This window comes from Crassostrea angulata, chromosome 9, assembly GCF_025612915.1.
Source record: "Crassostrea angulata isolate pt1a10 chromosome 9, ASM2561291v2, whole genome shotgun sequence".
Classification (NCBI taxonomy): domain Eukaryota; kingdom Metazoa; phylum Mollusca; class Bivalvia; order Ostreida; family Ostreidae; genus Magallana; species Magallana angulata.
In genome coordinates this window covers 31300688-31436713 of record NC_069119.1, presented here as the reverse complement: position 1 = coordinate 31436713, position 136026 = coordinate 31300688, and the positions used below count along the sequence as shown (strand labels likewise).

Here is a 136026-nt window from a genome sequence, read left to right as displayed (position 1 = left end):
TTAGCAGAAATTCTGTTAACCATTCCGGTTACTTTTCAGCTTTCCAGGACTTACGAAGACAATTATTTTTTTAATAGAGCGTAAGTTTAATTCAATTCTGCTTCATGATTGGCTAAACAGATTCTTTAATATCGTACTAAATAAGTTGCTTGTTTTCAGAATTATATGATGATACTTTTACATTACATCTAGATACTTTAACATTACATGCTGGTACTTCAACATTACATGGTGATATTTTATCATAACATGCTGATACTTCAACATTGCATGATGATACCTTTTAATCATATGCTGTTACTTAAATGTTACTTGCTAATATTTCATAAAATGATCGTATTTAATTATGCTATCATTTAATAATTATTCATTTGATGACATATCGGCGCTTCTGATTGGTCGAAAAATTTCTTTGATACCTGCATCAATAAAATTTTTGCCGGATCTACTTTTCTCAACTGTTCTGATCTAACACTATTTATAGAACGGGAATTTCCAAGATAAACACTGTCAACAAAATGTAAAGTTGTGTCTGTTTTATTGTCAGCGAACAAAATGCAACCTTGTGAATATAAAAACTTGAAAGTTTAACCTTAAAAAAATAAACAAAACACATTATTTGATTCACGAAATGGAAAATTAAGCGTCTTCTCACGATTTCGTCTGCTTGAGATCAATCAACTTTTACAGCGAGGCTGGCTGTTACTTTTCCAGGAATATTATAACGAACATATAAGCCTATAAACTTTCACGGTAACACTGCTGTTCAAATTTGGTAACGATAATTTTTTAATTTACACACGTACATGATCGGTCATCAGAATAAGCGTCGTAAAGAAAAGCTATGAGTAATGCATCAACTCTTTCGGCGCATTCCAAGCGGCAGAAATACCATTTAAGTACATCACTGTCTATCTAGTTACCACACCGTTTACAAAAGTCGCTTATACATACTATTCTTTGTCGACATATCAGCTATTTTCGTCCACGATCGCCTTTCCTTGAATGGTTATGTCCAGTTGCATATTCCAGCGATCTCACATGAAAACTAGTTTTATTACGAGTTTTTCTGCACAGTGAATAATATCACAAGCTATCGCATGTATTTTCCTTTTGTTTTCAATTCAGCCGGTTCAGATTTTAACTCACTATTTGTGTTTAATCCATTAAATTCAGCTCAATAGCTCTGCATCAGCTGAAGGCGCATCCATTTTGAATATTGTTGCTGTTGTTGTTTTGTATTCATACGCGCCGCTTCATTTACATTATTTACATTTTTGATCAATGACACTTCACTTGTTTTTATTTAAAAATGGTTTATTAAATGATAAAAAATGAATTTTATATTTTTTTCTATTGATCGACGTATCAAAGAAAAACTTGACCGGAAAACTTTTTCATCAATGCGCTACGCGCATTGATGAATTATTCCGGTCAATTTTTTCTTTGATACGTCGATCAATAGAAAATTTTTTAAATTCATTTCTTAATTCTAAAAAGCTTTAAGCACCGGGATCGTAATTCCGTAAAACTTGGGGATATCATGAAAAAGAGAATAAATGACTAAAGTCAAGCTACTCAACAATTCAAACAAGTATCATTTTCTTATTTAAAAATGACACTTTTCGAATCCGATTGGTATTTTTTAAAATCTCTATTGTCAAAACTTCGGCTTGTGGTTCTTTGGTGAAAGTAGATTCTTGAGGGAATTGGGGCAAGGTTACATTCATTACATGTATATTTGTTGGAACATGCGCCCAAATATCTATGTGTCAAACGACACCTGCGTCCCTTAATTATCACGCCTCCTTGTTTCGGCGCCTTCAAATTTCGCTTATTTTACCAAGGTTTATTGGTTTTTGCGCTTTGACGCCATTAAACTATGAATTTATGGTTTAAGGAACTTTTTTAAGGAATCAAAGTTCGAACAATCATCCAGTAGATCCTCGCGCAAATCAAGTAGCAAACCTACCCCTTAGTCTCGAGAAAATGGATGGGGGAGGACCAGTTGCATATTTAGTCAGTTCAAGCATATCTTGACAGCTTACACCATAGCATACCAAAGCATTTGAAACTCATACAATAGCATCACGTATTTAAGCATACCATTAGATTATTCATAATTATAGATAACCATAACATACCATAAGCATAGCATACAACATAATTACAACTCGGGTTTTAATGATTAATCAAAGTACTGAAGTACTGAAAGCCGGACTCTTTTGGTGTGTCTATTTGCATATTGTGTGGTAAAGACTTAAATCTCTCTCTCTCTCTCTTTCTTTTTTTCTTTTTCTTTCATGCTTTAAATGTCGACAAAGCGCCAGAGAGCGACCAAATTTTGTAAGCGGATATTAACGAAAACATGTCTGTTTAGAAGAAAAAAGTTCAACAGTTGCTGTCAGGATTTTTGAAACAAGCGTTATATATTCAATCCCCATTTCTTCAACGCGCAGCAAAGTAGTTCATGAAAATTCATGCGCTTTGAATGTGTCCAAAATGCATAGTCTTGTTTTTAAAACATATTATTAATAAGAAAACTAAGATAGACAATGCTTTTGAAATAAAAAAAAGAAAGAAAGAAAACACCAACACTTTTGACAACACCTGGCTTTTTGTGTATCTATTTGGTATAGCGGAATCTTTTACTTTGATGGTGTTTGGTTTACTTATGATGTTGTAGTTATAGCAACATTGCCAATTTGCCTGCCTACAGCCAGTACTCTGCTTTCAACAGAGCCCGGCTTAAAAAAGAATAAATGTTTAATGGTAAACATTAGCTTTTTTCATTATTTAACATCAAAATATTTTAAAATGATCCGTATGTTTAGGAGGCACTTTTGTTCAAATATCAAGCATACCATACTATACCATTACGTCTTTCATTTCAATATCATAGAGTTGCATACCAATCTCATAGCATAGCTTTGTATTTAAACTTTCATATCATATCATATTATTAAAATTGCATACTTTATGTATAAAATGACTGAATATTGTCTGCACTGAATGCTACTTCATTTATAAGAACAGTAAAAAAGATTCAAAACATAAGTAACTAAATACAATACAATGATATCATTGTGTATTTTCTGGCATACTCAGTAATGAGCAAACTCAATCAAATGTTTATTGTTGTTTATTATTAGCCAAGCGACGGCTCATCCAATGACATTTTCCTCTCCGTGAGACCTGCAAAGATGTAAGACGAGCAATATAGAAACACTGTGTACGATTTCGTACATGTAAAAGTTAAAAATTGACTTTGATCAGTTTGATCATCAATCTTCCCATTATGAAAACTTACTCCTTTTCACAAATAAAGTTGTATTTGTTTGAACATGATACGTCATTCCAATGAAACAAACTACCAGTTGAGACTGCACAGTCTTCAATGTTTTGGTTATTGGGTTCCCCGGGCCACCAGTTTGTGTACTGAGCAATTGTCTGGGTTGACATCCAAACCCACTCTCCCTCTACCAATATGTCAGTCAATCCAATCCAAAAGCTTCCTGAAAGAGTTAGAATGGGTTTTCAGTTGCTGACTGGCAGAGATTTTTTAGGTCTTTGTTAGATTTTCAACAAAAATGAAGACTTTTGAATTACTGAAACGTCGGATTGTTTAGAAAAAAACACCTCAGAAAACACTCGAATGTAAATGTTTATATTTTTTTACACATGCAACCTCTATCACAAAAGTCTACAATCCCCTGGCAGTGGTTGTCACAAATTTTACAATTTACGATTTAACATATAGCACGACACCCGAAACCCGAAAGACGGCGCACAACGACCGATGGGAACAAATACCAGTAGCAATGAGTCAAGTAGGAGACTCAAATGACCTAAAAATGCTCAATATCTTTACCTGTTGCCTTGCTGTCTATCAGATGCAATCGAAGAAATTCATCCTCAACAGCTGTCTCAATTTCAACCAATCGCGAATGCATTAAGTTACAGTAAAACTGTAAAAAGGATATTAAAAAAATACATTACATATCAATTATAGATATGTTTGAGCTAGGTTTCAAAAATGTTTCTTGAATGTAAGGATTTACGGCAATTCGTCAAATATGTAAACCTCTGCTTCTGTCCATCCGTCTGGGGCATCTGTAATAAAGGCGTAGCATGATGACCCGCGATTCACCCAACCATGAGGGCACGGGGCAGGCTGCGACAATACTATAACAAAAAAGATTGCATGATGAAAAAAGAAACCCTAAATTTTAACATGACGGACGCTCCTCACTTTTAGTTAATTTTCGGTGAAAGATTGGTCCTTTTTTGTTTGCATTCAAATATTTTAATGCGAAAAACTAAGGGAAGATTACCAGTCAAGTTTTTGGATTTAAACTATTTTAGAATTTTCTAATTTTAGCATGCAAAATACAATTAGACGCTTATTGATATTGATTAAGTTACTTAATATATTTTCCATTTACATTAGAAAAAAATCATACAACAGCAAAAGTAAATATGAAATTACGTAGTTGAAATCTTCACATTGCAAAGATAAGAAAATATTATAAGATAGGTCGTTTCTGACCTTTATCTGTTTCTTTAACGAAAAACAAAGCTAATAAAACACCACTTTTACGGGACCAAGGATTTTGTTAATCATTTCAAGGGCACATAAGTTAACATTTAATGTAATCAACAGAAGTTTCAAGTAAACGTTCAAATGCACTACTTTGTGTCATTGAATAATAAAGACTGTATCATTTCGAAAATTAAACAACTACGTAAACCTATAAGAACCGCTATTTTCCGTCTAGCTATTGGATTGTTATCAATTGAATTGGTGAAAATGTACATATTATAAGATAATACCTAAGATATGTTCATGTCCCGTACGTTATTGTTTCTAATAATCTTTGAATAGAAATGAGATGATTTATACAAAATGACGAAAGTCAGTGTTATGTGAGAGAGAGAGAGAGAGAGAGAGAGAGAGAGAGAGAGAGAGAGGGGGGTTTTAGTCAAAACAAGACATAATATAAATTCAAACCTGTGCCTAGAATAAAGGAAGTAATCAACACGATTCTCATGATAGCTTTGATTGTGATTTAGCAAGCCTTATCTACTAACCCAATTCATGTGCGCCAATCGTATAAGAATGTCATTGGTTTTACAAAGAACATAATCTTGTATAAATAATGATCATTTTCTATATATTATGTCGTATGAAATGTAAATTATTTTGAATGAATAGACCCATATTATCTTTGTGGTCAGAGAGGTCACAATCGGGTAGAATATGAATGATTTCCAGTTGCATCTATACTTATAAATATGTAGAACAATTCTAATGATAAAAAGGGAGGCTAAAATGTGTTAAATACCTTTAAAAAAAATACATTGATTACATGTATATAAAAAATCTAATCATGAGAGAGAGAGAGAGAGAGAGAGAGAGAGAGAGAGAGAGAGAGAGAACAAAAAGATCACCTCCATGGAAAAAAAATGATTAAACATATATTTGTTGAATTTAACAGACGATTTTTTCAAATTTGGAAGTGGTGTGGAACTCATTGCCAATTAAATAATTATAGAATGAGGTAGATTTGGTAATCATTTTTGTCCGACAGTATAGTGTAAAGAGTTTTATTGTTTGTGGGGTGGATGGACCCAATACTAGTATGAAGCCTGAACAATCGTTAATAAAAATATACCACATCATAAATTACGCTTAAAATTTGTAAATGTCAGCATAATATCAGCGTAATATAATAAAGAGACACATTTTATTAGCATTTCATTTTTTCAATTTTTTTAATCACAAGACAATAAAAGAGTGAAACAATTTTGACTTTTTGATTAGACTGCTTCATAATTCTCAGACCCGGTTTTCTTGTGATGGGTTATGATTAAATAACATCCCAAATAACAATCCCACAAAAGCAAGTTATGATGTCTATATTAATATTTCGGATAACATTTTTATAGTTTATATTTATATGCGGTTTTCGCAGGTTGAGATCCCAGGGGGAAAGGGTAACCTAACACCTCCCTTTTTCCTTTACAACTATATTTTAATTTTAAGAAAAGGTACAAACTTTACTGATAAACTGCTAATAGAGAGGTAGGGAGTAGAGCTCTTTATTAATTTCAAATGTACTTACTGTGTTACATTCTCATGAACAAAAAAACCCTTGCCCCCTTCCCGTCATTTCAAGATTCCATGAATGTTATAACTTAGAAAAAAGGTCTGATTCATAAAAAAATATGTAAAAAGAAGGATCCAAGAAATGAACTATAGCTTACATTATAAATTCCTCCATCATGGATCAAAACTTGCAATGATACTGCGTACAGGTATAGTTATATTTGATAAAAGTGATTTAATTATGATTTTAAAATTTAAATGCGAATCACATTGAAAGGGTGTGCAATTACTCACTTTTACAATTATTTGTTTGCAGAAATTCAAACAGTCAAAAGTATTGCTTATAGGAGTCTAACCTTAACATCTGCAGGATAGTTTATAGATGGCCAGTGAAATATACACGTACAGAAATGCGATGTCTATTGCAACAGACTCAGATGATAACGATGAAAAATTGCACGAGGCATTCCTAGTGAATTCCGAATTATTTCAACATAGAAAGAATAATCGTACCGTGACCAGGCTACACTCAGGTCAAACTGGGTCCGTAGGACATCTTTCATTTTCAACATACCCCATTATAAATTAAATCTTTGTCAGAAATCAGTTCTCGTTTTTGTTGATTTTTTCGAGTAAAATATGATAATCTGTGAATGAAATTATCTTGGAAAATTTCCCCTTCATCTAATTTAATTGCACTTCTATCACAGGTTTGTATATTTTGATTAAAAATCGTCCAAATGTGCTGCTTAAATATTATATCGGGACAAAAAATAGCAGTTTATAGACTAGATGCAAGTCTCCATCAAACTTCAATATGTGATATAATGAATAAGACTAACAAGATCGGGCAATTTTTGTGGAATTAAAATCACAGCATTTCTCAATACTTTGCCTAAACTTGAACTTGTATAGCTTTGTCAACATTCTGACTAGTTTACCTTCTCAACAGAAGAGCGCAACAGGGGAGACAATTCTAACAGTAGTAATAATATGCAAATGTAAGGAATAAGAATTCTTTGAGAAACAATGATAACAACTAATTTCTTTTTAATTAAAAGCAAAATAAGGTGTTTTTTCATGTTTAATTACAAATGTTAACTTCAGTGGATTAAAATTGCCTGTAAAATGAAATTTAAAAAACCAACAAATTTTTTAATTTATTTGAAAATGGGATGTTTTTGTTAATTTGTTACCTATTAGTCCTTGAGAGTCCAAAGATGGATTTTATATGTTTGTTACAAAACATCAGACAGTTTCTTATTAACACAAAATTTCAAAAAATAATGCGGCACTTTCGGAGAAATTCTTTCTGAAAAATTGACAAAAATGTATAATTATCATTTCTTGGCATCCTGCCAATATTTACACCCTTGGGACTTCATGGTGTAAATAGAAATATGAAAAAAATATGCAACGATTAAAGGTTTGAACTTCCTCTTTAAGAATATAGTCTTATTTTTTTTCAAACATTGTTTATACATTTTATAATTAATTACTGAATTTGACAGTTTTTTGGAGTTGATTTTAATCAACTCTCCTATGCACTTACTCAGACAAACCGAAAGTGAAACAGTGTTTGGACCTCAGCACAAATCATTGCTGCTGACAAGACTTAGTTTTTGAAAATAATCGATAAATTCGAATTAATGTATGCTAAAGCATTGTTTTTCAAGGAAACTTATTTATAAATACCTTGAAAATAGTCAGATTTTAAATGGTACGAACAATTTAAATATTTTTTGTAGTTGTATGTATTCCTACGCCAGAGTTCAATATAGTATCGTTCAGTTCGACGCTCGGCTGTCTCCGTAAATCCTTGTCGGAGATTTACGGTGTCAGCCGAGCGTTTGGTTGAACGAGAGTAGAGTTCAATATTGCTTTGATCCATACAATTTTCGAGAAATATTTCTATTACTGATACATAGTTTGATTGAATTAATTTAATCTTTAAACATTATTTAACATGATTCAGAAGGGGATTTCCAGACATTTTTGTGGAAAAAGTCCAAAAATTCATATTATAAAAATGTAATACAAATTAGAAACTACATGTAATGCAAAATAACATATGATTGATTTTAAAATAAATACACATCGACAAAATCAACTCCCGTCAGTTCTTCAGTACTTTGATTCTCTTAACTTTTCTGGATTTTAGAGGCTAATTAACCAGAATGCAATACTGGCCGTTACTATAAATAGAAACATCCAGTGCAAAAACAAACATCATATATCTGGCTCTAGATGGGTATCCTTTAAATCTATGATAAAATTCTGTTCATTCTTGAGACTTGCTGCCACAGCTTTTTTCCATATTTGCATGGTTTTCTCGTAGACATGCTTTTAACATCTATTCCACATGTTTTTTGTTTTTGTCTAATTTGTTGCATTTACATAATGCTTACAACATTTATTATTACAAAATTGAAATGAAAAACATCAACTACAGTTACCTGTTTGTCCTTTTTTTTCTGACTATTGACTACTTCAGTATGTTTTTATTCCTCGCGATTTCTGTTTCCGATGTCAAAAAACACTGGAAAATCCTATTTCTGTTTCGCTTTCATTGAAATTAGATCCTTAATGCTTTCAAATTTCGTTATGTTGCTGAAAGGATCAAGCAACACTTCATAGGAGAAGTGATATATCAAAAGGATCTAATTCCAATTCAATCTTGAGCATTAATATACGAGATTTAGCTTGAAAAAGTATTGATACCGTCATGGCTACCGGTATTTTGTAAAAATGAAGTTGACATTGACGCTGCTCGGTTAATATTTTTTGTTTAATTTATGCAGTTATATTTACTAAAGTAATATTCAATTTGTCAATTTGCATTTATACAGTTCGGCTTTGCTTTTGCTAAAAATAAACCCAAGTTACAAAAGGGTCAAAACTATAGTCAAAAATGTATAACAACAATAAGGCAAATCTGACAACTATTCAACAAAAACATTCTGAAATACCGGTGGAAAAAAACGCAGCTCAATTCAAACAAAATCAACATGTTTGATTTCAAAATCAACATACTCTGATACAATATGAACGATCATCGATGCAAAACCAATAGGGTTTTTTTCAATTGTCACTGAATGGTATGAAGAGCAGACCTCAATTTACGCAAAAGATAGAACTAGTATAACTAGGTCATCATGTGAGAACTAGGTATGGTGAATGCAATAAATGTCCCCTACTTTAAATTGGACGATATTTTACTAAAAGGTAGGCATGAATATGCAACTTCATAAAATAGAAAAGTCTTGATTATTCTGTTCATAATTTTAATGTGTACAACTGATCAAATACTGTTGGTTTATGGAAGTACTTTTAATAGAAGAATAATAAGCAGTTTATTAAGCTTATGTTCAACATATTTCGGACGAAACTAGATACGATCTCGTTATGGATCGGAACCAGACCTTTAGCTCTTACTGGGGACAGAAATAGGTGTTTCGAATTAAGCAAACATTTAGAATCATTATTACAAACATTTTCTCTTCAAAGTTTGTTGGCCCCTTAAAATCACTAATTACGTAACAATTAGTTTTTCATTTAGATACTCATAGTTACAACCAACAACTTTGCCTGTATTATACAAAATATTGATCGTTTTTAACTAATTTGTAATAAAGTTTCCGATTTCCTTGGCCTCTTAATAAATATATTTTATCTTAAACGATTTCTTTCTTTTCTTTTGCAAAAGTGTGAGTAAACTCGACGCTGCCATTTTATTCTGATCCAGACAAAACAAAAGGTATTAAAAAGTAATTTCAAAAGCCATATAAAAAGGGATCTTATACAAAATGTGGCTTGTGTAAATAATATGAGACGTGGAGATAGATAAGCAGGTGAAGCGCCAGCCACATTTCTGAATATAAATCCCAACATTCGGACAAAAAATATATATCCGGTCGCGACGTGCCATGTTTAAACAAATGAGAGTGTCTTCAGTCCGAGTGAAACATATAATTACTTACAAGGTTTGTTTCTGACTGACTACGGAAATATATCGGATAAATCATTGTCATAGATGGCAGGGCGGAGCCGAACTGTCTATGAAGCTGAAATCCGATACACTTCTGTCGTCCAAACCTACATGTATGAAGTGTTTTGTTTTTCCCAAGGACAATCAAGTGAAACATTTATTCACCAGGAGCGATGATCTACGCAAATCCATGTGAAATTGGCCTAACATCTTGAGTGAATTTACTCAGTCGAATTATTATTTCTCATTCTCACCTTTTATTTACTCGTCCACCTTTCCTGTGCCCTTGTCCACGTTCAATGATTTGTTTTGTTGCTATTTGATTTAAAGATCGAGAACATAAGCACCGCCTTCAAATTTACCTGATCACTGTATCCCTGTCAATCAACTGAATGGAGGCCCCTTATTGGATGTTAGCGAATGATTGACCTTGAAATTAACTTTTGTCTGTTGATGCACACCGTGGCGATTAATTGCCATCTATTTCATATGTAGCACTATAATCAAAAGAAATATTAAAGCTTTACTCGTACTTGGTTTATGTACCACACCAAACACGCTGACCACCTACAGTAGTCTGTCAAAAATACGTGGAGTCCGCCGATCATGCATCCATGAAAAGGTTGTTTATTTCCAAAGATGTTTGTGAATAATTGAGCATAGATAGTTGAATTAAATCTAAGATTGCGTCCAAGATTTAAATCGTTGGTATCATATTTCTTTGAGATATCTCACGAGCCGAAACCGGAAGAGAACAAGTACAGGCACCTCTGGTACATGCGCAGCTGGTAGCATTATTGTGCACTTTAATTAAGCAGCTAATCGGAAAAGTTTTACAAGTGTATGTTGCAATGTTGCATTAGTATTAAAGTACGGTGGGATGATCGTATAATGCACAAAACATCAGGATATATATTCAATAAATCTCTTCAGAAACTTGTGCAATCAAACGAATCATTTTGCACATTTCGCACGCGGTTATTCATGCATTTATAATAATTTCAACGATCGACAATTTGTTTTTTTATAAGTACATATAAATAGGATATTATTTTAGATCATCGGAAAAATTATATTCAACAGTTTAATACCCCGTGTATATAGACATGTAAACGCATGCGAGTGTGTATCCATCGGGGCTTCAAACCTCTTTCAATATAGGCTCCACCCCTACCTAAACTTACCTGAGGAAAACCGACCGGTTAAAACCCTCGTTTTTTATTCTGCTCCAGAAACAACAAAATAAGGTTGTTTCAAAGGACAACCACTCTATAATTTAAATAAAGACTGATGTCATTATTCGTAATGTTACTCGAGATATATATTTATCTTATATTGTCGGATTTTTGTCTTCGATATAATAATTAAATGGCGAAAATTACTGTATTATGTAAACCAATGACTATACAATGACCTTGACAAGTACCATTAAATGAATACGTTAATAATTATGTACAAGCTGTGCAATAATTAATATATTATCACTCTGTTGGAAAGTCCTTGGGAAATTACAATTGGATTGTATTTGCGCAGCAGCATGATCTCATACATCCAGGTATGGGGCAGGAATACTATATTTGTCATAATTACAGACTCTATGGAGTTCTGATATTGTATGTTTGTCACAAACTACGTGTTTTCTGTCAACCTTTAACCTATACTCGTGTTTTTACTCATGCTATGTACTGATGCGGGATATTGTAAGCCCGTATCCCTCGACGCTGTGATGGACAGTTTTGATACTGTATTTGGAACTAAAATACTGCTTTCTAATTTAATCACTGAATCTACACTCATGATCAGCACAGGGGGTCATGACTAACCGAAACTGTCCGTACTAGCCGAAAGGGTATATATATCCATGTAATTGTTAGAAGTCAGACTTGACTTGATTTTGAATTAGACGACACAAGGAATAAAATTGTGAAAACTTTTACTGGAAGTTAATTTAATCAATAACAAAGCAGACTGGGAAACTTTGTGGCAAACGTCTTACAATTATCCGTCAAGCCATGACTTAGACCGCCACTAAAACTAGTCACAAAACATGAAATGTTACTACTAGCGCAAGCATTAAGCAAACTAATACTATACTAGTCAAAATTTCTGACGCCCCAGGCAAGTGTTTGTATTATATTGTTCGTAATTCCAATAATTTTGACCATGACAATGATCAAATATGAAGAATGGATATTACCAAAGCATTTTAATAAAACTCAATCAAAATTTTTTTCAAGGGCTTTATGTAAAAGTCAAAAAGGTACAGGTACCCTACGATTAAAAAAATCACAACATTAATACCTCATACGTTCCCTATTCGCACTTATAATAGAATCTAATAGAGATTCAACGATAGAATGAAAAATCCTATGTGAAAGGCTATTTCATCCAGTTCTGCAAAATTCAGATGCTGAAGCAGTTCTTCACCTTGGATTTACATCGTCCTGGCCTAAAATGTGCCGTACAGTTGCACGTGCTGTACGGTGTCTTTCAGAAAGGTGAGTTACCCTAATATAGCGGTCATGTTGACGTGACGTTACATGACGGTTTGGCCTTCATGTTGAGTCTTCAACACTTCCGATTGCACTGAGCTTCCGGTCAAGCCTTAGAATGATTAATTGCTGTCTGAAAAACAATCTAATGATCTGTGATGAAAATTATAAATTAGGAATTAGGATTTATTGTTAAGGACTTAATTCTTAAAGATTAAAAGTAAATAAAGAAAAGATTTGGAAAGGAAAAAAATTGTGAACCGCGCTCTGCTTGGACCACGCGAACTGATCTTGAAGGTTCCTAGGCAGACATGCGCTTTTTTTTCTTTACTGTTTTTTGTGTTTTTTACAATCAGTTAAAGTAGGAAATCGATCTAATCGAGTCCTTTTGAAAAACACATCCGAAAAACCGATTGAACAAGTATACCCCGCTTTTCAACAAAAACGGTCATGGTCGAGTAATTACTTACTCTACTACAATTTTTTTGACATGAACAGTAGAGCATTTCAAGCAGCAGTCGGTAGTGTTAGCGACTTAAAAACTAATGTTAAAGTTTTGTGAAATAATAAAGAATAAAAGTGGGGCGTTAGAAATTCCGACCAGTATATATTAACTCTTTTTTTTTTAATATATTTGTTTGAATCGAGGGCCCCGCTCTATATATTACATTTTTTGATTTTATAGTACAATTTGCTTGGAATATGTTAATTTCCGGTAAACATCATGCATAAGCGCTAGTATTGCTTAGTAGCACCTTTCATGATTATTTGTACAGATTTATCATTTACTCTCGGCAGCATATTTGTTATTATGTATTATTTCGGTTTTTTTAAAAACAATATGAGAAATGTTGTAGTTTTATTCATTACTACTATTTCAAACGTACATGTACCATGAATTTTGCACTTTGAACATTTTTAAAATGACCCTCATATTGTAGAGTTTTATAATATGTTTGGTATTTAATTAAGTTTACATTGCTAATGGCATATGTGTTCTTATGTATTTTAAGTTTCTACAATTATACCTTGATCAATTTTTAAAATGTATTTTGTGTTCCGAGTGCTTTAATTGCTCATTATGTGCTCATTTACTAACTATATGTGTTTTGGGCGCTAATAAATGTGGGAACGTACATTTCATGATGGCATAGTCAGTTTTGTTCTTCGTAATTTCAGTTTTGTATGTTTCCTCCATGTGATCTAGCGACAATTTAGTGATGATGTTTGGTTTTTTATCATTTATGGAACAGTCATTTCTTTTTATTCTATGTAAAAAAAAAGAAAGAAAAAAGCCTGCATTTTGGAAATTTAAAATATATATTATACTTTAGTAATCTACAGTTTGCTTGCACTTTGTTAAACGCAAATAATTAAGTTCATTATTTATTCTAAATTAATATTTATATCAATATCGTTTCAAATTAAAAGCATTGCAAAACTCATAACCAGAATTATATGATTCTATTCAAAAATTGAGTTCCTGTTCAGGCCTAATCAGAACCTAATCAAATAAATAAAAACCTTAAAATGCTATTGAGATATATTATTTCTTAATAAATAAAAGCACAATTGTGTATTACAAAGTGTTTTGAATAAAAACTTTATTGTTCAAATACAATATAACAAACATGCACAGGTAGGATCCAAAAACCATAATATAAACATACTGGTTATATAGTACATTGTATTTGGACATGAGGTTTTTTTAAAGTAATAATACATTGTAAAAAAAAATAAATCAGAGAAAGTATAGATGTAATTAGTTAAATCAAGGCATAATATTCATTTGGTTATACTATGTTTTTAATGCATGCAATTGAAAATATATAATTATGCTATTTATATGTATTCCTTCTTAAATGGTTTAGCATTGTACAATTTACTAAAATACTAGATAAAACATTAAAAACCTTTTTTTTAAGTTTTCTGTTAAAAAAAAAATTATAATCAGATATCACAAAACAGTGTTTGGAATTTACAACATTCGTTTTCTTACGGCGATATAGAAAATGTATATTATAAATATAATTAAGTTTAAATCGACAAAATGAGAAATATATTGCAAGTTTGTTAATTATGACATTAGAGTGAAAAACAAAATTATAAAATATTCTTATTTACATACATGTATTACAAGTAAATGTAAGATTGTGTAAACTCAAAACAATTTTTTACTTTTGCTACTCAAACTGGTCTGAATGCTCTATTCAAGCCTGCAGTTCTGTGTCTTCTGGAAAATTGACGAGGTGGAAAATTGTAATTAATAATATTCTCATTTGATATACAAATGTTATACACATATCTCACAGGCTGGTTCGTTTGTACGGAATCATACATTGTAGATAATTCAGAAGTCTTATTACATGTTAAACAAATGAAGTACAAACTGTACATTATACAAGTTGAATACGTGAATAAGTTTTTTCATGCAATCCAATTTGCATGGAAAAGCTTAAAAATAGTGGCGCATGCTTACACATGAGATTACAACGACTTCCGGTTATCAGAATGTGTGTTCTACAACAATAATATAGAACTATGACAAAATATCGGCCTTTTATGCATCAAAGTTTTCTTTTTTCTTTAAATCATAATGTTATTGATATCACATTTAACTTGCTATAGCAGTGTTAAAAAAGGACACTTTATGACAAATAAATCCGTCATTTTATCAAGAAATGATATGTAAGTGCCAACATATTTTTGAGCAGTGGATTTGAAAAGAGGTAATTCAGTTTTTAAGCTATATTTATATAAATATCATAAAAACTACTACTTTTCAAAAATCATAGTAATATTTGCAAGATAAACGTGTTTTTGTTTTTATAATTAATTAATTTCAACTTGACACTTTTCTATTACATTAATAATGAAATTGTTTTTACTTACTGAGATATTACAGCGCGGAATACTGAACTTGTGGAACCCCGCGCCATCTTGAATATATAAAGAAAAAAATATGAAAGATACAACACTAAGTCTTATAGTTTTAAGATATAGTGTCTAACTGATATACTGACATACGAATGCAGTTTCATTTGTAATGAATGTTATCCTTTCATATTCTATTAAATATACTGCCACTTTATTCAATTTTTATGTGAGGGTGTGGTGGATTACATGCACTGTACTCAAAATTGATGAACGTAGAAAACGGGTTCCGTGCTGCAATTTGATTTTGAAATTTAACTGGTAACTTTTTTTAACAAAAACTGTTTTAATTATTGTACACCGCGTCATCGCACAATTATGTAGATTCCTAATTGAGCGAGAGGAATTTATAACCGCGAAAAAAATCGTGACTAGCCTTTTCGAAGACTTTAAAATCTCAATTTTATGTTTCGGACAGATGTAAACTAAATGAAACTATCATAAAATAATTTGGCGTTTGAAATTTTATATTTTTGCGATTTTTGGTGCTAAACGGTTTCATCACGGGTTATAAATGGAATTTACAGTAATGGATGCCCTGTACTCTAATTAAACACATATTAGAAGACGAGAGAAAATCAATCCCGTTAAAAGATGAAATCATTAAAACGAAATACAGGGAAAGGTTGGAGCGATTTTACGAATTGAAGGATTGTCAATAATGCAAAATGCATTATTGTTTTTAAAACATTTGAGCTAAAAAAAAACTGCATAAGTAAACGACTGACCCCATGAATTTGAATGTATAATCATATATTTTTTTTTAATACAGGAACAATCACCATTATCAAAAATCTTTATAAATAAATAACTTTGTTTTCTATTTTCAAAGGAAAATTGATCGAAATACAACCTGGACCAAATTATTATGTGTCTAAATATTATTGCTGTTTTGATTATAGGCAATTTTCTGTACCTTTACATTCAGTCCAATCATGTTCTTTAGTTGAATCGGGGTTCGATACCTTGGAAGATAGTTAATAGTTGTTAATAATTGATAAACGTGATAAAAATGCATGTGATAATACAACTTAAGTTAAGAAACATAATAAACAAATGTTTATGTAATTTTTGCTTGATTCTAAATCTTTGTTTATTGCTTATCGATTCTTCTTACGATATTAGAGTTAGAAATCCTTGAAGTAGACGACCCGGACTCATATATTTTAATCTTCCTCGCAACTGCTTGTCGCATCTAAATAAAAGATTTGCATGACACGTCTATTTAAATGATGCTCAAAAGTATAGAACGAACGTTACTGAGTAACTATATCAATTTGAAGAAAAAAATCGATCAAACTTTATTTTATAAGACGTAATTCGTAAGTTTTTTTTTCACTTCAATTTTGTTGAACGATATCAAAATAAATAAGTTTTATGCTCTGTCATTCATTCAACTAAAAGGCAGTTGAAATGTAACGGGAATGCGACTGAATGACAGAGTCTTGCCATTCAGACATTTTTATAGACCTTTCAGTTAACATTCAGTTGACTGACTTGCACAGTTTCACCCTGGTAAGCCATTGTCAGGTAATTTTTTGTTGATTTGTTATTAGAAAGTGTTTTACCTGCGAGTTCATGACAACGAAGAACAAGAATATGAATAGACCCTGTAGAAATAAAAAACATTTATGTTATTTTACTTCTAACATAGAACAGAAAACATTATTAACTCCTTTTTTTTCTAAGGTCATAAATAATGTTTATCATGACTAGTTACTAGTGCAACAATTACAAAAGATAACTTTAGGTTTGAGTGTCTATGTAAGATTTTGACGATGTCTTGTAAAGAAATCTAAGAGACTAATGAGACGAGATGCTTTTCTATAATAGTCTTAAAAAGAACATCATCAAATTTCATTTGTTTACCTGAAGAGAACTGAAAACTGCAAACAGATACTGGAAAATATTCAGATCTTGATTCACGGAAAATATTCCAAAAACCCAGGAAAGGCCTAATATTGGTAACATTCCACTTAGCCCTCTCAATTCACGTCTGTTAGAGTAGTAAATGAACACTGATATAATTAAATTTTTTTATTGATTAACGATCATCTATCTTAAAACACTATAAGAAATGCACTATTTATTTGTTTTATACTTACGACGCTTGTTCTTTTAGACACTTTTTAATCGGAACTGATGACATACCATGTATTCTTTTCAGAACAACGATGAAAACCATTAAATTTATCTATAGTATATAGAATAACAAGAATAACCTTTCATTTAGCATCATTTAAAGGGGCATGATCACGATATTGTTCAAATTTATTTTTTTAATTCTTATTGTTAAGATTGTTTACATGTAGTAATGCATTTCCAATGATCAACCAAAATTTAAATGTCATTCGTAGAGTTATAAGCAAGATACAGAAATATGTTGCAACCACTATTGAAATACAACCACTATTGAAAAAAAATTAATAGTGGTTCGGATTGTGTTTAATTACAACCATTATTGAAATTAACTTTTTCAATAGAAATAAGAGATAAATTTCATTCTAAATATCAAATTGCAATCACACTATATATTGAAACACAACCACTATTGATATAAATATTGTTTCATGCTTTTACTGAATGTTGGGGATATAGATTTGTGTCTGTCCGTCTGTATGACCGTCTATTATTCCATCTGTGTAACACTTCTGTTTTAGGATGATATCTTAGGGTGGTATGGGAAACCTTGCAATATTCATGTGAATCAAAATATATTGATATCAAAATACCTTTACTGTTTTTTTGAATTTTTAATAAAATTTTGCAATATTTGAATTTAAAATATTTTGAGGGCAAATTGGAATAATTTTCTCATTCATTCACAAGACTTATTATAAGCAATTGAGACATAAAAACATAAAGAAATAGTTAATGCACATGATAATCCGTTAAGTTTACATAGTTTCATTTATAATATTCCTTCACATTTTCTATGAATCTAAGAATAATATGCCTGCAAAGCATATTGAAAATCTCGTCCAATGTATATGCGTAACAGCAACAAACAATAGTATTGATAAGTCATTAATTTTGAAATAGATAGAAATAGTTTTAACAGACGGACATACTCAAATCAATTTTTCCACTTTCAGTGAAGGCGGGCGGTTATTTATTCTGAAGTGGTTGTGTTACAATAATGGTATCAAAGTTATATTAATGATTAAATTCATTCCCAATTATTATTGAAAAAAATGTCGTCACCTTATTTATTTTAATAGTGGTTGTGTAGTGTATATCAATAGTGGTTGCAACAGAGCTCACAATTCTTTCTTATGTAAACAAGGCTCGTACCATGTTTTTTTTTTTAACCTTATATTTTCTCTACTGCTATTTTTAACATATATGAACAGTTCCTTGCGTTTTAAACATTCATTTTAGGTTTAAACTTGAAATTTTCTTTTCAGCATTCAAAATGCTATCAAAACATGACATGAGCTTTGTTTACATAACAAAGAATTGTGAGCTCTGTATCTTCCTTATAACTCAACGACTGACACTCAAATGTTCATTGACTATCAGAAATGCGTTAATGTAGCATTATTAACATTAAAAACCGAAAAATTCATTTTTAACAAAATCGTGATCATGCCCCTTTTAATTTATAGCATCAATAAAAAATAATGATTGTAAGGTAAATTAAAATTAATCACTGTATACAATGGTCCAAATCATGTTTATTGACAAATTTTTGTTGATTAAGGGTGGTACTTTAAACCCTTTAGGGAATCATTATAATTATTTGTGCATTTCCTTAATCATCACATTATTTCAAGTGTCATCAAAAGTTGTTCCAAATGTATTACGCTTTAATTACACCATTCCACCATTCTATGTCCACGGAACAATAAGGGGATGACATTCGGACGAATGTAAAACCAAAGCGAAAACTTACCATAATTATGCAGAGCACCGGAACAATATTTCCCAAAAATGTAGTATGTCGTAGCCAACAGCTTTATTGAAAAAAAAATTAATAAAACAAATAAATCATGTGCTTCCAATGATGACTTAAGTGTTAATTACTCATGTACTCAATATAACATTATAAAACAAGTGGTTTTTATCATACATGTAGTATACCTGTAAATGAAAATATGAAAAACAAATACTTCTTTCTTTTGTCAAAACAATAGAATTAATTTCATACTTGTAAAGGATAAACTTTTTACTTTTTCAATACCAGATTAAAATACACTGCACAATCTACCATCGTGTTTTGGTACGAAAAATTACTTACTATTTAATGCTACCATACCCTGTCAATTCTGTTGCTCCCATTGTAATACCTTCAATTATAGCCGGTAAACCTGCAATCAATGTGAATTATATTTTTTCGGTAGAAGATTATGCTTTCTTTTTTTGGAGGCCAACTTGAGTTTCTTTCCCCACTTATTCATAATAAAAAAAACTTTATATGCTTTACCATGTATTGAATAATATTTTTGCACTGTTTTAGGGAAATCGCAATTCTTTGCACATGAAATAAAGATTATAAAAATACTACAATAATTCCTTAAGATTGTGAAATATGATTTGATATACAATCTCCTACATTACATATGAGGAAAATTGAATCCATCGGTCTTGTTTTTAAAAGGATTAACTCAAGGTATCAAAATGTTAAATTGACCACATAAATCTATATTTATACGAAAAAATTAAATTGGTAATAATGATTAATTTAAAAAACAGAAATATTAATGCTGCCATAGCATGTGTGTAATATTTATCGAAAAAGGTATTCGTTTTATTATTTTTTCAACTCTCCTACATATCAAAAGTATATAATAGCGTCATGAATGCACAAACTATGTCAAAACTTGTTTTAAGGTAACTCCATACTCGTAAAATTCTCTGAGGAAAGTTAAGAAATCGAACTGATTTCAACTTAATAGACTTAAATTTCATCAATTGTTTGAAAAAATATACATGTCATCACACTTTTTGAAATGCCAGACAAACATAAAGTAATGCATATTTAAGCATTAGAAAATCGTATTTTTTGGTTAAAAGTAAAATTTTTGTAGGCAGAAATTTGTTTATCTTGTTTAATTTTATTGTCAACTTTATGAGAAAACTAAAACTACAAAAATATTTTAAAATTAATCGTTGGGATAAGAAAAACTATGGCATTTAGACATACAACTGAAAGAAAAGTCAGAAAAAGAGTTATTTCCCCTTAGCATCGATAAAATATATAAAATATTGGAAATTTAGGATAAAATTAGGCTGCAAAAATATCTTGAACCTACCAATAATTCTAATTACTTCCATGTGATTATATTCACATAAAATAGATAAAACTATCTTGCACGAATTTTAAAGAACTCAAAAGTTTTACAAAAAAGTATGACATCACAGAACACTGGATCTACTTTAACACAGTTTTCTTGGGAAAAAATGCAAAGTGTCTACACATTGAGCGTACTTACAAAATGTGCAATAGCTTACACAATCGGAAGTTGGTAACCGTTAAGTAAGCTTAATGCGCAAATCGATAAATATATTGCAATTTCCTTTGTTTACGAAGTTATATAGTTTGTGGAAATGTCTACGTTTATATCAGTTACACATAAACCACATTTATTTCTTACCCCAGCCAATAAGGAAAAAAACGGCAAATTTTGACCTTGTGCTGAACACTTCATAAACCTCGAATGCAAGATTAATACCAAAGCAAACCATTATAGAAAATATGGCCATGAAGAAGTACTGCAACAAAGCTGAGATTATCAAACAACCTGTCTGAAAATAGAAACAAATATACATTTTATATAAACATAAAATGTGCACACACACCGTCAAATTTTGAAAACTCCCAATGTAAAACTGTTTTTATCAATGAATTGCATGTCTTGAGAAGTATAAATACCTTGCTTTTCGAATGTTCTGTAGCAATTATAAACAAAATATATCCAAAACACAAAGCAGCACAAAGATTAACGATCAATGTCGATCGAACAGATCTAATGTATCTGAAAAAAAATAGCAGAAAGGGCATCATAATATATATTCCGGGTTTTTTTTTTGCATGCTCAAAATTTTAGAACCTTATCTATTTTTTTTATCAATTTAGTTTTTTATAACGCCACACATCACTTAGTTTTTTTAAAATGTGTAATCGGTTTTGTTGTTATTTGAAGTGATACGGACATACAAATTTCATATGGTTATGAAAAGAGCTTCTTTACCAATGTATTTGCATATCAAAATTACTTAATATTAATAAACGTTACCTCCAAAAATAAATGTACAGGGTAAGTGTTATAAACGCTCCTAAAATAGAGAGACTGCTTCCAAAAGTGGTCATTATTAGCCTCTTGATGCCTTCCTTCTTTATCTACAATTCGAGAATATTTATACAAAAATGGGTGGAGTGTGAAATATTTCATATGGATGCATTCATTGATATGAATATTATTAAGTTCTTAAGTATATTTGTTTAAAAATGATGTTCAATTTTGAAATTAGTGTTTCTTTTTCCCCCTTTTTTTTATCACGTGCTTATTGGAAAACAGACAAAATTAGACACGTAACTAAAACAGTAATCAATTCAAAACCCGCCCACATAAAGAATTGCATATATCTATACATGTATATACCTCTTCATTTCTAATATTGGTCACGCTCATCAGAATGGCAAAGTTGGTTAGATGGTTGCAAGAGCAAATCACCTGAGAATCGGTAATGTTTTTCAAGGAACATCCAGAAGTATTCCAAACGCTGTGTGGATGAAATTGAGAAACAAGTAGCAGAATATATAATTTAAAAATATTTCTTTTCATATATCTCTTACACGTTTTTCTTGAAATCGTTTAACAGTTTCTGAATTAACAATGTTGTTTACTTATAGTTTAGGTTGGTTTAAGTGTTTCTAAATTAAGAATGTTTTTACTGATTGTTTAAGTTTTCAAATTTAATTGTTTGAAAAAAAAATAAATAAATACCATAGGTAAAATGTGTTCTAGATGCATTAAGTATGTATAAAATAAAATATCGACTAAGCATTAAACATTTCAATATTTTGGGGGGAATTTAGGTAAAAGAAAACTAAGTTTGGCAATTCATGTTTATTATAAAATAAAACTAAACTAAAAATGCGTTTAGAAATTGATAAAGAAAATTGGGAGTAGAATACTGTTGCTCAAAACATACATTGCTATTGAGGTACACTGCTCCTCCCTAAATTTTTTTTTTAATTATTGGTTTATTAGCAATATTTTCACAATTAGAAAAATCTCAATAACAGTGTAAACTTTTCAGGAATTTTCTTTAATTACTCACTAATTATTCATTTGCCACTAACTTTGAAAATATTTTATTGACCCACTTACTAAAAATAAAAAAATAACTCTTTAATCAAAATTTTTTTCAAGGTATCACACCGATAATCGACCAATCAATTGTAGTTCCATATATACTTTAGAATTATTGTTTTCATTGACTGCATTTTTACATTTTCCTTTACTCAGTTTTAAGAATTGTTGCTCCACTGAGTAGGATATTTTATGTATTTTGTTAGGTGATGATCTTTTTTCACAGGGACTACTTCTTTCAGGGCACATGCAGCAGCTTCCTGGGGATTGTGCAGTCTGTTTACATACAAATGCAAAACACGTGATTTGATGGTAGACCTGTTTGGAGCTAGATATTTTGAGAAAATGCCCTTTTTATGGTGTTAGCTGATGAGATAGGTAACAAATAACATTTCCTCCGAATATTTTGTCATGAGAAATACAAACTGATTTTAAAGAATTTTTTCTCCTCTACGGTGCTATATAGTGAAAACAATTACCGGTGTGATACCTTTATAGATGGTTTTTCATAAACACCAGGGGTTTGTTTCTATTCTGAGTAAACGTCAGTCTTCAGCATTTTATTAACAATTAAAACAATATGCATTACTTACATATAAACCAAAATGCTAATCTAAATTATACATTGACAAACCTTACCTTAGTGCATCATAATTTTCGTTCGATAAAAAGACACAGTTTGTTGAATTGCCGGTAACCTTCAAAACAATGCAACATGTAAAACAATTTTTTTTAAAAACAAATTAAACTTTTTAAAGTAATTAAAGGTATTTGATTTTTTAAAAATTCGCTAAGTGTTATAATGTACAATTTGTAAAACTACATTCTTTTGGAAGGAAAGTGTGATGTTTTCGTCAAGTGACCTCAGACCGTTTATTGTAAGGGACAACACGCTGGAACCAATCTTCCTATATAATTAAAAACGGATACTATATAACGAAATATCAAATAAAGTGTGCATGCAGAATATTTTTAAAACAGTAATCTGATGTTGAAGATATTGCAGATTTCATAAGAAAAGTTTTAATATTATAAAATTGTTTTTATCCTTCAACATATTGCAGTAATGAGTGTACAAGAAACGTACGTGTTATTTTCAAAGATGAATTCGGAGCCAATATTGTCATATTTAATTGCTGTAAAAGCCACCTCATTCCCTAAAAGGTTTATAAAAAAAAATAGATTTCTTTATTGACCTAAGATGTAAAGTGAGTATTTTATGATCATGCGTTAGTTACATTTTCTGTCTATATATATATATATATATATATATATATATATATATATATATATATATATATATATATATATATATATATATATATATAATACATGCATTTCGCATATAGTATATATGTCTATATTTAATATAATTTATGCTGCTGTACCTAAAACCTTTATTAAAGCTCCGTTTGGTAGGTTGAAATGTGTTGTTGTTAACTTTGAACCATTCATTCCCCTTGGAAACGTAATATCAGTCTTTTTTCCTATTTTTTCTATGCTCAAATCTGTTTAAAATAGCCAAACAAAAGATTTTCATCTTTTGGAACAAAACAAAAGTTTTAACTGCCGATTTTTTTCAGGCGAAGTTGATTAAATTACAATGAACTTTTGCTGTATTCAGGGATAACTACTATTAACTTACACATATTGGACGTTTTCACCGTAACTGCTTGATTAACCTTCAAGGCCTTCGTGACAGAATTTGCAAAACTGTTCACAGAGGATAAGATTTTTCCTGTTACCTGTCGACAATACACACTTTTTAATCAACAGTTGCTCAATAACTAATACATTAACTTGAATTAGAATTTTTGCGCCTACAATTGTATCTTTACATTCAAATTACCTCTTTCTTCCTTTTAGCGTCTTTTGATTTCAATCTGTTTTTTCCACTGTCGAGTATGTCGCTCACAATTCCAACGAAAGCCTGAGTGTTTTTTTCATATTTTTGGAAAAAAAGTTTCTTTTTCATTGCACATTCATAGTGTTAATAGAAAAACAAAATCAAAAATGCCATAAAAGCCATACCTGTGTTGTTTTGTTTGCAGCATCTTGATTCGTAAAATTGACAACTTTCTTGGATATGGTTAACATAATGTCAACGCTTTGAATAATGTCATTGTGCGCTACGATATTTTCATTTGAGAAGGCAAACGTTTTATTAACTATTTTCGTGATTGATGATAAGGATGCCTCTACGATATCTGCTGTAAATTCCCCCGTTTTATTTAGAACCTGGAGTATAAAAGTATAAATAATGTGACAATGCTGCTGAAACAGCAATAAACAAATAACCATAAACTCCTATCAACCAAAGCATCAAATCATGAGCAACATTTACTGATTATATTATTTTAGGATAATGTATTACATTTTTTACTTGTAAACCAACATTTTTCATTTTTGGAAATACACTGTTTAACTGGTTTAATTGTATTTGTGTTTTTAAAATTATGCAATCACAGTACATGGCACGCACATAAGTAGTTTTGATATTTAACATCATTATATTAGTTAATATTTGGGTTATATACGATGGATGTAATAACCTAGGTCTGTGAAAATGAAGATAAGAAATGTAAATATTCATGTTTTTAAAAAGTGCTCAGTATATTTAAAAAAAACTTACATCTTTAATCTCTTCAAGCTCTGCCTGTTTACAATTTCTCGAATTTATAGTTTCGTCCCATAGTCCTGCTAGCGTACATTTTCTAGTAAGTTCACCTGAATATAAAAAGAAGTGTTCGAAACTGCCATACAGTCGAGACATTTAACAAGGGTAAACATTAAAAATGCTTTATAACATTTATTACATTATTTAGTTTAAATAAATTTCAGTTTTTCGTCTGATTGCAATGTTCGTTTGAAAAAAAAAGAGATTTAACAAAGAAAATCGAACTTGTATAGAATGAATAGTATACTTGAAGTTGTGCTACCTTTGGTGCCTACATATGTGACATTTAAAAAACAGTTTAAATAAAACAGTTTTGAATTAAAACAGCTACATGTACCTTTATATCCTTCCGGACACGGTATAACAGCAAATTGACCTTGTTGCGTTGTTGGCCAGTCATTTTCTTTCAAACAGAGTTGTTTGTCTGTTTGAAGAAACATTGATTGGTATTTACATGTAAAAAATTTACTGGATGGATGGATAAAATGGAGAGATACATGTAGATAGATAGATAGATAGATAGATAGATAGATAGATAGATAGATAGATAGATAGATAGATAGATAGATAGATAGATACCTTCGTTTACTACATTTATAACAGAAAATACATTGTGAGTTGAGCAATTTCTATATCCACAGCTCACAGTAACATTCGACATTACTGATAAGTTGCAGGTCAAATCATGATAAGAATTCAAATTACAGCCGGATATTTCCGTCATATTGTCTACAAAACACATTTTAATAGCTGTGTCATTTTTCAGGTATGAATTTTTCGTATTTGTCACGTTACAATTAAAATTCATCCATTTCCCTCTCCTCACAGAGGAGCGAATTGGTTTGATCACAATGATGGGTTTTTGTTTCACATCAATTTGAGTCTGTGCATGCCCTTTAAAATGCGTCCCTCGTTCTTCTATTTCTACATCACAAGCATAGTCTCCTAAAAAGTTTAATATATGTTAAGTTATTCTCATATCTTGCGAAAAAAAAATCAAATTAAGTCAACGTGTTAAAGGAGGCTCAGTGGTTAATAGGTTAGCCATCAGATCTTCCTAAATTGTTAGAGATGATTTTTATTTGCTGTAAACTATTTTAAAAAAAAAATAAATATTTTTTTACTTTAAAATTTCAGAAATTTCTTGTATCTTTATTCAGAGCTCTTTTTTTAAAGGAATAAAAAAAGTTCTAAAAATGACCAGGCAACCCTTCCAATGATGTTTGTGATACAATGGCTTTGTAATGAACATATTTACATTAAACAATACTTTACAAACTTTTCAGATGAAGCAAGATTGATATATACAGATCATATATTTTTATCGCATAAACACCGGTGTGAGATCGGTTTGTCCAGTGTGAGACAGCAGTGGAAGATTTTCCTGTCTTGCACTGTGTATTACTACACCACTATAAAATGTTTAACAAAAATCGTATGCTTCAAGAAAATGATAAATGATGGAATAAGCTGATCTATGAGTCATTATTTTGCTTAGTTGACTACAATTCAATCATATGTTTATTGAAAATATTGTCGTATGCTCTCTTCTTTACTTGCACTATTTGCATCGCGCGACGGGATAAAGCGAAAGTACGCTTCTAAACGTCAAAAGAGAAAGTTGTCAAACATCGTTTTTTATTTCAAATAATGCGAGAAAAATAATCATTCATTATATACTTGTGTCAGATATATAGTGAATTTCACCTCGAGGCTAAGATTCACGGATTAGGACTCGACAGTGCCTCGTCCTAGACCGTGAATACTGTCCCCTCGGTAGAATTTCACTATCCCACACTCGTAATAATGAATGATTCTATAAATATCATACCATGACATCAAATATAATGTATTAGAAGACCCTTATAAGTGCTTCTTTAGCAAATAAAACAGCAACTTACGTGCGAGAACCACGCCATGTTAACTGTTTAGCGTTACTCCCCGTTATCGTTGCGAGTTTAATTTTGGGCTAAGATTTTAAAACCTTGAACAAAATATTCATTTATAATTTTCTGTTAATCTATGATATTTATTTTTCTTTGCTAAAAATTTGCAAATTTGCCTTCATTGATTTGAGTTATTGCGTCATTTTGAAGCAACTGACGTCATATTTTGAAGCACAGCGAGAACGAACTCTCGCCCATTGAACAGTGTGTATGACCTAACGGACATCGAAATTGTAAGTTATAGCATTTGTTGTTTTTAATAAAAAGATTAGTATAAATTAATTTTGCTAATAAATGCATAAATAAGTACTTTAATTCGAAGTTTGTGATATACTGTGAGGTCATAATGCAAATTTCACGTACTGTTTGTCTGAACAAAATTTATTGACAACCTTTACTGTGCTGCGCGGACCTCTAAAAAGATAGAGGCAGGATCAGGTACCATGGAGGAGTGAGCACCCTCTGCTGACCGGTCACAACCACCGTGTACTCTTTGTCGTAATCGGGGAAAAACGGAAACTTCCGTAGACAATATGTGATTAGTTATGGTCTAACAATTAGTATGAAAAACGTCAGTCGGCAAGCGACCCAGTGGAAGATTGAATTTGCTGACAAGGTCGTTGTATCGATCATAGAACTTACAAAAAGATGACTTCGAACAAGACTGTTGATAGTCCTGTTTTATCAACTTGCTTGTAAGTAGCTTACCTCGCCTTAGAAACTGTTCATACGAAGAGCACGCCCTTGTGTATCGAATTATCTGAGAGACAAAATCACCACATGCAGGTGATGAAGGTATATAGCTACATAGGTAAGGAAAGTTGACTACAGAAAAGTTGAAGTCATCGCGTTTATCATAAAGTTTTGTTGTTTGGTTACTTGCTATCAATAAAAACAAATATGAACAGACCTAAGTAAAATGAAACAAAATCTTAAAGACGTGCATATTAAACGTGTAAAATTAGTGCACCAAGCGTACGGTGAAGTAGCACCAAGTCAAAGGCTGTTTAAGTCGTTTGATGGTTACTGTTAAATCATTATATTTCGATGTAGATTTCATGTTGCCCCAATTTTCGTGGAATTGGTGGGTACCTATCATCCACGGAATTAACATCCTCCATGAATTAATAAATTAGGGTCATTAAGCCATATCTCCTGTTGTAGGTATAAGGGAATACACGAAATTACATCCCCAAGAACATGTAAAATTTAAGGAATCCACGAAGACCACCACTAATGTAATGCTATTGTTAAAAATTATCTTGAGTATTAATTTCTTACATGTAGAGGATATGTCGAATAGTGTTAAAATCTACAAACCTTTTGAAAGGATGTTGACACCAAAAAGTGTCAGATTTGATTGGCAATATAATCCTAAGTCGCAAAATGAACTTATACCAATGTCAGGTGTGCCAGATAGTTTCAGGCCATTCTTTGTCCACGTAATGATTGGGTTAATCTCTGTTGAATTCTTTTTGAAACTGCATAATAAATATCCACTTCTCTGATCCGGAGTTATGCCTATTGAGGAATGGATTGATACCAAAATACCTATAGTAGTATTGACTTTCTTTCCTGTTGTTGGTGTACTGAGAGAAACGTTGATGCTCCTTCTTGTTGTACGTGTACTGGTAGTAGCATTGACTGTCCTTGTTGTTGTGGGTGTACTGGTATTAGCATTGACTTTCTTTGTTGTTGTGGCTGTACTGGCAGTAACATTGACTTTCTTTGTTGTTGTGGCTGAACTGGTAGTACTATTGAATTTATTTGTTGTTGTGGGTGTACTGGTAGTAGCATTGACTGTCCTTGCTGTTGTGGGTGTACTGGTAGTAGCATTGACTGTCCTTGTTGTTGTGGGTGTACTGGTATTAGCATTGACTTTCTTTGTTGTTGTGGCTGAACTGGTAGTACTATTGAATTTATTTGTTGTTGTGGGTGTACTGGTAGTAGCATTGACTGTCCTTGTTGTTGTGTGTGTACTGGTAGTAGCATTGACTGCCCTTGTTGTTGTGGGTGTACTGGTAGTAGCATTGACTGTCCTTGTTGTTGTGGGTGTACTGGTAGTAGCATTGACTGTCCTTGCTGTTGTGGGTGTACTGGTAGTAGCATTGACTGTCCTTGTTGTTGTGGGTGTACTGGTAGTAGCATTGACTGTCCTTGTTGTTGTGGGTGTACTGGTATTAGCATTGACTGTCCTTGTTGTTGTGGGTGTACTGGTATTAGCATTGACTGTCCTTGTTGTTGTGGGTGTACTGGTAGTAGCATTGACTGTCCTTGCTGTTGTGGGTGTACTGGTAGTAGCATTGACTGTCCTTGTTGTTGTGGGTGTACTGGTAGTAGCATTGACTGTCCTTGTTGTTGTGGGTGTACTGGTAGTAGCATTGACTGTCCTTGTTGTTGTGGGTGTACTGGTAGTAGCATTGACTGTCTTTGTTGTTGTGGGTGTACTGGTAGTAGCATTGACTGTCCTTGTTGTTGTGGGTGTACTGGTAGTAGCATTGACTGTCCTTGTTGTTGTGGGTGTACTGGTAGTAGCATTGACTGTCCTTGTTGTTGTGGGTGTACTGGTATTAGCATTGACTGTCCTTGTTGTTGTGGGTGTACTGGTATTAGCATTGACTGTCCTTGTTGTTGTGGGTGTACTGGTATTAGCATTGACTGTCCTTGTTGTTGTGGGTGTACTGGTAGTAGCATTGACTGTCTTTGTTGTTGTGGGTGTACAGGTAGTAGCATTGACTGTCCTTGTTGTTGTGGGTGTACTGGTAGTAGCATTGACTGTCCTTGTTGTTGTGGGTGTACTGGTAGTAGCATTGACTGTCCTTGTTGTTGTGGGTGTACTGGTATTAGCATTGACTGTCCTTGTTGTTGTGGGTGTACTGGTATTAGCATTGACTGTCCTTGTTGTTGTGGGTGTACTGGTAGTAGCATTGACTGTCCTTGTTGTTGTGGGTGTACTGGTATTAGCATTGACTTTCTTTGTTGTTGTGGGTGTACTGGTATTAGCATTGACTGTCCTTGTTGTTGTGGGTGTACTGGTAGTAGCATTGACTGTCCTTGTTGTTGTGTGTGTACTGGTAGTAGCATTGACTGTCCTTGTTGTTGTGGGTGTACTGGTAGTAGCATTGACTGTCCTTGTTGTTGTGGGTGTACTGGTAGTAGCATTGACTGTCCTTGTTGTTGTGGGTGTACTGGTATTAGCATTGACTGTCCTTGTTGTTGTGGGTGTACTGGTAGTAGCATTGACTTTCTTTGTTGTTGTGGGTGTACTGGTAGTAGCATTGACTGTCCTTGTTGTTGTTGGTGTACTGGTATTAGCATTGACTGTCCTTGTTGTTGTGGGTGTACTGGTAGTAGCATCGACTGTCCTTGTTGTTGTGGGTGTACTGGTAGTAGCATTGACTGTCCTTGTTGTTGTGGGTGTACTGGTAGTAGCATTGACTGTCCTTGTTGTTGTAGGTGTACTGGTATTAGCATTGACTGTCCTTGTTGTTGTGGGTGTACTGGTAGTAGCATTGACTGTCCTTGTTATTGTGGGTGTACTGGTAGTAGCATTGACTGTCCTTTTTGTTGCGGGTGTACTGGTAGTAGCATTGACTGTTCTTGTTGTTGCGGGTGTACTGGTAGTAGCATTGACTGTTCTTGTTGTTGCGGGTGTACTGGTAGTAGCATTGACTGTTCTTGTTGTTGCGGGTTTACTGGTAGTAGCATTGACTGTCCTTGTTGTTGTGGGTGTACTGGTAGTAGCATTGACTGTCCTTGTTGTTGTGGGTGTACTGGTAGTAGCATTGACTGTTCTTGTTGTTGCGGGTGTACTGGTATTAGCATTGACTGTCCTTGTTGTTGTGGGTGTACTGGTAGTAGCTTTGACTGTCCTTGTTGTTTTGGGTGTACTGGTAGTAGCATTGACTGTCCTTGTTGTTGTGGGTGTAATGGTATTAGCATTGACTGTCCTTGTTGTTGTGGGTGTACTGGTAGTAGCATTGACTGTCCTTGTTGTTTTGGGTGTACTGGTAGTAGCATTGACTGTCCTTGTTGTTGTGGGTGTACTGGTATTAGCATTGACTGTCCTTGTTGTTGTGGGTGTACTGGTATTAGCATTGACTGTCCTTGTTGTTGTGGGTGTACTGGTATTAGCATTGACTTTCTTTGTTGTTGTGGGTGTACTGGTATTAGCATTGACTGTCCTTGTTGTTGTGGGTGTACTGGTAGTAGCCCTGACTGTCATTGTTGTTGTGGGTGTACTGGTATTAGCATTGACTGTCCTTGTTGTTGTGGGTGTACTGGTATTAGCATTGACTGTTCTTGTTGTTGTGGGTGTTCTGGTATTAGCATTGACTGTCCTTGTTGTTGTGGGTGTACTGGTATTAGCATTGACTGTCCTTGTTGTTGTGGGTGTACTGGTAGTAGCATTGACTGTCCTTGTTGTTGTGGGTGTACTGGTAGTAGCATTGACTGTCCTTGTTGTTGTGGGTGTACTGGTATTAGCATTGTCTGTCCTTGTTGTTGTGGGTGTACTGGTAGTAGCATTGACTGTCCTTGTTGTTGTGGGTGTATTGGTAGTAGCATTGACTGTCCTTGTTGTTGTGGGTGTACTGGTAGTAGCATTGACTGTCCTTGTTGTTGTGGGTGTACTGGTATTAGCATTGACTGTCCTTGTTGTTGTGGGTGTACTGGTATTAGCATTGACTTTCTTTGTTGTTGTGGGTGTACTGGTATTAGCATTGACTGTCCTTGTTGTTGTGGCTGTACTGGAAGTAGCATTGACTGTCCTTGTTGTTGTGGGTGTACTGGTATTAGCATTGACTTTCTTTTTTGTTGTAGGTGTACTGGTATTAGCATTGACTGTCCTTGTTGTTGTGGGCGTACTGGTAGTAGCATTGACTGTCCTTGTTGTTGTGGGTGTACTGGTAGTAGCATTGACTGTCCTTGTTGTTGTGGGTGTACTGGTATTAGCATTGACTGTCTTTGTACTGGTAGTAGCATTGACTGTTCTTGTTGTTGCGGGTGTACTGGTATTAGCATTGACTGTCCTTGTTGTTGTGGGTGTACTGGTATTAGCATTGACTGTCCTTGTTGTTGTGGGTGTACTGGTATTAGCATTGACTGTCTTTGTACTGGTGGTAGCATTGACTGTTCTTGTTGTTGCGGGTGTACTGGTATTAGCATTGACTGTCCTTGTTGTTGCGGGTGTACTGGTATTAGCATTGACTTTCTTTGTTGTTGTGGGTGTACTGGTATTAGCATTGACTGTCCTTGTTGTTGTGGGTGTACTGGTAGTAGCCCTGACTGTCCTTGTTGTTGTGGGTGTACTGGTATTAGCATTGACTGTCCTTGTTGTTGTTGGTGTACTGGTATTAGCATTGACTGTCCTTGTTGTTGTGGGTGTTCTGGTATTAGCATTGACTGTCCTTGTTGTTGTGGGTGTACTGGTATTAGCATTGACTGTCCTTGTTGTTGTGGGTGTACTGGTATTAGCATTGACTTTCTTTGTTGTTGTGGGTGTACTGGTATTAGCATTGACTGTCCTTGCTGTTGTGGGTGTTCTGGTATTAGCATTGACTGTCCTTGTTGTTGTGGGTGTACTGGTATTAGCTTTGACTGTCCTTGTTGTTGTGGGTGTACTGGTTGTAGCATTGACTGTCCTTGTTGTTGTGGGTGTACTGGTATTAGCATTGACTGTCCTTGTTGTTGTGGGTTTCCTGGTAGTAGCATTGACTGTCCTTGTTGTTGTGGGTGTACTGGTAGTAGCATTGACTGTCCTTGTTGTTGTGGGTGTAATGGTATTAGCATTGACTGTCCTTGTTGTTGTGGGTGTACTGGTAGTAGCATTGACTGTCCTTGTTGTTGTGGGTGTACTGGTAGTAGCATTGACTGTCCTTGTTGTTGTGGGTGTACTGGTAGTAGCATTGACTGTCCTTGTTGTTGTGGCTGTACTGGTATTAGCATTGACTTTCTTTGTTGTTGTAGGTGCACTGGTAGTAGCATTGACAGTCCTTGTTGTTGTGGGCGTACTGGTAGTAGCATTGACTGTCCTTGTTGTTGTGGGTGTACTGGTATTAGCATTGTCTGTCCTTGTTGTTGTGGGTGTACTGGTAGTAGCATTGACTGTCCTTGTTGTTGTGGGTGTATTGGTAGTAGCATTGACTGTCCTTGTTGTTGTGGGTGTACTGGTAGTAGCATTGACTGTCCTTGTTGTTGTGGGTGTACTGGTAGTAGCATTGACTGTCCTTGTTGTTGTGGGTGTACTGGTATTAGCATTGACTTTCTTTGTTGTTGTGGGTGTACTGGTATTAGCATTGACTGTCCTTGTTGTTGTGGCTGTACTGGTAGTAGCATTGACTGTCCTTGTTGTTGTGGGTGTACTGGTATTAGCATTGACTTTCTTTTTTGTTGTAGGTGTACTGGTATTAGCATTGACTGTCCTTGTTGTTGTGGGCGTACCGGTAGTAGCATTGACTGTCCTTGTTGTTGTGGGTGTACTGGTAGTAGCATTGACTGTCCTTGTTGTTGTGGGTGTACTGGTATTAGCATTGACTGTCCTTGTTGTTGTGGGTGTACTGGTAGTAGCATTGACTGTCCTTGTTGTTGTGGGTGTACTGGTATTAGCATTGACTGTCTTTGTACTGGTAGTAGCATTGACTGTTCTTGTTGTTGCGGGTGTACTGGTATTAGCATTGACTGTCCTTGTTGTTGTGGGTGTACTGGTATTAGCATTGACTGTCCTTGTTGTTGTGGGTGTACTGGTATTAGCATTGACTGTCTTTGTACTGGTGGTAGCATTGACTGTTCTTGTTGTTGCGGGTGTACTGGTATTAGCATTGACTGTCCTTGTTGTTGCGGGTGTACTGGTATTAGCATTGACTTTCTTTGTTGTTGTGGGTGTACTGGTATTAGCATTGACTGTCCTTGTTGTTGTGGGTGTACTGGTAGTAGCATTGACTGTCCTTGTTGTTGTGGGTGTACTGGTATTAGCATTGACTGTCCTTGTTGTTGTGGGTGTACTGGTAGTAGCATTGACTGTCTTTGTTGTTGTTGGTGTACTGGTATTAGCATTGACTGTCCTTGTTGTTGTGGGTGTTCTGGTATTAGCATTGACTGTCCTTGTTGTTGTGGGTGTACTGGTATTAGCATTGACTGTCCTTGTTGTTGTGGGTGTACTGGTATTAGCATTGACTTTCTTTGTTGTTGTGGGTGTACTGGTATTAGCATTGACTGTCCTTGTTGTTGTGGGTGTACTGGTATTAGCATTGACTGTCCTTGTTGTTGTGGGTGTACTGGTATTAGCTTTGACTGCCCTTGTTGTTGTGGGTGTACTGGTAGTAGCATTGACTGTCCTTGTTGTTGTGGGTGTACTGGTATTAGCATTGACTGTCCTTGTTGTTGTGGGTTTACTGGTAGTAGCATTGACTGTCCTTGTTGTTGTGGGTGTACTGGTAGTAGCATTGACTGTCCTTGTTGTTGTGGGTGTAATGGTATTAGCATTGACTGTCCTTGTTGTTGTGGGTGTACTGGTAGTAGCATTGACTGTCCTTGTTGTTGTGGGTGTACTGGTATTAGTATTGACTGTCCTTGTTGTTGTGGGTGTACTGGTAGTAGCATTGACTGTCCTTGTTGTTGTGGGTGTACTGGTAGTAGCATTGACTGTCCTTGTTGTTGTGGCTGTACTGGTATTAGCATTGACTTTCTTTGTTGTTGTAGGTGCACTGGTAGTAGCATTGACTGTCCTTGTTGTTGTGGGCGTACTGGTAGTAGCATTGACTGTCCTTGTTGTTGTGGGTGTACTGGTAGTAGCATTGACTGTCCTTGTTGTTGTGGGTGTACTGGTAGTAGCATTGACTGTCCTTGTTGTTGTGGGTGAACTGGTAGTAGCATTGACTGTCCTTGTTGTTGCGGGTGTACTGGTAGTAGCATTGACTGTCCTTGTTGTTGCGGGTGTACTGGTATTAGCATTGACTGTCCTTGTTGTTGCAGGTGTACTGATATTAGCATTGACTGTCCTTGTTGTTGTGGCTGTACTGGTATTAGCATTGACTGTCCTTGTTGTTGTAGGTGTACTGGTAGTAGCATTGACTGTCCTTGTTGTTGTGGGTGTACTGGTTTTAGCATTGACTGTCCTTGTTGTTGTGGGTGTACTGGTATTAGCATTGACTGTCCTTGTTGTTGTGGGTGTACTGGTAGTAGCATTGACTGTCCTTGTTGTTGTGGGTGTACTGGTATTAGCATTGACTGTCCTTGTTGTTGTGGGTGTACTGGTATTAGCATTGACTGTCCTTGTTGTTGTGGGTGTACTGGTATTAGCATTGACTGTCCTTGTTGTTGTGGGTGTACTGGTATTAGCATTCACTGTCCTTGTTGTTGTGGGTGTACTGGTATTAGCAATGACTGTCCTTGTTGTTGTGGGTGTACTGGTAGTAGCATTGACTGTCCTTGTTGTTGTGGGTGTACTGGTAGTAGCATTGACTGTCCTTGTTGTTGTGGGTGTACTGGTAGTAGCATTGACTGTCCTTGTTGTTGTGGGTGTACTGGTAGTAGCATTGACTGTCCTTGTTGTTGTGGGTGTACTGGTATTAGCATTGACTGTCCTTGTTGTTGTGGGTGTACTGGTATTAGCATTGACTTTCTTTGTTGTTGTGGGTGTACTGGTATTAGCATTGACTGTCCTTGTTGTTGTGGGTGTACTGGTAGTAGCATTGACTGTCCTTGTTGTTGTGGGTGTACTGGTAGTAGCATTGACTGTCCTTGTTGTTGTGGGTGTACTGGTAGTAGCATTGACTGTCCTTGTTGTTGTGGGTGTACTGGTAGTAGCATTGACTGTCCTTGTTGTTGTGGGTGTACTGGTAGTAGCATTGACTGTCCTTGTTGTTGTGGGTGTACTGGTACTAGCATTGACTGTCCTTGTTGTTGTGTGTGTACTGGTAGTAGCATTGACTGTCCTTGTTGTTGTGGGTGTACTGGTAGTAGCATTGACTGTCCTTGTTGTTGTGGGTGTACTTGTATTAGCATTGACTGTCCTTGTTGTTGTGGGTGTACTGGTAGTAGCATTTACTGTCCTTGTTGTTGTGGGTGTACTGGTAGTAGCCCTGACTGTTCTTGTTGTTGTGGGTGTACTGGTATTAGCATTGACTGTCCTTGTTGTTGTGGGTGTACTGGTATTAGCATTGACTTTCTTTGTTGTTGCGGGTGTACTGGTATTAGCATTGACTGTCCTTGCTGTTGTGGGTGTACTGGTTTTAGCATTGACTGTCCTTGTTGTTGTGGGTGTACTGGTATTAGCTTTGACTGTCCTTGTTGTTGTGGGTGTACTGGTAGTAGCATTGACTGTCCTTGCTGTTGCGGGTGTACTGGTAGTAGCATTGACTGTCCTTGTTGTTGCGGGTGTACTGGTAGTAGCATTGACTGTCCTTGTTGTTGCGGGTGTACTGGTAGTAGCATTGACTGTCCTTGTTGTTGTGGGTGTACTGGTAGTAGCATTGACTGTCCTTGTTGTTGTGGGTGTACTGGTAGTAGCATTGACTGTCCTTGTTGTTATGGGCGTACTGGTAGTAGCATTGACTGTCATTGTTGTTGTGGGTGTACTGGTATTAGCATTCACTGTCCTTGTTGTTGTGGCTGTACTGGTATTAGCATTGACTTTCTTTGTTGTTGTAGGTGTACTGGTATTAGCATTGACTGTCCTTGTTGTTGTGGGTGTACTGGTAGTAGCATTGACTGTCCTTGTTGTTGTGGGTGTACTGGTATTAGCATTGACTGTCCTTGTTGTTGTGGGTGTACTGGTAGTAGCATTGACTGTCCTTGTTGTTGTGGGTGTACTGGTAGTAGCATTGACTGTCCTTGTTGTTGTGGCTGTACTGGTAGTAGCATTGACTGTCCTTGTTGTTATGGGTGTACTGGTATTAGCATTGACTTTCTTTGTTGTTGTGGGTGTACTGGTATTAGCATTGACTGTCCTTGTTGTTGTGGGTGTACTGGTAGTAGCATCGACTTTCTTTGTTGTTGTGAGTGTACTGGTAGTAGCATCGACTGTCCTTGTTGTTGTGGGTGTACTGGTATTAGCATTGACTGTCCTTGTTGATGTGGGTGTACTGGTAGTAGCATTGACTGTCCTTGTTGTTGTGGCTGTACTGGTAGTAGCATTGACTGTCCTTGTTGTTGTGGGTGTACTGGTATTAGCATTGACTGTCCTTGTTGTTGTGGGTGTACTGGTAGTAGCATTGACTGTCCTTGTTGTTGTGGGTGTACTGGTAGTAGCATTGACTGTCCTTGTTGTTGTGGGTGTACTGCTATTAGCATTGACTGTCCTTGTTGTTGTGGCTGTACTGGTAGTAGCATCGACTTTCTTTGTTGTTGTGAGTGTACTGGTAGTAGCATCGACTGTCCTTGTTGTTGTTGGTGTACTGGTATTAGCATTGACTGTCTTTGTTGTTGTGGGTGTACTGGTAGTAGCATTGACTGTCTTTGTTGTTGTGGGTGTACTGGTAGTAGCATTGACTGTCCTTGTTGTTGTGGCTGTACTGGTAGTAGCATCGACTGTCCTTGTTGTTGTGAGTGTACTGGTAGTAGCATCGACTGTCCTTGTTGTTGTTGGTGTACTGGTATTAGCATTGACTGTCTTTGTTGTTGTGGGTGTACTGGTATTAGCATTGACTGTCTTTGTTGTTGTTGGTGTACTGGTATTAGCATTGACTGTCTTTGTTGTTGTTGGTGTACTGGTATTAGCATTGACTGTCTTTGTTGTTGTGGGTGTACTGGTATTAGCATTGACTGTCTTTGTTGTTGTTGGTGTACTGGTAGTAGCATTGACTGTCCTTGTTGTTGTGGCTGTACTGGTAGTAGCATCGACTGTCCTTGTTGTTGTGAGTGTACTGGTAGTAGCATTGACTGTCCTTGTTGTTGTGGGTGTACTGGTATTAGCATTGACTTTCCTTGTTGTTGTGGGTGTACTGGTATTAGCATTGACTGTCCTTGTTGTTGTGGGTGTACTGGTATTAGCATTGACTGTCCTTGTTGTTGTGGGTGTACTGGTATTAGCATTTACTGTCCTTGTTGTTGTGGGTGTACTGGTATTAGCATTGACTTTCCTTGTTGTTGTGGGTGTACTGGTATTAGCATTGACTGTCCTTGTTGTTGTGGGTGTACTGGTAGTAGCATTGACTGTCCTTGTTGTTATGGGCGTACTGGTAGTAGCATTGACTGTCATTGTTGTTGTGGGTGTACTGGTATTAGCATTGACTGTCCTTGTTGATGTGGTTGTACTGCTATTAGCATTGACTGTCCTTGTTGTTGTGGCTGTACTGGTAGTAGCATTGACTGTCCTTGTTGTTGTGGGTGTACTGGTAGTAGCATTGACTGTCCTTGTCGTTGTGGGTGTACTGGTATTAGCATTGAATTTCTTTGTTGTTGTGGGTGTACTGGTAGTAGCATTGACTGTCCTTGTTGTTGTGGGTGTACTGGTATTAGCATTGACTGTCCTTGTTGTTGTGGGTGTACTGGTATTAGCATCGACTTTCTTTGTTTTTGTGGCTGTATTGGAAAAAGCATTGGCTTTCTTTGTTGCTGTGGCTATACTGGTATTAGCATCGACTTTCTTTGTTGTTGTGGCTGTACTGGTAGTAGCATCGACTTTCTCTGGTTTTTTTGGCCTACTGATAGTGTCATTTTCTTTTTTTATTGTTGTCGCTGCACTTATTGTGCTATAAACTTCTTTCGTTGTTTTTGATGTGTGGATACTAGCATAGTCTGCGACTGTTGTTATCGGTGAACTAGATATAGGATTAATTTTGACTGTTGGTTTTGTTGTTACGGTTGATGTATTGCCTACGCTTCTTAGGTTTGTTGTACAGTTTAAAGCATTTTCAGATACTGGAAAAAGAAATGAAATCAAAAAGAAAAAAATGAATATAAATCAAAATTGAAAGAAACAAACCTAAATATATAAGTGAATAATATCAATTTTTTTAAGAAAAGGAACACATATTTCATATCATATGGCTAAGTTATAATTAACCTTGAGATTTTCAAATTGAAGATCAAATTGTTAACTTGTATACGGATGATGCACGACCAACTAAGGTTGGTTACTCGAATGACTTAACTGATCAAATAATATATATTTTCACTTTATAGCCATATTTGTTACCCCGCCTTTTCCCCAATAAAGAGCGTCAAACCCTGCCCCATGGGCGATGTATTTCGCAATTTGAAAAAGGACATAACTGTCATAAAATCAATGCATTTAATTTTCCACGACTGTAAAAATAAAGAAATTGATAAAAAAATTTTAATGCATATTTATTTGGCCATATTGAACCTACACAAGAGCCTGATCTCCTAACGGAGTGTTATGAATTTCTTTCAAATTTTTGAATTAAAAAAATTCCTCTGATCCTAAAGAAATCTTAATCTAAAAATGTAAACAACAGGTTATGTAGTTTTCCAGAAGTTTAAAATGCATAATTGCTAACATGCATCGGACGACCCACGACGACAGACGAAGATCAATGGCAATAAATCATCTGATTGTCTCAGGTAACACAAAAGTTTGCAAAGTAAAAGACAAAAATGGGAATTTAATTATGATTCCAATTTCAAAGACCCAATATAATGTAAGAAACAGTATAAAGATTGTAAACGCAAACACTTTTTTTTGTATGTGTAGGTTAAAAATCGCTATCTCACTTACCTGAAAAAAAAATGAGTTAACAAAACCAATATCCATAAACTGTATAGTTTAAATGAAATGACTCACATTGGAAAGAATATATACATGTAACATAATCTGAAATATCAATATAAGTATACAATACATTTGAAATTTTGATAGTTAAATGGTTAATTACAAATTTCCAGAACGGTGACCTTCTTACCTGTAATTGCGACGATCCACAATATCCACGCTATGGACCGGGCCATTCTTCTTTCTCACAAATCAGTATATTGTATAACTGTTATGATCTAGAACAGCATGGATAGTTTCTCGAAAAATTCATAATTATATCTCTGATGGTCTCTGAGTTTATGCGTTGGTCGTAACAAGAAGGAAGAAATCTTTATGTAAAATATTGTCAGTCCTATCACTTTATCGGTGGTTTTTATTTGATAGCCTTATCGCAAAAAATTTTCTAAAGTGTATAATATACCGAAACACATGATCGCCAATAAATATAATTTTTTACAGAGTAGTATTTACAAAATACTATTTTCGTTCAGAGGACATAAAAACATCTGCTGGTTTACTGATAGTGGCATTGACTGATATAGAAATATCAATGAAAATGAATGACTTTGTATTTATTAGTGTGATTATTTTTAGGATTAATTATATTGTTATAACTACAGTTGAAGCCCCTACGACTTAATATCTTATTTGTTCTACATGTACATATTACATGCACATCGTAATAAAGACTTATGTATTTATTAGAAGCAATACAATTCCGTAGATATGCAAGATATTTATACCTTGTAAATGTAAGAACTGCGAATGCTAACGCCCGTTTCCCGCCTACATTTTACATCCAAATATTTCGGAATTTCTGTCAGATATTCAAAAACTAAGTTTTCAACTAAAAAGTATATTATTCAAATCCTAATCAATTTATTTAAAAATAAAATTTGTAATCAAATTATTTTTTTTAAACAAAAGTTTTGCTAACGTCATTGAAATCGGTCTCTATGAGTGAGGAAAATATTTAGCGGCCAATATTTGCATAAAAACTTAATAATAACATATTTACGATATATATTAAAGTAAAATTTCATTTGAATTCATATATGTATATTATTTTTCGAAAAAATTACAAAGCAAAATTCTTTCTTTGGAATGTATTTCGGTCAGTAGACATATGCCCCCCCCCCCCCCCCCGTGAAATAGCAAACCCTTTGGTAAAAATATGCTAAATAACATTAATCAAATCCCCTCAAAAGACATTTTTGTTTCCGGGGGGGGGGGGGGGGGGGAGATGTTTTAAAAATCATTTCCGTTTTCCGTTATTTTCTGTTATGAAATGAGCTATTTTAACCCAAAATACAAAGTTATCTTTTTGTTTGACCAAATCATTTATATTCAATGACAATTTACATAGATGTTTACATTATTATAAAAAAATAACTTGAATTAGACAACTTTCAAAAAATGACTTCAAGTAAGGCGGCTAGACAACGCTATCGTTCGCAGTCCTTTAAGATTTCGTTATTATAACTATATCAAGAGTTTTTCTCTTTTTTCGAAAGATTCACTTAATAAGATCATCTCTCTGCCATTTCAACATCATATATATATATATATATATATATATATATATATATATATATATATATATATATATATATATAATATATATATATATATACTTAAACCAAAAAAGGTTCTATTGGAATGGTGCCCAACCTATCCAAACAAAGCATTGGCCCACCTGCAACCCAATATGGACATTATTTATTTAAATTCTAATGTAGTTATGTCTAGTTGTAACGTTTGCACGCAAAGAAATTCCACTGTTTTATTAACAATGACATCAACAAAATCGGCATAAGTTTTTTCTAACAGTCATAGCACCTGTTTATCAGCATACACCGGCAAAAATGGATTTTTACTGCAGTCTCTGATCAATATTACGGTAGCGTGGAGACTAAACAAACAAATATAATTTTTTGAACGAGCAATTAATTTGTCGTACGTACGAGATAATTTGCCGAGCATACAATAGAATAATACGCTCAAATAACATTAAATGTTACGTACAAGAAATTTTAACGAATGATAAGTCTTTCATATGATAATATATGCTGTTAAAATTATGTACAGGTAAATCTCGATACCTTGAAGTCCATGGGGCCTTCGAGGTATCAAGAGTTCGAGATTTCAAAGGTTCGGAATTTTCCCGGTTGGTCGACGGGTTTTGAAATTAATCTTACCAGGTGTTATGATTAAGCCATGGCCATTTATTTAGTGCTTACCTTACGCACGTGCTTAAACAACTTTTTCTTTTCAATTAAATATACAAACCTGGATGTTTTAAAAACTAAATAGAAACAAATATTGAATAAATATATGATACACTGTAATTATTCATTTTATGCCTCATATTATGATCAGATTATTCAATACTACTGGACTGCGAGACGACATGTCGTAAAATAGATAACTGAGTATCACCCATTGTTTCCACTGTACGGGTCTTTCACCAGCTGTCAGAACTTGTTCAGCAATAATCATTATAATGACAATGATGCTGATGATAATAATTTCTACAGTTTTAAAATTCAAAAATTTTGATCATGGCTCAAAGTTATCGTTTCGTCTCAATTAATTTATCATTTTGCCCGTGTCTCCAAATTATCGTAAAAAGGTCGGTGTTTATTAAAGATTCGGTATTGGTATGGTTTATCATGGCATCGTTCATGTGATAATATATGCTGTTAAAATTATATACATGTTCTGATTCGTTATTTCAGGAACATTTGTCGTACGTACATGTACCATCTATGAAGTCGCTGTTACGAGAAGGTAAGTTTAGTCGTTGTAACCAAATTATGTATTGTACGGGTCAGATGATGGTGATATAATCAGCTGTTCCTACAAGTAAGTGATATTTACGAAAAAAAATTTACCGTCTTGCATCGTGATATTGTTATTTTCTGAATAGCTAATTAAAATTGAAGTTTACATCTGGGGTCACTATAAGGTTCCATGATGGAACCTTATAGTGACCCCAGATGTAAACTTATATGTTACCTTTTGGGTGACTTACCCTTTTAAATATGGATAAGCTGTTAGCAGGCACGAAGCATCTTTTTTTAAGTGGAGAGAAACAGATCAAAGAAAAAAGTGTGTGTGTTATAACTACTTAGTATCTTATTATTATGACTAAGTATCTTGTATTATTTTTCAAAAACGTTTAATCGTTGGGATACAAATTGGTGATTTTAACATACATTGTAAAGTGGGTTGATTTTCCACGATTTTGTTAACTGAAATCATTTTTTTTGTTTCAATAAAATCCTTAGACTATGCCAAATATATGCTGCATAAACCCACTCTTTAAAAGAAATCGCGTTGAAGTTAAAAAAATCTGACACTTGTTGGAGGTTTTCATACTCGTATGCCAGTTTAAATCAATATTTACCAAGTATTAAACTTTTTAAGGGTTAGGAATCGATGTTTATTTTTTCAAATATTTTAATTTTTCTGTTACTGTAGCTTATCCGTCCTATCATAATTATGCAATTCATACGCCTTAGCAACCCCTCTTCTTTATTTTAAATGGCAGCGATGCGCCTTCGTAAAATAAATATCATATCAGTTATGACCAAAGAGACATTGATCAAGGTGAAGTTATTTTATTTATTTCCGCATTTTGCTTATGAAATACATGATAAATGTATCGACATCTTCAAACTTTCCGTATGCACATTCATATCAATAAAATTTAACTTATATTACAGAACAATGATAGCATTCCAAATATTATGTCATCGATTGCTAGGGCCCTTAAGTTCTTCTGAGTATGTTATTATTGCCAAACCACTCCAATATAATATTACTTATTAGGATTGTTAATTACTGTTTACAGCTGTGAGGTTGGTAAGGTCCTTCTATGGGCTTTACCGATCCCACACATTTCGGAAAACAGTAACAAAGCTAAGAAGTGTTTTTTTTTTTTTGTTAAGGACCTTAAGTTTGATTTGTAAACAACAAACGATAATTCATAACAAATAAAATCATAGCTTATTTCTCTAATTTTTACCAGTCCCTCGCCAGACGTATGTGCAAATCTGGACTGGATGCCATTGTATGATCGTAATATTACGTCACGGGCAAAGAGGGTCACTCTAAATATTTTAGGGCTTAAAAATCAAAGGTTTGATTGAATGTTTGTGTAAACAAATCAGCTAAAATAACATTACGTTCGCCATGTTGCTGCGCGCCGTGTAAAGAAATGTATAAGGCAATCACCTGACGCGTTTCCAATGACAGTGAAACGTTCTATTCTGAGACAAAACAAATCATCCTTTTAACCAAAATATTTTCCTTGGTAACTCTTGGAACGGCTTTGGCTGGATATATACTTACATGTATGATTGCAATTCATTAACATCATAGATATAATCGTTAAGACATATATGCATATACAATACCTGTAATTCAAGGGTAGACATGCTCTTATCTCTTGAAGATAATGTTAGGTCATATTGCCATTAAAAGGTGGAGTTCTGTTCTCTTTTCTTTTCGTATTCACTATTCGAAAAGCGAATAAAATTCCGTGGTCAGTTCGCTATTCAATTTACCGTTAACATGCTAATGACGTATATTCAAAATTCCATACATACTTTTTTTTATTGGAAGACACTGAAATATAGTAAAAACTAGACACGAGCTCGTTGCGAGCAACGAGGAGGTCTTCCGTCTGATTTTAGAATTTGAAATACATGTACGACCTTGGTTTTGCTATCTAACAGCTAAACATGATTTAAAATGTAAAAAAAGGTCTACATTCTAAGGGCCAGATTATATTTTGTTTCAGGTGTAAGAGCTTTGGTTGAAAACATTTAGACCCCTTTTGGTCTGTTATTTGAGAGACCAGCCCCTTTTCCTTAATATCAAATGAAAGTTCATTTACTTTTATACACATTTTGTTCAACAAGTGTTTAGAAATCTGTTACCGTTCTTGGGATATCTGAGAAAGAACGTTTCAGGGCCGGTCCCTTATATCCTTATTGGGGCTGCTGAACGGAATTTTTTAGGTTGCATTTTGTTAGGTACATCATGTTGAGCATCTTTTCTTCTATACTGCATTTCAAAATAATTTTCCTTTTTGAGATATAAGGGATAAAGTTTTGGACTTTTGGCCCCTAAAAATCCCTAATAACGTAACACGTGAGAAAATCAATATAAGGTAGGCTAAAAAAACTGTACGATAAACATGTTTGCTTCTATAATCTATTACAAATTATCCAACAGTAAAGAGCTATAGATAAAATACTTTAGAGCCCTCTAGGTCCCTAATTTGAGGGACTGGCCCCTTTTTTCGTATCAAATGAAAGGTCGTTTAATTTTAAAGATATTTTGTTCAAAAAGTGTTAAGAAATTCGTTACTGTTTTTGAGATATATGGGAAAAGTTTATGGGGCCGATCCCTTATCTCCTTATAGGGGCCGTTTAACGAAATTTTGAAGGGTGCATATTGTTTAATACATCATTTTGAGCATCTTTTCTTCTATACTGCATTCTAAAATATTTTTCCTTTCTGAGACAGATCAAAATGTTGGAATTTTTAAAGCAGCATAACTTGATTGAATCTAAATTACAGTTCGTGTTATATCTTGTCCCTATAATACAGCACAGCCATCTGTTTAATAAACTTCTGGACCACTTCTTCTTCGAACAACATTATACAAATTTTTGAGCTTCTTAGCCAAGGTGATCGATGAAAAGAACATGTCCACTAAATGTACTATCCATACTACTTTGTTAAAATCATAAACTTGAATTTTTGGCCTTTCATACCGATTAATCGGAAGAATACTGTCTTTTGTTTTAGATACTTTAAACAGCATTGGTACTTGAAAAGTACGAATTTGTTTTTGTTTTTTTCTCAATCAAACCTCGCTAAAAAATAACCACGAAAATTCAAGGGAAAATTCCAAAAATCATCCGGATTTTTTGGATTTAACAATCTTGCGCATGCGCACACTCACGCTTAATCACGGGAGGCTATTTAGTTTAGTTTTCCACACTATCACATATGCATTGATAAACTCAGAAACGATCATACAAATACATATATATTTTCACTGGAATTTCGCTAAAAATTATGCTCATCAAAGAAAATGCGGGAGATAACGTTAACACAGTGCATTTAATAGATAAAATCCCGAAAGTTCCGAATGTCAATATGTTACTGTTTTCCGAAATCGTTTTGAAGCGGTTCTGAAATTTTCTGCTACGGGCATATGGAAGGCATTTTAACTGTGATGAAGGCCTGTCCCGAGACACAGTGTGATTATTCTAACTCAGCAGAGTGTAGTGAAATTAATTGCATTATTGTAGGCTTAAAACTTGGTTATGTAAATTTCAACAATACGGTGTGTCGATGTATCCATGCACGTAACATCGTTTATGAAAGTGGGGGGGGGGGGGGGACTCATCCAAAAAAAATCTTAACATGCAAAAAAAAGGAGAAAAACTTTCAAAATCTTCATAATACTAATCCGTTGGGGGGGGGGGGATAATATCTCTATAACTTCAATTTCACTTTTAATTTCAATATTTTCTTTGTCAACTCCATGATAATTGAGTGTTTTAATGTAAATTTCAGAAAACCTTCCCCGATGCTACGTGCCTGGTTTCTATTTTGTGAATATCCGATAATATAAAATTATGCAATGTCAACCCAAAGTCTAGTGGTATAAGAACATGCAATGAATATTAAAAGATTTCAGCCTTTTTAAAGGGGGGAATCTTTTTGTCGTTTAAATAAAATTAATTTGATGTTAACAAATCATAAATTGTCCTAAGAAGCTGTCATATTCGTTTTGGTTTTGCTTTTTCTTTGTTTCAAAGAGAATATATATTGTTAAAAATTTAACGTTCTTGATAAAAAGCATTTTTACCTTTGAATTTCAGTAACGGTACGTCAAATTACCACGCATACTTATAAAAAGCAAAAACTTACTTTTTGACTTAAGTTCATGTCGCAGAATATGTGGCATTTTTATATTATTAACTGTGTTAGTTGCTACAACGGGCTCACTGTTAGTATTTGGATACTAATGTGAAAATATGTTTTGCTTAATACTTTTCAAGAAAAAATAAAGAAAAACAATTTTCCATATATTCCAAAACTGATTTGTGACAATAAGATACAAATGAAAAAAGTCAAAAGTACTATTGACTGTACATGTGGGATAGTCTGCTCCTTCCACAATTAATTACTTATACATTTATTTCAACTAAGACCTTTAAGATATTTAGTGTTTAGTTATGTGTTAACTCATTATTTTTTGAAAGATACAGTTTAATAACTGCTGCTGTTTGTGCATATAAATTGAGTAGCACGCGTCAGCGCGTTATGATAATTTGTGTGCACACATCCCTGCAGTTATGAGACTGTATCTTTAAAAAAATAATGATTTAATGATTATATTTACAATTTTTTAAACTCCTTGCCTTGTCTGCAAGAGAAAATTCCTATCTTATCCTAAGGGTAAGTTCATATTAATGGAAGAGCCACTGTAACAGCCACAAGCGTGAACTTTGAATTTCGCTTGTGACGTTGTAGTTTACAATGGAATCTGCATTTTTTAGCGAACATGTGCCTAAAATATTTTGAAAAGTTAATACCATCAGCCAAATAAACCCTCACATGTCTAAACGATTAATTTAAGATGAAAGAAATTGAATATCTATACAGTTGTAGATCCAACCAATGACTATAAGACAGAGTTTATTGTAATATACAAATTAAGTTAAATTTAACAAGGTTGGCACCTGAAATAATAATAATGTCGATCATCCGAAAAACATTTTGATATAAAGTCGGGGACCTAAAATTTCATTTATTTGTGACCCATGTCATATGCCATTTTTTGGAAATATAGGGCTGAAATCAGAAATTATAATTTTCCTAAAATATTTGCTAAAATTTCATATGGAAATTGATAATTTTAAGAAATCAGACAAATATATAGTTTGAACTATTATTTAGCAATGATTTTAATATAGTATAAAGTTGAACACATGTAGTGACTATAAAAGTAAAATCTAGGTCAACGTTTAAAAGTTTTTGCTTTACTGGTTGCTTCAAAGGCCAGTACATAATAAACACAACCACAGATGTTGGATGTTTGAGTAATCCCATTATAACGTAAATACAAAAAAATATTGTAATGTCATCTTTCCAAAACTTTGCAAACATGTACAAATAGACATACATTTAATTTCTCATTTACAAGTACGGGTCATATCTAACAAAATTGAGATATAGCATGAAATAAGCTAATTTTAGGCCTAAATTTGAGTTAATTTTTTCTTAACTTCTATGAAATATTAGCTAAATATGGCAAAATATATCGATAAAAATATCAAAATATTGTTTAAATATATATTTCAGAACATCATGAAAATATCGTAATACACAAACTTTCAAAAAGTTTGGTCTGCGCTGAAAATTAGAAAGCTAAAGTAACAGTACTCTAAAACTAGTAAGCTATGAAAATTGTTCATTTCCTTATTTCAAGAAAGCTTTCCGCCACAAAACAAAGTGTAATTTTTTTAAAACAATTCTATTCAATAAAGTTCATTTGGCATTGTAAAATATAAATATACTACTAAAATAAATATGTGATGCAGAATTGTCAGACTAGAGTGACGCAAAATGGCTACCGAAAATCTAAGGAGCGAACCTCTTTGATATACAAAAGGAAAAAATATTGTGAAAAATCTTAAGAAAAAAATTCTGTGATATATTAGGATAATCAGGGGATAATCATGGAATATATCCCATCTTCTTTATCATGTGAGAATTTTTGCCTTATGTAGGATAATTTATTACTAGCTAGTACTTTGGATACAAAACATACTGATTGTGTTGCCTTTCTGATGCAAAAGAGTTGTGTTAAATGTAGAGATATTTTTTAAAGAAGGTTTATTGTTTATGTGCCCTGCCTGTTCTATAAAAGTTCGTTGGGTGTAAAAGTCGCCAAAAAGATGTATGTATGAGAAAAACAATAGTTCACTTGTTTGATCAACGTAAAAGAATATTTACTTAAGATATATACTAACGAGGTGAATAAAAATTGAACCACAGTGAATGGTATTTAGCAGGAACACGGGCAGGTTCCCAATTATTCTATTTTAATTACTATTACAACACTACTTTAAGTTGAAAAAGGATTAAAATAGCTTTGTGCCTCTTAAAAATGAGAACATTTTAAAGAAAACTAAAAATGTGTCTGCTGGGTCGCGTTTTCCCGTTTTTTCTTTGATTGAAAGGCAGGACACACCGGAATGTATGAGGTCCAAGACAGTCTGTTGAAAAAACTTTGGAAGAAAGGGAAACCATACACATTAGAGTCTGTATTTTCTTTTAGAATGTCCGTGCTTTTCTTCCAACGAGTAAATCCTCTCTCTTCTCGTGTGCCTACAATTAATTAACAAAGAACAATACTTTATTATGGGAGCAGATTAACATTACAATAAATACAAACCGTTAACGAAAGCATGTGTTTGAATATATTCATTTTTATTAAGACTTTTGTTCAGGTTGTTTCTTTTCTTCACGGTGCGAGAAGTCAAAGTCAGACAGTTATGAAACCCAAAATTACAAGAACAAAATTTTAAACACACAATTTATCTCTGAGAAGATTAAATATTGCAATGTTTTTATATTTCATCATTTAATGGAATATGGCTCAAACATAAATGTATACTTGTGGTAAATCAAAGACAGATTGGACTGAATTCCTTTTTTCCACAAAAAATTATTTCAACTTTTTTTAGTCAAATTTATGTTTATATATGTCAGTATATATTTGTATATGTCAGTCATTATAACTTTGCAGCGTTGTGGTAATTTTATATCATTAATTTTAATATTTCAGATTAATGTATGCCATACAAAGATACTATTTATTTTAAAAGAATGCATGAACGCATCAATATATAAAAAGCATATCACAAACACCACAAATACTTGTTCTTTGACGTCATATAATGTTAATGCTATAAAAATAATGTGTTTTTAGCTCACCTGAGCTGAAAGCTCAAGTGAGCTATTCTGATCACATTTTGTCCGTCGTCCGTCTGTCCGTCTGTCCGTCTGTAAACTTTTTACATTTTGAACTTCTTCTCTAAAACTGCTTATCCAATTTCAACCAAATTTGGCACAAAGCATCCTTATGGGAGGGCGAATATAAATTGCAAAAATTAAAGTCCGATCTGTATTCAAAGCGGAGAAAACCTTGAAAATGTAGAAAAAGGGGGGTGTATTTTTAAAAATCTTCTTCTCAAGAACTACCGAGGCAAATTCAACGTAGTTTAGCATAAATTATCCTTATGGGAAGGAAAATATAAATTGCAAAAATTAAGGGGTAATTTTGTTTCAAATCGAAGTTATTACGAAAATAATGATAAAGGAAAGGCGTATTTCAATCGGGCTCGGCATCCGGTAAAATGGGTAGGCAAGACTTGGCCTGGGCAAAACAAAAGATTGGCAGTTATTAATCTGCCAATCTCATTAAAATTTCAGGATATTTGATGGACTAGTATATTTGTATTTGCTGTAGATATTGCTGCAAAATAATGCGTATTTGGAATTGACGATTGCCGATCTGCCCCGGCATTTATTTTGCCACGGCCCGGGTTTGCATACCCATTTTACCAAGACTCGTATTCCATACTTCTAAAACGAGGTTCTTTGTTTAAAGCAGCCATGACATTATACGAAAAAGGGTCGATCTGACTATGATGAATTTGCTTGTTGTGCAACAGTTCGCGTATGAAGGGAAGTTTTGAAACATGAAAAATATATTGGTGCCGATTTTGTGATGTAAATTGAGGCTAAATAATTCAATGCGTTGACAGTTTTCACACATGACGTTGGTATAAGCTTGTTCTGATTTTCGTTTCGTTTTCATTATTTATGCTTTGTAACCTGGAAACTATCGTCTGTATTTCGTGATTTTTCGTATCAAATCAATCAGAGACTTCGGTAAATCAAACAGTTACGTTAACTGTTTACCTGCGCATATTAAGCAAAGTCTGATGCAGGGGTACTGAAATACAATTCATTCTATCGGTAATTCGGCATTATCTTTTGCGTAATGGTAGATTAATGCAATAGGTTTTGTTGAGATGCTCGGCATTTTCTCTAGTTTATTCAGTTTAAATAGAGTTTGATATCGCTTACGGAAATATGTAGGTATATCCATGTATATATATATGATTCATTTCGGAAATATAAATTGTGTTCTTTATTTGTTATACATGTAGTGCATGTTGTTTACAATTTCTATTTACTAACCATATTTGAGTGTTAAGCTTCGAATTATAAGCAAGATACAGAGATTTGCTCACAATTCTATGTTTGTACACAGATCTTAAAAGCTAAAGATTAAAAAAGTAAAAAAAATTGTCAATATTTATTACGAAAATTTTCAAAATCTGTTCTTCCAGAAACCCACTTATTGAATTGTAAACTAAACCTTTTTAGCTCACCTGAGGATGGGGCCACAATGGGGGGTCGAAGTTTAACATGAATATATAGAGTAACTCTTAAGAAATCTTCTTCTCAGAAACTAATCGGCCAGGAAAGCTGAAACTTGTGTGGAAGCATCTTCAGGTAGTGTAGATTCACAAATGTGAAAATCATGACCCCTGGGGGTAGGGTGGGGCCACAATGGAGGGTCGAAGTTTAACATATGAATATAAAAAGTAAATCTTTAAAAATCTTCTTCTCAGAAACTAATCGGCCAGGAAAGCTGACACTTGTGTGGATGCATCCTTAGGTAGTGAAGATTCAAATTTGTGAAAATCATGACCCCCGAGGGTAGGGAGGGGCCACAATAGGGGATCGACGTTTTACATAGGAATATATACAGTAAATCTTTAAAAATCTTCTTCTCAGAAACTTATCAGACAGGAAAGCTGACACTTGTGTGGATGCATCCTCAGGTAGTGTAAATTTTAAAGTTGTGAAAATCATGACCCCTGGGGGTAGGTTGGGGCCACAATGGGGGATCGAAGTTTAACATATGATTATATACAGTAAATTTTTAAAAATCTTCTTCTCAGAAACTAATTCGCCGGCAAAGCTGGAACTTGTGTGGAAGCATCCTCAGGTAGTGTAGATTCAAAGTTGTGAAAATCATGACCCCTGGGGGTAGGTTGGGGCCACAATGGGGGATCGAAGTTAAACATATGATTAAATACAGTAAATTTTTAAAAATCTTCTTCTCAGAAACTAATTAGCCAGGAAAGCTTAAACTTGTGTGGAAGCATACTCAGGTAGTGTAGATTCAAATTTGTGAAAATCATGACCCCTGGGGGTAGGTTTGGGCCACAATGGGAGGTCGATGTTTTACATAGAAATAAATAGAGTTATTCTTTAAAAATCTTCTTCTCAGAAACTAATCAGCCAGGAAAGCTGAAACTTGTGTGGAAGCATCCTCAGATAGTGTAGATTCAAAGTTGTGAAAATAATGATCCCCAGGGGTAGGGTGGGGCCACAATGGGAGGTCGATGTTTTACATAGGAATAATTAAGAAATGAACTCAATGTCTACCCAAGTTATACTCGTATAACCTGGGTTGGGGCAATTTACGCTTTATAATCCGCGAAGCGGATTATAAAAATGCGTAAATTGCTCCAACCCAGGTTATACGAGTATAACTTGGGTAGATATTGAGTTCATTCCTTATAATTTAATTTTCTGGAATTTGCTGTACAAATTGAGTCCGTTTTACTTTTAAAAATGATATAAATCTGTTCAAAATTCAAACGTAACGTCAAGTGAATTAGTACGTTGGTGCATTGTGACGTGTCTTGTGACGTGCAAACCAGGTTATACAAATTTAACTAAATTTTTCTATCCAATCAAATGCCGCGTTACAACCAGAATTAAATTATATAGAGTTATTCTTTAAAAATCTTCTTCTCAGAAACTAATCAGCCAGGAAAGCTGAAACTTGTGTGAAAGCATCCTCAGATAGTGTAGATTCAAAGTTGTGAAAATAATGATCCCCAGGGGTAGGGTGGGGCCACAATGGGGGGGGGTCAAAGTTTAACAAAGGAATATATAGGGTAAATCTTTAAAAATCTTCTCAGAAACTAATTTGCCAGATGATTCTTTATAATTGTTAAGATTTTGGCCCCAGGACAATTCTTTGGCCTCACGAGAAGGTTCAGAGTTTGATGTACGTTTATATCCCATATATAAACTATTGTTATGGATCTTTTTTAGATCTGCAATACTCAACATATGATATGACTATAAAATCATCCTGTTAGAAAAGGGACTAATGATTATAAACATAAGAATATCCAGGGGAAAATGGATTTTATTTATACAGGATTTACATGAATTATTGTACATTGTCCAGATAGTTTGTATTATGACTCCATTGAGCTGATTTTATCATACCTCTTGTTCCTCAGGTGAGCGATGTGGCCCATGGGCCTCTTGTTTTTCTTCTTTTGTAAAATGAGACAAAATAGAAAATTAATAGAAAATGGATACAGACATTTCAGACTACAATATCTTGTTTACTCTTATTTGCTTTTAAAAACTTACTTTTTTATTTCTATCTAGCTACTTTGTCTTTTTTAAACTGTGATATATTTGTTTAATATTAAGCAAAATTTTCACAATTTAAAAGTTTTAATTTATAGTAATATATTCTGACGAATATTCTTTTTAGTTAAAATAAATTGAAATTCCAACTAACTTAAATAAAAGATCATTCGTTTTGGAAAGTTAACATTTATCACTATAAACATTTTCAATATGATCAGTGGGTTTTTTTTTTATTTTATTCGTACTAAAATTCATCTAAAAAGGACAACTTAACTTTTAATAGATTATCACATGGAATATCAAAATAAAACAATAACGCATAGGCCTACGTGTATTACATGATATTTTCTTCTTATCTATTAAATTGCCTTTAAAGTCCAAAGAGGAAGAAGAGGAACTCAATTTAAGGATATGTGTGTTTTTTGGGGGGTTGAGACCGTTGTGGAGCGTCGGAGGTATTAAACTAACCGGACTCTGTGTTATCCAGAAAGCAGGCCGCCATCCCAGCAACAAACATGTGGGTGCCCAGTAAAACATTGATGATCTGGTCCAACAGTGTAATTCCTATTCCAGACGAAAGCCAGGAAAATCATAGCAAACATTTTTATAAGAGGAGTAGCCAATTACAAAAACGCAATTCTTAAGACAACGATGAATTAATTTATGTGTAATACATTGACGATTTCTTCAATTTATTATTCTGACGTCAACAACAGCAAATACGTAAGTAAGTAAGCACTTAATTAAAGGGACATGGCCACGATTTTGGTCAAAAATTATGTTTTCGATTTTAATGTTTACATTGCTTCAGTAAGGCGCTTTTAATAGGCAACCAAAATTTGAGTGTCATTTGTTGATTTATAAGCGAGTTACAAAGCTAACAATTCTTCACTATGTTAACAAAGCTTTTGTTTACATTTTGAATGTTGAAGTGAAAATTCCAGTTTTAGACCTCAAATGAATGTGTTAATCGTTAGTAACTATTTATGCTTAAGATGAATAAGAAGATAGACAAATAAGATTGAAAAAGATTTCTTACTGGTATATTGAACCTATGTAAACAAAAACAGGACACGAGCCTTGTTTACATGATGAAGAATTGTGAGCCATGTTTCTTGCTTAAAATTCATCGACTGGCACCCAATTTTCATTTGATCACTAGAAATGCATTCCTAAAGCATTGTAAATAATAAAAACAGAAAAATAAAATTTGACCAAAATCCTGACCATGCCCCTTTAATAACTTGAACAACATATTTCAAGAAGGTTTTACCTGTATTTATGCTTGAGATGTTAGCGTTTAGCCAGTTGGGCAGCGTTTGCCCAATGGAAATAGAAGTTCCAACTACAAAAATGTTTCTTGGCGATGACATGTCAACAAACTGGAGATTAGAAAGACCAACAGATAGCACCATGCCTGTATAAGATAAATAAACAAAAAATGTCTTCATAGCAACAACACCATAAAATTTAAAAGTTTTTTTTAGAACATATATCGTTACAAAAACAAGCATAGTGCATACAACAGGCGTCTTTTTTAATGTTTGATGTTACTTGATAGGAGGTGTGAAATTGCAGAGAATAGAATTGGCGATGGGTGATCTTTGAGACTGGGGCCAATTTAAATGAAGTCACAGTCGTTTGGCATTGTTACGGTCAAGCTCACACATTGATACAGCAACCGTCCTCATGTTTGACTAATACAATTCTCCCATATATGTAAGTAGTAGACGATTGATCAAAACAACCAACTTTGAATAAATCAGATATATATCTCATCAATTTGTTTAAGACATTGTGGAAGATTGTTAAAAGTAGGACAATTTAGAAGTTGCTTATTTCGTGGTTTAAGTACATGTATGTGAGAGAAAGTGATTTGTTTTGGAAAGGGGGGGGGTGGACAAGTCTGGGTTATGAAGTAGACAATAATGCAAGATGAATATGTGTGTTTGCCCAAACGGTCACAGCGTAACACATATTAAATGTCTATTCTTCTAAGCCATAAGTCTTACCTAAAGTCACGTGGAATAAACCTCCAAGCACAGGTTCAGGAATAGTTACAAATAGAGCTGCAACTTTCCCAATGCATCCCATTATCATAAAAATGCACCCAGCTACCAAGCTGACGGTTCTACTTGCAACCTGTTCAATGTACATACATGAAAGTGGCTCAATGAAAAATGATCCTCAATATGATCATTTAAACAATAAACATTGATGATATTAAGGTGACGCACCAGAAACAAAAACGTGTGCAATATATATGCACATGTCGTAGACATAGCTGTTGAAAAAAGTGGTGGCATCAGTGGAAGACTACAAGAGGTAAAGGGAAAGGGTTTTGGATAAGTACTTGTTCACGGGGATGCAATATCAAATATAGATAAAGAGAAAATAATAGAAGTAACAGAAACAAGTATTCCTTTTAAAGGAATGATCGGCAATAATGATATATAGAGAGCTAGAAGCAATCAACATGATCAGTTTGATGTAAAATACTTTAAAAAGTACTGTATTTTTAAAAAATATAGAATATTTTGAATCTGTACACCATACTTTCATCATTATAAACCGTCAACAAATTTAATTTTGAAATAAATTTGGGGAAAGTCGTTCGTAAACTCCTTGTCTAGTTTTATATTTTTAACTTAATAATTAAATGTTAAATATCTTCTTCTTCTTCTTCAGAATACTGAGTAGGGCTCTTCAAAGAGCATTAACACGTATACAAAGAAAGAGTTGTATTAAAATAATTTAATGCGACTTTAAAAAACATTGATTGCCATCATAACTTGCAATTGAGGTCGCATTATAACGTAACCTTGTTTCTTCCTAGCTACTATTATGCAACATCAATAGATCGAGGTCAGTTCATGGAGCATCTTCTTATGATCGAGGTCAGTTCATCGAGGTCAACTGTATTACTGAATGAATCTTTCGATCGAAATTCTCACGTGTGAGACAAAATGTGCATTCTTGACTTAACAGGTCGAACTGTATTTTATGTATGTTTGCATCTTTTAAGGTAAATGAATTGAAATAAAACTGAGTAAAATGTTATATAAAATCCTAAACCAAAGCTTCAAGTTTTCATAAAAAACTACTTATGCAAGCGGAATGTGTGCGCACGTGGAAGCATTTGCCGTATGCCTCATATGGACACAACAGTGATCGGCCGAAGGCAATCACAAAAAGTAGTAGCTTAGAAGAAATACTAGAGATAGTTGTTGAAACGGGCAATAGGAAGGTTAGCAATCTTTATATACCCGCGTAATACTAATAGCTCCAATATTTTCACTGTATGATGTCGTTCCGATGCCTTCTCCCCAAAGTCCACACAATAAACACCCCAGTCCCTCAACAGCAATGCCTTTAAAAATAATAAATAGCATACGCAATATTAATCAGACTATATAAAAACTATTAGACTTTGGGTGTATTTTGATGAATAAAGTATTACTTCTTTTAAAGAAGTTGAGGTAAAATGGAAAGTAAATCAAGTAGATAATCACCCCTGTTTATTGCATGTGATGGAGGCTTCCCTGCATCAGATTGCAATGCACATGCGTAGTAATCACCGATTGATTCCATTACTGATGCTATAACACCAGCTAGCATACCACAGGTTCCAGCAATGCTCACGGAGGGCCATCCAAACTGACCTTTATAATCGAAAAGGTAACATATCTTTAATAATCATAAACAAACAAAATCTGTTCCCCTTCTGCAGTTGTCAAGAGTTTGTAAGTTTTTACCAGCATTCCCTCTAAACGTCATGTTTCATGTGCATTACATGTCCCCTACAAGCCCATCCAATTTCCGACGGAATGTATACTATGTCCCAAGATAGCATCGATTCACATTTTGCCTAATTACAAACGATGTTCATTCAAAAGAACGAAAAGTTCCAAGATTTCTCATTTAAAACGCCCCTCAAGCGTATCAGGTCTCAATACACGACTAAAAATTGTGATGTCTGTGGGGATTTTGTATTGCAGCAAACCCAGATGTAAATTGTGATATTCCGAGTGAGTTCCGAATGGAGAAAAGATATAAGCATTCCCCTTTATAAAATCTCCGAAGGAAATTTTTTTTTTTGGTTCCTGTGATTTTTTTCAAATGAAAAATGATAAGTGTTAATAAAGATATCTTGGAAATTTTCACTTGTATCGATTTTGAATAAAATTCTTTCACAGGTGTTTATTTTAATTAAAATCGTCCAAATATGCTGCATAAATAACTTGGGACAGAGTATAGCTTTATCTCCTAAAAAGGTTTCTAGAAAATGAGGAAAGGATTATATTTGATTATAAACTAAAAACCCAATTAGAAAAGAAATGTCAAGTACAAACTAGTTTATTCGTTATCTGTTGATTAAACGTGATCTTTACATACTCAATAAAAACTTAAACTTCAAAGAGGCAGAAGATTGACAGACTGGGATAAAGACCATAGTTTTCTACCGAGTTCACCCATAAGGAACTTGTATAACTCTATACAACCAGAAAAGCTGATAAAAGGCTCACACAAAGTTCTCACTGCATAAAAAACATAATAATACAATGCTTACCTATGGGCAAATTGATACACCTGATTCTTTTTAAGGAATCATTTGTGAGCGAGTAATACCAATCAGACAATTACCTGGGTGTGGGAATCTAAACCAGCTGGTTTTCGTTAATACATCTGTCTTGATATCGGTTCTAGCGCCGTATCCCCAGCCGTTTGGATCATCTGTGAATACTCCAGTTACAGTCAACACGAAGCAGAGGAGCCAACTTAAACCAACCGATAACAATATCTGTGAACAAAATGCATCTGTCACAAATATACCAAAACTGAAATTGAATTTTAACGCAATTTGCCAAAAAGCAATTACACCATGTGATACATTTGATTTAAATTTTACGGTTCAGAATATTTTCACAAATACAAAAAAAAATTATTTGACAGTATTTGTTTAAACAACAGTCCTATTAAGTCTTCTTTTTATCTGATTAACGGATTTGAACTAAATTTTATAACGTTTCAACATTTATTTTTCCATACCGGAAACAGTTCGCAGATTTTCCATCTCTTGAGATATTGTGAGAAAGTAACCACAAAGGCAATGGTTCTGAAAATAAAATGAGGTAGTTTATGAAGAGAATAATTACAATCTCTTTGCCTTTATACAACTCCAATAATTGCACAATACTCAGATATCTTACGACTGTCATTATACAAGTGTGTAGATTTAGTTTGACGGTTATGTTGGCAGATGTAGCCTAATACTTTCTTTAGAAAAAACGGTATATATCCCCGTGTTATTTGGTTAAGATTGATATAAAGAGCAGAATTATTTTCATAAAATTGATACAGTTTTCTAAAAAAAAATGGGAAAGTAGGTGAATTAATTTTCACTTAATAAACCTTTCTTCTCGCATATTCAACGTAAAACACACCGGACTAAGAATTTCAACAATTACAGTTTACTTATAGAAGGTTTATTCATCACGTATTCAAGAAAAGTTATAGTGATAGGTTTTTTAATCTCTATCTTTCAATGATAATGAATTGAATTTTACTTCAACAATCAGTGAGGAAAGTCATTATTTAACGCTGATAAACTCATTCAACTTACGCAAAAGCTATATACCACTGCTTTTGTGCATATGACGTTATAATGGGGAAAAGAGAGAGCGATATGGATGACGTCACAACACTGATTGTGATCGGACCAATGAATCTTAGTAAAAATCCAACCAATCCTGTCACACCCAGAAACATTTGGAAAACGGAAGCCACCATTAGTGATCCGGACACCTTAAATCCAAATAAAAACGAATTTAGTTTTGTGTACATCGTAAAGATGGTAATAAAGGTACATAAAAAAATTATGAAGATCTTTCTTCTTTTCGCTTTTAAATAAAATTAATGATCACCGGAAGTAGATGATGAACAAGAGGCCCAGGGGCAACATCGCTCACCTGAGCAACAATTGCCTTAATTATGATCAAATTCGTCCACCATTGTGGCTCACCCTACCCCTGGACTATTATTTAAACAAACTTGAATTTATGCGATCTGGGGATACTTCCACTCAAATTTGGGCTTTCCTGGCTTAATAGTTTTGAGAAGAAGATTTTTATAGATTTTCTCTATCTGTAAAAATTTATCCCCAAATTGTGGCCTTGCCCTAGCCCCAGGGACCATGATTTGAACAAACCTGAATCTACATTATCTGAGGATGGTTACACGCCAATTTGTGCTTTCTTGGCCTAATAGTTTTTGAGAAGATTTCTGAAGATTTTCTCTATATATTCCTGTATAAAAATTTATCTCCCAATTGTGGCCCCACCCTACCCCCGGTGACCATAATTATGACAAACTTGAATCTACACTATCTGAGAATGCTTCCACTCAAATTTGAACTTTCCTGGCCTAATAGTTTTTGAGAAGAAGATTTTTAAAGATTTTCTCTATATATTCCTATGTTAAACTTGATCCCCCAATTTTGGCCCTACCCTATCATATTATGATTATAACACTTACCACAGAGAGTCGCCTTGTCCAAAGCAACCTGTGTTGCTGGCTTCCAACTTCCGGTAAGTTTATGGTGTCATTGCCTATCAACTCAGATCATTGAATTGCAAAATAAAAACATTGAAACTTAATGAAATATGTAGAACTGATATTTTGTTCAGCTCAGTGAAGGAGAAATGCTCTTCAGCCGTTCCCTTTAGGTGTTTTATTATCTACCTTTAATAAGGTGATTTTTTAACGTACTAGGGTTCGGCATCGATTTCTCCCTCTTTTAATCTGAACACAATTTTCCTTATTACATGCAAGTTATATTTTTCAGATAAACTCAAAGTTTTCTTGTAAAATATAATCCCTGCATAATCATCGTTCGATAAATTTAGAAAGAAACTACAATTTTGCAGCTGTTTTTGCCTTAATCCTAAATATTAATAATATGTAAATTTATAACAAAGCAAGGAATGAGCAGCAATGCATCACGTGCACACTGCCTAGACTGAAAAGATCTATTCCATCATAATCAATTAAAATCTATCATCTGGAAAGGTTTTCACTTTGTATTAATTAAGCTGTATATAAAGAAAAATAAAAATTTGATTTGTCAATTATTAACAAATTCTAATGCACGCATGTGTATCTAAGAATAGCGTGCATTTATGACAACGATGATAAGATAAATCATACCGCTTGTTTCTTCATTAAAAGGGCATCGCCATTCTGGTTGGGACATTAATGCAATACCAGGTATAAGGAAGGCAGCTGTTGCACCCTGTATGATCGGAAGCCTATACAACGATAAAAAATAGAATAAAAATGTGAAAAATTCGTTTAAAATTTACACACACGGCACATGCTAAGTTTGCAGAATAAATTAAAGTTCAACACTTGGGGACTGGGTCTTTACAGTTATTCACTAAGTACTCTGGGGCCGTTTCACAAAGATTTCCTAAGATGTTTCCTAAAATAGAACTAAAGATATGCCTGTTATATATCTTAGGAAGTTCCTAAGATTTCTCATAGCCGTTTCACAAAACTTTCTTAGCATAACGCAGTTGACTAAATCTTATCCTAAGATATATTGTAGGTCACTTTTAAATCATTTCGTTAATTTCGTCAAACTTTTATCGACCATGTAAATTCTTTTCAATATTGCGTTGGTTTAAACTTTTTAAGTAAACGTAAAGACACATTCCCTTATTCACCTAGAAGCAAATTAGAAAAAAAAAGCTAAAACGTATAAATAGAGTGCAAATAGTGTAGTGCCTATGTGCATGTACTGAAATTTTGTATAATATTTTACCTTTACGGGTAGATAAAAATTACGTAATTAAACCTTATATTCTTTGAAAACGGTATTTTTTGAATTTGAGAGATCGCAGTATCTTTCTTGTTTTTAGCTACATGTACATGTAATTCTTGACAGCATGAATCATTTGAAAATATTGGTCAAATGATCGAGAGCATTTTTTATCTAGTTGGTCCATTATAAAAAGTCCGTGTTAACATATACAGATATGCTTAATCCTAAATTAAAATACCCGTTGAGATATCCAAATATAATAATTCTACTATATCTTACGGTATATTTCAAAATGAAATACGATACTCACATGCAGTATGATTTAGAATGGAAAGATGTGGAACTTTTAAACTAAGTTTAATGTAACGCGTGATTTCTTGTAACGGTTGATATAAGAATATGGGTTTTTTTAACAAAAGGAAACATTGCAAATAATTGCATCTTTGCGTATAGAGGAAGCGAGGATAAAAGGCAACAATTTTTTTTAATGAAACAGCATTCCCAAGGATGATTTAGCATCGACATACCTAAACCAATTGCCGGTCACTCCTACCCCTGCCAACAAAAACTGAAATAAACAACCCCTCACCCCACCGCATAGAAAACACCTAAAATTTCTTTCGTAAAAGAACAGGGGCACGTATCACAAAAATTTCCTAAGATGTTTCCTACGATAGAACTTAAGATATGCTTAAGTTATATCTTAGGAAGTTCCTAAGATTAGTCATAGCTGTTTCACAAAACTTTCTTAGCGTATCGCAGTTGACTTATCTTAAGATACAATGTAAGACACTTTCATATATATCATATTGTTAATTCTAAATTAATATCGTTCATTTAAAATCTTTTCAATATGACACAATGTAAACTTTTTAAGTGAATGTAAAAATCCATTCCCTTACTACGCCTAGAAACAAGTAAAACGTGTAAATAGAGTGTAAATAGTGTAGTGTCTATGTACATGTACTGAAATTGTGTATGATATTTTTACATTCACATGCATACACGAGTAGATCAAAATTACTTAATAAATCCCTATAGTTTATATATTTCTTTAAATAAGAGTGAATGCATTGATTGTACTATTATTTATTTAGCTAAATATAAATATATTTCGTTATTTATCTTTAAATATTATTTGGACAGCGTAAATGGAAAACATTGGTCACTGCAATAATTTGTTATTTTTATAAATGTTCGAGTTTTTTTTTTTTTTGTCTAGTTAGTCCATTTTAAATAGCATGTGTTAACGTATACAGATATGCTTATTCCTAAATTTAAAAACGACCGTTGAGATATCCAAAGATGATTTTACTGTATCATACGGTATCTTCCAAATGGAACACAATAATCATATTCAGTGGCATGTAGGATTTGAAATAGACAGATGTGGAACTTTTAAACTTAGTTTAATGTAACGCTAGTTCTCTTGTAATAATTGATATAAAAATGGTGTGTTTTGTTTTGTTTTGCTGTTACAAAAAGAAAAAAATAGAAATTCGCAAAGAAATACAGTGGTTTCATCAATAATCGTTCAATTCCAATTTTCGTTGATACCGTTGTTAAGTTTATCCTTGAAATTAAATATTCATTGAACTGCAAATTCTACTAATATTTTGTATTGATAAGGTCATTGGCCACGAATTTACGTATCCTTGAAAGTGTGATTTTCACTTTATCCACGAAAATCGATACCCTTGAATATTAATGAGACCACAGTAGATCTCGGCTGATAGAAAAAATGAGGATATAAGGCAAGATTTTCATTATTATATAGAACATCATTCCTATGAAGGATTTAGCGTCGACATTCCTAAAACGCTTCCCAGTGATAGAAAAATGAGGATATAAGGCAAGATTTTCATTATTATATAGAACAGCATTCCTATGAAGGATTTTGCGTCGACATTCCCAAAACACTTCCCGGTCATTCCTACCCCTATCCGGAACAAAAAATCAATTAACACCCCCCTAAAAATACACACATACACAAAAAAGGCACATAAAATATCTCTGGTAAAAGAATGGCTTATTTCTTGGAGGGATAAGACAATTCATCCTGTCAATCTGTAACTGAGTATTTTTTTCATTATTTATTCCCGATTTTATCAAACTATTTAAGAGACTAGTGATTCTCGGGCGTGAATAATTAAATTAATGTCAGTACACTAGCTATAACTATATACCCGCTATCAATGTGCGCGTGCAATCAGATAATCTAAAAAAAATGTAAAAAAAATAGAAGTCTACACCAAAGAAATTAACTGATCATGAAGAAATACAAAATCGTATAGGTATATTTTGATAATTTCTAAGTTTTTAGTTTAGAGTAATGTATCTCGATCGCCGGAGCTTTAAAATGAATCGTCTAGTTAATTAATTTGGACCATAATCTCGCATTTTTAGGGCAAGTTATTAATTTAATGACTTTTAGTCATTTCTTAATTAGTAAAGATAACCTAGTATATCTTTTTGTAGCTGAAATCCTATCTGCAAAAATTAAGAATAAGGTAAATATTCAGGGGTTTAAACACAGAAATTCAGATAAAGAAATTGAAAATATACAACATACAGATGACATGACGCTGACCTTAAAAATATTGAATATTTGGCACATGCAATTAATACAAAAGAGGTCTCCGGTAAGCATGCTGGGTCAAATATTAATTTAAACAAAACGGAATGTATACTTTTGGGTACTTTAAAAGATCAATACGATACCGTAAGCGGAATTAATGTCTCAAAGCACGTAGTAAAATGCCTAGGCATATACCTAAGCTACGACAAAACAGAATGTTATACAACAAATTGAATGAAAGTCTATCATGACACAGAAAAACTATCTGAATCTAGGAAGAAAAGAAAATTAACACTTTCTGGTAAATGCTCTATAATAAATACTCTAGCAGTCCCTAAATTAATATACTTATCCACAATACTAGAATTACCGGAAGAAAACTATATCAAAAATATAAATAGATTAATATTTAACTTTCTATGGAACAACCATGATAGAATACAGAGAAATACTGGGGTAGGGGATATAAAAGACGGAGGAATAGGTTTAATAGATATTGAATCAAAATTAAAAGCTTAAGGATTTTAGTTTCCCATTTATATTGAAAAGATGTTTTGTAAGTAAAATTCCACTTTTTATCCAACTTTTAAAACAAACAGTTTTGCCCTTGTAAGCAAAAGGGTTATTAGACCAAATAGGTTGCTTCAAAAATCATTCTGTTGTTTTAAATTCAGGCCTCGTTTTGCAAATATTGAAACACGAAAAAACTTCCTTGTAGAATTGGGGCAATTTTTGAACAATATCGAATTTTTTAATAGATATTTCTGATGTTATTGAGATAAAACGAATGTCTATGTTTAATTCTTTGAAATAACTGTTTACAAAGTCGTTTATGGCATGTTTTGTTTATAATAATCTTGGTACCCATGCTGCTTTTAAGGTGATTTTGCAACTGTTAAACAGAACAAATTTTAAAGTAATTGGCTTTGTGAATATACCATACTTCAAAAAGTATTTAGGAAATATGAAAAGAACTTTGATTTTTCAAAAACAGACTACATTCATATAGAGATTGATAATTGATTCAATAAAACAGAACACCAATTTTTTTTTATTCCATACTAAAAAATAAGAAATTTCAAATCTCATGTTCACAGTAAAAACAAGATATCTGTGAGCCAATGCTCACTAGTGATACCCCCGCTCTGATGTGTATATGCAAAATAAGCAAAGTCGACATTTAACAGAAAGCTGGCATCCGATTGGTACAGAAATATATCCCACAATATGGCATGCCTAAACAAATAGTGTGTTAAAATTTCAAGCATCTGCGATAAATAGTTGCTGAGAAATCTTTGAGGAAAATTTGTTTGAAAATTTTGGCTAAAATAAACAAAGTACTCATTTAACACGAAGTTGACGTCCGATTGGTACAAAAATATATCCCACGGTAGGCATGCCTTAACAAACACTGTGTAAAAATTTCAAGCATCTGCGATAAATAGCTGCTGAGAAATCTTTGACGAAAATTTCTTTGAAAATTTTGGCTAAAAATAAACAAAGTCGTCATTTAACAGGAAGTTGACGTCCGATTGATACAAAAATATATCCCACAATTTAGCATGCCTATACAAATAGTGTGTTAAAATTTCAAGCATCTGCGATAAATAGTTGCTGAGAAATCTTTGAGGAAAATTTGTTTGAAAATTTTGGCTAAAAATAAACAAAGTCGTCATTTAACAGGAAGTTGCCGCCCGATTCGTACAAAAAAATATCCCACGATATGGCATGCCTATACACATGTTTTGTAAAAATTTCAAGCATCTGCGATAAATAGTTGCTGAGAAATCTTTGACGAAATTTTGTTTGAAAATTTTGGTTAAAAAATAAGCAAAGTCGTCATTTAACAGGAAGTTGACGTCCGATTGATACAAAAATATATTCCACAATATGGCATGCCAAAACAAATAGTGTGTTAAAATTTGGCATGCCTTAACAAACACTATGTAAAAATTTCAAGCATCTGCGATATAAACCGTATAACGGGTATTTTTTACGTGCTGCTAATTTTTACTAATTTTTAAGAGTTTTATAAATCCTACAAAATTAAACGCGTAAATTTTCACAGAATTAAAAAAACGCCGCACGTAAATTTTCTACATCGTACGTATGAGAGTAATGTACATGACCTTCAGCTCAGTCCCTGACGGCTGTACATGTAGGTATATTTGAGCGTTTTTGGTCACGTGGTGATAACAGTTCAGATCTTTCTATTCAGTCTTGAGTAGTTTTTAAAATTACGTATAATGCCACGTTATTAGCTAGATGTCTTTTTTTGGTTGGGAGAGAAAGAAAAAGAGAAAAAAATTGAAATGGAGTTGTGTTTCTTTTTTTCCCGGTAAATCGAACTGAGACGAGCACATGGTGTACAGCAATGATGATACCCAGATAAATAGGAATAAGTAAAGTGTATATCACATATAAAGAAAGGTAAATGTATAAACACAATCATAAATATAAGGAATCGTTAACAGAAAAACGATTTTCTGATTTGTATGTGTGTTAACTGTAACAACGTCATGGTAAAATTCTTCCCCCTTTTACCACAGATGATTTTAATTTTTACGGACATGTCCAATTCGTTAAAAAATTACGCGTAAAAATTCAAATCACCCTATTTTATGACAAATTCGTAAAAAATCACGGCAGTAAAAATTACCCGTCAAACGATAGTTGCTGAGATAAATGCGACAGAAATTTTTGTTTCGGACGGACAGACAGACGGACAGACAGACACTCAAGTGTAAAACAGTATACCCCCTCTCCTTCGGAGCGGGGGTATAATTAAGTAACGAGTTCCAAATTAGCTCAAAGTCAGAATGGGAACATATCTATTTCAATGAAATAAAATCAATGGAAGATAAAAAAAAATATAGCAGAATTTAATTACAAACTTCTTAATAACATTTTATGTAATAACTTATATCTAAGCAAATGGAACAGTCAAGTAAATAAAAAATGTAAACTGTGTCAAAATGACACAGAGAAGACAGAAAAGACAGAGAAGACATTTAATTTTTGATTGTATAAATGTTCGTTCTTCAGCTTATTTGGTGGAGGAATAGGACAAATCATCCAGTCATTGTGCAATTGAGTTTTATTTAGTCTTTATTCCTTTTTTTATCAAACAATCTAAGATATCAGTGATTCTCGGGCATGACCAATTACTTTATCATCAGTGCACTAGCTATAACAATACCCGATTCTGCGCATGCGACCAGATAATCTTTAAAAAATGTTTAAATTAAAAGTCTACACAAAAGAAATAAATGGAAGATTTATATGTTTATTTTAATAGTTCTAAAGTTTTCAGTTAAGAAGTAAAAGTGAACAAGTCCTAATGGTTCGTTTTTTCTTGTATTTTTGTTTAACTTTACTGTGCATGTAATTCATTTCATTATAAAATAAACTGTCGCCATGTGAAGTTTATTCCTAAGACATCAATTTACCTGTCATAAAGTTAAAACATAACTTAAGAATTTCATAAGATAAGACTGGAATAGTGAAACGGGTAAGTAATGAACTAAGGAAAAAGTTCTTTCCAAAGATATAACTTAGTCCTTGGTATGCTTTATGAAACAGGCCCCAGGTACATGTACTTTTAAAGTGAGAAATTTCGCCTTCGCTTATTTCTTTGACAAAGATCCCCCTTTTCAACGACAGTGATTAATAACTATATATCTGTATTAAAATTTTACAAGTTTATGGGCGGATTCACAGCAAACACAGTTACTGTATCTAAAACGCAGGTATAATCCTCGCCGTCATAAAACATCCTCACTCAATGACACCCAAACTCATTTTCTCCTCTCTACCGTTCATGTCCCCTCGGTACTGCCATACCAGTCACCTCCCACTCCTCAGGCTACAATGGAATCACCATTGTTAGAGGAGGGGGGGGGCAAAGCCGGTGCCTTCATCGGTTATCCTTGCCCACGAATTTACATCACCACGAACCTACACACAATCATTTGTTTAATATTAAAATTTTATTAAATCTATCCTGATTAAACTACCAACGAAATTACGTCCCCACGAACCAGGGAAATTTACGCTACCCAAGAACATCCACCCTCACGAATATAAATGATTCCAAAGTTAACTACTCACTTTCATCTCTCAGTGTCCTGCTCTGCACACCTAGAACCTATTATGATACTTTTGAAAAGCAGAGATACAATGTCTGCATCGCGCCTCTGCAACCTTTATCAAACCTTTCATGCCACCACTTTCACTCTACATGCATTTTTTTAAAAAAATCCTTGGGGACGGCTTTGTGACATTTGCATACACGTATACAACGAATGCAATGAAGCCTATTAACTGACTGCGAAACATAATGACCACGAACAAATGGATTATTAAGAAGAGATATAGTCAAGGCTATACAGTCACATTTTGTTTTGCTTCTTGTCATTAAACAGCTTGAGTAGGCTATATTTGAATGATTGTTAAAAACTTACCCCACCTTATACATGTACCTATAACAGACTGGGCGATCGTAGCCATCCCAACCGTGAATAGAGCGGTCTGTATGAGTTCTGATATAATATAGTATATTCGGCAAGGAAAGAGAGCAATTGACATGCTGACAAGGATAGGAACAAAGGGAACAAAGGTAAGATTGTCATCGGAGAACATGTAGAGGTGGAATAGGGTTTAACTCGAATTGAACTAAAGTTTCCATCAAATATATCATGAAGTTGCAATGGTTTAGCTAGTAAGGTTCGTGTTTCATGCGTTCCATGTTTTTACAATGTTTTACAAGTTACGAGAACAAGTAGATTTTCGTATAGATAAAGTTTTGAAAGGAAGAAATGAATACATTTTCAGTACATGCATATCTCATGAGAAGGAGACATATTTACTTCGTTCACCGTGCCAATGACGCTAGGATTGTTTTATGTCTTAATTACACATAGTTAACCGTTTCATATCGCTCTGCATTAATCATAATGGGGATGTTAATGCTTCGAGTATCATCTAATAAAGACGCATCTAATTTAAAACATGAAAAACTGACAGATTGAAAAATTCAAAAAAAATGCAAACTGTTTTCCGTCGTGTTATCTATGCCGGGGTTTCCCCCACTCATACGCAGTGGCGTTAAACAAAATTGCTCACATTAATATTCATCAGACGTATAGCAAGATTTAAAGACAAATAACTTGAAAAAGACAGATCATGGAGTCGGTAAACGTCTAATTATAAGAAGCATTATGTCAATATTAACTCAAATTTATGTCAAATATATAACTCAACATACGCGCGGCCGTATATACTTTAACATATAAATATAAAGGAGAAGAATCTTCTTCTCGAGAACTACAATGATACAGATTGTGAGATTACTATGCAAGGATCCTTAAATAGTGAAGATTCTAATTGTAAAAGCCGTGACCTCTAGAAAAACACTAGGGCCTATAGTGGGGTTAAAAATGTAACATAGAAGTATAAATATGTAAGAGAAATGTTTAAAAATCTTCTTTTCAAGAGGTACACATACGGAGGTACAGTTTCGGAGATTACTATACAAGCATCCTAAAATTGCGAAGATTCTGAATTGTGAAAGCCTTGACCCCCAGTACTAATACTTGGGCCTCAGAAGGGGTTCAAAGATTAACAAAGAAATATATAGTGAAAATATTAGAACATTTTCTTTTAAGTACTATTATAGTTACAGTACCCGCAACGTTATTTTTTACAATCCTATCCTATCGTATCGTGTTTCAATCCTATCGTATCGTGCGTGTATACTGTACTATCGTGCGTTAATTCTATCCTATCGTGCGTGTATACTGTTCTATCGTGCGTTAATCCTATCAGGTTTATCGTTTAATTTCAACAATTCTTCCGTTTATCCTATCGTGTTCATCGTTTCTGCCTTTTCATAAGCAAGTAAATTTATTACTAAGTTGCAACTCGTTCGGTGCGCCGTTTGCGAATATTTATCGAACAAGAATTGTAAAATCCTATCCAACATTCCGTCAGGATACTAATTTTTAAATTTTTTAGATCAAAATTAACCAAAATTATATATAAATCATAACTATTAACATTGAAAATGAACAAACGAAGTTCTTAGGAACAAGGTAACATATTTACCTGTACATCGAATAGATTAAATCGTACGCAGAGTGTATACCTGCGTAAACATTAACTTTCATGCAATATAATTTTGTTGCATCATATTTTACAGAAACAAAATTATTAATGATATAATTTATATTTAATTAAAACCCGAGTTGTATTTTGAACCCGTAATTTTCCGTGTGATATTTGATTTCAGGCTAAAATGTTCTCGGCAATCAGCTAGGGTGTGTGGTAATGAAAACAATGTTAACAAATCGTACGCGGAATGTGTATCTGCGTAAATATCTATTTAACTTGTCTGTAATAATTCGTTTTTAATGCATCATTTTCTTATACAGAAGGAAATGTACTTATGATAGATTTTATATTTACTTTATACAAGAGTTGGATTTATATAATTAAACCCGCTATTTTCTGAGTGATTTAATCTCGGGCTGATATATTGGCGGCGATCGGCTAGGGTGTTCGGTAATGAAAACAATTTTAACAATACAGAAAATTTATTGATCATTAAAGCTCATAATTTTAGTTGAAAAAAAATGAACTGGTCATTTTTATACATTCTATAAATGATGCAGCGATGATTAACAACTCGGGAATTGTTACTGATTAAAAAAGAAATTCCACGTAAATCTTTATTTGTACGTATTCTCTCTCAAATTCAGCCATTATCAGTTTGTTCGTAAATATCGTTTAAAGCGATCATACGTTTATCATGAACATCGTTTATCCTTTCCTATCGTGTATCAATCCTATCATATCGTGCGTGTATACTGTTCTATCGTGCGTTAATTCTATCCTTTCGTGCGTGTATACTGTTCTATCGTGCGTTAATGCTATCCTATCGTGCGTGAATCCTATCCTATCGTTTATCTTGTAAAAAATAACGTTGCGGGTACTGTACAATTTGTCAAATAACTATGCAAGGACCCTATTACAGTAAAAATTTTACTTTTGTTCAGCCGTGACCACCATTTAGAACCTTGGCCCAAAGAGGTATCTAGGGCCATGAATTTCACAATTTCGGTTGAGGGCTTCATGGACATCATAACTATGCAACCAGAGTTTTCCTCACATGTGTAGGAGAAGAGAGGAAGATTTTTGAAAATTTGGCTTTTTTTTGCATATTTGGCCCCACATGTGGCGCCCCGGGGGTGGTAGAGTTATTGGTTGCACAATTTTGATTCCTCTTACCATAGAGATGCCTCACACTAAAAATGGTAACAATCAGCCTTGTAGTTTTTAAGAAGTTAAAAATGTAAAAATGTTTACGCACGACGACGGACGAACACGGATAGCAATAGGTCACCTGAGTTTACTCGAGGCATAGTTTCTGTGTACAGATTTTAAAAAAAAAAAGGGTTTAAAAGAAAAGATCCATGTTTCATATCGAATTTCTTTTTTCAATTAATATAGGTTACTGTGTCACTTATTGCAATTATTAATGAATACTATTGAGTTTAAAGAATCAATAATATATATCTTTTAAGAAAGTGTTTATGAATGCGACTGGGTATTTTTCTACGAACATTATTTATAAACAAGTGCAATTCCAAACAGTTTCATTTATTTTGATAAATATACAGTCACATTTACAAAAATTAGAATCGAAATTAAAAGAAATTGAATAATGTATCCATGCCAGAAACAACTATTTCGTTGTTTATTTAGAGACATATTTGCACATGCATTTACATGCTCAAGTATCTTTGTCTTTGAGTAAACATCAACCACTTTTTAATGAATAGTCCATATATGTTATTATTGACAGAAATGACGTTGTTGAGCAAGCTTGGTTGCATAGATATGAGAAATTATGATTATGTTAAAGAATGTATCGATGATTAAGAATTCAGTCGAACTATTGCTGAACGTATAAGTAATACCGACATTTTCTTCAAATAGATGAGATGATAATTATGGTCGGGGCGTGATCAAATCTATCACAAATCCTTTGGGATTTAACTGACTTTGTTAACGCTCCAACTAAACTTATAACCCAATAATGAACAAAGAATCAATCTTTCTTCCTTGATTAAAACATGACCATGTATCTATTACTTTAGATATTTATCGTCCGATTGTGTTGCCTCTTTGATACAAAAGAGTCATTTAGAGGTTTAAAAAAACCCCAAAAAAAGTGTTCTAATTTGTGCGAGTCAGCTTTTATAAGGTTAGTTTGGTGTAAAAATCTCTAATAAAATTGTATGGTTGTAAAAACAACAATAACGCTTCTTCTTTGATCGATGTCAAAGAATATTTATTGATGATGTTTACTAACAGATGAATACAAATTAAGCCACAATGAATTATATTCAGCAGTAATAAGGGCGGATTTCAAACTTGTTCAAACCAGTTATTACTCTATTTTAAGTTATAAAGTATTTACAATTGTAACTAGCTTTGTATTTCTTAAAAAAAAATAACAATATTAAAGGTATTCCATCCATAACTGAGACGAATTTAACAAATTTGATTTGTATGAACTATGTTGAATATCTATTTTTAAACAATTATGAGTCCGACATAAACCAAAGTCTGGAATATGTATGCAGTCGATGAAATAAACTTTTTGTATTTGGAACTTTTTTAAGAGATGTCTGTCCCTTGTAAAAATTTATAAAAAAATTCAGCTATCAAAAATATGTATGGTAAATAATGAACTGTTTTAGCAATGTCAAAGAAAAGGAAAGCTTTCGCTTTTTACCAAGAGATTTTTGAGAAAAAAAATTATTTGTACTATAAAGATATATTTAAAAATGCATTTTTCCCATAGACTTCAATGTTAACTTCAAATTGGGATAAATTTGTTAATATTCAAAATTTAAGAAAAAATTAAATATGAACATTTATTATTAAAAATTTATTAGAGACTAAATATGTTAGTAATGGATGGACTACATTAAAGAAAACTAAAAATGTGTCTGCTGTATCGCGTTTTCCCGTTTTTTCTTTGATTGAAAGGCAGGACACACCGGAATGTATGAGGTCCAAGACAATCTGTTGAGAAAACGTTGGAAGAAAGGAAAATCATACACATTAGAGTCTGTATTTTCCATTAGAATGTCCGTGCTTTTCTTCCAGCGTGTAAACCCTCTCTCTTCTCGTGTGCCTATAATTAATTAACAAAGAACAATACTTTATTATCGGAGCAGATATACACTACAATAAGAACAAACCGTTAACAATAGCATGTTAGAGATATATGTGTATGGATATATTCATTTTCTTTTCAGCTTTGTTCAGATTGTTTCTACAGGGTGCGAGGTGTCGGTGTCGGAAAGTAATGAAGTACAAAATTACAAGAACAAAAATTTTAAACACACAAATTACCTATCAGAGGTATAGATATTGCAATGTTTTGATTTTTCATCATTTTATGAACTATGGCTTAAAGAAATATACATGTAGATTTTTGGTGAAGCAAAGAAAATTTTGGACTTTTTTTTACCATTAAAAATATTTCTTCACTTTTTTAGTCAAAGTTATGTTTGTATATGTCAGACATTAAAACTTTGCAGCTTTGTGATAACTTTATAACATTAATTTTATAATTTCAGATAACTGTATGCCATACGAAGCAACAATTCATTTTAAAAGAATATATGAACGCATCAATATATATATTAAGCACATCACAATTAACACACATATTTATTCTTTGACCTCATATAATCTAAATACTATAAAAACAATGTGGTTTTTTTTTCCTTCTTTTGTAAAATGAGACAAAATGGACTGCGTTAAGAAAATTTATCAGAAAATTCAGACTGTAATTTATCACTCTAATTAGCTTCTAAGAACATATTATTTATTTCTATTCAGCCACATTCCTTTCCAAACTTTGATATAAACATTTTTTCAATATTAAGCAATATTTTTACAATTTAGAACATTTCATTTATAGTCATGTATTTTGAAGAATACTCTTTTTTTTATATAAGAAAAATTGAAATTCCAACTAACTCAAATAAAAGATCATTCGTTCTGGAATGTGAAAAATATCACAGTTGACTATAAACATTTTCAATATGATCAGTGGGTTTTTTTTCTTTATTTTATACGTACTAAAGGTCATCTAAAGAGGACACCTTAGCTTCTAATAGATTATCACATATCAAAATAGAACAATACTGCATACATGTGTAACATTATGTTTTCTTCACATCCATTAAATTGCCTTTAAACACCAAAGACGAAGAGAAGATGAATTTAAGGATAAGTGAATTTTTCAGGGTTGAGGCCGTAGTAAGGAGTCGGAGGTATAAAACTGACCGGGCACTGTGTTATCCAGAAAGCAGGCCACAATCCCAGCAACAAACATATGGGTGCCCAGTAAAACGTTGATGATCTGATCCAACAGTGTAATTCCTATACCAGACGAAAGCCAGAAAAATCTTAGCAAACATTTTTTAAGAGGAGTAGCCAATTACAAAAACGCAATTCCATAGACAACGATGAATTAATTCATGTGTCCTACATTGATGATATCTTCAATTTCTCATTCTGACGTCAACATCAATTAAAACATGTAAGTAAGCACTTAATAAATTAAAAAGCCTTTATCAAGAAGGTTTTACCTGTATTTATGCTGGAGATGTTAGCGTTCAGCCAGTTGGGCAGCGTTTGCCCAATGGAAATAGAAGTCCCTACTACAAAAATGTTTCTTGGCGAGGACATGTCAACAAACTGGAGATTAGAAAGACCAACAGATAGCACCATACCTGTATAAGATCAATGAACAAAAAATGTCTTCATAGCAACAACACGAAAACATTTAACAAAGTTTTTTTAGAACATATATCATTACAAAAACAAGCATAGTGCATACAGCAGACGTCTTTTTCAATGTTTGATGTTACTTGATAGAAAGTGTGAAATTGCAGAGAATAGAATTGGCGATGGGTGATCTTTGAGACTGGGGGCAATTTAAATGAAGTCAAATAATCGAGATAACGCAAACTTAACAAAGCCGTTTGGCATTGTTACAGTCATGCTCACACATTGATACAGCAACCGTCCTCATGTTTTACTAATACAATTCTCCCATATATGTAAATAGTAGACGAATGATCAAAACAACCAACTGAATAAATCAAATATATATCTCATCAATTTTTTTAAGACATTGTGGAAGTTTGTTAAAAGTAGCACAATTTGGAAGTTGCTTATTTCGTGGTTTGAGTACATGTATGTGAGAGAAAGTGATTTTATTTTTTGGAAAGGGGGGTGGACAAGTCTGGGTTATGAAGTAGACAATGATGCAAGATGAATATGTGTGTTTGCCCAAACGGTCACAGCGTAACACATATTAAATGTCTATTCTTCTAAGCCATAAGTCTTACCTAAAGTCACGTGGAATAACCCTCCAAGCACAGGTTCAGGAATAGTTACAAATAGAGCTGCAACTTTCCCAATACATCCCATTATCATAAAAATGCACCCAGCTACCAAGCTGACGGCTCTACTTGCAACCTGTTCAATGTACATACATGAAAGTGGCTCAATGAAAAATGATCCTCAATATGATTCATTAAAACAAAAAACATTGATGATATTAAGGTGAAGCACCAGAAACAAAAACGTGTGCAATATATATGCACATGTCGTAGACATAGCTGTTGAAAAAAGTGGTGGCATCAGTGGAAGACTACAAGAGGTAAAGGGAAAGGGTTTTGGATAAGTACTTGTTCACGGGGATGCAAAATCAAATATAGATAAAGAGAAAATAATAGAAGTAACAGAAACAAGTATTCCTTTTAAAGGAATGATCGGCAATAATGATCTATAGATAGCTAGAAGCAATCAACATGATCAGTTTGATGTCAAGTACTTTAAAAAGTACTGTATTTTTACAAAATATAGAATATTTTGAATCTGTACACCATACTTTCATCATTATAAACCGTCAACAAATTTAATTTTGAACTAAATTTGGGGAAAGCCGTTCGTAAACTCTTTGTCTAGTTTTATATTTTTAACTTAATTATTAAATGTTAAATATCTTCTTCTTCTTCTTCAGAATACTGAGTAGGGCTCTTCAAAGAGCATTAACACGTATACAAAGAAAGAGTTGTATTAAAATAATTTAATGCGACTGAAAAAACATTGAATGCCATCATAACTTGCAATTGAGGTCACATTATAACGTAACCTTGTTTCTTCCTAGCTACTATTATGCAACATCAATAGATCGAGGTCAGTTCATGGAGCATCGTCTTATGATCGAGGTCAGTTCATCGAGGTCAACTGCATTACTGAATGAATCTTTCGATCGAAATTCTTACGTGTGAGACAAAATATGCATTCTTGAATTAACAGGGCGAACTGTATTTTATGTATGTTTGCATCTCTTAAGGTAAATAAATTGAAATAAAACTGAGTAAAATGTTATATAAGTCCTAAACCAAGGCTTTAAGTTTTTATAAAAAATAAAACTACTCATGCAAGCGGAATGTGTGCGCACGTGGAAGCATTTGCCGTATGCCTCATATGGACACAACAGTGATCGGCCGAAGCCGATCACAAAAAGTAGCTTAGAAGAAATAAAAGAGAAGAAATACTAGAGATAGTTGTTGAAACGGGCAATAGGAAGGTTAGCAATCTTTATATACCCGCGTAATACTAATAGCTCCAATATTTTCACTGTATGATGTCGTTCCGATGCCTGCTCCCCATAGTCCACATAATAAACAACCCAGTCCCTCAACAGCAATGCCTTTAAAAAAAATAAATAGCGTACGCAATATAAATCAGACTACATAAAAACTATTAGACTTTGGGTGTATTTTGATGAATAAAGTTTACTTCTTTTAAAGAAGTTGATGTAAAATGGAAAGTAAATCAAGTAGATAATCACCCCTGTTTATTGCATGTGATGGAGGCTTCCCTGCATCAGATTGCAATGCGCATGCGTAGTAATCACCGATTGATTCCATTACTGATGCTATAACACCAGCTAGCATACCACAGGTTCCAGCAATGCTCACGGAGGGCCACCCAAACTGACCTTTATAATCGAAAAGGTAACATATCTTTAATAATCATAAACAAACTAAAGCCGTTCCCTTTCTGCAGTTGTCAAGAGTTGGTGAGTTTTTACAAGCATTCCCTCTAAACGCCATGTTTCATGTGCATTACATGTCCCCTACAAGCGCATCCAATTTCCGACGGAATGTATACTATGTCCCAAGATAGCATCGATTCACATTTTGCCGAATTACTCGATATCTATAAAAACTTCAGGGTTCAAACTATGTTCATTCAAAAGAACGAAAAGTTCCAAGATTTCTCAGTTAAAACGCCCCTCAAGCGTATCAGGTCTCAATACACGACTAAAAATTGTGATGTCTGTGGGGATTTTGTATTGCAGCAAACCCAGATGTAAATTGTGATATTCCGAGTGATTTCCGAATGGAGAAAAGATATAGGCGTTCCCCTTTATAAAATCTCCGAAGGAAATCTTTTTTTTTTTTTTTGGTTCCTGTGATTTTTTTCAAATGAAAAATGATAAGTGTTAATAAAGATATCTTGGAAATTTTCACACTTGTATCGATTTTGAATAAAATTCTTTCACAAGTGTTTATTTAAGTTAAAATCGTCCAAATGTGCTGCATAAATAACTTGGGACAGACTATAGTTTTATCTCCTAAAAAGGTTTCTAGAAAATGAGGGAAGGATTATATTTGTATATAAACTAAAACCCAATTAGAAAAGACATATCAAGTAAAAACTAGTTTATTCGTTATCTGTTTAATAAACGTGATCTGCACATACTCAATCAAAGTACTGATAGTACTGAAAAGCGCTAACCCAGCTTCTGTTTGTATACTAGTATAAAAAATACATGTGTATAACATTTCAGCTTCTGTATACGCAATATATTTCCTCATCACTGCGTGGCAGCCCCTGCAATGACGTATGTAAGCCTCGTACAATAAATTCACAATAGCCCGTACTAACTCATGCAGTTATGTGCACAAACTCCTGAAACTGGTTCCCTAACCAGTTTAAATGATGTAAACGTCTGCTCATAGGGGTGGTTATTCGTTGCACCGGAAGTAGAATTCTAACGACAATAAAGGGCTGAGCTATGCTTAGCGCTTTAATAAAAAGCTAAACTTCAAAGAGGCAGAAGATTGACAGACTGGGATAAAGACTATAGTTTTCTACCAAGTTCACCCATAAGGAACTTGTATAACTCTATACAACCAGAAAAGCTGATAAAAGGCTCACACAAAGTTCTCACTGCATAAAAAAACATAATAATACAATGCTTACCTATGGGCAAATTGATACACCTGATTCTTTTTATGGAATCATTTGTGAGCGAGTAATACCAATCAGACAATTACCTGGGTGTGGGAATCTAAACCAGCTGGTTTTCGTTAATACATCTGTCTTGATATCGGTTCTAGCGCCGTATCCCCAGCCGTTTGGATCATCTGTGAATACTCCAGTTACAGTCAACACAAAGCAGAGGAGCCAACTCAAACCAACCGATAACAATATCTGTGAACAAAATGCATCTGTCACAAATACACCAAAACTGAAATTGAATTTTAACGCAATTTGCCAAAAAGCAATTACACCATCTGATACATTTGATTTAAATTTTGTGGTTCAGAATATTTTCACAAATACAAACAAATTTATTTGACAGTATTTGTTTAAACAAAAGTCCTATTAGGTCTTCTTTTTATCTGAGTAATGGATTTGAACTAAATTTTATAACGTTTCAACATTTATTTTTCCATACCGGAAACAGTTCGCAGATTTTCCATCTCTTGAGATATTGTGAGAAAGTAACCACAAGAGCAATGGTTCTGAAAATAAAATGAGGTAGTTTATGAGGAGAATAATTACAATCTCTTTGCCTTTATACAACTCCAATAATTGCACAATACTCAGATATCTTACGACTGTCATTATACAAGTGTGTAGATTTAGTTTGACGGTTATGTTGGCAGATGTAGCATAATACTTTCTTTAGACAAAAACGGTATATATCCCCGTGTTATTTGGTTAAGATTGATATAAAGAGCAGAATTATTTTCAAAAAATTATACAGTTTTCTGAAAAAAATGGGAAAGTAGGTGAATTAATTTTCACTTAATAAACCTTTTTTTCGCATATTCAACGACGTAAATTACACCGGACTATGGATTTAAACAATTACAGTGTACTTATAGAAGGTTTATTCATCACGTATTCAAGAAGAGTTATAGTGATATGATTTTTAACCTCTATCTTTCAATGATAATAAATTGAATTTTACTTCAACAATCAATGATTGCTAATGAAGTCATTATTTAACGCTGATAAACTCATTTAACTTACGCAAAAGCTATATACCACTGCTTTTGTGCATATGAAGTTATAATGGGGAAAAGAGAGAGCGATATGGATGACGTCACAACACTGATTGTGATCGGACCAATGAATCGAAGTAAAAATCCAACTAATCCTGTCACACCCAGAAACATTTGGAAAACGGAAGCCACCATTAGTGATCCGGACACCTTAAATCCAAATAAAAACGAATTTAGTTTTGTGTATATCGTAAAGATGGTAATAAAGGTACATAAAAAAAATATGAAGATCTTTCTTCTTTTCGCTTTTAAATAAAATTAATGATCACCGGAAGAAGATGATGAACAAGAGGCCCAGGGGCCACATCGCTCACCTGAGCAACAATTGCCTTAATTATGATCAAATTCGTCCACCATTGTGGCTCACCCTACCCCTGGACTATTATTTAATCAAACTTGAATTTATACGATCTGGGGATGCTTCCACTCAAATTTGGGCTTTCCTGGCTTAATAGTTTTGAGAAGAAGATTTTTAAAGATTTTCTCTATCTGTAAAAATTTATCCCCAAATTGTGGCCTTGCCCTAGCCCCAGGGACCATGATTTGAACAAACCTGAATCTACATTATCTGAGGATGGTTACACGCCAATTTGTGCTTTCTTGGCCTAATAGTTTTTAAGGAGATTTCTGAAGATTTTCTCTATATATTCCTGTATAAAAATTTATCTCCCAATTGTGGCCCCACCCTACCCCCGGGGACCATGATTATGACAAATTTGAATCTACACTATCTGAGAATGCTTCCACTCAAATTTGAACTTTCCTGGCCTAATAGATTTTGAGAAGAAGATTTTTAAAGATTTTCTCTATATATTCCTATGTTAAACTTGATCCCCCAATTTTGGCCCTACCCTACCCCTGGGGACTATGATTTAGACAAACTTAAATCTTCACTACCCGAGGATGCTTCTATTTTAATTTGAGCTTTTCTGGCCTGATTTTTTTTTAGAAGATTTTTAAAGATTGTCTCTATATTTTCCTATGTAAAACTTGATCCCCCTTTTGTGGCCCCTCCCTACCCCCGAGGACCATGATTTGAACAAACTTGAATCTACACTACCTGAGGATGACTCCACACAAGTTTAAGCTTTTCAGGCCCAATAGTTTTTCAGAAGAAGATTTTTGAAAAATACCAGCAAATTTTCAATAATTCTCAATTATCTCCCCTATAAAGAGGGCGTGGCCCTTCATTTGAACAAACTTGAATTCCCTTTAGTGGTGCTTTTGCCAAATTTGGTTGAAATCTGCCCAGCGGTTCTTGAGAAGAAGATGAAAATGTGAAAAGTTTACAACGACGACGACAACGATGAAAACGACTTCAATGACGCCAACGACGACAACGACAGACAACGGAAAAAATGTGATCAGAAAAACTCACTTGAGCCTTTGGCTCAGGTGAGCTAAAAAGCACAATAACAAACCGTCAATCATCTCCATAAAACGAAATACAAATTCAAAGGAGAGCAACACGGACCTCCTTAAAGATAGAGGTGGTATAAGGTGCCTAGGAGGAGTGAGCATCCTCTGCTGATCTAATAATATGATTATAACACTTACCACAGAGAGTCGCCTTGTCCAAAGCAACCTGTGTTGCTGGCTTCCAACTTCCGGTAAGTTTATGGTGTCATTGCCTATCAACTCAGATCATTGAATTGCAAAATAAAGATATTGAAACTTAATGATATATGTAGAACTGATATTTTGTTCAGTTCAGTGAAGGAGAAATGCTCTTCAGCTGTTCCCTTTAGGTGTTTTATCATCTACCTTTAATAAAGTGATTTTTTACGTACTAGGGTTCGGCATCGATTTCTCCCTCTTTTAATCTGAACACAATTTTCCTTTTTATTTTTTTATTTTTTTTTTGGGGGGGGGGGGTGTTTCTTTTTTTTTTTTGGCTGGGTCACCCCCCCCCCTCCCCAAGATTTTGAATCATCATAACAAGCTTCGAATGTGCTGAATTACATGCTAGTTATATTTTTCAGATAAACTCAAAGCTTTCTCGTAAAATATAATCCCTGCATAATCATCGTTCCATAAATTTAGAAAGAATCTACAATTTTTCAGCTGTTTTTGCCTTAATCCTAAATATTAATAATATGTTAATTTATAACAAAACAAGGAATGAGCAGCAATGCATCACGTGCACACTGCCTAGACTGAATAGAACTATTCCATCATAATCAATTATATACTATCATCTGGAAATGTTTTCACTTTGTATTAATTAAGCTGTATATAAAGAAAAAATAAAAAATTGATTTGTCAATTATTGACAAATTTTAATGTACGCATGTGTATCTAAGAATAGCGTGCATTTATGACAACGATGATAAGATAAATCATACCGCTTGTTTCTTCATTAAAAGGGCATCGCCATTCTGGTTGGGACATTAATGCAATAACAGGTATAAGGAAGGCAGCTGTTGCACCCTGTATGATCGGAAGCCTATACAACGATAAAAACACTGTGCCGGATAAATATGCCAGTGCCAAGGTGGCATTTTTGCACCCGCTTTAGCTGCATATATATATATATATATATATATATATATATATATATATATATATATATATATATATATATATATATATATATATATATAAGAGTGAATGCATTGATCGTACTATTATTTATTTAGCTAAATATAAATATATTTCGTTATTTATTTTTAAATATTATTTGGATGTCCAGCGTAAATGGAAAACATTGGTCACTGCAATAGATTGTTATTTTCATAAATGTTCGAGTGTTTTTTTTTTTGTCTAGTAAGTCCATTTTAAACAGCATGTGTTAACGTATACAGATATGCTTATTCCTTAATTTAAAAACGACCGTTGAGATATCCAAATTTGATGATTTTACTGTATCATACGGTATCTTCCAAATGGAACACAATAATCATATTCAGTGGCATGTAGGATTTGAAATGGACAGATGTGGAACTTTTGAACTTAGTTTAATGTAACGCTAGTTGTCTTTTAATAATTGATATATAAATGGTGTGTTTTGTTTTGTTTGGCTGTTACAAAAAGAAAAAAATAGAAATTCGCAAATAAATACAGTGGTTTCATCAATATTCGTTGAATACCAATTTTCGTTGATTCCGTTCTTAAGTTTATCCTTGAAATTAAATATTCATTGAACTGCAATTTTTACTAATATTTTGTATTGATAAGGTCATTGGCCACGAATTTACGTATCCTTGAAACTGTGATGTTCACTTTATCCACGAAAATCGATACCCTTGAATATTAATGAAACCACAGTAGATTTCGGCTGATAGAAAAAATGGGGATATAAGGCAAGATTTTCATTATTATATAGAACAGCATTCCTATGAAGGATTTAGCGTCGACATTCCTAAAACACTTCCCAGTCATTCCTACCCCTATCCAGAACAATAAAATCAATTAACACCCCCGTAAAAATACACACATACATAAAAAGGCACATAAAATTTCTCTGGTAACAGAAAGACTTATTTCTTGGAGAGATAAGACAATTCATCCTGTCAATCTGTAACTGAGTATTTTTTAAGTATTTATTCCCGATTTTATCAAACTATTTAAGAGATCAGTGATTCGCGGGCGTGAATAATTTAATTAATGTCAGTACACTAGCTATAACAATATACCCGGTATCAATCTGCGCGTGCGATCAGATAATTTAAAAAAAAATGTAAAAAATAGAATGTCTACACCAAAGAAATTAACTGATCATGAAGAAATACGTATAGGTATATTTTGATAATATCTTAGTTTTCAGTTTCGAGTTATGTATCTCGATCGTCGGAGCTTTAAAATGAATCGTCTAGTTAATTAATTTGGACCATAATCTCGCATTTTTAGGGCAAGTCATTAATTTAATGACTTTTAGTCATTTCTTAATTAGTAAAGATAATCTATATCTTTTTGTATCTGAAATCCTATATGCAAAAATTAAGAATAACGTAAATATACAGGGGTTTAAACACAGAAATTCAGATAAAGAAATTAAAAATATACAACATACAGATGACATGACGCTGACACATAAAAATATTGAATCTTTGGCACATGCAATTAATACAATAGAGGTCTCCGGTAAGCATGCTGGGTCAAAAATTAATTTAAACAAAACGGAATGTTTACTTTTGGGTACTTTAAAAGATCAATACGATACCGTAAGCGGAATTACTGTCTCAAAGCACGTAGTAAAATGCCTAGGCAAATACCTAACCTACGACAAAAAAGAATGTTATACAAAAAATTGAATGAAAGTCTATCATGACATAGAAAAACCATTTGAATCTTGGAAGAAAAGAAAATTAACACTTTTTGGTAAATGCTAGAATAACCGGAAGAAAACTATATCAAAAATATAAATAGATTAATATTTAACTTTCTATGGAACAACCATGATAGAATACAGAGAAATACTGTGCTAGGGGATATAAAAGACGGAGGAATAGGTTTAATAGATATTGAATCAAAATTAAAAGCTTTAAAAGCAGCATGAGTAACAAAATTATTATAAACAAAACATGCCATAAACGACTTTGTAAACAGTTTTTTCAAAGAATTAAACATAGACATTCGTTTTATCTCAATAACATCAGAAATATTTATTAAAAAAATCGATATTGTTCAAAAATTGCCCCAATTCTATATGGAAGTTTTTTCGTGTTTCAATATTTGCAAAACGAGGCCTGAATTTAAAACAACAGAATCATTTTTGAAGCAACCTATTTGGTCTAATAGCTCTTTTGCTTACAAGGGCAAAACTGTTTGTTTTAAAAGTTGGATAAAAAGTGGAGTTTTATTTACAAAGCACCTTTTCAATATAAATGGGAAACTAAAATCCTTAGGTGATTTTGCAACTGTTATACAGAACAAATTTTAAAGTAATTGGCTTTGTGAATATACCATACTTCAAAAAGTATTTAGGAAATATGAAAAGAACTTTGCTTTTTCAAAAACAGACTACATTCATAAAGAGATTGATAAATTGATTCCAGAAAAACAGAACACCTTTTTTTTTATTCCATACTAAAAAATAAGAAATTTCAAATCTCATGTTCACAGTAAAAACAAGATATCTGTGAGCCAATGCTCACTAGTGATACCCCCGCTCTGATGTGTACATGTATATGCAAAATAAGCAAAGTCGACATTTAACAGAAAGCTGGCATCCGATTGGTACAGAAATATTTCCCACAATATGGCATGCCTAAACAAATAGCGTGTTAAAATTTCAAGCATCTGCGATGAATAGCTGCTGAGAAATCTTTGAGGAAAATTTGTTTGAAAATTTTGGCTAAAATAAACAAAGTACTCATTTTACAGGAAGTTGACGTCCGATTGGTACAAAAATATATCCCACGGTAGGCATGCCTTAACAAACACTGTGTAAAAATTTCAAGCATCTGCGATAAATAGCTGCTGAGAAATCTTTGACGAAAATTTGTTTGAAAATTTTGGCTAAAAATAAACAAAGTCGTCATTTAACAGGAAGTTGACGTCCGATTGATAGAAAAATATATCCCACAATATGGCATGCCTATACAAATAGTGTGTTAAAATTTCAAGCATCTGCGATAAATAGTTGCTGAGATAAATGCGACAGAAATTTTTGTTTCGGACGGACAGACAGACGGACGGACAGACAGACGGACGGACAGATACTCAAGGGTAAAACAGTATACCTCCTCTCCTTCGGAGCGGGGGTATAATTAAGTAACGAGTTCCAAATTAGCTCAAAGTCAGAATGGGAACGTATCTATTTCAATAAAATAAAATCAATGGAAGATAAAAGAAAAATAGCAGAATTTAATTACAAACTTCTAAATAACATTTTATGTAATAACTTATATCTAAGCAAATGGAACAGTCAAGTAAATAAAAAAATGTAACTGTGTCAAAATGACACAGAGAAGACAGAAAAGACAGAGAAGACATTTAATTTTTTATTGTAAAAATGTTTATTCTTCAGCTTATTTGGTGGAGGAATAGGACAAATCATCCAGTCATTCAGTAATTGAGTTTTATTTAGTCTTTATTCCTATTTTTATCAAACTATCTAAGATATCAGTGATTCTCGGGCATGACTAATTACTTTATCATCAGTGCACTAGCTATAACAATACCCGATACCCATCTGCGCATGCGACCAGATAATCTTTTAAAAATGTTAAAATTAAAAGTCTACACAAAAGAAATGAATGGAAGAAATATATGTTTATTTTGAAAGTTCTAAAGTTTTCAGTTAAGAAGTAAAAGTGAACAAGTCCTAATGGTTCGTTTTTTCTTGTATTTTTGTTTAACTTTAATGTGCATGTAATTCATTTCATTATAAAATAAACAGTGGCCATGTTAAGTTTGTTCCTAAGACATCGATTTACCTGTCTTAAAGTTAAAACATAACTTAAGAATTTCATAAGATAAGACTCGAATAGTGAAACGGGAAAGTAATGATCTTTCCTAAGATATAATTTAGTCCTAGGCATGCTTTCTGAAACGGGTCCCAGGTGAGAAATTTCGCCTTCGCTTATTTCTTTGACAATGATCCTCCATTTCAACGACAGTGATTAATAACTATATATCTGTATTAAAATTTTACAAGTTTATGGACGGATTCACAGCAAACATAGTTACTGTATCTAAAACGCAGATATAATCCTCGCCGACATAAAACATCCTCACTCAATGACACCCAAACTCATTTTCTCCTCTCTACCGTACATGTCCCCTCGGTACTGCCATACCAGTCACCCCCCACTCCCCAGGCTACAATGGAATCAGCATTGTTAGAGGGGGGGGGGGGCAAAGCCCGTGCCTTCATCGGTTATCCTTGCCCACGAATTTACATCACCACGAACCTACACACAATCATTTGTTTAATATTAAAATTGTATTAAATCTATCCTGATTCCACTACCAACGAAATTACGTCCCCACGAACGAGGGAAATTTACGCTACCCACGAACATCCACCCTCACGAATATAAATGATTCCACAGTCAACTACTCACTTTCATCTCTCAGTGTCCTGCACACCTAGAACCTATTATGATACTTTTGAAAAGCAGGGATACAATGTCTGCATCGCGCCTCTGCAACCTTTATCGAACCCTTCATACCACCACTTTTACTCTACATGCATTTTTTTAAAAAATCCTTCGGGACGGCTTTGTAACATTTCCATACACGTATACAACGAATGCAATGAAGCCTATTAACTGACTGCGAAACATAATGACCACGAACAAATGGAATAATTAAGGAAAGATATAGTCAAGGCTATGCAGTCACATTTTGTTTTGCTTCTTGTCATTAAACAGCTTGAGTAGGCTATATTTGAATGATTGTTTAAAAACTTAACCCACCTTATACCTATAACAGACTGGACGATCGTAGCCATCCCCACCGTGAATAGGGCGGTCTGTATGAGTTCTGAGAGACCCACAGTGTCCCCTCCCATACACAGGCTCTTGTGAATGATGACCGGAAGCGCAATGATACCGCCAATCGACGTAAAGGATTGCTGAAAATAAACTTGAAAAGCAATTGTCAACTAATTGATGTAAAAGTTTGCAAAAATTTAATTAAATTAAATTGAAAAAAAAATAATAAATAATTCAGATTATTGACCTAAAATATGTTTATGCGACTAATGTGTATTTAATTTCTCTAATTTGATTAATTCAAAGCAACGTTTCTGATGCAAGATTGAATTGTTTAGATTGATTTCAGTATTTAAAACATGGTACTTACTATAGACTTTGGAAAAAAAGGCATAACTTCACAGATTCTATAATCTTTATCCAAAACATTGTATTTAAACTGATATATACACAGTGTACATGTTACAAGCGCAAATATATATAGTAAATATTATGTATTAGAAAAGGTATGCTGAAACAAAATTTAGTTGCAAGGAATATAAACATAGTTCTTACTTGGAAGCCAAGTATGATGCACAAGTACCACGGGGGCACATCAGTAATCCTATATAACAGCTTTCTTGATTGGCTCTCTTCGATAACTTCTAACGAATTGTCTTGTTGCACAGACCCATCTTTGCCACTTACTTGTACGTGTATGTTCTTGTCTTGATGATCAGATTGCATATCATCAATTGCGGAAAGAAATCTACAAAAACATCTAGAATTGTAGAAATGTCGATCCTACATATTGACACAATAACCGTTACATATGGTGTTCCGATGGGGCCACTTCGACCTTCGCACTTTCGCATTAATATGTACGGCGAATATGCCTGAGTGCGAAGTTACGAAGGCGAAATTGCGAAGGTGCGAAGGCGAAGGAGCGAAAGTGCAAAGATGCGACGGCGAAGCGCGAAGATGCGAAGGCGAAAGTGCATAGGTGCAAAGGCGAAGGAGCGATACGAATATTGCTTCTTCGCCTTCGCAACTTCGAACTTTAGCCTTCGCAACTTCGCACTTTGAAAAATGTCAGAAACTTTACTGGAAAAATATCTTTTAGGATAGCATAGATATGATTTAACGATCTTTTTAAAAAACACATCTCAAGTTGATTTGGAAAGCTTTAACGTTTCATCAAATGTAACTTTACCTTATCCATACAAAACGCACGATGACGTGTACTTGTGCCCTTTTGCCGTGATTAGGTTTGGCCTGTTTTGTTGGACATTTTGCACAGATTTACAATGTAAACCCAAATGTAGATATACACAAGATGATAATGTACACATATTGAACCATTGAAATCCGACTGTAATTGGATTCGTTCATTAATATAATTACTGTGTAAATTTTAAATTCAGGTAGGGTCTTCATAGAATTTGTAAACCTCGTACACAAATAAATAGTCATCAACACCCATGGTAGTTTTAGAATATGACATATTTACTTAGTGCATACATGTATTTCCGTTTATGTTTGCACTTCGAATCTCTAACGATCAATTTTCAATGGAAAAAATATACTTTTTGTTATGAAACGATATATTTGAAGCTTGGCCAAGAAATTCATTAGGGCGGGCCTGTCCTTAAAGAAAAATAACATGATAAGTTTAGATAACAAAATTTGCAAAAAACTTTTTAAAAAATATGAAAAAATAGTATTATATAGTATAGATAGTATTTTAGTTGTTTTTGTGTACGTGTTACACTTTATTGAATAGTTCAGTTGATTTCACCACCGTAGAAACGCACTTTGAAAAGATTACGCGCTTTGAAAAAAAATTAAAAATAACTGTTTCTATTAAGAAAGAGGATTTTCTATTCGTGTCCTCTTTTTTTCAGTGCAAAATGAAAAATGAACACAATGCAAAAACAGAAATGAACATGAATTTTATTCATTTTGGTCGTTGAACACAACATAAATTGGTGAACCCACCATCTTTTTTACACAAAAGCACATTTTACAGTATCTTTAAACCTTCATATTCCACAATGACAGTCATAATATTGGTGATTCCACCAATTTCATTCATCGATTGTTTCACTTACGAAAAAACTTGGTGGGTCCACCAATAATAAGATAAAGGCGATTCTGTTATTTAAAACAGCATCAAATATATCAAATACACAGGACCCTGGTGATTCCACCAATTTTATTCATCGACTATCTCAATTTCAAATAAACTTGGTGGGTCCACCAATAATAAGATATTGGCAATTCTATTATTTTGAAATGCATAAAATATCTAATTCACACTGGAAACTAGAACCCTGGTGGTTCTCCCAAAAATCAATTGTGAATTTGTATACAGTTTTGTATTTCATTCAAAGAATTGGTGAACCCACCAACAAAGCAATGATAGAACATTTGACAAAAACAAAAACTTTCGAATGCCTAAAAATACGCAATTTTGCAAACATTGTTTGGTGATTCCACCAATAGTCAAAGAGGTAAAATTTTCTAATATGTCAATAATATGTCAATATATAAATACTACACTGAACAAATTTTAGGAACTTGTCCAAATCGAAAAATGTTGTCGCTATTTCAATACTTGGTGGATCCACCAATATAAAATTGTGCGAAATGTGAAATGAAACTAGAGTTCCAAATTGGTGGACTCACCAAGAATTTTTAAAAGATTAAAAGCTGTTAATAAATCGCTGTGTTAAATAGAGCAGGTTTGGCAACCAAAAAAGATGAAAATTTTAGCTTCTTTACAAGACAAGAAAGTTGGTGAATCCACCAGAAAGATCACATTAACATATTTTTAGTTTTCGCTGATGCAGACTAGTGGAATGAATTTACCTTGTTGGACTCACCATAAACAAGCATATTTCACTTTAGATTTACATACTTGGTGGATCTACGATGACTTATTAACCAACATAGATTACATAGCTGGTGCATGCACAAAAAAAAATGAAATCCATCAAAAACACTTTGTTTATCACTGTCAAATAAAAATATAGATTTGTCGGAGTCTGCTCTTTCTGTTGGTCAAAATACGTTTTCCTTTTTAACGGGATTATCAATGACAGAAAAGAATTATATTATAAAAGATAAAAGCAAAAATTATCATCACTAGGTGCATTTTATAAGGATTTCCACCGATGGTAGGTGTTGTAAATAAACTAGTCACCGTCACTACTCATCATTTCAATAATTCGTTGATTATTATCCCTTAGAAAATCACCGATACTACTCTCTGGTCATGTTTTAAAGAGTTCTCGAATCATCGACATACGCATAGTGTGTCTTTCCTCCTCAGGCTTCCAGGTCGAGGTGGTGTCACAGGGATTTTATGTGTAAACCAACACAGCGATCTGTAAAAAAGTACAAAACTAATTACTTTCCTGGATAATTATGAAAATGGAAAGAAATTTTCAACTTTCTTTTTGATATGATAAACTTTCACAAAGATGATTTGACTTGATTTTGTCAGCTCAAGTACAGAAAAAATGAAAGAAAATATAATCACATAGAGTCAATGTAGAGGTCATGCGTTGAAGTTTAAAATAATCAACAAAATGTTGATATCACGAACAAAATTGCATAAAGAAAACTAGGTACTCAGTTTCAGTTTCGTATATAAATAATGACAATAAATAATAATCAATATGTAATCAATAAATGTTTTAAAAAGTTCTAGTATCTCATGATTGTAAATAATATTTCCTAATTTGTTTGCTGGAAAGATAGTTTTACATATGTATTGTTTCATGAAGATGGCTTTAGAATACATATTTTAACTAAACAGCCCCTTCAATTATCCAGGGGCCGGAGAGCAATTGTACCGGATTAAATGAAAATAAAAATGGTATAATGCTTCATATTTCATTTAATTTGCATTACTTCTCGTATCAACATATCTAAGAACAGAATTCGGCTCTTCCTTAGCACATTGCATTGTATTAAACCATGACCAGGCGTCTCAGTCCGTACCCGTTTCACCCGAGTTTTATACGAAATGCGAGAAAGAATTACGTAATAATGGCAGCTACCGAGTGCCTCTTGGACACACGAAAAAGCTTTCATTCGATACATACAAATATTCCGTTTGCCTCGTGGTTATTTTAACGTCAACAGACCTTGCAACCGACAAGGCAACTCGTCATCTAACGCCTGGCTATTCTACTTGGCGATGTCACTTATTCAAACAAAAAGATATTGCAACTTATCACTGCACAGTTCTCTACCTAATGTTACATTGTAATCAAATTATACATATTATACCACAGTGATACTCTTTTTCTGCGTACATGTACTTCTTCTGTATCTTATATTCAGTTTATTGAATATTAGACAACAAAGCTTAAGCTTTCAGTATTCATTCTTACACTTTAATAGAAAAACAAACAACCATATATGTATATTGGTGAAAATATCTGGCATTTAAGTCCAAAAATCTTTTTATAACATAGTATGCAGTGTTTTGGGGTAGGAAATTGTTAATTTTCTATATTTACAACCACCAAGTATGATTACCTCAAATTTTAACAGAAAGGATGACTGCACTTAAGGACATGCGATATTTGCGAGAAAATAGACTTTTAAACAAGAAGTTTCTTTCAATTGCAGAAATGGTCAACATCTAAACTGCAACTTTACGTAATTGCGTTAGATAAAAGTATGTGTTAACAAGTACGAATCTGTTTTTATAGGCGGGGGTCATCACGATTTCTTGAATATCCATACGATAATGAGGACCCCCACTTTTACACTGACTTCATACAAAATCAGCGCATGTTTGTCTATTGTTTTACGTTTAACAGTAGTTGTATATTTGCAACATCAAAGTTATGTCAAAGGGAGATTAATAAACAAACATGCGCTCATGGTTTAAATGAGAAAAAACTGCTTCTTCTTACTTCCGCTTTCCCCGTTGTAACCAAGGGTTGATGCATGTTGTATATTATATAATCATTACGTGATTTTTCACCTCAGGTAACTTTGTGAATACAAAATTATATCACATGGCATGTAAGATAGCATGTTGTGTGCTTACGAGGACAATATTTTCAAGAACGTTAAGTTGTCAAGCATTGACTTAAAGGGACTTGGACACGATTTAAGCTCAAATTTCACAAAATTTATTTTGTCATATTTAATGTCTAAAATAATCAGTATGGGTGTTTTTAATACTTTGTCAAAACTTGAAAGTCCAATATCGAGTTACAAGCGAGTTACAGAGGTGAAAATGTTTTGTAAACAAAGCTTGAGCCTTGTTATTGTTTACATATGTGTTATAATGATATGTTTCAATCTAATGTTACTTGTTGTTGTTGGTAAAATTATTGATGAGCCAATTGAGCCAGTTTATCTTGTTTCCACAAGTTATTTTGTCAAAGAAATTGTAATTTCTTTACTTTACATTATTTGTAAGCAAATATAAGAGTCGAGCTTTGTTTACATAACAACGATTTCTTTCCTCTGTCTCTCGCTTGTAACATGACTTCTAACATTAAAATCTGGGTAAATCGTTCAAAATACACAACAAAACTTATTATGTATACAAATCAAAAATAAAATTTTCATCTGAAATTGTGTTTAAGTCCTTTTAAAATCTTCTGTACTTACATAGGCGTGGTCTAATTGTTGAAACCATATTAAGTAGTATACTTGTACCATAAAGAATAGATCACATAAATTTTATACATGGCATTGTTATTCATGCTAGTCTAATTTTAGTACCATTCTGATAATGTCAGCTCCACCTCTTAAGGATATTAATATCAATCGTATGTTTGATCAAGGGCAGATAAGCAAAAAATCTTCTTTTTTCGAAAGTTGTAAGGATAAAAACATAAAAAGAGCTTAATGTATCACAGTCATGTTGGAAATTGACTAGACTCTTCAAAAATTTTAACAAAAGTGGAACTAGGTTAAGAAAAAAACGCAACAGAAGCGACCAAAAAGGGCCCAAAACCCGGCGCCAAGTGCAGTCGTCCTTTATGAAATATATAGCCATGTAGACACTTACATAACTGAAATCTACCCAACCCTCTTAATTACTTACTGTATGTTAATTTTAAATCTGTTAAAGAAAGTGGGCGCTTAAGATATCAGTTCGGCGGGAATCTGGGCGCACACGGTGAATGAAAATTCCATCGATCAATTGTAATTTAAATAGTTTTTAATTACTTTTGACAATCATTTGATCAATTTGTTAAAAGAATGATGTTTATACAAACAGAAACGAGGGTATGCTTACTTTGATGATTCATACAGGTGATATGAAAGTAGCGAAAACTGCAGAAAAATTTACTAAACCCGATAACGCGAATTCTGGCCACACCCTGCGATAAGAAACCCTACCCTGTGGTTGTTGAATTCATAATTTTGGACTTTATAGTCTTTCTTAAAATTCATTCAGGTTCAGTAGAGATAAAGAAGAAGAGTTTCAACAATTTTTACGTGTATATTAACACTGCATGACCATATTGGCCTACTGACTGCATCAGGTGACAAAACAAAATCATATTTGCGCGTATGTTAATTTTAAATCTGTTAAAGAAAGTGGGCGCTTAAGATGTCAGTTCGGCGGGAATCTGGGCGCACACGGTGAATGAAAATTCCATCGATCAATTTTGCACATTTTCCGAATTAAACGGTTATTTGGTTTTTGTTGGACGTGAAATGGGTAGAAAAATGTTTGTAATGCAAAGGTTTTCTCATAATATGGGTCTACATGTTAATATAGCAACACGATTCAATTCATGCAAAATCCTATACTTATTTATTGTTGTCTTTACATGATTTTGTCGTGTCTGGGTCTTCTCTTTTAGTAATGATAGTTATAGTTGTTTACGTGCTGAAAAGTTGCAATTCACGTGCATGGCTTAATAGCTAAAGCTAATTTTTGAACTCAATAATCTTACTTTCACAAAGTCTGTGGATATGATTAGTACCATCGATAACTCTAGACAAGTTTTTGCTTTAAAAGCCTCGTAATATCTCTAAAAACCGTTAACCGACCTCTGAAAAAAGTAAACTGAATTCGCGTGCAGATCAAGAGTCGTCATTTATACGTGTGAACAAACTACAATACTTCACTTACATATAAGTTATTTTGGCTAAGGGAACATAGTGGTTAAAATATAATGATTTAGTTTGATTGATCATTCCTGTATTCCTTTGTATTTCCCCATCATTTTCCTGATTATTTTTGTTTCAAAGTATAGTGAATGAGAAAATATTTTTTAGGCATATTATATTTAAATTTCACTGCACTGAAACTATAGAAAAAAATTGCTATGTATACTTACACTAGTGATTAACTATTCTTTTTCTACGAAAGCCGAGAAGGATCATTCGAGATTCGAGATTCAAAATACGAGATTCGAAATACGAGATTCGAGATTCGAAATTCGAGATTCAATATCTAAATTAACCAATCAAATCATGGATCTGAAACCTGTATCCTAACAACATCAAACTGTTCTAAATAAAGAACATTCGTACATGCTCTTTCCTACAAATAAATGTCTTAATAGCTCTTCATAAATGCTATGTTCACTTCTCCTTACCTAACTAAATAATTATGTGTATTTACTTTTACACAGAATATCTAAGTAAACTAGTAATAATGCAGTGTGCTTTGTGGATCTAAGTGATTTTGTTTGCCCTGGTGCATTTCCACCTGATGCGTTTGAACCCTGGGGTATTTCACCACCAGTAATAGTTCAAAACCCGGGTTTATTCACCCCTTTTGTGTAAAAATGCGGTTATGGTAGAGAACTTCATAAGCGTAGCTAATTTTTTCTGTAGGGGGTCTTAGGCCAATTTCAAAAAATTTTACGATGTAAATTTAATAAGCTCCAATTTTCCCGAGGAGGGGGTCCACATCCCCTGACCCCCTCCTTTCTAGATCCCCGCGTGAAGATTAGTACATGTATCTAAATAATCTAAATATAAATAATCTGTCCTGTTTCACTAATAAATATAAGCATTACTTATCGTTTTTATGTATGCATACAGTGATACACTAGTATTATGATTATAAACAAATCATTGAGATATTATCACATCATACGGAATTATTAATAAATACAATTTTTTTCCTTTTCCTCAGTAAACAACTTATTATGAGTCTTACTTTTGGAATTGTTTTCAATATAGAAGGATACCTACTCTCTACAATTAAAGGTAGGGATAATAGGGTGCCAATTTGTTCACATTGCCGATTTCTTGTGCAGAGAACAGTAAAACTTTTTAAAAATTTGATTGTGCATGAATATTTCAAAATCAATTGTTATAATTCATTTATTGATATATCAACAAGAAAGAATAAAAGCATATGTTTCACAGCCAAGTTAAGTTTCTCTGTAGTTTCCTACCCCCCCCCCCCCCCGCACCAAAATTGACAATAATTACATATAAGTCATACAAATGTTTACTTTTTTTGTAAGTAAATTTCTAAAGATGTAAATAAGCACTGCAAACAAAGATGTGTGTATTTAATAGTCTACTACATTACACTTAGCCAGATAAAATGTAATCAGGATGAAGCTACAAGGGGTGAGTGGTGCAAATTTACCAATTTGTCGCCATACACACAGAACACCAAATAAAGAAACTGTGAGTGGTGTGTGGAATGCATAAAAGATGGCGGCAAATTATCTCAAATAATTAGTGCAAAAACCAACAAATAGACTGTTATTTGTTACATATCCTGCAAAAACATTGATAAAAAATGTTATCGTCCCATAACATAGCCGATTATGTAAATGTGTACATATGGTCAACGTACATGTAATTCTAATATACAAGAAGGCGGACGTATCTGGCGGGGATCCAGAAAATTAAATTTCAAAAATGATCGGTTGAATTATATTAAATGCTTTGAAAATTGTTTTAAACTATCGCACGGGTCAAAATGCATGATAGAAGCTATGTACAGTTTAATTGGAAACTTTCATTTTATATCAATATGTAGTATTACCTACATGTATTATAACAAATGAGATTGTTATACTTTCATGTTAAATACTGAAATCTGATTGGTTAAGACACAGTTAATAATATTTACTATTACCCTCAGCGTTAGCAACGCACTTGGCAACGGGTAACATTAAAAAAATATTACATGCGCGAAAATTATGCGCGTACGGTTCGCTGTAGATTTCACGTTATTCCTATATAAAAGCAGTAAAATTTTCTTAAAATTTTTAAAAAAGACATTCAGTATAACAAAATAAATAGTGCCTGTTTAGGAGGATAACAGTTGAAATTGACACCCCTCGAAAACCATTGTCAACCTCCGCTTCGCGTCGGTTGACAATGGTTTTCTCGGGGTGTCAATTTCAACTGTTACCCTCCCAAACAGGCACTATTTATATAGTATAGCACAACTGCCACAAGCAATACATGTCCTTTACCGGCACCACCTCCCTCTCCATAAAAAAAATGAAACAACTGTCGTTTTATTTGCTAAAATGTGTGTGGTTCAAGATTTTTCTAAAGGACATACCCGATTAGAATTGAAAAAGAGTCGTACGTTTAAAACTAATTTTGTCAAATTTTTTAGATTCATTTGGTTATATTTTGGTCCATTTGGGTAAATAGATGCACCAGCGCAGCTCTTATTTATATATGATCAGGCCATAAATTCAAAATATTTTCAAAAATTAATAGCTTTAAATCCAGTGGATGAAAAAAAGGAAAGCAAGTCGAACTCGATGAGTGCTAATACCTGTGTTGTATGAATGGTACAGTAGGATATGCGCAAAAAAGTCCCGTCTTCTCTTTCCTACCCTATATTTATTGGAATATTAATTCCGATTATAGGATTAAAATTAAAAATCAAGTACGGATATGTACCTGTTTATCAAAAGTAAAACTACACATAATTTATCTACAGTGCATCGTTATGGAGCTACACAGAAAGTTTTATATTAATTTGCCGAGCCAAATAAAAATAACCTGGAAAACGAAGAGAAAACAAAGTCGGGACAGAATAACTGGCAAACTAATTAGGACTATATAGCCCCCCCCCCCCCCTTGAAATGCATATACTGAAAACAGATTATTGGAGTACAACATCCGCACACAATTTAAAGAAAATGTCATGGTTTTTTTTTTATCATTTTCGCTAGCTAATGTAAGACATCACAAATACCCCAAACCCCCTCACGGAAAAGGAAATGCTAGGTGATGAGAGAGAGAGAGAGAGAGAGAGAGAGAGAGAGAGAGAGAGAGAGAGAGAGAGAGAGAGAGAGAGAGAGAGAGAGAGAGAGAGTCGATGTAAATCACAGGTGCGCTAACACCGTTAAAATTAAAGCTTGCTAGTTGGTCTGCCCTACCCTAGCTGCTACCTCCTCTCTTTTCTCCTTTTAGAGGCTTAATTATTGTCTATATATGCTTGTAACAAATCAAATCAATTTCAAATTCTAAATCAAAACTGATACATGAATTTGACACTACAAAACTCTCTCTGTGTCTGTCTGTCTGTCTGTCTGTCTCTCTGTCTGTCTCTCTCTCTCATATCGACAATGGCATTGCCATACCCTACAATACACTATTCTTATCTGGATTTCTGTCTTTGAGGTTGTAAATCATTATATCTTCTATTGTTTAAAACTTTATCATAACCTATATTTTGACATGGCATTTCATTGAGTTTCGTTTCATAGCTAAAACATTTAGATTAAACAGATCTTTCTTCGCGAGCCGATTTTTACACAGTTGGGGCGAATACACTTCGGGTTAAAATTGTTCGGGAGGGGGGGAAATACATACAGGGCAAACAAAACCACTTAGATTCGTAAAGCCAACAGTGTTATTTCTAATTTAATTGTTTATACTGTGTGGGGTTAATTCATCAATGTTAATTTAACCATTTTATAACCACTATATAAGAGCTATTAAGACATTTATTTGTAGGAAAGAGCATGTACGAATGATCTTTATTTAGAACAGTTTGATGTTGCTAGGATACAGGTTTCAGATCCATGATTTGATTGGTTAATTTAGATATTGAATCTCGAATTTCGAATCTCGAATCTCGTATTTCGAATCCCGTATTTTGAATCTCGAATCTCGAATGATCCTTCTCGGCTTTCGTATTTTTCAATGGAAATCCCTACATATTTTTTCCATTGGTCACCACTATGCATATGGTCAGTGAATTTAAATTGTACATAAATCTTATTTTTTGAATTAAACTTCATATTCATTGAAACTTTTATCTCCTCTTTGATAACGTGTTGGATCCCGAAGTGACATCCAGATGCTGAAATCATTCAATTATGTTTAAGGAAATTATCAAGGAGAGCATATCGCTGAATATATTTTTTGATATCATATATATCAAACCCAACCCATTTATTACGTCAGGCGAAGGGATAGATTAGTGCACCTTCCTTTGCACCTTCTCGTTCTTTTCTCTTTGAAGAAAGGTGGTTTTGAGACATTATTATGTCATCTATAGGTCTTGTATTTATTTCGCGCGTGTTAAAGACTTACATTTAGAACAAATAAAATCAAAAACACTTAATATTTTTTAAAAACCTTTATGACAGCAGTTACAGGCACGTATCATCGTTATTGAAAGTGTGTGGGGGCAAACTCATCCAAAAAATCTTGACACACAAAAAAAAACGGAACTTTCAAAATCATAAAAATCCTAATCCGTGGGAAAGGGGGGGGGGGGGGGGTCAGAACAAAGCATATCTATATCTTCATATAACATCAACTTCCTTCAATTATTTTTTTACGTTCTCCCAAAAAGGGGAAGACAGCTCCATTTTAATTTCCCTCTTTATATGCAGATTAAAAAAAAATGTTTACTGCGCAAAAAAGCAGGGGGGGGGGATGCTGCCACCCTCATCTCTACTCCACCCTCACCCCCGATGCTACGTGCCTTAGCTACAAGGTACTTGTATAAAGGCCAGGTCAATGATACAGATATAGCTGTTTACTTCCATAACTTTAGCAATCGTCATAACTTCGCATTTTTTTCTGCAGTTAATTGTGGACACGGTTAAGTAACATATTCACAAAAATTCCAAGTACTCATGTTGATGTAGTGTATTACTTACCATAACTAGGCCGACTTCATTTGTTGCTTTATTTCTTTTTTTCTTTCTTCATTTATCCAACCGTCGGCATCCATATATATAATTCTTTTCTTCTCTTTCACACACAATATTAAATATTTCGGTCATTATTCAAACAGATGAATCATTATATTTCGTGGTAATTCAAAATTCTGTTGTTGTTAATCCGTATGTCCTATCATTCGTACTGTAAACTGTTCTGTGCATGCCCCATTCACCCAGCCTTCTCCATTGGTTGATGGTATTATGTTTCAGAGGAAGGCACAGCAGGAAGTCTTTATGCAACTGTTATGTGCGATCAATTGGTTCCTGTTTTACAAGTTTTTCCGACCCACTTTTATGAACCACGCTAGTCCATAATACATCATTCTATTCATAATGATAAACTACATGTAACCTTAAAGGGAAACTTGTTAATCTTAATCTAGGATTAAGTCGTTACAAACAATTAATTGTCCTAAATTTTCTAAACACTCTTCTCCTAAAATAAACAGAATTTGATTAGTTCAATACTCTCTCTCTCTCTCTCTCTCTCTCTCTCTCTCAATCTCTCTCTCTCTCTCTCTCTCTCTCTCTCTCTCTCTCTCTCTGTGCAAATTATCTATGCACTTTATTTTTCTTTTCCTTATCTCTCTCGCCGATCTTGCTGACTTTGACATGTGTCTATGTGGGAATTATTTTCTCTCTCTCTCTCTCTCTCTCTCTCTCTCTCTCTCTCTCTCTCTCTCTCTCTCTCTCTGGGGAGGGTTAACTATTACCATGACCTTACATACAGACTCAGGGAAGCCGCCCCTCTCTACTGTTGGCCGCCCCGATTACGACACCGAGTGCTGATTTTGAAGAGAAGAATTTCATCGGATAAAGTTCGGTTTCTCCGCTTCACAGGCGGGCCCGATTTTTTAAAATAGTTTTCGTTTCGTTAAAATACATTTTATTAATACATTTACCGTTCAAATGAAAACTTGTCAGAGTTGAAAGAGTTGAATGCATCAAAGAGAAAAAAAAACTGAGGATGGGGGTGTATAAATTTTACTTATTGTTTGATGATGAAGAGTTTGGGGGACAAAGTCATCATATCGTACATAAATTGCTTTAAAAGCTTATTAAGTGTCTGGTAACTGGAGTGGGTTCTTTCATATCAATCGGATTGTTCATCTATTTTGAGTACAAAGTATCATAACAAAGAGACATGTTTTGAAGGGCACTGTTTAAATCAATATTTTTTGTATTTATTTTAATTAATCAGTTAGCAATGTTTAAGCGTTCTTTCGCTTTTTGTTGAGACACTCATATCACATTGCTGAAAAATGCCACTAAGAAAACATATGCATGTATATAACAAAAATACATACTAAGTATTCTTAGCACTTTCTTCAAATATCATTAGAAAAAAACTCCAAGGTGGATTTAGGTCATATAATATTTTTCAAATTGTAAACACACAAGATAAGGTCGCTAGGATATAGAGGATATTTTGAATTGAGATAAGGAGACACAAAACGCGGTTCCTTTTGTCCTGCACAAGGTCAGCAATGTTTATCCTCCCGCTGGTTTGAAGACCCAGCGAATTCAACAGAATGTAGCCTCCCGCTGTGCCGACCAAGAAAGTGATCTTACAGGTGTTTGTAATTATTTAATCAAAGACCTCACTCTTTGCTGAGCTTCTAGCACGGAATTATTCTGAAATTGTCAGATATTGCTGAATTTTACGTAATTTACATTACGTTGCGATGTTCTAATGAAACATGCTCCTGGAAAGTGACTTATAACTCAATGAATATAAATATTTATCTTTTCAGTTGAATAATTGTCAAAACTTAGAAGCAATTATTAAAAAGTCTTTACGTAAAAAAGTATGTACCTTACAAAAATACGATTGAGTTGAACTGACTGAGCACCCACAGGAATGTTTATGAAGCTATATCTTATAAATAATAAACTTTCGAGAGGCGGGTATGAAGCATCTTACATGGAGGTCCATGTGCTGCTGAATATCTGTCTATTCTTAGGACAACTTCTGATACTTTATGTACATGAATGATGTACTTATTTCTTTTTTATGTATTCGCCGTCGCATCAAATCCAACAGTTTGAGTAAAATATCAAATTTGAAAATAAATTATTGGATTAATTTTTATTCATTTAATGAAAATGATGTTTATTTAAGATATGCATTAAACGGATGCATAATTTTTTCCCCACGCAAAAAACAGAATTGTTTCTGATGCTTTTAATAAAATTTCGCACATACGAACGCGTTCTGTCCGCCGCCACTGTATTTTTCAGAGTTACATGTATACGTATGTCCGCCGGTGGACATAACGTGACGATTTTTTTTAGGAAAAAAGGCAACGGCGAACATAATGTGACGGCGGACAAAACGTGACTGACCCACCTCATATGTAATAAGAAATATGAAAGTACGCGATAAGTTTATAATACAGAATACACTGCATTAAAAAGTGCAGTCTGCCTCCAAAAGACAATGCAGTTTCATAGAATGATTTAGAGGGTTGTTATAGTGGTATGTCCACTCCCTCTCCCAATTCATCCGAGCTTGCAGAGATATAAGGAGTACATACATGAATTGTAGGTAGTATTGAATTAGAACCCCCCCCCCCCCCCCCCCCCCACCATCCTCGGGAATATAGGAACATACCAGTATAGTATACAACGCTTTCTCCTACCGTTGCCACCACAAATGTTTAGTTCTATATACATGCACATTTTTCACATACATGTACATGTGTATTTCCCTTTTTAAAACCAAAAATCATGCATTCGCGCCTGAATATTGAGAGAGAGAGAGAGACAGAGAGAGAGAGAGAGAGAGAGAGAGTTCACATTATTCTGTTACTTTCGCTGCTAGTTAACTACTGTATGACGTGCTGATCATTTATCTATACTTATTAATTTAGACATTTTGCCAATAGCAAAAAAAAAACACCAGTGGCAATGTTCATGAAAGTATATCTTAAAATTTATATTACGACATGTCCTAGATGTAGGATGTCTTAAGACATATCTTATGACCACTCTAAGACGAATCATAAGAAGTAAACCGAAGCAGTCTTATGTATACTAAATCAATTATTCTTAGATTGACCAAATCTCTTATTAAGCAATGAAATATCAATAAGATGTAATGTGAAAAAGTATTTGAGCATTGTGAATGTTTATCATAAGCATACTTGAATATTAACCAATTTCACTTTCAAAGATTTCTAATGTGTTATTTTATTCACCAATGACGATTAGAACCATTTTAACAACAGCTTGGACTTTGGGTAGCTGTGTCAAACGATGATGTGACGAAGGCCTGTTTATTTCAATGTAGGGCTCTTTGAAATTGACAAGATTTGCCTGGCTTTTCATCTAAGACTACGCGATCGGTGTGTATTTCGCGTGAAACCAGTGTCATTTTTTAACTTGTTTTGACGCAAGTGTTCTCGCATCATAAGATTATTTGGACCTATAAATGTTATTTTCGATCAGATATAATTTGCCGCATATTAGTTTTTTTTTAATAAAATGGAAATTGCAAAAGGCTTACTTAGATCTACATGTAAATATTAGACGGGGAATCTTCTTAAAATATAGAAAACAGATTTTGTACTAAATGTATGTAACACAAGTCATGCGTGGATCGGGCAGAATGAATTTAATTTGAATACAATCACATAGTAAAGTTACTGAAACTAGCGCTCGGAACCTCCACCCACCTTTTGCAGACATGCAAATCTAGATATGATCAAAAAATTGTCCTTGTTACAAACCCTGAAACGTTCTCCTTTCCCATTATTTCGGGTGTTCACCGTGCGCTCATAGTGCGCTCATAGTGCGTTCACTTGCGCTCTCCGCTCCGCTCCGTTCGCGCTCACCGTTCACAAAGCTCTCATAGTGCGTTCACTGTGCGTTCACAAAGCGTTCACCGTTCGTTCAGCGTTCACTTATCGTTCAGTCAGTTTTCATTCGGAACTCCAAAATGAAAGAAACGGTCTTTGCATGCGATACACAGCAAAATGCAGAGGTTGTTGAAAATAAATTCTAAAAAGTTTGTCTTCTGCCTCAAATGACATTTTATACAGCTAAAATTGTGTTTATACGATAGAGAGCTCCACAATTTTAAAAAGGCTAGGGCGAAAGTGCCAAGGCGAGAGTGCGAAGTTGCGAAGGCGAAGAGCGATAGTAGTATCGCTCCTTCGCCTTCGCAACTTCGCATTTTCGCCTTTGCATCTTCACGCTTCGCCATCGCATCTTCGCACTTTCGCTCCTTCGCCATCGCACCTTCGCACTTTCGCCTACGCAACTTTGCACTCTCGCATCTTCGCCATATAGGCGAAAGTGCGAAGGTCGATGTGGCCCCATCGGAACAACATAATTTTGTCCTTATTACCGACGAAATACAATGTAAAGAAAATCTCCGAGGCGCTCCAAATATATCGTTTCTCTTGCGTTCACAAAGCGTTCACATATCGTTCATCGCGCGTACACCGCTCATTTTCCGCTCCGTTTGCGCTCTGCGTTAGCTCATCGTTCATTGACGTTCAACAAATTCCGTTCAGTGTGCGCTTACCGTTCGCTCAGAGTGCGCTCACCGTTCAAGTGGGAAAGTAGAAAGTTTCAGGGACTGTACCCCCCCCCCCCCCCGCTATGAAAATATGTACCACGCAACGGATTTGTTGTCCACCTTATGCATAATTTGTAAACAATAAACAAATGGTGTAGATACGTCTTTATGCATATGGATAAATTATTTATGCACAAAACGGGGAAGATGAAGGGGAGGGGGTTACCCCATATCCTAATTTTTTTTTTTTAAAACAGTATTTTATCTGAAAATCTTATTTGAGTGAATGATAAAAATAAAAGGGACCTAAATCACAACATTTTGAGATACAATGCACAAAATATATACCTACATACTGGTTTGATCTAAAAAAAAAATATTTTTTTCAGTCAGCTGCATAAAAAGAATTATGGCCACATACAATATACATAAATCATGAGTTTAGAATTTTCAACCCTATCCTCTCCTATAACTTTTCATTTTGCAATTGCGTTAATTTTATTTTAATTTTAAGGAATATGTTAAGAAAGTTATTTTAAAAAATTGGACACGATATGTACAAAATTAACTAAATATTCAAGAAATTAAGATATTAAGCATTTCATCATATCAAAGTGTAAGTGAAACATGTAATATTCGAGCTTGTGCGGGATAACATCTAGTTTTAATGCAGGGACTTAATATCGGGGGGGGGGGGGGGGAGGGGAGGGGGGGGGGCGTTTTTGTCGCATCAATGATTTTTCTTAAATTTACATATAAAAAATGGAATTTTGGGACCAAGTAAAAAATAATATTGATAATAAGGAAATGAACAGTAAAATCCACGGATTTGTATTTTAATGATTATGGAAAGTTGTCTTTTTTATTTTTTCCTTCCGTTTTTTTTTTCGGGGGGGGGGGGTGCTTGTCAGGATTTTTTGGATGAGTCTGTCCCCCCCCCCCCCCCACCCACACTTTTAAAAACGATGCTACGTTCCTGTTAATGATGGAGACGGGGCCTCTTAATCATAAATTGTTCTTCTCTTTTGTAAATTGCCGTGAATCATATCCTCGGTACTCTTTGCTGCTGTGGAAACATTCACTTTTTTAATAGGTTCTGTTTTTGGATACTGTTTACAAAAAAAAAAGGTCATTGGGAATCAATTCCAGTGCAAGATTTTCATTATCAGGATCAGGATTATTTCTCGAAACTTCTTTACAATTGCTTTTAAATCTGTCATACATGTCAAAAGGATTTCAGGAAGTCGCTGGAAATCTCAGTGTCATTTGATTTCATTTTTACATAAAGCACAGGATCCATTATTTCTGCCAAAATATCCCTGTTTTCCATAAAAAAGAAAAGTTGCGTGCGCTGTAATGCCGTCAATTACATTTGCATCTACACTTAGCGACCTAGAGCACACCGGCGCTGAAAACTACCATGCACTGTAATTGTGGTTGGAACTGCATGCTAGTCTAGGTCCTGATACATGTACATGTAAGTTGAAGTTAAGGGAAATCGCTAGACCGGAATGGGCGTGAATTGTATACCCGGTACACATATCTGCACCAATAATCCGTTCGGAATTTCTTTAACATTTGCTAGTAATGTCCAGTGTAGAAAGGATTTATTTGGAACGATTATCGACATAAAATTACATGCAGCACCACCAATTAGGACCACTGTACAACTCGATCGATCCGGCTGTACTAAAACCCGATTGACACTCGATCGAATGGTGGTCCTCCAAATGTAAATTCACCAAGTAAAATCCAATTAGCGCTTCATCATTTATCATAGATCTGAGATAAATTTTGATTCAGATCGGTGATATCCGGACGACTGACCGATTCCGGCTGATGTTAAGAGTTTCAACAATTTTTCAAACAAACAACTACATGTATATGTACATGTAACATGTGAAAAATGACAAATGGATAATAAATGTAGTACAGACTATGGAAGCTAAGTAAATCCCACTGTAAAATGTAAATATACATGTACAGGCACATGTAGCAAATTAAACCCCTTGGAACAACAAGCAATATAAAGATGACAAATGATAAAACCCAATTTTTGTTCACCAGCTTAGTATATTTCCCGTTCGTTAAAATAGTTTCCTGTGCATCGTTGAACTTCCTCATATAGAAACGAAGTTGAGCTATTCTCTCTCTCTCTCTCTCTCTCTCTCTCTCTCTCTCTCTCTCTCTCTCTCTCTCTCTCTCTCTCTCTCTCTCTGAAATATAATTAAACATGATAATAAAATAAGTAATAAAATAAAATATCCACACAAAAAAAATCCTTGGATATATATTTCATCTGACTTCATGGCCTCATGTAAATGGGTAAATTGCAAACCCTGGTTGCATTTATTCACACCAAAGCCAGATACCCCATCCCTTACGTGTTACGTGTGGATACATGTATATGTGTTTTACTATGATAAAAATATTGGTTGTTGTCATCCCGTGTACAATAAATTGTAATTGATTGAATAGAATTTAGCGAACGCGAATAACTTAATGTAATTTTTTTTAACCTGACCTTGAAAAAAAGTTATTCAGATTTAGCAATTCAATTTAACCCTCACCCTAATCCTGACTCTGTGGAAGTTTGCTTCAGTCTGGACGGACCGGGAACACAAAGACAGTGCTGTTTTGGGCCCGGCTCCGGGTGCGGTAGCCCGCCTCCGAAGCGAACACAGAACGTTCCCGTTGACGCCCGACTCCGCATAGGCTCTGTGGTGATGCTCGTCTTGTCCGACCCGGGGCTACGGATACGGCGGCAGACGGGGAAGAATGGCCTGTCCGCAGAGGCTTTGCGGCTATGGTTCGGCAAGTCTGCTCCGGTTCTCGAAGCGAAGACTTACTCGCAGCACGGATCCACAGACCTTTCGGACGAAATGACAATACCCGGCGCTCAGTGGGTAGATACATGAACATGTATCAAGCAGGGGCCTTCCCCGTGAAATGGAGAAATCGCACTTTCCCTGATGAAATTCTCCACTCATCAAAATCGGAGGGGGGGGGGGGACCAAGCAGAAGACAGAAGCGATTTCCCTGTGTCTGCATGGTCGGTCTGGGTTAGGGTTAACCATCATCCAGACTCAGAGAGAGAGAGAGAGAGAGAGAGAGAGAGAGAGAGAGAGAGAGAGAGAGAGAGAGAGAGAGAATTCAAATGAGACATCTACATGTCGTAAGATAATTATATAGACATATCAGAATCTGTAAGTTTTGGGTGAGATAAAAAAAAGAAAAAACAAAGAGGTAGATATTTGTCTAGTAAGTAAAGCGTTATAATCCAGATAGAGTGGCCAAAAAGGGACGTCTTCAAATTCAAGTATATTGACATCCTTTTGATACGGAAATTGTTTTTGTTTTGAATCATTCATCAAATTTAGGAGATTGCAATAATTATTGCTGTTCAATTAAGAAATACAATTGTTACAATGTAGAAAATGGTTTGTGCTCACGCGATAACCATTGAGACTTAAAAAAAAAAAGATTTCTAAGCCTACGTTTTGCTCTTTTGTAGCTTGATTTAAGGGAAATCAAATACATTTACAAATATTTATACTTACATATAATTAATGATTTTACATTGTTCATATGTTCACATTTGTGTGTATGTAAAATAAATGAGATGGAGATAAGTAAATATTTCCGGAATCAATAAAAATGTTTTCTTCTATAAAATCACGGACTGTGTTGACTCTATGAACAAATGAAAGACTTCCAACCGTAAACCATGTTTAATTCGTAAAACCTCTGCCTATTCCCTGGTCATCGTCGGCACCATCTGACATAGGTATGCCGACAGACCTTCCATATATAGAAGAATCGTTGTTCCTCTAAATCACCGCCAGGATCAACAATACTGCACGTACTTTTGCTTATTTATTGTTTTTAGAGAGAGAGAGAGAGAGAGAGAGAGAGAGAGAGAGAGAGAGAGAGAGGAGAGAGAGAGAGAGAGAGAGAGAGAGAGATTACATCCTTACAATTATTAGGCTTATAATTCAGATCAATTATATACGTATAAGTCATCAATTATTATTGTATAACGTCTGTCCATCGCTGGAGGTTTTTTTCCACATTATGTCATCTTACTCGTATGACAACTTTCTTTGTTGTTGACTATTTGATCCCAAATTTCATTTCTAAGCAATTATGTAAATTTTATATACTTTTATATTGCCTTAAGATCTGATAAAAGATCATTACAAAAGTTGATGTTTTTTCGTCGCCTCAAACGCTGACGTCGCCATTTTACTACGAAATGAAACACTTTTTAAGGGTGAAAAAAATAAAAATGAACAAGTTTTATCCTCTTTTTAATTTCTTTATTATTTAATTTGAAAAGTACTTTTCGTCACGATATTCATTTCTTTATGCTGATTTTAACTTTTCATTTTTTATTTTCATTATTGAGTGAATAACGCTACTTATCTACGCAATTTTGGGACAATCCTTGTATAACATTGTGAGTTAGTTTTTGATATTAATAAGAAATATTATGTGAACAACCCTGTTAGCGTTGCAAAGTTTTACAAACCCGAGAGTCAAATGTCATGACTTATCTTATGGCTGTATGCTTACAAATTACAAACAGTGTCTATTTGTCCGTTTGTTTGTCTACATGTAAATGTACCTGTCTCTCTCTCTCTCTCTCTCTCTCTCTCTCTCTCTCTCTCTGATATAAAAGTGTGTGACATAAAGTAACATCTCTTCCGTTTACCAAAACACATGAATAAAATGAGAGAGAGAGAGAGAGAGAGAGAGAGAGAGAGAGAGAGAGAGAGAGAGAGAGAGAGAGAGAGAGAGACTTTGATAGATCGTAAAGCCTGTTACATATCGAAAGAAGACACGTCTGTTGTTCATTGGGAAATAAATCTAGACTGAGTGGTCTAAGGTGCGGCCTAATTAGTGTAGAACGGTTGCCGTGGAGCCATGCTGTGTCGTTTTTGTATTAGAATAAACAGGTCGGTCCGCGCTATAGAATTGTGTCAGATGTTTACAAGCTTTGCATTTCGAGGATGCAAACAACGTATTTGATTACTGCATGTAAACCATGGATGAAGAGGAGAAAAATCATAAGTCAAAGGTACGTTTTTTTAATTTTTGAAGTTAAAATATAAAGAGAAAAATAAATAAAATAAAGACTACTTTGAGTACAAATTTTACGTCCCGCATAATTTCCTTTTTTACGAACCAATAAGAACATATTCTAAAGAATTCCATTTATACTAACGATGTGGACGCTGAAAATATGGGTCAAGGAACAGACGATTGTGAAGATTACTTTTGACGTTTCTCTTTTGGATAGCGGGTCATGCCGAGAACAATCCGATTGTGTCAGAACATCGGAAGGCTTCGAAAACCTATCATGCCTGTTGGCAAATAACTCTATAGTTAAATTTGGAATTTCTATTTCATGCAGTGCATTTTTAGGAAAAATATCTCAATAACATTGGTGGTAATCTCGGCATTTCTCTTGGCGATTTGTCAAATACGTCTCCATTGACCATGTTATGAGATGGATCAACATCACTGCCAAATTATTATAATGTTCCTTTTTTCCGTTTAGAAGACTCTTACAAAGCCTCCTCTGTTATGTGCCGTGTTTTTCTCGAACACCACGTAAAAGGCTACACGCTCAGACTCGGAAGTTGCTGAGATCATAATCCTACGTTTGAATCAGATGTCACAATCTTATTCAAGCGCCTGTTAATGAATCTACTGGCTGAAAGGATCCATTCAAAAGCATTACCGGAGGGTAGGTTGTCATACACTAAACGTTTATAAAATATATCCTTTTATATAGTAATGATTATGTTTATAGTCTTCCTTTAAAAAAATCACAATATTGCATCAATATTCGGACATGAAGCTACCGAACTTCGAGCTAGATAAATTCGTCGTAGTCTTCAAAGGTCTGTCAAAGAAACACAAGTACATGTAGAACGGTTTGATTTTCATAAACTAAAAAACCGTTTAGTACAGGCTACATGAAAATTCAGAACATTTTCGCAAATTCGAAAAGAGCACACATTTAGTTTAAAGCTGCTTGGTCCGAATTTTTGGTAATTACAGTATCAACATTTTTTCCATACAAATCATTTATCTTAGAAAGTTATGGACTTTCTCCTATTTACACCAGCAGAATCAGTCTCCTTTCCAAGTTAGAAATATTCAAAGTAATCAAAAATAGTTTCTCTTTGGGCAAACGAAAAAACAAACCAAAATGCATCACGGGAATATTTAGAAAAGGAAACCGCTTGGTTTCGTCCCCCGAATGATTGGGGTTATTCAACCCGCATGCTATGCATCGATTGTAAAGAAAGCAGACTTTGGAAATATTAGCGAACAAAACGTACACATGTTATTTGTAATTTGTCTGATCATTTCGACCTTTATTTAAAGCGATGTCAAAGTCGTAATACAACCATACCCGTCTCGTCGTCAGGGGTGAAATTTAACATGAGGCGAAATAACGCAGTACCTTTTAATATCGTTTGTTTTGTTTGCAATTTTGTACGTATTTTTCTTCATTGAAATTTGGCATAATTGATGGGTAAAACTACTACAATGTCTATCATTATACATATACTAAGCATAGCCATTGTTTAAAAGCGTGCATAAAATTTGATATAAAATCGGACCAAGCAGCTTTAATGTGATGCATACCGGTATTTATAATGATATATTTGCCTCTAAGATTATAACACATGTTTTGATGTTGGTGTCTTTTACGGTAGATTGCTTTGTCTATATTTATGAAAGAAATGAATTGCAAATATTATTTGCAAAATTTGTTTTTCATATTTTGATTCATAAAACATGGATCTCGAATCAAACTTTAAAATGCCCTCCCCCCGTCCCCCACAAATTAAGTGTCTTGTTTATATAAACATGTACAACATGAAGTTGGGATAAAGGCAAAACCGTTGTATGGATTAAGTGAACATAGCTTTTTCTATTTACGTATGACCACTGTTCTCTATCATTTAAATAGTATTGCCATACAGAAAAATGTTATTTATGTAAAGTTTATATACAAAAAACTGCATTTATGTATAAAACTCAACGTCACTGAGGATCCCATATTCTACAATAATGTATGACAGATAATGATCACATGTTAAGTAATTCAAGGTCACTTGAAGTATTAATGAAATTTAGAATTGAACAACATGAATTTACAATCTCCCAGAGCTCTGATGCAAAACAGAGTACTGATTTTGTATGCATCATACAGATCAAGTTTTGTGAGCAGCGATATTCATTTTTTTGTCTGTAAAAATACCAAATATACAAGGCAAATCCCTGTTGAAAATCAAATAAATGAAAAAACATATGTCCAATTATATGAAAGTTGCAATAAAAGAAATATTTTAGAACTTGTAGTATACAATGTCCTTATAGTAAGTAAGTAAAAAAATCCCTAAAATAACTACTGGTCTATTAACTAAATTAATAATCTGTCGAAATGAGAAGTTAATTTTTGTCATCCAAACAAATATCGGACTTTTATCTTATTCTTATTCATGTTATTTTAAGTGCCTTGCCCAGATCAGCCGAGATACACACTGCGCATTATCTCATTATTTCATCTAAATTCAAGTTGAACATTGATTTAGATACTTCTTAATATTAACTTAAGTCACAAACTTAAATTGAAATAATTAAGATTAGCTGGACTAGAAAAGAAATAATATTATTTATGCAGACGCCAACTTGAACTTCATAACGATTGTTAATTGTTGAAATTTGTGCTGGGGGATAATCATGACAATAATGTATATCTGGTCATTTTTGCGATAATCAAATAGTCGCTTTTTCGCAACAATTATATTCAAATTTGAATGCTATTGCCTAGTTTTTTTAAATCGTAGAAAATGGCTGACTGTAATACAAGAAGTTACAAAATTTTCACGTTTTTTGCAAATGTTGTGACATACGAAGACGGTTGGGATATAAGGTATAAATATAGCTTCGAAAAAATCTCCAATTTAACAGCATGGCTAAAGTTATTCATATGATCGTTTAGGTCGTGTGGCCTCATGTAAATAAAAACGTTGTTTCCCCAGCTTAGTTTTTTTATAACAAAAAATAAATATGACGTGTACACAAAACAATGAAATTTCATTTCAAATTGCTTTTTATGAATCAAACTTTGCGACATTTTGATGTATAAAGTTAAACGCTAAATTTTAATTAATGCATCAGCTGTTTGTAAAAGTTTTTACATTATAGAATTGTGTCCTATTCAAGATTTGATTTTCATCGAAAAATTGATAACAACTGATAAAGAATCTGTTTGAACTATATTAATTAGGTTTCTGCTGATTTGCGTTAGTTAAGGAAAAAAATATTCTTGACAGTCTCTATGTATTCTGATTATTAAAGTCATCTGTATCCAAATTGACCGCAGCTGAATTGAAATTCAGATTTTATTGATTTTCCCAAAATATCTTACTTATTCAATTAGCAACAACTTCTTTTATAAATAGTAAAATGAATTCACAGGCAGTTAACATGTAAATTATGGGATGGAAGTAGTAAAATAAAATCCTGTTTAACAAATGATACGTATTTGATATACTAGATGATAAACATTAAGGGGCTTTGTGTGTTCATCAAGATTTTTTTGTACGTTATACTGTGTCCGAATCTTTCCTTATTTCTTTTCCTTGACTTATGGTTTAAAAATGAAATGAAGTAGCAACTTATGTGATATTCTGAGGAGTTGACAATGCTTAAAAACTTAAACTGAAATTGATCATATATAATTGTATTCAGTTGATGTACATGTATGTTTCTTAGATTTTTTTTGTTGCATCTGACGGGAAAAAATACAAACTTTTCCGGCTTTCCACTGTTCAATATGCAGTTTAATGATGCAGCTGGAAATATTACCGTTTTTGCGATATCTATTGTATTGAATATGAACCCATAATCGCATAAATACAGCTGTACATGCATTAGGACATTGATTACAGAAGGGAAAGGGGATGATTAGTGGGACGTATCTCTTCTAGATTTTGTTCTTTAGATTAAATGTCACTATTGAGTTTTATCACCATCCCAAATTGAATGTATCAGATAAAAGACTGTTTTCGAGAAGAAGAAAAAATCCCCCACACTCCTGGTGCCCGTTTCACAAAGATTTCCAAAGATGATTCATTAGATAGAACTTAGGTATGCCTAATTTATAACTTAGGAATTTACTGAGGTTTATAATAGCTGTTTCACAAAACTTTCTTAGCGTAGCACAAGTGAATTATCTTAATTAAGATACATTGTAAATCACTTTCATATCATATTGTTAATTTTAAATAAGTACCGATCATTTATAAATTGTTTTCAATATGACACGATTGTAAACTTTATAAGTGAATATAAAAATGCATTCCCTTATTCACCTAGAAAAAAAATGCGTACATTGAGTGTAAATAGTATAATGTCTAAAAACATATACATGTACTGATATTTTGTATCAAATTTTCAATTTACATGGAAAAAAATCTATATGAAAACTATATGAAATCTAAACCAAAGAAATTAATAGACGATATATATAATGTATATTTTTACTTCTAAAGTTTTAGTTTAGAAGTACTAGTAAAGTGAAAAAGGTTTTGATGATGCGTGTAACTTGTTATTTTTGTTCAACTTTAATGTGCTTTGATTTGCGTATAATTCATTTCAGAAGAACATAAACAGTCGTCATGTTAAGTTTGATAAGACATCGATTTACCCGTCTTAAAGTGAAGATATAGCTTAGGAATTTCCTAAGACAAGACTTGAATAGTGAAACGGATAAGTAAAAGACTTAAGAATTTTTTTTTTTCACAAAATATACATGTAACTTAGTTAAAATCATGCTTTGTGAAACGGGCCCCTAGGGATAGATTTTGAACCTAAGTTGTCCGATCCAATGTATATGCCCGAAACTTGATGAACCCGCCCTACGCTATCTTCTATGATTTTTTGTTAGTTAATCCACGTAAAAAGTTCTCGCTAAATAATTCAATATTATTTTATTTCAAGTATATATTTTTTATGGTACATGTAACTACTACTGACATGGATACGCCAAAGCATAACCACTACCTCACTTCCATTTATACTATTGCAAAAATGATAGTAGGTTTTCTTTAATTAATTTTACAATAATTACATGTATTGATCAAGCAAAAATGAAATTATAGCTGAAGGACATTTTCTAACACGACTTAAAATACCGAAGGTGTAAGCAGTTACTTCATTATTTTATTGGCCAAATGTATTCATTAGTAAGGATAGAAATGCATTATCACTTTTGATATATGAAACATAGATTTGTTGCCTTTATCGAAGATCTAATTAAAAAGATTGAAAAAAAATTATGTATTTTCAGGTCCATATTTTCTTATGCACATGAGGATGTCAATGCATGATCCAGCAACGAGGCTAAAAAACTGAGGAGTAAATGATGCCGAAACGTTCGATGATCCCATTGAGCTACTTCTTAACGTCAACATGATTATTAATTTAATTATTACATTAACACCCTGATGCAAAAAAGTATGTGTGAATTAAGAAAATTTCCTCGTCCACTTCACTACAGGATTACAAACAACGATTAGATAGTGAAAACGTTCTAGATAAGGATGGATGACTCTCCTACATGTAACAAGAAACCCAAAGGAGGTAAACAAACATGGTTTAAGTGCCGAAAAATTCGTAGCATAAGAGGAATACCAAAACTTTTCCCATTACCTTTAACGGCATTTTTGAAGAAAGAAGTTTAATCCACTTGACTGATTTGAAATGGTCAATAAGTTGTCATATTGATTACTACAAATCATCTGTGAAAAAAACTAAGCTATATAAGAACAGTAAGAAACAATGCTGTGAATAGATAGAGACATTTTTTTCGCACAAGAAGGAAATATGTCAAATGTTTTCTAAATAGTCAACTCTTCATGAAAAAGAGAAAATACGTGCAGACACAATACAAAACGTGATCATGGATGATGAAAAAGTTACAAGTAAACCCTTTGTTTAAAGCAAGTAATAAAATGTTTCACTACTGTAATTCTAAAATACTTCATGATATTTCAATATTCTTTGAAATTTCTTTCTACACGTCTTTCTCTTTTTTTGATGGCAAAAGGCAATTATGAGTTATGATGATATGTTGATCTTTCTGGTGGATTCACCAACTTTCTGATCTTTTATGTAAACTGAACATAGCATTCATATTGGTGGGCCCACCAATTATGTATTCAATAGCAGCAATAAACTAATTGTTACCGGCAGGGGGTTTCTTTGGTGAATCCACCAACTTTGTAATATGTTTTTTAATAATTCGTATAACTTGATATGTGGTGGATCCACCAAGTAGGGGTATTTTGAATTTTGTCAATCTTTTTGGTGGCTTCACCAACTTTCTTGTTTTGTATATAAACTGACATGTGTTGCGGTGTTTTTGTTTATTGAGTGCCATCGATGAATGTTTAGAAACTTTTGGTGAATGCACCAATTTTGTACTCTATATTTGTTTGTTTAATTCATTTTGGTGGATCCACCAAATATTTGGATAATGAAAGTCTGTATTTAGGTGGAATCACCAATTAAGGTTTCTTTAAAACTGAAATGTTTGATAACATGTGTTGCTCTCATTGCTTTGTTGGTGGGTTCACCAAATCTTTGAGTGATATACAAAACTGTATGCGGACAAATTCACAATTGAATTTTGGTGGAACCACCAGGGCACTGTGTGAATGAGATATTTGATGCTGTTTAAAAAAATAGAACCGCCAATATTTTATCATTGGTGGACCCACCAAGTTTATTTGTAAGTGAGATATTCGATGAAATAAGTTGGTGGAGTCACCAATATTTTGACTGTTATTGTGGAATATGAAGGTTTAAAGGTACTGTAAAATGTGCTTTTGTGTGAAAAAGATGGTGGGTTCACCAATTTATGTTGTGTTCAACAACAAAAATGAATAAAATTTATGTTCATTTCTGTTATTGCATTGCGTTCATTTTTCATTTTGCACTGAAAAAAAGAGGACACGAATAGAAAATCCTCTTTCTTAATAGAAACAGTTAAATGCGTTAGATTTGGAACCAAGTTAACAAACTTTAATTTTTTTTTTCAAAGTGAGTTATGTAGGTAAATTGACATTTTTAAGTATCAAGATACTTAACGCACTTTGAAAAAAATATGTGTTAATCACAAATTTTGGAATTTATTCTGAATTTGTTAATAGTACGAAAATTTGTAAACACTAATTCATCTAATATACTGTCTTTGAGAACGGGGATGGGGTTGGGTTCAACCAAATATGAAGGTCAATTACTATTATATCATTTTATTGGTTACAGAAAGAAGGCCCCCTATCCCTCTTTTTTCCTTCCAAAACGTTACTATATGATATTCAGCAACAAGTCACTTCATTTAAAAAAATTACATGTACATTGAAAAACATTTAATTATTATAAACTTTAAAATAAGCATTAAGGTGTAGCTTTTTTCCCTCGCACTGATATCCTTTAAAAGATCATATTATTACATATTAGGTTTGTTACTGACTGTTTAAAGAAATTTGTGGGGTCGGTAAAGTCCATAGAAGGCGAGGCGGAGCCGAGCCTTCTATGGACTTTACCGACCCCACAAATTTCTTTAAACAGTCAGTAACAAACCTAATAAGTGTTTTGTTTTGTCGAGGACCTAAAGTTTGATATGTAAACAAACGTTTGTGTAGAAAATCAGTTCAAATAACGTTACGTCCGCCATGTTGCGCTATAAATTTTGACGCTTGCCTTTTAAAGAAATTTGTAAGGCAGCCACGTGACGCGTTTCATCCAATGACGTCGCGACATTCTAGTCCGAGGCAAAACAATGTTTTTTATAACCATAACTAACGTATTCTTTTTTAACATCACGTTTGTTTATAAGCACATGGAATTGAAGCCAGTCAAAATATATTATACATTATCTCCATTATCAATGATGAATTATATCATTTTCGTTTCCGGCAAAAGGAATGTACCAGAAAAGAAAAAATATTGCTGCATACACAATAAAGGAAACTGCAGTTGCTAAGCGATGTAGATGTCATATTTCGACAATTCAAATCTCTCGAGTTGTTCTTTATGTAAATTGTCACACTACGTAAGTTTACGGGAAAAGAAAAAAATCTAATCGAGAAACTGTTTATCAAGCTAAGAATGCATTGGGGTTTTTTTGAAATATATCCCAGTAAGCTAATCAATTATTATATACTCGTATTATATTATAATCATATATCATTTTGACTAAACCCTAAACAATTTTTTTTTTCAAAGTGCGTTAATATCAGCGATATCAACGCACTTTGAATTTTTTTAAGTGCGTTGACTTGGTCCCAAAATTAACGCACGTTTTTTTTCAAAGTTTGTATATAATTTTTCAAAGTCCGTTGTAACACACCGCTGTCCATTATTGAAAACGTATGTACTGATTTAAAAGCAATTAACCGTAACTATACCTTAGTGTAAGCACGCTTTGTTTCAGGACAAGAATCATTCACTATGTGTTATTCGAGACAGATGCCACGTAAACAATCATGCCGAGCAAAAACTGTTCCGTTTGCCTTTTCAGAACATCTATAGCAAATGATAATAGTATTCGAACACCTTCTAAAGATCCTTCTACATTCACTCTTCCTATAATTTCTGTTGAAAAACTAAGACGTTGTGCATTATTTGTCGCAAAGAGTCAACGTAGTTTATCATGTGCAAACATTTTTATACAGCAAGGTGTGCTAGTTCTACATTGGGTCAAGTGTTGTGTTTCTCATTTGAGAGACAACCATTTGCGAGTGGGGCATGATATTGAAACGTCTTAACATGGAACAAGTTTCATCAGAAGTGAATCAACATAAAATCACGGATAAACTGAGTTAAATGGGAGAAGAAATATCACAAGCTTTCTTTAAGAAACTTGATTTTAGAAAACAATAAACGTATGCAACGAAGAGTTTTACAATCTAATGGGTCTTTCGTCTGTTCCTCCATTTACTGTTCTATCTACCCGAGAGGCCACTGATGTATCGTAAAATTAAATGTATTATCCCCCCCCCCCCCCAAATGGGTTTTAAAAGGACATATATGCACTAACGGGATTGTTTACTTTTTACTGTCATGTATATATACATTTATTTCGAAAATATCATGCACGAGTTGCAGATTTCGCGTTTTCCTCTAAAATTTAAGAGCATATTTCGTTAAACATCCGTACCAAGGATCTGCGTTATTACAATAACATGAGTTTTAATCGTTGTGAAATAAATATGATCAAAGAAAAAAAAATCTTTAAAATTTCCTCTGAAATTGTTATTTTTGTTGATATGGATCTGTGTCATGAATATTGAATTATCATGTTCAAGACTGAAAGAGATATGAGGTTAATAAATACCCAATTTAAACATTATTGTGGACACGGCATGTGCCGAGTATTTAATCATCATAATTATATGTATGATCCTATACGGAAAATGAAGTAAAATAACACACTTTTTAAAGGATATTGTGTTAATATCTTTAATAAAATTAAAGAAAAAAAAATGCATAAAACCACCCTTGAAATCGCGTCACGTGAGACTTTCGATAGTTGCTAAATAAATAAGTAAATATGTATCGTATCATAGAAAGTAAACTGAAAATTAAATTTAAAGATAATTAATTTTAAAAAGCGTCCATATCTCATACTGCTCTGACAACGACTGTGAATTTTTTTCAATCACTATACATCATGAGAACTAGAACTTTAGACTTCTCTGGGTATGCCCTAAAATCAAGAAGTGGGAGTGATATGCTTTTTGTAAAGACAAAAAACCAATACCGGCCCTATAGGTCAAGTCTTTTATTATACATAAGTGATCCTTTCTGGCACTATAATTTTAGCTGCGGAAACAAACTAAATAATATGTTTTATGACTGTTCTATTTATCATCCACATTCCTGTCAAAGACCCGATATATTGACTTGAAAGCGAAGATATACACAATTTCATACAATACAAGGTTCATGCAAATATATATATTTATATATACAAAACAATATAAGCACTGACAGATTTTTTGAGTATCGTCGGTTCATTAACACACATGGCCGCGCAGACAAATAATCATTACGCCTTGACCATGCAGACAAATTATCATTCATAATTGATTTGTCTGCTCGACCAGACCTAGGTGTGTAATAGGACCGCTAATATACAAAATAAGCATTCAATGCTTAAAAAAGTCATTGAACATATTAGATGCAAATACACAAAATTACATTCGAACGAAATTCGAAACAATTACTAGAGATGCGCGTGAAACACCAATGCCCCATTTCTTGGAGAACTCTGCCAAGAAAATAAACGAAAACTGCAAACAATATTTTTAATTCAAACGGGCATAACTGTAACAAAAAACCGCAATCAGACCCTGAAAAATACTTGATCTATATATTATATGATAAATAGGTATACCAAATTTCATATTGTATGTACAACCTCTGCGAATATAATGAACGGAAACTGCAAAATATTGGATTTTCTCTTAAGTCCAAGGGGCATAACTCTGTAAAAAATATCGATTGTACCCCAAATCTAACTTTACCTAGATAAAGCTGTATACAAAATTTAACAGTATGTGCAACTTCTGCGACGAAAATGAACTGAAACTAAAAGAAATTAGAATTTCTCTTCGTCAGAAGGGCATAACTCTGAAAAAATTTATCGATGGTACATGTATAAAGAACGGAAGATGACCGATGTCATTATGACTGATCTCTTTACAAAATCTCATCACTGTATGTTTAACCCCTGCGAAGAAAATAAACGGAATCTGTGACACATATTTGAATTATTTTAAATCCCTGCTGCATAACTCTGTCAAATATTGATTGATTGTACTTAAAATCAAATTTGACCTAGATATTCCTATTATTATGATAAATCTGTTTACCAAATCTCATTTCAGTATCTGCGAAGAAAATGAACATAAACTGCCGGTAGACTGATAGACAGACATACGGATAGAGAGCGACAAGGGCAACAGCAAAACAAAATTTCCTTCATTCTACGACGGGGAAATAAGTACGTATTCATATAACATAATAGACCAATTATAATGGCTAAGCAAATTTAACGTACCTCTGAAAAAGACTCCTCTGAACAATTTCTAAATTGATGTCAATGTTTAAGATCCTGTGTAAAAGTATACATTTATTCCTTATTTAAGGAGAGTATGGTATCATGGTAGAGTCATTGCAAAATCCCAATAACATGTTTGAGTTCCATTAAAGAACTCGCTGTCGTTTCAGTGCAAATTCAGCGCAACGTAGTGTTTTGTTGTGTTAGCGCGGCAACGTGTTATTTGAATGTGTATAATTAGTGCGACGGCGTGTCTCGTTTAAACGCTGCAACGTAATTGTTTTTCAAAACCAGTAATGAACGAACTTTAGCAAATGGCCCTTTCCGAACACCATAGAAATGCATTTAATTTTCTTTCCCATATAGAATTACCTGTATGCTTTATGAACCGCGAAAAAGAATAAATCAGCAATACACTTCAAAGGTAAATGTCAGAGTTTTACGATACACATAAGGGGGGGGGGTGTTAATAATGGATCATATCAAACTCTATTTTTATTTACCCTGTGTGTTCCTGATCCCCTGAATCCATTGTTGTCTTACTAATACAAGTGTTTCACTTTGACTGGCGGTCTAAATTACAGGAGATGTAGCTTATCCATATTTAAATATACATTCTTTATATATTCATGATCATGCCTGAAACCTTAAGTGATGAGTTTTAGGTCTCTTTGCCATTCAGGTGAAAGACTTTTATTTATCATAAGATAAACTGGATCAATATTTCTTTATGAAATGGTTATTTTTACTTTGCGGAACGAAAATTAGACAGTTCAGTGGGGTGTTGCTAAAGAGCGGAAAGGAAAACGGAACGGAAAACGGAACGGAGAGCGGAACGGAACGGAAAATATCACATCACGTTTATCGGTTTTTAAAAAGGGTATATACTGGCCATAAACGATTAACTGTGTATCATTTATTTTATGTCTAATGAATGATTATCAACATGTGGCTGTCTTATTGATATTGTGAATGTCTATATTGTATTCAATTTGCGGAAAAAAATCAAATGTATACGAATTGTGAAATATAGTTGTGGATATAGTTGCACATAATAAAAAAATGTACATGTTTTATCTATGAGGATGTATATTTATTGGTGAGTGAAATGCATTACATAATTCTCAGTTTGTAATTTTAAAAAATAAAAACAGGCTCATGCGATTTCACAAACATGAAGAAACACGCTACATTAATGTCATATATTGACGTTTTTCCGTTTCTGCTTTGATTGAAAAGAAGGGCACACAGGAATGTATGATGTCCAAGAAAGTTTGTTCAGAAAATCCTGGAAAAACGGGAAATCATACACATTTCCCGATTTCGTGTTTTCTTTCAGTAGAGAAGTGCTTTTCTTCCAGCGAGTGAAACCTCTCTCTTCTAGAGTGCCTAGAAATAAACAACCACAACAGTAATTCGTGATAAGGACATGCAGGCAAATATTTGGGTAAGCACAACATATCTACGTATGGAAAGTTTGACATTGTACAGTTAAAGTATACCAATGTGGAAGTAAGCAAGATTCGAGTTCAATAAGGGCAGATCTTTTTCTTAGAGTAAAAAGCCAAAGAAAAAAGGGTTGCTTGAGGGGAACTGAATCTTGCGTTGGCTCCTTGAATGGTATACTTTAACTGTGTTTTTATACCGATAAACAATTACTAGTAATCAGAAAAGGTTCAAATTGATAATTAACATTATAGTTTTAATTCTTTATATACAGTATCCAACCATTTATAAGGTGAAAATAAATAAAATTAAATTACACGCGCTTCGTATTGTGATGTGGGCAATGATGAAGAATGAATATAGCCAATCAAAAAGGATGTTGCATCTAGTATTAAATTATAAATTTTTAGGGAGTGTATCGGAATTATTCCTTTTATTAAAAGAAACTACGAAGTGTTCCAATAGATGCATACATGTACATGTATCAGTTGATCAAACATACGCGCGTTTGGCCTGAAGTCAGTCTCGTTTGCTAGAAATTAGTATGTCTAGGTTATTTTCAAGGAATCAGCAAAATGTATCGAATGACTCTTACATGAATGTAGTGAAAAATAATTAGAGTTATAATAAATGTATTTTATGTAGTTTAAACAAACAATAAGTGGGCACATATACTTTGAAAAAGATAATGGGAAGTGGATAAATATATACCCATAGTAGATTATGAATTATGTTGCATAATCGATATTCAAATTGAAGTTAAACCTGAAAGAAAAGAAACATTTTCTAAATGGGGATTATGTAAGGGCGTTGCGGTGGGAATGAGTGGGGCATAAAACTGACCTGGCACCGTGTTATCCAGAAAACAGGCCGCCATCCCAGCTACAAACATGTGGGTGCCCAGTAAAACGTTGATGACTTGGTCGAACAGTGTGCTCCCTTAACCAAAAAAAAGAGTGCAATATATAGCTTAATCGAAAAAAAAAAATTAAATGTGTTTTACGTGCATTGCAACTTTTATCAAAGACAAGTCTCATCGGGCAATGATGCATCCACATTATTGAAATATATCGACAATTGTTTGGCAATGTGAGTTTTTCACTGTGACCTCGTCAATCAGGCAATACATGTAGGTATCTGATTCAATATGATTATAATTAATGCATGAGTTAATAATTAAGATAAAATTAAGCTTTTACCTGTATCAATACTGGAGATGTTAGCGTTCAGCCAGTTGGGCAGTGTTTGTCCAATGGAAATTGACGTCCCTACTACAAAAATGTTTCTTGGAGAAGACATGTCTACAAACTGGAGATTAGAAAGTCCAACGGACAGTACCATTCCTGGATTTGATAAATAAAGATATTATTTACATTGCAACACTAAAAAGTATCATTTTATTAAATAACAATGCAAATATTTACTTCAAATTTTAAAGAAAAAATAATAGGCAAAAGATTGTTTCAGAAACAGGAACCAATTAAAATATGGTTTTAAAAGTAATGATCAAGACTATTAGATACAGTTTTACATAGTTACAGACAATATCATAAGGTTACAGCACAAATACACACATACGCTAATAAACATACAGATACAAAATTTTCCACCACGAATTTGTATTCATAAACAAAAAGTAAACATTCTAAGAAAGGCTAACTATTAATAATATTGTTTGGTTTTCATGAACATGAACTTCGCATCAGGTCAAATGCTACCGCAATGATTCAATGAAAAGTTCTATGGTGAAAAGTAAAGAAAAAAACTTTTTAGATCAATTTTCTGCATCAAATTTATACATTTTATAATATAGAAATCATATTCTTTTTGAAAACCTTGCAATACAATAAAAAGAATGCATGCAATATTATCATGTTTTTGCCCTGAAAAATTATAGACTGATTATTTGTTTCGTCTAACGTTGTATCAACTTACCATAAATATCATTATCTAAAAAGAGGGCTACATGGTTGTTGCCTTTATCAATGTTCTTGAGAAAAAGAGTTTTAGCTATATATTTAATCGATTTCCTTGCCAAGAAGAGTTCCATATAAAAATATAGGAAATAATACAAGTTTCAAAGTTAAGATACCGTATATGATTCTTTTTTTCATGATTAATAATAATTCATTCAAACGAAGCTATACGTAAAATTCTTACAGATAATAGATGGGTGATTTGCGGACCAATAGACCCCCCTTACGTCATAATCACTCATTCATAATAACATTCTTACCCAAACTGACATGAAATAGTCCTCCAAGCACTGGATCAGGGATAGTAGCAAAAAGGGCTGCAGCTTTCCCTATACATCCCAATGTCATAAAAATGCAACCAGCAACCAAACTCACGGCTCTACTAGCGACCTTTATAGTGAATATATATGAACAGAATGCAATATAGTTTTGTTTTTTTTTTTTCAAAAATAAGTTATTAGGAATAAATTGAAGTACTAGAAACAATAAAAATCGTTTCCAATGTAAGCTTCGGTAAAAAAAAAATAAAAGATCAGTACCATATACATAAGGATAGTTGCATAATACATGAAAAAAAGAAAAATGGGCTGCAGTGGTTGAAGTTCAAGCAGAAGAATTAAAAAATAAAAAATTGGGATATGACTTATTTGACGACAACAATGAAGAATAGAAAGTAGATACTAAAGTAGAAATCGTACATTATTGTATTAGTCACCGTTTCACAATTAGAAGAGGTAGAAGAGGTATAGTGGCTGTTGTGTAGAGAAGAGACTAAAGAAAGAATGACAATTATTGACGTACCCGAGTGATACTAATAGCTCCAATATTCTCACTGTATGATGTTGTTCCTATGCCTGCTCCCCAAAATCCACACAATAAACAACCCAAACCCTCAACAGCAATTCCTAGGAAGAATCTTATGACATGGAATAACATTATGATACATTATAACATTTACAATATTTATAGGCAATCGATGCAAAATAGAAATTTAGTCAAGTAAATAAGTACCCCTATTTATTGCATATTTCGGTGGCTTTCCTGCATCTGCTTGCAAGGCGCATGCATAATAATCGCCGATGGATTCCATCACTGATGCTATAACACCAGCTATCATTCCACAGGTTCCCGCGATGCTCACGGTGGGCCATCCAAACTGACCTATATTATCATTAAAAAGCAAGCGACATTAAATTTACTCCGAGCAAATGAAAACTGTCACATTTAGTATTGTTGTATACTGTTATGATTTTTAACAGATGTTCATTTTAAAGTTTTGTTTTATTTATTGTTTACTACAAAAGTAAATATTCATATGATTTGAAAAAAAACAATTTCATCTTTGATGTTTAGTTGGTTTCAGAAATACCAATTTAGAATTAACTTCACATAACCTATGTGGCACTGGGTCAAAATACACCTCATTACAATGAAAAAAGAAATGTCAAAAAATTCCCACGAAACTGTCACTGCATAGTTAATAAAGTGGTGCGAAACATATCAATGCATGGACATGTTCGTGTGCCCAAAAAACCCCCAAAAAACAACAACAATTGTTTGATGTCACATTCAAAATCAGTGATCAGGCATAATCAATCACAATAATACCTGGATATGGAAATCTAAACCAGCTGGTTTTTGTCAACACGTCAGTTTTAATGTCAGTTCTAGCACCGTATCCCCAACCGTTTGGATCATTTGTAAATACTCCAGTGGCAGTCAACACAAAACAGAGGAACCAACTTAAGCCAACTGATATCAAAATCTGTGTAAAAAATGAAATGATCAAAGAAATTCCGAAATATTGTTTCCACGTCAATATCAATCGAAAAACAAAACATATCTATAACTATTTTACCCATAAATTCATTTTGGGTTAATATTTTAGGGATTTTTTTTTTATTTCTTTGTTTGTTTCTTTTTCAAAGATTTGGGTTGGAAATGGTTTCCAAATCTTTTCTCAAATTCAAAAATTATATTGATGCATCCTTTTTTCAACGAAGATATAACCAAATTTTCTTCTTACAGGTTAACAAATGTGTTCGTAAATAATTTAGCAATGTCTTAGCATTCTTATTGTTTTATTCTTACCGGAAACAGTTCGCAGATCTTCCATCTCCTGAGATATTGCGAGAAGATAACCACCAGGGCAATTGTTCTGAAATCAAAGCAATAGGTGTTTATGAAAAAAAAGTTTTGTGCTTTAATTCATGTGTTGTGTAAAACTTTAGCACATTCACTACTGACAGATTATCTTTTAGTATCTATATACAATTGGTATGGAAGCCTACTAGTATTTATTTTTGTACAAAAAAACCATTATATATTCGCTATGTTACATATTTTTTGTTCATATACTTATGTTACTTGATAAATACGAAAAATAAATTTGCTCCAACAAACAGTTGTCTTTTCAACGCTGATAAATTAACTCATCAACTTACGCGAAAGCTATATACCACTGCTTTTGTGCATATGTCGTTATAATGGGAAAAAGAGACAGCGATATGGATGACGTCACAACACTGATTGTTAATGGACCAATAAAACGAAGTAAAAATCCAACCAATCCTGTCAGCCCCAGAAACATTTGAAAAAGGGATGCAACCATTAGTGAACCTGATATCTGGAATTAAATTAAAACATTAAAATTCAGTGCTGTTAAAATAAAATAATAACCATGCTTGCGTATACTTGAAACAGTGCTAAACATATTGTACGAGATCATCAATAATGATAACGGTTGCAAGTCTTCTATATTTCCATTTGCTCTAATAAAATTAAAAGCTACATGTACCGGAAGTACTTGGTATACTCACCACAGAGAGTCGGCTTGTCCAGAGAGATCTGTGCTCTTGGCTTCCAATTTCCGGTAAGTTTATAGTTTCGTTATCTATCAACTCAAAATGTCATATGGCAAATTCAAAAATGTGAAACTAAAAGTGTGTATTAATTAAATACATTTATGGGAATCATAGGGGAAAATGTATGGGTCGTCTTATGACATTTTTTTTATCATATTTACTAATAAAATCAAATAAATTTAATGAAAAGATAATACCCATACCCTGAATGCGTAATTATAATCATTTAATGAATTTAGAAAAAACTGTGAATATTGGATGATTCTAATAATATAAAGAAAATGTAGTTTATTACTATGAAACGACTAAGTACTCAATAGAAATATAAAGTAATGATTTTTTTTTATAAAATCCTACAGCGTAAAGGTGTATATAAAACATTATATCAATTATATATGTTGCATCTGTAAAATTCAATGCCCGCAAGTGAGTACACGCATAGCGTGCATTTACTACAAAAGATAATTCATACCGTTTGCTTGTTGGTCAAAAGGGCAACTCCATTCTGGTTGTGACATCAGTGCAAACACAGGCATAAGGAAGGCAGCTGTTGCCCCTTGTATTATAGGGAGTCTACGAGGCGATAAAACAAACGTGCCTTTTTGCATAAAATTCAAGTCAAAAGACTTGGCACCTAAGTTTTTTTTTAATACATTACGATACATTGACCAAGACTTGTGGGTTTTTTTGTTAGTAACTCGAATATTCATTATACTTCTACTAAAATTGTAAATCAAGCGGAATAAACATTCGTTTTGGATCAGTTCCTCAATCGCAAATATTCGCCTTTTTGTATGATAAAGCTAGATGATAAAGTTATATCTATATAGATCCAAATCTTGATTACCAATGATAACACTGTATCATTAGAGTTTGCTTCAAACTCCAATATTTGTTTTCAATAGCTAGATAAATCATTTCTAGAACCTTTCACTAACTAGGTGATCGTAAAGAGATTGAATAAATTTACCCTCAATATTTACTGCTGGTTTTGACAGAAACCATCCTCCATTCATCAGAATATGATATACAACACTCGAATTAAAAAAAAAAAAAACCAAACAAACAAACAAACAATAGGTTTGGTTTTGCCTACCTTATACCAATGGCTGATTGGGTGATGGTGGACATCCCCACCGTGAATAGGGCGGTCTGTATGAGCTCTGAGAGGCCCACAGTGTCCCCGCCCATACACATGCTCTTGTGAATGATGACCGGAAGCGCGATGATCCCGCTTATTGACGTAAAGGCTTGCTGAAACAAGAGTTGTGTACGTTTGCATTTCCAACTTCTTGGTCAAAAACGGGCAGACAAGCATTTATTATCATTACTCAATGTTATACTTTATTTACTAACAATCTTTGCTAAAACACAATAATTACACTACATTGGTTTCCAATTATTAATGTTAACGCTTGCTACAATAACTATATAAAATTTGATTTCCTGAATGAAAAATTATTGGATAACATTAATTCTAGTAATTGAACTGCACATAAAGATTGCTTTAAAGGACTATTCCATAAAATAATAAAGCACTAAGTGCTGACAAAAGCAAGCGTCAAATATTCACTCTACCAAGTAATGGATATGATGTTATATTTACATTCACTTTCTTTCCCTCTATTAAATTGCATTGTTTGATTTGAGTGAGTGATATTTACGCATAACACAGAAGACCCATTCACCAAATCTGGGGCGTATGAATACATTAAGTATTCTTTCAGTATTAATTTTCTCGAAGAACATTAACTGACTCTTCTCGCGACTTCAAACCGGATCACGACCGAATATTATTAATACTTACTCTGAATAATAATTTCATTGATGTAATAAATTTTGACAGTTAAAATGAATTCAATTGATTAATTTATTAGTGTTGCAAAAGTAGATTTATTAAATCACAGAAAGAAAAATAAAATTGTGTTATTAGAATTTAAAACGCTGTGCACTATTTTTGTCAGCATAATTTGGCTTTCCAATGGCTTTTCCGTTAATTTTGCTTTACTCGTTGAATAACTCAGAGCTTTTTTTAAAACAAATCATATTTACGGGAAAGAAATAAACTTTAATGTTTAAAAACGTAAATATGAGCACTGAATCATTATTTTTTGAAAAATGTGGTCTCATAACTACAACGGTGTGTGCAAACAAATTATCATAACGCGCTAGCGTGCGTTATTTAAACTTACCGAAACTTAAAGTTAATTCATAGCTCTATTGAAACAGCCAGACTGAAATATATGCGGCCCGTTTATAAATTGGTCGAAATATACAGCAGTTGAAACTAACAAGACACTGACAAGACTGAAAATTATACACGTCACGTTTATTAATTCGTCAAAACCTCTAGCTACCTAAGAACAATCACGCAGTGCACGCAATAACAATGATAATGTCAGACTTAAATTCCGATAGAAAATGATTTCGCTGTTTCTTTCAGCAAACGTACTGATATACATTAACAGTAATTTAGTGAATTTTACTAACTTTTCATAATCAATTTATTTTTTATTCATGTGGGTTATGAAGGTAGCGATCGTTAAAGAAAAAAAAATTACATAATCCGCAAACCCGGATTATGTATTTTTTTCTGCAATGCCACAATTCATATCCCACATGAATCACCGAAGAAAGCATTTTCTTTTCTGAATAAACCTTGTTCTTACTTGGAACCCCAATATGAGGCACAAGTACCACGGCGGCACATCATTGACCTTATACAACAGCTTTTTTGATTGGCTCTCGTTGATGATTTCTAACGAATTGTCGTGTGGCACAGATCCATTTTTGCCATTTACTTGTACGTGCATATTCTGGTCTTCATGATCACATATCATTTCATCATGATCAGTTGTAGAGAGAAATCTGCAAAAAAAACACCTATCATTGTAAACATTTTTGATCCAATCTTTTGATGACTTTTGTATTATGAAGAGTAAAACAGGGTAGATCCGTTTGACATGACGTTCTATACGTAAGACTGATTACCTAGAATATGCTTTTCACAATGTAAAAAATAATTCAAAGTTTTAGCAAATACAGTTAAAACTGAAAAAAATAGTTAATCTAATTCATTCAACAGAACTATTTTCATTTCTATGAAAATGTATAACTTAGGAAAGTACATGTATACTATTATTTTGAAATCAAAACAATCTGGAGTCATGGAACTCAGAGATGGCATTACAGTGTATGCACTATAAAAGCGGTCTTGCAAAAGGCAAGCATGTATTTTAGGTTAAATTCGCCATCAATCGGTAATTTTACTCTGTGGATATACCGTTATTAATATTATACTCACGGCGGCTTATTGTAAGGGTTTATGTAGGAATCCTTTACCACAAATAAAAATGTCTGCCAAATTCAAAACACAGATGTTCTTTATTGTATATAGAAGTACATTAATATACAAAGAATTGTTTTAGGTAAATTTTCCAATTTCCGAATCCCCCCCCCCCCCCATATCCCATCCACACACACACACACACACGCTTAATTGATTCGGCAGTATTTGAAAATTTGAATTTTCATTTACACATAAGACCAGTTATGATATTGACCAAAAAGATGCTACGTACCTCAAAGAAACCACAAAGTAATCCTGAAACTTATGTTAATTCAACTCTTTTCTGTGCTATGTAAGTACAATGTACACGGTTTTTTTCTCTCAATTCAGGACTGTGTTTTTTTTATTCTGTCTTTTATTACATTACGGTGTAAAACAGCGTCACCGTAGGGCATTTTTTACGCGTTATGAATCGCTTTATGATCCCCCAAAAGATATAAAAACAGCAATTGTATGTTCAACGACAATTGTATCATTTATCGTGTGGTACCGGATTAATAAAATAACAACAATTAATTGTTTTTGAGTTTATCCTGTCTTTTCCGGATCCGCTGAGTCCATTGTCCTATCATTGAGACTAATTAAGGTGTAGACAGGTGTATTATACACCGCAACTATTCGATGTTACTTATCGATAGCTTAAATATGCTTTCTAATATATTCGTGGTCAGGCCTCTCGACCTTGAATAACAAGTTGACCCTTGAAATCTATATAGGTCGACTATTACTGTCTAAGCTTATAAAAGCTCGATCAGATGAAAATCTGTTTTCTCGAAAAATGTATCTTGAAAAGGGGGCATCAAAATATCACAACCACAATATAAATAGTGCATGTTTGGGAGTGAAACAGTTGAAATTGACTCCCCGAGAAAACCATTGTCATCCGCCGCGAAGGTATGAAATACAATGTCCATCCATAAAGAGAGTTCTTATCAAAATTCAATTATTTGTAAATATTTGTAATTCCATCTTTCGATGACTTTAGTATAATGAAGAGCAAAACAGGGCGGACCAGTAGACATGGCTATAGATTGTACAGTAGACTATACGTAAAACTGATTACCTAGAGGATGCATTTCACAATGAACAAATTACTTTAAAATTTTAGCAAAATACTAAAGGAAAGCTTTCTGTTATTTGAAATCAAAACAATTTGGAGTCAGAAAAACTCAGACATAGTGGTGTGTACTTTAAAGGCGGTCTTGCAAAAGGCAAGCGTTTTATGTTGACCATCATTAAATTCATTAGGTAATTTTACCAATATTCATATTCAGGGCTGCTTATTTTTTTGGGTTTATGTACATTGTAAGAATTCTTTCCAACAAATTAAAAAAATCTCTGGCAAATTCAAAACACAGATGTTCGTCATTATACATAGAAGTTAATTACCAAAACATTGATTCTAATACGTTTTGAAATTTACGAAATTCCATTCCCCATCCACCCATTCCCTCCCTCACCAACACAAACACACACAAACTTGAATGATTCAAAAGCATATTCAAGAATTTAAAATATTATTTACACGTATGACAAGTTATGATATTGACAGAGCCAATGATACGAACCCTCAAAATTAAAACCACCATGTAATCCGCATAATAATGTCAATTCAACACCCTAGCTTTGTATGCCCAATAAGAACCCACGTTTTCTCTCAATTCAGGACTGTGAGTATTTTTTTTTGGTCTTTTATTACATGGCTGCACGGTATAACAGCATCACCGTAGGACTTTTTTTTAACGTTTTTTCAACCGCTTTATGAACCCTAAAAAGATGAAAATCAGCAATCGTGTGCTTCAACGACAAGGGGCAGCATTTATCGTGTGGTACCAGATAAATTAATTATAGAATAACAAAAATATTTTTGAATTTACCCTGTCTCTTCCCGATCCCGTTTGTCCATTGTCCTATCACTGAGACGAAACAAAGTGTAAACAGGTGGATCAGACGATGCAACTATTAAAGTCGATGTAACTTATCGATGTTTTGAGTTTACCCTGTCGTTTCCGGATCCGCTGAGTTCATTGTTCTACATGTATTATTGAGACTAAACAAGGTGTAGGCAGGTGTATCAGACACTGCAACTATTCGATGTTACTTATCGATGGCTTAAATATGCATTCTTTATATATTCTTGGTCAGGCCTCTTTACCTTGAATAACAAGTTGACCCTTGGAATCAATATAGGTCGATTATTACTGTCTAAGCCTATAATAGCTCAATCAAATGAAAATATGTTTGCTCGCAAGATGTTTCTTGAAAATGGGGCATCAAAATATCACAACCACAATATAAATAGTGCATGTTTGGGAGGGAAACAGTTGAAATTGACTCCCCGAGAAAACCATTGTCTTCCGCCGCGAAGGTATGAAATACAATATTATACATGTCCCTCCATAAATAGAGTTCTTATCAAAATTCGATTATTTGTAAATATTTGTAATTCCATCTTTCGATGACTTTAGTATAATGAAGAGCAAAACAGGGCGGATCAGTACACATGGCTATAGACTTTACAGTAGACTACACGTAAAACTGATTACTTAGAGGATGCATTTCACAATGAACAAATTACTTTAAAATTTTAGCAAAATACAGTTGAAACTAAAAAAAATAAAACAGTTTAACTAATGCATTTAACAATTTTTTTTCATTTCTGTGAACATGTATAACTAAAGGAAAACTTTCTGTTATTTGAAATCAAAACAATTTTGAGTCCGAAAAACTCAGACATAGTGGTGTGTACGTTAAAGGCGGTCTTGCAAAAGGCAAACGTTTTAGGTTGGCCATCATTAAATTCATTAGGTAATTTTACTCTGTGGTGATACCATTATTCATATTCAGGACGGCTCATTTTTGGGTTTATGTACATTTTAGGAATTCTTTCCCACAAATTAAAAAAAATCTCTGGCAAATTCAAAACACAAATGTTCGTCATTATACATAGTAGTTAATTACCAAAACATTGATTCTAATAAGTTTTGAAATTTACGAAATTCCATTTCCCCATCCACCCATTCCCTCCCTCACCAACACAAACACACACAAACTTGAATGATTCAAAAGCATATTCAAGAATTTAAAATATTATTTACACATATGACAAGTTATGATATTGACAGAGCCAATGATACGAACCCTCAAAATTAAAACCACCATGTAATCCGCATACTAATGTCAATTCAACACCCTAGCTTTGTATGCCCAATAAGAACCCACGTTTTCTCTCAATTCAGGACTGTGAGTATTTTTTTTTTGTCTTTTATTACATGGCTGCACGGTATAACAGCATCACCGTAGGACATTTTTTTAACGTTTTTTCAACCGCTTTATGAACCCTAAAAAGATGTAAATCAGCAATCGTGTGCTTCAACGACAAAGGACAGCATTTATCGTGTGGTACCAGATAAATTAATTATAGAATACCAAAAATATTTTTGAATTTACCCTGTCTCTTCCCGATCCCGTTTGTCCATTGTCCTATCACTGAGACGAAACAAAGTGTAAACAGGTGGATCAGACGATGCAACTATTAAAGTCGATGTAACTTATCGATGTTTTGAGTTTACCCTGTCTTTTCCGGATCCGCTGAGTTCATTGTCCTGCATGTATTATTGAGACTAAACAAGGTGTAGGCAGGTGTATCAGACACTGCAACTATTCGATGTTACTTATCGATGGCTTAAATATGCTTTCTTTATATATTCTTGGTCAGGCCTCTCGACCTTGAATAACAAGTTGACCCTTGAAATCTATATAGGTCGACTATTACTGTCTGTTTTCTCGCAAAATGTTTCTTGAAAATGGGGCATCAAAATATCACAACCACAATATAAATAGTGCATGTTTGGGAGGGAAACAGTTGAAATTGACTCCCCGAGAAAACCATTGTCTTCCGCCGCGAAGGTATGAAATACAATATTATACATGTCCCTCCATAAATAGAGTTCTTATCAAAATTCGATTATTTGTAAATATTTGTAATTCCATCTTTCGATAATTTAGTATAATGAAGAGCAAAACAGGGCGGATCAGTAGACATGGCTATAGACTTTACAGTAGACTACACGTAATTAATGTCAATTCAACACCCTAGCTTTGTATGTCAAATAAGAACCCACGTTTTCTCTCAATTCAGGACTGTTAGTATTTTTATTTTGTCTTTTTTTACATGGCTGCACGGTATAACAGCATCACCATAGGACATTTTTTACGTTTTTTCAACCGCTTTATGAACTCAAAAAGATGAAATTCAGCAATCGTGTGCTTCAACAACAAGGGACAGCATTTATCGTGTGGTTCCAGATAAATTAATTATAGAATAACAAAAATATTTTTGAATTTACCCTGTCTCTTCCCGATCCCGTTTGTCCATTGTCCTATCACTGAGACGAAACAAAGTGTAAACAGGTGGATCAGACGATGCAACTATTTAAGTCGATGTAACTTATCGATAGCTTAAATAATTATGCATTCTTCATATATTCGTGGTCAGGCCTCCCGACCTTGAATAACAGGTTGACCCTTGGAATCTATATAGGTCGATACTTGTTTATAGATAGGAAATGACCTTTCTATAAAAACTTGACATTTTTAATGTTAATTGATCACTGCTTACTATCTATTTAAGATATATTTTTTTTTCTAGATGATAGCCCGTGCAAACTCGGGACTTTACATCAAAATGATACATTTTTTATGATGATTTTTTTTTTCATTTTTGTTCATACATGTACTGTGCCCAATTTTTTTTTAAAAAATGCTTTCTTAGCATATTCTTAAAAATTGAAATAAAAAAACCCAGCATGTCTGGATATTTAGAGAAGTGGGCAGGGATGAAATATAAAAACTGAAATTTATGATATATACATTTACGTTTTCTTAATTCATTTTGTTGTAATTAATTTCAAACATGTGAGTCGGTATTAAGCGCGTCGTACCCTTCATTTTGTTTTTTATGTAAAAAAAAATTCTATTTTTGTCAATGTTTCAAAGTGAAATTTTAGATAAAAGGACAGTTTTGAAGAAAAAAGTCCTTCAATTCAATTTCCTTGTTTAATGGGTACATCAATTATTGATATAGACGTAGAACACATTGTGTCCATTGTTTACTAATAAATCTATAAGGTTTACTACCAATCTGTGGTGTTAAAAATGTTTGAAATAAAAAAGTAGTATTTGCATATATCAAAAGTATAGATCTGCCCAGTGGTTATCTCGCCCTTAACTGTCCTCCTTGGCGTTTAGTAATCTAACTGCGTTCCTCGTAACCCGTTCTGGAAAGTTCTTTCATTTAATACAGAAATCGTATCAAATTATTACATGTGAATATGTGAATATGTGATGTGTATGCACTGTAAACTAAATACATAAGAGGATGTAAATAACTTGTACATGAAAGTTTGAATAAAAAAAATAAAATTAAAAAAAAAAAAAGAAAAAAAAAATATTACATGTACATTCTTCGTGACATTATTTAATGTAAATGGGCAAAGTAAGCCTGTACCTTATGAAATGCTGAAGTTTATGTTGCATGAAAATCATTGTTTAAAAACTCCTTTTTAAGAATGAACTAGCTGCAAAATTGGTCATATTTAAGTATTTATATTTTGTACTTCACATATGTTGATGTGCTTATAAAAATATCCTATAAACACTTCTAAAAACATATTGTGTGTTTTAGAAATATATTAGGCGTTAATTATTTATACGTCTTATAGAATGTTTATTGAGTATCTAAATTTTAAACACAGTCAGTGTGTTGATAAAGTTATAACCCGTTTTTCCGAAACCTAGAATACAAGTTTGCATGATTATTGACAGCGTGTGTTTTGTTTATAAACATATCAGTTTGTTTATTTATGACGATGGAGAGGAAATGTTGCTGACAATTATAACTCTGTCCCAAGATATTTTAGATTCACGTTTGGCTTAATTGTTTGATATTTATAACTACCTCAGGATTCAAACGATGTTCATTCAAAAGTATGAAAAATTTCCAAGATTTCTCAGTCAAAACGCCCCTGTTAGCTTATCAGGTTTCAATACAATGCTAAAAAATGTGATGTCTACGGAGATTTTGCATTGCAGCAAGCCCGGATGATAACGTTGAAATATTGCGCGATGTATTCCGAGTGTATTCCGAATGGAGGAAAGATGTAAACATTCCTCATTATAAATATCCGTAAGGAATCTGTTTTCGTTCCTGTGAATTTTTCCGAGTGAAAGATGATAATGTGTCAATGAAATTATCTTGGAAAATATCCCTTTCAACTATTTGAATTGCACTTCTTTCACAGGTAAGTGTATTTTTGTTAAAAATCGTCCAAATGTGCAGCATCAATATCTTGGGACAGAGTATAGAAAAGGCATTGATAAGTGTGACGATCGGTTTAGTTCAACTTATTTGTGACATATGTGTGTATACTTAATATTCTTGATCATGTTTCTGCACCCAAAAAGCAGATTGACCCGCCCAGTCTAAATAGTTCGAAGTGTTTGTGAAAAAATTGATAAACAATCGTATTTTATAAAAGTAGGTATACTACGGCGAATTC

At 33.6% G+C, this 136026-nt stretch overlaps 3 protein-coding genes and 2 long non-coding RNA genes across 7 annotated transcripts; 1 reads left to right on the top strand and 4 right to left on the bottom strand.

Annotated features, from left to right (window-relative positions):
• Positions 1-3127: 3127 nt before the first annotated feature.
• On the bottom strand, positions 3128-5078 carry LOC128164239 (perlucin-like). The gene is made up of 5 exons (XM_052828008.1): positions 5012-5078; positions 4085-4185; positions 3872-3968; positions 3311-3515; positions 3128-3195 (listed from the first exon to the last, which is right to left on the bottom strand). The coding sequence occupies exons 1-5, from the start codon at positions 5049-5051 to the stop codon at positions 3165-3167; spliced, it is 474 nt and encodes a 157-aa protein (XP_052683968.1). The 5' UTR covers positions 5052-5078; the 3' UTR covers positions 3128-3164.
• Positions 5079-48035: 42957 nt separating this feature from the next.
• On the bottom strand, positions 48036-71223 carry LOC128162276 (solute carrier family 23 member 1-like). Its single transcript, XM_052825438.1, has 12 exons — positions 71201-71223; positions 60962-61062; positions 60290-60363; positions 59379-59560; positions 58805-58871; positions 58400-58556; positions 57268-57417; positions 57022-57125; positions 55768-55897; positions 55029-55172; positions 54224-54319; positions 48036-49603 (listed from the first exon to the last, which is right to left on the bottom strand). The coding sequence occupies exons 1-12, from the start codon at positions 71221-71223 to the stop codon at positions 49404-49406; spliced, it is 1428 nt and encodes a 475-aa protein (XP_052681398.1). The 3' UTR covers positions 48036-49403.
• A 1765-nt stretch (positions 71224-72988) lies between these two features.
• Positions 72989-131492, bottom strand: LOC128163412 (solute carrier family 23 member 1-like). Of its 3 annotated transcripts, XM_052827018.1 has the most exons (16): positions 131344-131492; positions 128787-128985; positions 127214-127371; positions 87557-87749; positions 86984-87141; positions 81965-82065; positions 81177-81250; positions 79588-79769; positions 79007-79073; positions 78603-78759; positions 77108-77257; positions 76863-76966; positions 75594-75723; positions 74829-74972; positions 74524-74619; positions 72989-73360 (listed from the first exon to the last, which is right to left on the bottom strand). In XM_052827018.1, the coding sequence occupies exons 1-16, from the start codon at positions 131370-131372 to the stop codon at positions 73161-73163; spliced, it is 2142 nt and encodes a 713-aa protein (XP_052682978.1). In that variant the 5' UTR covers positions 131373-131492; the 3' UTR covers positions 72989-73160. The 3 variants fall into 3 exon arrangements, with proteins under 3 accessions (XP_052682978.1, XP_052682979.1, XP_052682981.1); XM_052827019.1 differs by lacking the exons at positions 127214-127371; positions 128787-128985; positions 131344-131492 and adding an exon at positions 120335-120788; XM_052827021.1 differs by lacking the exons at positions 72989-73360; positions 74524-74619; positions 74829-74972; ... (8 more) ...; positions 86984-87141; positions 87557-87749 and adding exons at positions 120908-121220; positions 122121-122216; positions 122477-122620; ... (6 more) ...; positions 126073-126146; positions 126590-126690 and having other exon boundaries at positions 131344-131484.
• LOC128163413 (uncharacterized) lies at positions 88918-99323 on the bottom strand. Its single transcript, XR_008240786.1, has 2 exons — positions 99085-99323; positions 88918-90369 (listed from the first exon to the last, which is right to left on the bottom strand). It is a non-coding gene; the product is annotated as an uncharacterized LOC128163413 (long non-coding RNA).
• Positions 108041-115672, top strand: LOC128163414 (uncharacterized). Its single transcript, XR_008240787.1, has 3 exons — positions 108041-108752; positions 109236-109424; positions 114051-115672. It is a non-coding gene; the product is annotated as an uncharacterized LOC128163414 (long non-coding RNA).
• Positions 131493-136026: the final 4534 nt, after the last annotated feature.

Bases quoted from the DNA above. Each gene is read 5' to 3' on its own strand.
- LOC128162276 (XM_052825438.1), bottom strand. From the start codon at position 71,223: ATGGTGGTCACGGCTGAACAAAA. The intron at 57,126-57,267 runs GTGATTATCTAC...TTATTTTTAAAG, and splicing joins ATCACATGCAATAAACAGGG to GCATTGCTGTTGAGGGACTG. The intron at 54,320-55,028 runs GTAAAACCTTCT...CGTCTGGAATAG, and splicing joins CATCTCAAGCATAAATACAG to GAATTACACTGTTGGACCAG.
- LOC128164239 (XM_052828008.1), bottom strand. From the start codon at position 5,051: ATGAGAATCGTGTTGATTACTTCCTTTATTCTAGGCACAG. The intron at 3,516-3,871 runs GTAAAGATATTG...TAACTCTTTCAG, and splicing joins GATAGACAGCAAGGCAACAG to GAAGCTTTTGGATTGGATTG. The intron at 3,196-3,310 runs GTAAGTTTTCAT...ACATCTTTGCAG, and splicing joins AACTTTATTTGTGAAAAGGA to GTCTCACGGAGAGGAAAATG.
- LOC128163412 (XM_052827018.1), bottom strand. From the start codon at position 131,372: ATGGACAAACGGGATCGGGAAGAGACAGG. The intron at 127,372-128,786 runs GTAAGAACAAGG...CTCTTGTTTCAG, and splicing joins GCCTCATATTGGGGTTCCAA to CAAGCCTTTACGTCAATAAG. The intron at 74,620-74,828 runs GTAAAACCTTCT...CGTCTGGTATAG, and splicing joins CATCTCCAGCATAAATACAG to GAATTACACTGTTGGATCAG.